At 44.6% G+C, this 144,179-nt stretch overlaps 4 non-coding genes and 8 pseudogenes across 4 annotated transcripts; all 12 read right to left on the reverse strand.

Moving 5' to 3' along the window:
* Positions 1 to 1,613: 1,613 nt before the first annotated feature.
* On the reverse strand, positions 1,614 to 1,691 carry LOC141179982 (U2 spliceosomal RNA; annotated as a pseudogene).
* Positions 1,692 to 2,800: 1,109 nt separating this feature from the next.
* LOC141179728 (U2 spliceosomal RNA) lies at positions 2,801 to 2,985 on the reverse strand. Its single transcript, XR_012255714.1, has one exon. It is a non-coding gene; the product is annotated as a U2 spliceosomal RNA (small nuclear RNA).
* A 6,374-nt stretch (positions 2,986 to 9,359) lies between these two features.
* On the reverse strand, positions 9,360 to 9,544 carry LOC141179945 (U2 spliceosomal RNA). The gene has a single exon (XR_012255868.1). It is a non-coding gene; the product is annotated as a U2 spliceosomal RNA (small nuclear RNA).
* A 6,264-nt stretch (positions 9,545 to 15,808) lies between these two features.
* Positions 15,809 to 15,981, reverse strand: LOC141179860 (U2 spliceosomal RNA; annotated as a pseudogene).
* A 6,831-nt stretch (positions 15,982 to 22,812) lies between these two features.
* On the reverse strand, positions 22,813 to 23,004 carry LOC141179585 (U2 spliceosomal RNA). The gene has a single exon (XR_012255586.1). It is a non-coding gene; the product is annotated as a U2 spliceosomal RNA (small nuclear RNA).
* A 1,098-nt stretch (positions 23,005 to 24,102) lies between these two features.
* On the reverse strand, positions 24,103 to 24,293 carry LOC141179660 (U2 spliceosomal RNA). The gene has a single exon (XR_012255654.1). It is a non-coding gene; the product is annotated as a U2 spliceosomal RNA (small nuclear RNA).
* Positions 24,294 to 29,629: 5,336 nt separating this feature from the next.
* On the reverse strand, positions 29,630 to 29,806 carry LOC141179826 (U2 spliceosomal RNA; annotated as a pseudogene).
* Positions 29,807 to 36,597: 6,791 nt separating this feature from the next.
* Positions 36,598 to 36,774, reverse strand: LOC141179956 (U2 spliceosomal RNA; annotated as a pseudogene).
* A 10,650-nt stretch (positions 36,775 to 47,424) lies between these two features.
* Positions 47,425 to 47,520, reverse strand: LOC141180003 (U2 spliceosomal RNA; annotated as a pseudogene).
* Positions 47,521 to 48,387: 867 nt separating this feature from the next.
* Positions 48,388 to 48,498, reverse strand: LOC141180037 (U2 spliceosomal RNA; annotated as a pseudogene).
* An 820-nt stretch (positions 48,499 to 49,318) lies between these two features.
* On the reverse strand, positions 49,319 to 49,436 carry LOC141179995 (U2 spliceosomal RNA; annotated as a pseudogene).
* An 840-nt stretch (positions 49,437 to 50,276) lies between these two features.
* On the reverse strand, positions 50,277 to 50,378 carry LOC141180001 (U2 spliceosomal RNA; annotated as a pseudogene).
* Positions 50,379 to 144,179: the final 93,801 nt, after the last annotated feature.

Below are 144,179 nucleotides of genomic sequence, written 5' to 3' on the forward strand. Positions count from 1 at the left end.
CTTCCTCTTTCCCCGGGTTGGAACTGGGGAGACAAGAAGGGGAAAATCCTCCTCGGAATAGATAGCGGCAGGTGGAGGAAAGGTTAATTCCACCGCTACCATGGTCTGGGGAGGGAGAGTGGCTGCCGGGGCAGGGGAAAGGACACCTGCTGAGGAGTAGGGGAAGGAGGAAGAGGAAGTGGAATCCTCAGCAGGGGTGGCCGGGGTGGGGGGGGGATTGGACGGGGGTGGCAGGGGGAGGGATCGAGAGAGGGGTGACAGAACTCTTACCCTCCTTTGACTTTTTCTTCTGCTTCGGAGCTGCTGGGACCGTCGCTGGGGCTTTGGCCACCGACTCCTTGACCGCTTTGGCCTTGGTCGTCTCGGCCTTGGCCGCTGGGGCCTTGGTCGTCGCGTCCTTGACTTTCACAGGCCTGGTCGTCGGGGCCTTGTCCTCCGGAGCTGGGGTCATCGCAACCACCGATGCCCAGGATCTCTCACGCTTGGGGCAATCCTTGTACAGATGAGCCGCCAGCCCACACAGGTTGCAGGACGTCTTCTTCGGGCAGTCCTTCGAGCTGTGTCCCGTCACTCGACAAATCCTGCAGGCATCCTCCTTGCAGTTCTTCATCTCGTGGCCGTTCTTGCCGCATCTCCTGCAGTTCCGCGGCATGTCCGGGTAATAGATGAGGCCGTAGGAGTTGCCCAGGGAGAATGTCTGGGGCAGGTGCCGAAGTCCGTCTGAGTACGCCAGGTCCCTGTGAAGTCTAACGGTCACCGACCACTTACCTGTCCAGAAGCCGAGTCCATTCAGGATGTGAGAGGGTTCCTTCACAACCAAACAGAAGCGTCTCAGGAAGGTACAGATGTCTTGGCCTGGGGTGTGCGGGTTGCGCATGGAGACCGTGATCCTCCTTTCGTCCCTCTGGATAGGGCAGCTACCTGTAAAGGCAAAGAAAGAATTATCCGGTCCTTTTGCGCTTACCATTTCCCAGAACCTCCTGCAGGTGTTCACAGTGGCGAAGGTGACGAAGAAGATCCCCGTCAAGAAGGTCTGGATGCTGAGGGTGTCCGACCTGGAGAAGCCTCGATCCAGCAGCATCTTCTGGCAGAACACGTCCGAGGACATGTCCGGCACCCTCCCATCCACTTCCTTCAGCTTCAGGGCCACCGTCTGCCGCATCCATGGCTCCAGGGCTGGAGCTTCGTGGCGGGGCTTCTGGGGTCCCTTCTGCTGGCCAGTCGTGGAGGCAGAGTCCTTGGGGTCAGAATCGGCTCCTGGCTGGGCCCTCCTGGCTGTCCCCTGCTCCAGGCTCTTCTTTTCGGCCTTCCTCGCAGCGCTTGCCATGGCTTTCCTCCTGCAGTTACTTCTTGGAGCTGGATCTGGAACTCTTCCCGGAATGGGTGGAGCTATGCAGATTCTTCTCCCGTCGTGTTCTGGACAAATTCCCCGAAAGGTCTTTGTCTCGATGATTTTCTTCCTCGAAGATTCCACAGGACAGCCCAATTCTTCTCCGAGTCTTCGTCTTCTTCTGGATTCTTTAGAGCTTCTTCCTCCCACCGATATCCGCCTTCCTTCTCCGATGTCAGCTGGGCTCCGAAGCTCTTCTCCTTCCGAGTTCGATCGCTCTCGTCAAGTGTAGATCGTAGCTCTTGTGTTCTTAAAAGAACAGATACTACACTTGATCTTAGCCAAAAGGCCGAGAAGCGATAACCAGAATTGGTTTCGAACTACGGAGCCACCCAAGGATCCTGAAAAGTCCATTTGTGGAGATGAGCTCCTGGACTCCCGTTAAGAAGACATGTTGTCAACCTCTAGATCCCTTACATGCCTGCACTTTTCGGCTTGCTGCTGCTGCAATCCACGCGTTTTAGATCTGCATAACTCCACCTCTTTAAACACAGCACCCTCACCCCCTGCTGTTCCCACCCGCCTCAACACCGTTGGAAGGGAGGAGAACCAATTAAGGCGGGGGGTGGGGTGGAACGAGCAGCTGTCTACCCTTAGCAGGAGGGCTGCTGATTACTTACCTCTCCTGCTGCTGCTGGCTGTCCAGCAGCAGACTGAAGGTGGCTGCTGCTGTGCGCAGGTATATAAAGGCTCAGAGCCTATTATGACACGCGCAGCCAGCGTTCCATTGCCACATTCCATCTACTGCAGGCAGGATACCTGGCTGGCTGAATGTCACTGAGAAGCTCACAGAGACCGCCATAAGCAACAGTTTAACAGAATGCCACAGACTAATCAACCAAACTTTTTGGGTTGGGTTCTCTTTTATAGTCTGCAGGCATTAAATGAAAGAAGTCAGTGTTCCAGCAGAGGGAGACAACGTTTCAGAAAAGGCATTGTAGCAAACCAAAAAAGAAATTTTAAGCGCAGCAGAGTAACCAGCGCACATACCTGTTAGCTCAGGTGAGTTTAAAAGGCTGCTGTTGATAACAAGGGCATTTGCTAAATAGATGGTGTGTGTGCAACAATATACTGAAAGGTCAATTATATTGTGCAGCTTATCTCACCACCTGTAGTTATTTAGGTGAAAGCTCCAAAATGCTTGCCTAATATGTCTGTTTATCCAAAAGGAAGTAAAGAGGGAGAGCTAGATAGATAGCATTGCATTACATTACATGGCAATGCAATGCACAGTTGCTGAAGTTGAACCAAAATGAGCTTGTCATCTGGCTTCTGCAACTTTGAACATGAAAAATCCAATGAGGAGAAGAAAAGCAAAGCCAAAGAGTCCATCCCAAAATCCGACAAACAAGCAAAATGAACAAAAGACATTGAATTCAATTCTTTCTGATTTTAGAAACTGCATTAAAGAAGGGGTGCACCGGTCCTGGAGATACTGCAATACCAGGTCAATGCGTGGAGTGGACAGAGCAAGCTCTTTTTCCATCTCCCTGTTCTAAAAATCCATTTAATATATGGTCCCCAGATAGGGGACGTATCAGATATTAAACTGATAAGAACAGATTTTTTAATTTGGCTATCCCCTGCAGAGGGATAAAACCGTTTATTAAAACTTTAACAAATTACAAGCATAATTAGACAAATACCAAACGTTAAAAGACAAATGAAATTTACAAAACAAAAAAATACAAAGATTTTAAATAATTAGGTTCCATTGGTGAACAAGCCATTTTTTCGAAATATGTACATTCTTCTTTTTGTCAATTAAATAATAAGTATACATTTCACATAAACATAAACTTAAAACATCATTCACTGATAAAACATCTTGTTTAAAAATAGCAATATTGCGCGCTTTCCAGAGAGATGACTTGGCGCAGTTCACTGTCTTCCAAGCCATTGTGTACTGGTCCATTGTGGGGCATTCCATAAGTCCGTATAGCACAGTTTTATATGTAAAGTCCTTGAGGTCTGCCACCCTTTCCAGTAGGGGGAGCAGTCTTCTCCAGAAATCCTTTGCAAAATTACATGTCCATAATAGATGTTCCACCGTTTCCTCTTCTTGGCATCCGGCTCTTGGGCAGATGGCAGACCTCACAAATCCTCTTCTGTATTGGAATGCCCGGCAAGGAAGACAGCGGTGCATGCAACTCCAAGCCAGATCTCTCTGTTCATTAAAAAGATAAAAAACGTTAATCATTTTCCAGATAGACATAGATTTGTCATCATCATATCTGTCAACATTACATATTTCCTCACTTTTACGTATTTCTTTAATTAGTTTCTTACTATTTCTTAATTCCTCTATTTTCTTAGTCCCTAAATTAAAATCGGACACTATTTTCCTTAAAATCTCATAATGCGTCGACAAATTAAAAGCATGGGGCACAGATATATTAACTTCATACCATCCAAACTTTCTCATAAAAAATCCTGTATTAAAACGCATAAAAAAGGACCAATAGTGATTCTTAAAAAGGGCATTAAAATAGTAAATGAACAGATGGATTAAAAGAAACCTATTAAAATCTGGAAAATCTTTACCACCTTTTACTTTTGATTTCATCACGATTTCTCTTTTCAGCTTTTCCATTTTTGAGTTCCAAAAGAAGGTAAAACAGGTTTTGGTTATCTTTTTTAAAACATTAACAGGCGGGGGGAAAACCATGCTAAGATACAATAAAAGAGGTAAAATCACCATCTTTAAAACCAATACTTTACCCTCCATTGTAAGTCTCCTCATGTTCCACATACATATTTTCGTATTTACTTTCTGTGTAACTGTTTCCCAACTATTATAACCATCATTATTTTCAGTGAATGATATACCTAAAATGGAAATGGATTCGGAGACATTAATTGGTACATCACGTAAAATCATCCCCCCAACACTTAAAATGTTACACTTATTAAAATTGATTTTAAAACCAGAAGCTAGACAAAAGGATTGCACTTGATGGAGAGTGGCCGTAAGTGATGGTGCATCTGTACACAAGACCGCCACGTCATCCATGTAGCCTACAACCTTGGCCTCCAAACCACCGCTTCCAGGCAGAGGGACACCGCATATCTGTTTATTTTGGCGTAATGCACATAACATTGGTTCCAGTGCACAGATAAACAGTAGGGGGGACAGAGGGCATCCCTGTTTCACCCCTGACCGTAAAAATACCTCTTGTGTCTTAAAACCATTCACTAAAATCTTACTTGTACAATCCTTGTAAAATGCTTTAAGCGATAGTAAAAACCCTTCTGGTATGCCCATTTTCTCTAAAACTTTAAAAAGATAAAAGTGTGAGACACGGTCAAATGCTTTTTCAAAATCAATAGATAAAATCGCCATTTTCCCCTTTCTGTCTTTCACATCCTCAATACAGTCTTTCACTAAATTCAGATTGTCCCATATACTGCGCCCCGGCACCCCACACACTTGATTAGAATGAATAACTTTGCTGATGACTTCTTTTAGACGATTTGCACAAATTTTAGCCATTATTTTATAGTCACAATTTAAAAGTGTTATTGGTCTCCAGTTTTCTAATTTTGATTTATCGCCTTTTTTGTATAGGAGGGAGACTTCACCTTTCTTCCAGGAATTTAATAAAACCTTATTATTAAAAACCTCAGTAAACAAATAAAACAAATCATCTTTTAAAATATCATAAAAACATACATAAAATTCTATTGGGATGCCATCAGGACCAGGGACCTTTCCAGTTTTAAAACTTTTAATAGTTTTTAACACTTCTTGTTCCGTTAAAACTTGGGATAAAAACTCTTGGGATGCGGGATCTAAAACAGCTGTTAGTCCTTGCAGCGAATCATCCATTAATTTATTATCTATATTTTTTCCATTAAAAAGATTAGAAAAAAAAAACTCAACTTTACCCAGCATATTTTTTATATTATTCTCACCATCTATATGGTCAATTATCACTTTTTCTTTTTTATTTTTCCTAAAAAAATATCTGGAACACTTTTCATTTTCTTCTATATGTTGTACTCTAGAACGAAAAATTATCTCTTTTCCTTTTTGTTCTAGCCATTTTGAAATCTCTTCTTTTAAGTTTGAAATATCAAGTTGTACATCTATCCCATTGTCTCTGAGCTTAAATAATGTTTGTAGGCGGGTATTTAAAATTCTATATTCTTCATATTTTTCTTTGGCTCTACATATACTCTTTTTAATAAAAAAGTCTTTTATTTTTACTTTCATTCTATCCCACCATACACTCATAGTCTCATTTGTTTTTTTCCCTTTTCTACATTTCCTATAAAACTCAATAAAATCTGATAAAATCTGCGGGTCGGTTAAAAGGGATACGTTCATTTTCCAGCTTTTCTTACCACATTTTTTGTTGTCATTTACTTTTATGGTAAAGGATAAAAGTTTATGGTCTGAAAATATATTAGTTAAAACTTCACATTCGGCAGGTATTGTTTTATCTGAACCAAAAATAAAATCAATCCTAGAGCTACAATTAGCATTGCTCCAAGTGAAACCGGCGTCCTCTGGGCTGTCACTATGACACTCTTTATATATGTCTATCAATTTAGCATCTTTGACTATATCATGTAGCATACCTGAGGTTTTATCGTAGTTCCTGCTTACAGAGCTGGAGCGCCGGTTTTCACCTTTTAAAACACAATTAAAATCCCCTGCTAAGATAAAAGGTTCAGAGTTATTAATAAATAATGGTAAAAGATCAAGCATTTCGGCTCTTTCATTTTTCTCTGGGGATCCATAAAAATTTAAAAACTGCCATCTAATACCATCAATAAAAGCTTTCACTAATAAAATACGACCTGGTAAAATCTCCTGAATAAAATCAATTAAAACGTTCCCTTTAAAAAGTATGGCTACACCCGCTGATCCTGCAGCATTCGATCCGGACCAGACAGATGGCCCACACTTCCACTCATCTTTATATTTTTGATATGACATTTCATGTGGGATATTACATTCTTGCAGAAAAAATACAGATGCAGTAAAACACGTAAAAAAATTAAAAAGAGCAGTTCTTCTCGTCTTAGATTTTATGCCTCTCACGTTGAGGGAAATACCTTTGAGTTCAGCCATCATTAGAAAATGTAGAAATTTTACTTAGGTAACTAAGAGCAACGGATTTACCTGTCCGATGAACTTGATCAGACCACTGGGCTTGCGCCTCCCTCCTCATCTGATAGTATCGTCACGAGAGTCTCCGTGGAGGAGGAAAGATTACCACATTTATATAAACCCGACGCTACACTGGCATAGCTCGGAGGGCTGGCTGGCAGAACCCGCTGGGTCTCCATTGGCTGGCCATGCAGTTCCTCATCAGGTGGGTCCCCGAGGGGTTCCGCCGCCCCTGTTTGACCTGTAGAAGGTCGTCCTATAGGAGGAGGTTGCACACAAGGCAGAGCCTCTGACTCTTCAGAGGCAGCAAGATCCCGGTCCCCACCTGTAGCAGCGGAGACCGAAACCCCTGAGGGTCCAGCGTCCACGTCCCCTTCTGGAGAAGTGTCCATCTGTTCACCTCCTGCTGCCTCCTCCGAACCACCCTTTTTCTTTTTCTTAGGACCCACCTTTATCCACTCAGCGCCCTCAGCCCTAGGAGACCCAGACTGGGCATGGGCTTCTGTGTCGGCCTTTTGCCGGTCCCTTTTGACCTTACCAGTAGTGCCCTTCTGCTCCTTCTCAGCCCTCCTTTTGGACTCCCGCAGGTCCTGCAGCCAGGTTTTGGGATTTGGTATTTTACCTGTCATAGACTCTGGAGACACTTCACTATTTGGTACGCCCTTATTGTCTCCAGAGGCTCCAGGTTGTTGTTCCTCCTCCTGAGGGGTGGTCTGATCTTTTGGTCCTTGGTTGGACGTCTTGGACTTCCCCTTTTGCTCATCTTACCGAAATCTGTGAGGGCAAGAAAAATAAAAGTGACCTGGAGTCTGGCAAAAACTACATTTCTTTTCCTTAGGGCATTCTTTTGTCTCATGTTCTTCACTAGCACAATTTCTACATGATACATGACAGTTTTCTTTTGAATGACCATAGCGCCCACAATTTCTGCAATATACTGGCATCCCAGAAAAGAACAAAATCCCCATTTGTTTGCCCAATTTTGAAACGGGCAGGGGGGAGCCGTATACCACCTGGTGTATTTGGATCTCTTATACACTTCACAAGGAATTTCCACTTAGATGTTCATATGTTATATTCGTTTAATATCTTCCCAATACATTTAACACTTTTAAAATAAATTGCTAGAAATGACATTACTTCTGGAGCAGAAACAAAGGGCGAAAATACTTTTACAATAACCAGTCTTACCTCATCCAGGACATGCTCAACAATTTGTATCCCTTTCAAAACAGGACTATTTTCAACTTTTTTTAACTTTTCTAGTACATCTCTAAAAATACCTTCTCCGGTGAATGTGATGTCATAGTCACCTCTTCTGGGATAATCCTGGATGGAGAGAATTTCATTCCTTTGTACGCCAAGAAGGTTCCTGAGCACGTAATGGACTACATAACCTAATTTCCTCATATCCGAGCCACCCGCCGTGAAGTGAACTCGGACAGAGTTTTTTAGCCTCGCATAAAGAGGCACGAGGTTAGGGTCAACCTCCATGGAAAAACGCAACAAGGTTGCAAATTGCAGCCGCTTGCAATCTGCGCTCCCAGTGTTCTTGCAGCGAAAAACACCTCGAAGCTGGGGGATCGCAACTCGTTACCCTGGGACTAAGCCCTCTCCCTAATAGCAGCAAGCAGGTTAAGTCCACCAAAGTGGACGATCCTGCCAGGCCAAGGAGAGGGGTACCCGAGTGCCCTTCAACCACAATCTCCTGCAATAAAGCACTTGATCGCAGCCAAAAGGCCGAGAAGCGATAACCAGAATTGGTTTCGGCCTACGGTGCCACCCTCGGATCCTGAAAAGTCCATTTGTGGAGATGGCCACCTGGACTCCCGTTAAGAAGACATGTTGTCAACCTCTAGATCCCTTACATGCCTGCACTTTTCGGCTTGCTGCTGCAGCAATCCACGCGTTTTAGATCTGCATGACTCCAACTATTTTAGCACAGCACCCTCACCCCCTGCTGTTCCCACCCGCCTCAACACCGGTGGAAGGGAGGAGAACCAATTAAGGGGGGGACGAGCAGCTGTCTACCCTTAGCAGGAGTGTTGCTGATCACTTACCTTTCCTGCTGCTGCTGGCTGTCCAGCAGCAGACTGAAGGTGGCTGCTGCCGTGAGCTAGTATATAAAGGCTCAGAGCCTATTATGACACGCGCAGCCAGTGTTCCATTGCCACATTCCATCTACTGCAGGCAGGATAAATGGCTGGTTGAACGGCACTGAGAAGCTCACAGAGACCGCCATAAGCAACAGTTTAAAAGAATGCCACAGACTAATCAACCAAACTTTTTGGGTTGGGTTATTTTTTATAGCCTGCAGGCATTAAATGAAAGAAGTCAGTGTTCCACCAGAGGGAGACAACGTTTCAGAAAAGGCATTGGAGCAAGCCAAAAAAGACATTTTAAGTGCAGCAGAGTAACCAGCGCACATACCTGTTAGCTCAGGTGAGTTTAAATGGCTGCTGTTGATAACAAGGGCATTTGCTAAATAGATGGTGTGTGTGCAACAATATACTGAAAGAACAATTATATTGTGCAGCTTATCTCACCACCTGTAATTAGTTAGGTGAAAGCTCCAAAATGCTTGCCTAATATGGCTGTTTATCCAAAAGGAAGTAAAGAGGGAGAGCTAGATAGATAGCATTGCATTACAGTACATGGCTATGCAATGCAGAGTTGCTGAAGTTGAACCAAAATGAGTTTGTCATCTGGCTTCTGCAACTTTTAACATGAAAAATACAATGAGGAGAAGAAAAGCAAAGCCAAAAAGTCCATCCAAAAATCCGACAAACAAGCAAAAGCAACAAAAAGCATTGAATTCAATTCTTTCTGATTTTAGAAACTGCATTAAAGAATGAGTGCACTGGTCCTGGAAATGCTGCAATACCAGGTCAATGCGTGGAGTGGACAGAGCAAGCTCTTTTACCATCTCCCTGTTCTAAGAATCCATTTAATATATGGTCCCCAGATAGGGGACGTATCAGATATTAAACTGATAAGAACAGATAAGGTTTCAACATAATTTTTATTGTACATAAGTCAGATTACTAGATAATAAATGCGAAACCTTTCAAGTACAAAAAACATAACAACATTTAACAATTATACATTACAGAGAATAAAAATAATCAATATAAAATGGAATTCCACATATAAAAGCACCATCTCCGGTTCACTTCCTTCTTGCCCATATCTTTTACATTTTTTAAATAATAAACATACATTTCACTAAAAGCCAGTTTAATACAATCAAGCACAGAAATAAAATCACGATTAAACAATAAAATATTCCTTGCTTTCCAAATTGCATTCTTGGCACAGTTTATTATACACCAGCAGATTTCAGATTGGTATGCAGTAGGGCAATTAAAAACTCCGTATAAAACATATTCATAATAAAAGTCCTTTAAACCGCAAACCCACTTAAAAAGAATCCCCAATTTCCCCCAGAGTTCTTGTGCAAAGGTGCAGTTCCAAAAAAGGTGCATAATGGTCTCATCACAATGGCAAGAGTCTCTTCGGCATTTTGCCCGTGCCACCAGGCCTCTCCGGTGTTGGAATTCTCTGGTTGGGAGGCACTGGTGGACGGACATCCAGGCAAGGTCTTTATGGACATTGGCGAGGAACTTCCCGAAGACATTCCTCCACACACGTTTGGATCTGTTCCATGAGTAGTTACAAACTGGGGATGTCTCTTCTTCTCTCCTCAAGTGGACAAATAGCTTCTTCCGGTCCAGAAGGATGTCAGCTCCAAGGTCTTTTAAGTTATGAGTCTTTATAACTTTTTCTAAAATAATAAGGTGCTTTGGTGGACACAATAAAACAGGTGCTGATAAGGATGGCCTAAACCATCTCTTAAAGATAAAACCACACATGTATTTTAAAAACAGGCCAAAAGTACTATCAGACTTAAAAGCTTTAAAACAAAAACAGAAAAAATTTACATATAAAAACAGGCGAAGATCGGGAACATCTTTTCCTCCATTCTGCTTTCTCTTATACATTTCTGATCGTTTAAGCTTTTCCATTTTAGAGCCCCATATAAACATAAAAATACAACGAGTTAGTTTTTTTAGCATTAAGTCAGAGGGAGGATACACCATGGCATTATATAAAATCATAGGTAATAAAACAGATTTAATAACAAGGACTTTCCCTTCGATCGAAAGATTCCTCAGGGTCCAAAAGGAAAGTTTCTTTGCCATTTTATCTTGAACCTCTCCCCAACTCACAAGCCCATCATTATTTGCATCAAATACAACCCCTAAAATTTTCACATTGTCATATTTCACATTAAAAGTCGGTAAGTCATTCCTATCCCACGCACCCATAATCAAACACTCAGTTTTATTAAAATTCATTTTAAAACCAGAAGCTTGACTAAAAAGATTGGTGCACAATACTACTCTCCGGAGTGAAGCAGGATCAGTACAAATAGCCGTCACGTCATCCATATATCCAAGCACTTTAACCTGAGCCCCTCCCCCTCCTGGGACAGGAACCCCCCGGACTACCTTGTCTTTCCGGATCATGCATAAAAGGGGTTCCATAGCGCAAATAAACAGAATTGGGGAAAACGGACATCCCTGCTTCACTCCGGATTCCAGTGGGATAAAATCAGTTAAAAAACCATTGACAGAGATTTGTGAAAACATATTGTTATATAAACTCTTAATGCGAGATAAAAACCAGTCTGGGATTGCCATTTGTTTTAAAACTTTAAAAAGATATTCATGAGAAACCCTGTCAAACGCTTTCTCGAAGTCTAATGCTAACAGGGCCAGCCCTTGATCCCTGTCTTTACTGTACCATATTACGTCTCTGTAATACTCCTCCCTGGTACACCACATACTTGTTCGGGTTGTATTAACACATTAATGACAGTTTTAAAACGACATGCAATAATCTTAGCTAAAACCTTATAATCCATGTTAAGGAGGGTGATAGGTCTCCAATTTTTGAGGTCGTCCCGAGCGCCCTTCTTCTTGTATATTAAGGACACTATCCCCCTCCTCCATGACTTGGGTAACTTATCACACAAAAAAAACTCTTTAAAAAGTGCTAAAAGATCCTCTTTTAAAATATCCCAAAAGGATAAATAAAATTCCACAGGAAGACCATCAGCTCCTGGGGCTTTCCCTCTTGAAAAACTTTTAAAAACACTAAAAAGTTCTTCTAAAGTAATATCTTTTGTTAAAAACCCCTGATCTGCAGAATTTAGCCTAAAATCCAGGACATTAAGAGCATCTTGTAAAAACACATTATTAACACTTTTTTTGCTAAAAAGGTTTCTATAAAAATTAAAAGCTACCCTCTTCATACCTTGTATTGTGCTATCTCCATCTAGGCAGGTAATCGTTTCTTTCCTCTCCACCACTTTTTTGAAAAAGAAACGTGTACACTTTTCCCCTTCTTCTAAAAATTGCACCTTAGAATTAAATATTATTTCCTTCCCTTTTTGTTCAAGGTATGATTGTATCTCATTTTTAAGGCTTACAATATCATCATGCACCTCTAAGCCTATCTCTTTGAATTTAAGGAGAGTCTGCAGTCTAGTATTCAAATTTGCATAGCCCTGCTTCTTCTGCCTCGCCTTCCTCTTCCCAGCCCTGATTAAAAAAATGTTGGATCTTGTCTTTAATCCCTTCCCACCAGGACAGCATTTTAAAATATGGGGGTTTGAGCTGCCTCCATTCTTGGTACTTTTTGATAAAATCTGACCTTACCAGGGGGTCTTCCAATAGGTGTACCCCCAGGCGCCACAACCCTCTATTCACCTTTAGTTCCCCCTGGTATTCTATCTCTAATTTTAAAATGTTATGGTCAGAAAATAAATTAGGAATTAAAACAAAATACACAGGGCTAAAAACTTCAGATAAAAAGATAAAATCGATCCTGGAGGCCACTCCCCGACCGGACCACGTAAATCCCGGGTCCGTCGGCGATAGCGACCTCCAGGCATCGCGCAACTTAAAATCTGTCTGCAAATTACTTAATAAAAAACACGATTTATCTAATTTACGGATCGGGTCCCCTCCTCCTCGGCGCTCGTTTACACTGAGGCAATTAAAGTCCCCAGCTACCAAAAGAGGAGATGACCCTACACAGAACAATGGTAAAATTTCAAACAACTGTATCCGCTCTTGTTTATCTGGTGGGGCATAAACATTTATAACACGAAAGTTAAAATTATTAAAACATAAATGTACTAAAATAGCTCTGCCGGGCACAATCTCAGTGACAGAGGAGATTATAAAAGCATTACCTCGGCAGAGCAGACCCACACCAGCTGATTTATTGTCATTAGAGCCGGACCAAATGGAGGGCCCTAGTTTCCAGTCTTTCTTTAGCTCATTATACCGTAGTCCGTGTTACAGACCGCATTCCTGTAGGAAACAAATATCAAAGTCTAGTGTTTTGAAATAATCAAAGAGAGCAGCCCTGCGGACAGGGCTCTTTAAAGATCTCACATTGAGTGAGAGACACTTAATAGATGGCATTTGTGTCATGGGGGAGGGGAGTCATCCATTATATCCCCTGCAGCGCCCGTCAAGTTCTCGAGTGTAGAGGAGAAGCAAAGAATATTCTGGGAGTCCGAACCAGATATCGGATACCCGGAGGAACTGGGTTGCCATATATCGTCCCTGGCAAGGCACACATCAGGCGAGTCTGGATTAAATTCCGGAGGATCGTCCGCTCTCAGCTTTTTCCCACGCGGCTCAATCACGTCGCTCGTGCAGTCATCCTCCGCTATTGCTGTGTGGCCTCTCACTTCCTGAAGACTCTCCAGGTCAGACATAAAAAACTCGCCATCATTGCCACCTGCTGAACAAAGAACCGAGGTCTGCTGGCACGAGTCCCTAGGTATGCCTGGGGTCTTTGACACAGAGCCCCCCACCGCCAACTCACTGGGGGCGCCCTGCTCCAACACACCAGGGACCATCGACGCAGTGGTCCTCTCCCTGACGGGAGAGTCCCTCTGCTCCGGTCTTTGGGTGGTCCGCCCTCCGCCCTTTTTCTGGAACTTCGCCACAGGAGGCTCTCCACGGGGGAGACCCGATTCCTGCTCCGTCCTCTCCTTCCTCGCGCCCTTGACCTTCTCCGCCACCTCCTCTGTTTTGGAAACTGAAGGACGAGGCTCAGGTCCTTTACTGGTCTCCGGAACACGAACTGGTCCTTCCCGTGGCATAGGTCCTCCAGCAGCCTCCGCATATGTTCGGGTCTTGGTCTTCAGTGGGCACTCCCGAAATATATGGCCGTCCACGCCACACAGGTTGCAAGAATCCTTATGGGGGCATTCCTTAAATAAATGTCCTAGTAGACCACAGTTATTACAACGGAAAGCCTTGGACTCCGCACAATTGCTCTGGACATGCCCCATTTTCCCACAATTTCGACAGTACATGGGCATGCCAGCATAAAATAAATACACCCGACTTTTCCCAATAGTGATAGTAGAGGGGGGGTGATGTGTTCCTCCATAGCCCTGGGGATCCTTCCGCAACCGCACAAGAAACCTCCGCTTCCCACCCCAGAAGCCAACAGAGTTCTTCACAGGCCCAAGGTATCTCACCTCATCACAGTGACGGCTCAAACAGGTTTGGATGTCCTGTCTCTCCACAAAAGGGTTGGGAAAATACGTTGTTATTTGTACCTCCTCATGGATGAAAAGAAGGGAAAACACCAGGCCATCCATCTCATCTCTCCAACCATTCTCGTTCACCTTCTGGACCAACTGTTGGCAGCATCCTTGGTTCTTAAAAGTGATGGTATAAATACCTTTGAGTTTATTGTCCTGGAAACAAAAGATGTCATCTCTGTCGAACTCAAGGATCCCAAGGAGGATGGTATTGCAGACGAAGCGGATTCCTTTCTGCTCTCTGAAACTTTCCAAGACCTCAATACGGACTGTGTTCCTCATCCGGGGCTCTCCCGATGCAAAAGAAATTGTAGCAGGCATCCTTCCACGAAAGCGTACCAACTACAGAAGAAAAGAAAAAAGGCGTGAGCCTTTTTAAGGGATCGCAACACGTTGTAAGGGGAATAAGCCAGCTCCCTAATAGCAGCAGGGGGGTGAAGCCCCACCGTAAGGTGGGACGATCCCCCCAGGCCAAGGAGCCGGGTACCCCAAACACCTATCAGCCAAGACCAGATGCAATGCCTAAACACCACACCCGATCTTAGCCAAAAGGCCGAGAAGCGATAACCAGAATTGGTTTCGGCCTACGGTGCCACCCTCGGATCCTGAAAAGTCCATTTGTGGAGATGGCCACCTGGACTCCCGTTAAGAAGACATGTTGTCAACCTCTAGATCCCTTACATGCCTGCACTTTTCGGCTTGCTGCTGCAGCAATTCACGCGTTTTAGATCTGCATGACTCCAACTATTTTAGCACAGCACCCTCACCCCCTGCTGTTCCCACCCGCCTCAACACCGGTGGAAGGGAGGAGAACCAATTAAGGGGGGGACGAGCAGCTGTCTACCCTTAGCAGGAGTGTTGCTGATTACTTACCTTTCCTGCTGCTGCTGGCTGTCCAGCAGCAGACTGAAGGTGGCTGCTGCCGTGCGCTGGTATATAAAGGCTCAGAGCCTATTATGACACGCGCAGCCAGTGTTCCATTGCCACATTCCAGCTACTGCAGGCAGGATACCTGGCTGGTTGAACGGCACTGAGAAGCTCACAGAGACCGCCATAAGCAACAGTTTAAAAGAATGCCACAGACTAATCAACCAAACTTTTTGGGTTGGGTTATTTTTTATAGTCTGCAGGCGTTAAATGAAAGAAGTCAGTGTTCCACCAGAGGGAGACAACGTTTCAGAAAAGGCATTGGAGCAAGCCAAAAAAGACATTTTAAGTGCAGCAGAGTAACCAGCGCACATACCTGTTAGCTCAGGTGAGTTTAAATGGCTGCTGTTGATAACAAGGGCATTTGCTAAATAGATGGTGTGTGTGCAACAATATACTGAAAGAACAATTATATTGTGCAGCTTATCTCACCACCTGTAATTAGTTAGGTGAAAGCTCCAAAATGCTTGCCTAATATGGCTGTTTATCCAAAAGGAAGTAAAGAGGGAGAGCTAGATAGATAGCATTGCATTACATTACATGGCTATGCAATGCAGAGTTGCTGAAGTTGAACCAAAATGAGTTTGTCATCTGGCTTCTGCAACTTTTAACATGAAAAATACAATGAGGAGAAGAAAAGCAAAGCCAAAAAGTCCATCCAAAAATCTGACAAACAAGCAAAAGCAACAAAAAGCATTGAATTCAATTCTTTCTGATTTTAGAAACTGCATTAAAGAAGGGGTGCACCGGTCCTGGAGATACTGCAATACCAGGTCAATGCATGGAGTGGACAGAGCAAGCTCTTTTTCCATCTCCCTGTTCTAAAAATCCATTTAATATATGGTCCCCAGATAGGGGACGTATCAGATATTAAACTGATAAGAACAGATCCGTTTTCAAACAAGCTTTATTTAAATCAGACATACATCATAAATTACAAACAAATCACAAAGACTTGAATAAAATATGACATAAAACAAATACAAGGTCAGATTTAAAAAGCGCATAAAAGCATAAAAAGCATAAAACACAGTTTTGCATATAATTTGCATAAATAAATACATATGTCAAATGCAAACACCATAGCTTTTTAACTTTATCTTTTTACAATCAGGTAGTATGAAAACTTTTCACAAAGAACATATCCGATACAATATTTGAAACAAATCACAAATACTGGAATAAAATATGACATAAAACTAATACAGAGTCAGAATTAAAATGCACTTAAAAGCATAAAAAGCATAAAACACAGTTTTGCATATAATTTACATAAATAAATACATATTCCAAATTTGCAAACACCATAGCTTTTTTGCTTCATTGATTCCCATCTTTTTACAATCTCTCAGATAGTATGTAAACATTTCACAAAGAGCAAGCCCAATACAATCTTTGACAGGAATAAATTCACGTTTAAACAATAATATATTGCGCACTTTCCATAAAGCTTCTTTTAAACAGTTTATTATAAGCCATGCGACTCGTGCTTGTTTCATGGTTGGGCAATTAATTATCCCATATATTATAATGTCACAATTAAGGGTTTGTATACCACATATCCATTTTAGGAGGGTGCCCACCGTCTGCCATAGCTCTTGTGCGTAGGGGCAATCCCACAGTAAATGAAACACTGACTCGTTTGGGGCGCATCTTTCTCTGGGACATCTAGCACTAGCCACCAGCCCCCTATGATGCTGAAAAGCTCTCGTAGGGAGACATTGGTGAACAACCTGCCAAGCTAAATCCTTTTGTGAGTTGCTAAGTGCAGGACAGGCCACGTTGTTCCACACCAGGCGGCACCTGGAGATGGAAAAATTAGACACATCCTCCATCTCCTCATGTCCCTTACAAATAACTGTTAACTTACGTTGATCAAATAAAAGCTGACGATCAACTTGGGTCAGATCATATTCTGAAATGACCTTCTCCAAGATCTTGTAATGCTTAGGGGGAGATAAGAGAAAAGGACAATTAACAGTCATACTGAAGTTCAACTTTCGGAAAAGAAACCCAGTTGTATATCTAAGAAAACAAGAGAAAGCCCCAACATTATTCAAGCTTTTGCAACAAAATACAAAAAACTTGATAAATAAAAACAATTTTAAATCAGGGAACCCTTTACCCCCATTTTTCTTGCTTTTACATACCACCTCCCTCCTCAATTTCTCCATTTTGGATCCCCACAGAAAATAAAACATGGGCTTCATAAGTCTTTTAAGATACAGAGAATTAGGGGGAAAAACCATAGCGGCATACAAAATGATAGGAAGCAAAACCATTTTAATTACAAGAATCTTGCCCTCCATTGTTAGTTTTCGAGTTTGCCATAAAGAGATCTTCTGATTTAATTTATTCAAAACCAAATCCCAGTTTTCAATACCATCATTAGCAGGATTAAACAAGACACCCAGGATCTTGATTCCTACTGTTTGTGTGGGAACCCTAGGCGGATCTGACTCCCATTGACCCATAATCATACAGTCACATTTATTTATATTCAACTTAAACCCAGACCCAGCACTAAAAATTTCAGTAATTAGAATTGCTCTGTTAATAGATGCTGAGCTAGTGCCATATACAGATATGTCATCCATATATCCAATGGCTTTAACTTGTTGTCCACCCCCACCCGGAATAAAAATGCCCCTAACCACCTTGTCCCGACGCAGCAGGCACAACAGTGGCTCAATGGAGCAGACAAATAAAAGTGGGGACATGGGGCAACCTTGTTTAACACCGGAAAGAAGCTCCACCTCTCTAGTTAAAAAACCATTGACTAAAATCTGGGCAGATGACTGTTTGTATAAAAGCGCAATTTTCTGAATAAAAGAATCAGGGAACCCCATCTTTCCCATAACTTTAAAAAGATAAAAGTGGGAGACCCTATCAAACGCTTTCATAAAATCCAAAGATAAAATAGCTAGTGGCTGTTTTCTATCTTTTTGAAACCAGATAAGATCACGAATTAGGTTTAGATGCTCCCAGATTGATCTCCCGGGGACACCACACACCTGATCTGGATGAATTACATTTTTAATAACTGCTTTAAGACGACCAGCAACAACTTTAGCTAAAATCTTGTAGTCTGTATTTAATAGTGAAATAGGCCTCCAGTTCTCCAACTTTGATTTATCACCTTTCTTAAAAATTAATGTAATCATACTTTTACGCCATGAATATGGTAATAAATCAGCCTTAGAGGCTTCACAAACTACTTGTATAAAATCCTCCTTAATTAGATCCCAAAAGCAAAGATAAAATTCAATAGGAAGGCCATCTGATCCAGGAGCCTTACCTTTATTAAAACTCTTAAGGGTCTCTTCAATTTCACTGGGTAAAAGTTCTTTAGCTAAAAAAATCTGGTCATCTTTATTTAAAAACTGGGATAAAACATTAAGATTCTCTGTAAAAGCAGGTTCATCAGCATTTTTAATACTAAAAAAATCTCTATAAAAATTAGCAGTATGCTCTAAAATGCCCTCAGTGGAAGATTGTCCTTCTAGCTCAGTAATCACTTGTTTTTTGTCACTCATTTTTTTAAAGAAAAACCTTGAGCAGGTCTCACCCTCTTCCAAATATTTCACACGGGCATTAAATATAATTTCTTTACCCTTTTGTTCCAGGAATTTTTGGATTTCTGTCTGGATCTTGGCAATCTCACCATCCACACCAGGCACTCCCCACCCCTTAAGCTTATGGAGAGTTTGCATCCTGACATTAAAATCTTTAAAACATTTCCTTTTTTCACGTGCCTTCCTTTTACCAATTTTAATAAAAAATTCTTTAATACGGGTTTTAACACACTCCCACCACCCCAACATACTCTGATTTGGGTGTTTCCGTCTTCTCCAACTCTCATACTTTGCATAAAACTCCGCCCTTACCAGTTCGTCTTCTAATAAGAGCACATTCAATTTCCACATACCTTTTCCAACTTTTGCTTCCTGTGGAGTTTGCAATACATTGTATAGTAATACATGATCAGAAAAAATATTTTCTATTAGACCAGCATTCCTAGGTTTAAAAACATCAGAAGAGGAAAAAATAAAATCAATACGAGATGACATCCCTCTACCCCTCCATGTATGCCCAGGGTCAGTAGGGTAGGACTTTCTCCAAGCATCTAATAATTTGAGGTCCGTTGTCAAATGTTTTAACAGACTGGATGTTTTGTCTGTTCTTCCATTAGTATCACCTCCACTCCTCCCCTCCCCCAACATGACACAGTTAAAATCCCCTCCCACTATCACAGGGGACGGACCTGATAAAAACAAAGGGATGACATTAAAAAGGGAAGCACGCTCATTTTTCTCTGGGGATGCATAAACATTAATAAGACGACAGGTAAAACCATTTAAAATAACATGAGTTGATAAGGCACAACCTGGAACTATTTCAGTGATGGATAAAACATTAACATTTTGACATTTGAATAAAATCCCAACCCCGGCAGCTTTATTTTCATTTGACCCTGACCAAATAGAGGGTCCTGCTGACCAGTCCATTTTTAAGTTGGGGTATGACAAATCGTGATCAATACCGCATTCTTGCAGGAAAAAAATGTCAAAGTTCAGAGTCATTAACCAAGCAAACAAAGCAGCCCGTCTAACAGGGCTCTTTAGGCTTCTCACATTTAGTGAGGCAACACGGATTTCTGCCATGTTAGGTGTTTTTTATTGATTCATTATACTCTGAATCTGAATCAATAATTTGTGACAGAGAAGGTGAAGGAAGGGATGACACAGTTCGTAAACTGTCCGTTTCATCTGAGTCCGTGAAATCCTCAATTAAGTTAGTCCCCTCTGGGCTGAGAATTTTTGCAGCACTAGATAGAAAGACTTTACGGGACATCTGAGGCAGGTTATGCTCCTCCTGCGCCTCTTCACGACTTCTCTTACCACTGGCGCTGAGATCCATCCGATCCTCCGAATCCACCCGATCTCAACCAGGCACTGCAGCAGGTGGAATACCCGCAGACCCTCCAGGAGCACCAAGGGACATCATCTCCGGAGCAGGATGACCATCAGGACCAGCAACAGGTTCACCAACCACTGCACGACCTCTATCATCCAGGCAGGCAACAGGACATCCATCAGGAATGGTTCCAGGACATCCATCTGGACTGGCATCAGGACATCCATCTGGACTGGCATCAGGACATCCATCTGGACTGGCATCAGGGCATCCGTCTGGGTTGGCATCAGGACATCCATCTGGATTGGCATCAGGGCATCCGTCTGGATTGGCATCAGGGCATCCATCTGGATTGGCATCAGGGCATCCGTCTGGACTGGCATCAGGGCAGACATCTGGTCCAACATCTGTGCTGGCATCAGCAGGGGCATCTGGATGGACATCTGGATTGGTACCAACAGCTCCAGATTTTCGCCTCTTTTTTGGTTCCCTCTCATTTCCGCTCTGAGAAGGTGCCATCTCCCCACCAGGTGAAACCTGGACCCCTGCAGGAGTAGGCAAAGGCGTGACCTCGGCTACAGAGTCCGGGTTTTTCCGCAAAGGTACCGACTGAGCATCGACTGAGTCAGACTGTTTTTGACCTTTAGTAATGTCCACAAAGCTTTTTCTGGGGTCACCTGGGCTGACCCTGCTGGTATCAGCAGGAACTCCTGCGGAGCTAGCCGCAGGCGCCCGAGAGCCACCACGAGACCTTGTCCGCATCGGACAATTACTGAACAGGTGAGTAGACATTCCGCACCCACTGCAGGTCTTACTGTTCTTACAGTCCTTTGAGGCATGACCCCATTGTCCACAATTGTGGCACTGACTCATCCGCTCGTTCTTACAATCGCTCTGCATGTGACCAAGGTCACCACACCTACGACACCTGAATGGTTGTCCATCATAGAAGAGGTAGCCATGGTCTCTTCCCAGCACCACTGTGGAGGGGGGGTGCATAAGGCCTTCTACACCCCCAGGGTCAAGTCTGAAGCGTACCATAAAGCGTCGTTTCCCATTCCAGAAACCGCTCCGACCTATGACGTTCCCCGTAAATCTGACAGATGTACAATATCTGCTCAGAAAAAGCTCAATATCATCTGTGGACACATGGGGGTTAAACATGTATACCACAAGGGGAACGTCAACTCCGCCATAGAGACCCGTAAAAATCACTCCGTCCAACAGCTTGCTGTTACGGTGGCCCTTAACGCATTCGTAAAAGTGCTGGCAGGCAACCTTGGTCGAGAACGTGAGAATATATGTACTCTGCCCCTTCTCCTGCAGGCAGTAAACATCATGATCTTTCACGTTCAACAGGTCTCTCAAAATCTGTACATAGAACTCACGGGGGTTGTCACATCCGACGTGGCTTGCTGGAACCTCGATACGCACCGAGTTCCTGATCTGGCCGGAGCCAGTGGAAAATTGAAATGAACAAGGCATCTCAACAAAGTGGCAAAGGCTTACCGTCACTACGGGCTCGGCCTTTCGCCTGGGGATCGCAACTTGTTGTCCGGGGACTAACCAGCTCCCTAATAGCAGCAGGGGGGTGAAGTCCCACCAAAAGGTGAGACGATCCCCCCAGGCCAAGGAGCCGGGTACCCCGGGCACCTCTCAGCCAAGACCAAGGCAGCAACCGTTAGATCACTGCACCTGTTCTCAGCCAAAAGGCCGAGAAGCGATAACCAGAATTGGTTTCGGCCTACGGTGCCACCCTCGGATCCTGAAAAGTCCATTTGTGGAGATGGCCACCTGGACTCCCGTTAAGAAGACATATTGTCAACCTCTAGATCCCTTACATGCCTGCACTTTTCGGCTTGCTGCTGCAGCAATCCACGCGTTTTAGATCTGCATGACTCCAACTATTTTAGCACAGCACCCTCACCCCCTGCTGTTCCCACCCGCCTCAACACCGGTGGAAGGGAGGAGAACCAATTAAGGGGGGGACGAGCAGCTGTCTACCCTTAGCAGGAGTGTTGCTGATTACTTACCTTTCCTGCTGCTGCTGGCTGTCCAGCAGCAGACTGAAGGTGGCTGCTGCCGTGCGCTGGTATATAAAGGCTCAGAGCCTATTATGACACGCGCAGCCAGTGTTCCATTACCACATTCCATCTACTGCAGGCAGGATACCTGGCTGGTTGAACGGCACTGAGAAGCTCACAGAGACCGCCATAAGCAACAGTTTAAAAGAATGCCACAGACTAATCAACCAAACTTTTTGGGTTAGGTTATTTTTTATAGTCTGCAGGCATTAAATGAAAGAAGTCGGTGTTCCACCAGAGGGAGACAACGTTTCAGAAAAGGCATTGGAGCAAGCTAAAAAAGACATTTTAAGTGCAGCAGAGTAACCAGCGCACATACCTGTTAGCTCAGGTGAGTTTAAATGGCTGCTGTTGATAACAAGGGCATTTGCTAAATAGATGGTGTGTGTGCAACAACATACTGAAAGAACAATTATATTGTGCAGCTTATCTCACCACCTGTAATTAGTTAGGTGAAAGCTCCAAAATGCTTGCCTAATATGGCTGTTTATCCAAAAGGAAGTAAAGAGGGAGAGCTAGATAGATAGCATTGCATTACAGTACATGGCTATGCAATGCAGAGTTGCTGAAGTTGAACCAAAATGAGTTTGTCATCTGGCTTCTGCAACTTTTAACATGAAAAATACAATGAGGAGAAGAAAAGCAAAGCCAAAAAGTCCATCCAAAAATCCGACAAACAAGCAAAAGCAACAAAAAGCATTGAATTCAATTCTTTCTGATTTTAGAAACTGCATTAAAGAATGAGTGCACTGGTCCTGGAAATGCTGCAATACCAGGTCAATGCGTGGAGTGGACAGAGCAAGCTCTTTTTACCATCTCCCTGTTCTAAAAATCCATTTAATATATGGTCCCCAGATAGGGGACGTATCAGATATTAAACTGATAAGAACAGATACTACACTTGATCTTAGCCAAAAGGCCGAGAAGCGATAACCAGAATTGGTTTCGGCCTACGGTGCCACCCTCGGATCCTGAAAAGTCCATTTGTGGAGATGGCCACCTGGACTCCCGTTAAGAAGACATGTTGTCAACCTCTAGATCCCTTACATGCCTGCACTTTTCGTCTTGCTGCTGCAGCAATCCACGCGTTTTAGATCTGCATGACTTCAACTATTTTAGCACAGCACCCTCACCCCCTGCTGTTCCCACCCGCCTCAACACCGGTGGAAGGGAGGAGAACCAATTAAGGGGGGGACGAGCAGCTGTCTACCCTTAGCAGGAGTGTTGCTGATTACTTACCTTTGCTGCTGCTGCTGGCTGTCCAGCAGCAGACTGAAGGTGGCTGCTGCCGTGCGCTGGTATATAAAGGCTCAGAGCCTATTATGACACGCGCAGCAAGTGTTCCATTACCACATTCCATCTACTGCAGGCAGGATACCTGGCTGTTTGAACGGCACTGAGAAGCTCACAGAGACCGCCATAAGCAACAGTTTAAAAGAATGCCACAGACTAATCAACCAAACTTTTTGGGTTGGGTTATTTTTTATAGTCTGCAGGCGTTAAATGAAAGAAGTCAGTGTTCCACCAGAGGGAGACAACGTTTCAGAAAAGGCATTGGAGCAAGCCAAAAAAGACATTTTAAGTGCAGCAGAGGAACCAGCGCACATACCTGTTAGCTCAGGTGAGTTTAAATGGCTGCTGTTGATAACAAGGGCATTTGCTAAATAGATGGTGTGTGTGCAACAATATACTGAAAGAACAATTATATTGTGCAGCTTATCTCACCACCTGTAATTAGTTAGGTGAAAGCTCCAAAATGCTTGCCTAATATGGCTGTTTATCCAAAAGGAAGTAAAGAGGGAGAGCTAGATAGATAGCATTGCATTACAGTACATGGCTATGCAATGCAGAGTTGCTGAAGTTGAACCAAAATGAGTTTGTCATCTGGCTTCTGCAACTTTTAACATGAAAAATACAATGAGGAGTAGAAAAGTAAAGCCAAAAAGTCCTTCCAAAAATCCGACAAACAAGCAAAAGCAACAAAAAGCATTGAATTCAATTCTTTCTGATTTTAGAAACTGCATTAAAGAATGAGTGCACTGGTCCTGGAAATGCTGCAATACCAGTTCAATGCGTGGAGTGGACAGAGCAAGCTCTTTTACCATCTCCCTGTTCTAAAAATCCATTTAATATATGGTCCCCAGATAGGGGACGTATCAGATATTAAACTGATAAGAACAGATACTACACTTTATCTTAGCCAAAAGGCCGAGAAGCGATAACCAGAATTGGTTTCGGCCTACGGTGCCACCCTCGGATCCTGAAAAGTCCATTTGTGGAGATGGCCACCTGGACTCCCGTTAAGAAGACATGTTGTCAACCTCTAGATCCCTTACATGCCTGCACTTTTCGGCTTGCTGCTGCAGCAATCCACGTGTTTTAGATCTGCATGACTCCAACTATTTTAGCACAGCACCCTCACCCCCTGCTGTTCCCACCCGCCTCATCACCGGTGGAAGGGAGGAGAACCAATCAATGGGGGGACGAGCAGCTGTCTACCCTTAGCAGGAGTGTTGCTGATTACTTACCTTTCCTGCTGCTGCTGGCTGTCCAGCAGCAGACTGAAGGTGACTGCTGCCGTGCGCTGGTATATAAAGGCTCAGAGCCTATTATGACACGCGCAGCCAGTGTTCCATTGCCACATTCCATCTACTGCAGGCAGGATACCTGGCTGGATGAACGGCACTGAGAAGCTCACAGAGACCGCCATAAGCAACAGTTTAAAAGAATGCCACAGACTAATCATCCAAACTTTTTGGGTTGGGTTATTTTTTATAGTCTGCAGGCGTTAAATGAAAGAAGTCAGTGTTCCACCAGAGGGAGACAACGTTTCAGAAAAGGCATTGGAGCAAGCCAAAAAAGACATTTTAAGTGCAGCAGAGTAACCAGCGCACATACCTGTTAGCTCAGGTGAGTTTAAATGGCTGCTGTTGATAACAAGGGCATTTGCTAAATAGATGGTGTGTGTGCAACAATATACTGAAAGAACAATTATATTGTGCAGCTTATCTCACCACTAGTGTTGAGCGATACCTTCCGATATCAGGAAACATCGTATCTGATTGGATCGGACTGATACTCAAAAAGTATCGGATATCGCCGATTCTGATACCGGAAACCAATGCAAGTCAAGGGGACACTAATATCGGAATGAAAATAAACCCTTTCTTTCCGTGTAGGTTAATTCTACATGAAGTAAAACAACTAAGAATAATGTAGAATGTATTATGCGAAAAGCCGGCAATTCATCAGCGGCATACACCTGTACCCGACTATTTACAACAGAAAGAATAGAGCTTCACACATAGATTAGATAGATAGAAACATGTCAGTCACATATATATGAAGTACAGTGACATTGTTGCTTACTGTACTTGTCATTTAGTGTAAAGGATTTATTTAAAAAAATAATAGTGTTTTCATGCATTAGGTGAGCCGAGTTCATTGGACATGACCTCACCTCATGCACGTCACTGACAGCGTGGGAAAATTCTCCTGCACTCAGCGCTTCAGCATGAGAATTCCCCCACGCTGTCAGTGACGTGCATGAGGTGAGCCGAGTTCATTGGACATGAACTCGGCTCATCTGGATGCCGTCACAGCGAGACACTGAGGAGCGCAAGCAAGCCTGCGCTTCTCAGTGTCTGAGGGATGACAGGCTGGATGGCAGCGTTCTGCTGCGGTCCAGCCTGTCATCTCGATGTAGCAGAGCTGAAGCTGTCGTGGGATCCATGGGAAGGTAAGGATGAGGTTGGTTTATTATTTTTCTTTTATTGCAGGAGATCGTTGGCTTCAGCTGGAATTGGCGTGATGGTAAGTATAGTTTAATTTAGAACAATAAAGAATTGTGTCTTTATTTCAATTAAAGGACTTTATTCTGGGTGTTGTGTTTTTTTTAAATACTTTACTAGAAATTCATGGTGGTCATGTCTAATATTGGCGTGACCCCATGAATTTCGGGCTTAGGGCCAGCTGATAATGCCAAGCTGGCTTTAACCCCTTTATTACCCAGTGAGCCACCGCACCAGGGCCCTGGATGAGTTGGGTACAGCGCCAGAAGATGGCGCTTCTATGAACGCGCCATTTTCCGGGGCGGCTGTGGACTGCAATTTGCAGCGGGTGGGGCCCAGAAAGCTTGGGCCTCCCTGCGCTGCAGATTCCAGCCCCCAGCTGCCTAGTTGTACCTGGCTGGACACAAAAATAGGGCGAAGCTCTACGTATTTTTTTTTTTAATTATTTCATGAAATTCATGAAATAATTAAGAAAAAAAGGGCTTCCCTATATTGTTGTGTCCGGCCAGGTACAAATAGGCAGCTGGTGGTTAGGGGCAGCCCGTTCCTGCCTGCTGTACCTGGCTGGACCCAAATATAGTGCGAAGCTCCACGTCAATTTTTTTTTAAATTATTTCATGAAATAATTTTTTAAAAAAAGGGCTTCCCTATATTGTTGTGTCCGGCCAGGTACAAATAGGCAGCTGGTGGTTGGGGGCAGCCCGTTCCTGCCTGCTGTACCTGGCTGGACACAAATATAGGACGAAGCCCCACATCAATTTTTTTAAAATTATTTCATGAATTTCCTGAAATAATTTAAAAAAAATTGACGTGGGGCTTTGCACTATATTTGTGTCCAGCCAGGTACAGCAGGCAGGAACGGGCTGCCCCCAACCACCAGCTGCCTATTTGTACCTGGCCGGACACAACAATATAGGGAAGCACTTTTTTTCTTTATTATTTCATGAATTTCATGAAATAATTTAAAAAAAAAATACGTGGGGCTTCTCCCTATTGGTGTGTCCAGTCAGGTACAACTAGGCAGCTGGGGGATGGAATCTGCAGCGCAGGGAGACCCCAGCTTTCTGGGACCCCCCCCCGCTGCAAATTGCAGTCCGCAGCACCCCGGAAAATGGCGCGTTCATAGAAGCTGGATGCTGTACCTGGCTGGCATACAAAAATATGGCAAAGCCGACGTCAAAATTTTTGGGAAAAATTAATTAAAAAATAAATAATAATTTAGGGACTGCATCTTTATTAACTCCTCAAATGTCATTTAGTGTTAAAATAAAGGATTTATTTAAAAAAAAAATTGGCATGGGATCCCCCATAATTTTAGTCTCTAGCGGAGGTTAAGCACACAGCTGGGGCAGATGTTTGAAGCCTGGGAAGGGGGTAATACCCACGGAGCTTCCCAGACTACTAATATCAGCCCCCAGCTGAATACCTAGCCTTTACTAGCTATTAAAATGGGGGACCCCCCCAAAAAAATGACGTGCGGTCCCCCCTATTTTAATAGCTAGCAAAGGCTAGGCATACAGCTGGGGGCTGATATTAATAGCCCAGGAAGGGTGCCATGAATATTGGCCCCCTCCCAGGCTAGAAACACCAGCCATCAGCCGCCCCAGAAATGGCGCATCCATAGGATGCGCCAATTCTGGCACTTAGCCTCGCTCTTCCACGCTGCCCTGGTGCGGTGGCAGGGGGTAATAGGGCTGGGGTTCATGTCAGCGCCAGCTGCCATGAAGCCCAGGTTAGTAATGATGGGCGTCTATAAGACACCCCCATTACTAACCTACAAAGTGTTAAAAAGAAAAAACACACACTACACCCAGAAAAAAATAATTTATTTGAAATAAAACACACCATTTTATTTAATTCTTAGTTTACTAAAAAAAAATAGTTACCTGTCCACGTTCCTGCCCTGATCTCCCATGCACAGCTGTCACATCTGGAGATGGTGACAGCTGTGCATGGCTGCTGTAAGCTCACACTGCCGGGAACACGTCCGCTCCCGGCAGCGGGAGCCCCTGACTGAGGTCACCGGAGTGCATTCAGTCAGCGCAGCTCCGTAGACCTCCTTTACGGCACTGCTGTACCGTGGGAATTTCTCACGATACAGCAGGGCCGTAAAGCAGCTAACCGGAGCAGCGCTGCCTGAACTCCGGTGAACCCGCTTATGCAATGACGGAGCTGCTTTACGGCCCCGTCATTCTAGCGGCGGCGGCGGTTCAGAGCGGTCACATTCTATGTGGCTGCTCTAAACTGGAGATCTTCGTGGGACACTCGTGGACTACTACGGAGGGGTAAGGATAAGGTTGTGGTTTATTATTTTATATTTTATTACAGGAGATCGATGGCTTCGGGGATTTAGGTGTCTAGGTGAGTATAGGTGTAGTTTTTATTTTTTACTTTATTTTAGGTGGCGATCGGCGGGGACAGGTAATGCATGAACTAATTTATTTTAGGTAACCACTGGCCACCAATGACATGAATTTAAAATTTATTGGGGACACAGTAGGGCAATTTAAATAGCAGGATCAGGCTGATGGGAACTACTGCTCCCATCGAGCTGATCCTGCTGGCACGAGTGGACGGGGGACAGACATAGGCCGATGGGAGTAGTAGTGTCACATCGGCCTATGTCTGCCTGCACGCACACACCCCCAGACATCGCACAGACACCGCACACATCGCACAGACACCGCACACACCCGCACACATCGCACAGACACCGCACACACCCCCAGACATCGCACAGACACCGCGCACACCCGCACACATCGCGCACACCCGCACACATCGCACAGACATCCGCACACACCAATCATGACCGGTCTGGGAGGTGAGGCTGACCTGTGCGACCGTGGGAAAGTTCATGTGAGTTCATGCAATGCAGTCAAGCATGAACTCACATGAACCCTCTGAGGGCACCGCGGCGACTTCAAATGAACAGCTGATCGGCATCACCTGATACCTCAGCTGTTCATTTGAAATAACCGGCAGGAAAGCGCAGCACAGAACGGGAAAGCCGGCGGTGAAGTCTTTTCCCTGCCGGCTTCCCCGCCCGGGTCCTTCGCTCCCCGCTCCTTGGTGCTGCGCTCCCCGCCCGGTCCTAACTTACGATCGGGATGGGAGGTGGCGAGGGGAGCGGAGGATCGGGGTGGGAGGCTGCGGGGAAGCAGTATGGGGCTGTGTGATTGTTTAAAAGCCGGCGGCTTTTTACCGCCCGCCGGCTTTTAAACAATCAGGAGAATTCTCTCACGCTAGGATGGCATTCTGATGACAGGCTGGATCTCAGCTGAGCGCTGCCATCCAGCTTGTCATCCTTCAGAGACACTGCAGAGCGCAGGCATTATGGGAACTTCCGATTCCGGTATTCGATATTGTAAAAGTATCGGAATTAAGTATCGGAACTCCGATACCGCGAATATCGGCCGATACCCGATATTTCAGTATCGGAATGCTCAACACCTACTCACCACCTGTAATTAGTTAGGTGAAAGCTCCAAAATGCTTGCCTAATATGGCTGTTTATCCAAAAGGAAGTAAAGAGGGAGAGCTAGATAGATAGCATTGCATTACAGTACATGGCTATGCAATGCAGAGTTGCTGAAGTTGAACCAAAATGAGTTTGTCATCTGGCTTCTGCAACTTTTAACATGAAAAATACAATGAGGAGAAGAAAAGCAAAGCCAAAAAGTCCATCCAAAAATCCGACAAACAAGCAAAAGCAACAAAAAGCATTGAATTCAATTCTTTCTGATTTTAGAAACTGCATTAAAGAATGAGTGCACTGGTCCTGGAAATGCTGCAATACCAGGTCAATGCGTGGAGTGGACAGAGCAAGCTCTTTTACCATCTCCCTGTTCTAAAAATCCATTTAATATATGGTCCCCAGATAGGGGACGTATCAGATATTAAACTGATAAGAACAGATTTTTGCGTTTATATTTAAAATATCGTAGTCTTTATCTTTTCTTCAGAGCTTTAAAATAACATCTTCCATAGGTGATAGTTCCATGTACTCAGGGCTCTTTTCTTTCCAAGCTTCTTCATATCCATTAGGTAGTACATATAAATTTCACTTAATGCCAGTCTTATACAGTCTTTGACTTCTATATAGTCTCTTTTAAACAACAATATGTTTCTGGTCTTCCATAGAGCACTTTTAACACAACTCAAAGTGCACCATAAAACTCTCTCTTTTTCTTTCGTCATGTTTGGTAAAATCCCGTATAAAACCACTTCATGACTTAAAAAATTAAGACCAGATAAAAATTTTAAAAGCTCACCACAGTCTTTCCACACTTGTTGTGCAAAATCGCAATTCCAAATAAGGTGCATAGTAGTCTCATCATTATTGCACTGATGCCTCGGGCAGGTTTGTATAGTGCTAAGTCTTCTTTTATACTGGAAATCACGAGTCGGTAAACATTCCTGCACAATCATCCAAGCTAAGTCTTTATGTTGATTCATCAGGTAAGGTGCATTTGTTAAATTCCATATTTTAGCGACTCTGCTATATGAATAATGGCTTATGGGCGTCAAGGTTTCTTTCTTTTTTAATTGCTGCAGCAGCTTCCTTGCATTCTTCAATGTCTCCATCTCTAAAGAATCTAGGCCATATAATCTGATAACTTTCTCCAGGATGGCATATTGTTGTGGAGGGGATAACAACACTGGGCTTGTTAAAGAAATGGATATCCACTTTCGCCTTCTAAAAATGTGGCCAGCTGCATATCTTAAAAAATGTGCCCAAGGGCTTGAAGCAAACATATATTTAAAACAGAGGCTAAAAAACTTGGAGTATAAAAACAGTTTGACGTTGGGAACATCCTTACCACCAAGGTGGTGCATCTTGTACATTGTTTCTCTCTTCACCTTTCCGAACTTAGAGTTCCACACAAATTCAAACAGCATTCTCTGTAATCTTCTCGCTGTAAGGTCACTTGGGGGATAAACATAACTGAGATATAGCATGACAGGAAGCAGAAGGGCCTTAATAATTAAAACTTTACCTTCGATTGTTAATTTTCTTAATTTCCAAAAGTCAATCTTCTTCTGTATTTTCTCCCTTACTCCATCCCAGCTCTTCATTCCATCATTCTGTCGATCAAAAATCACGCCCAGAATTTTAATCTTCTCTGACTGCATCGGGAGATCAGGGATGGACACATCCGCCCAATTGCCACGGACAAAACAATCACATTTCTCAATGTTTAACTTAAAACCTGAGGCTTCACAAAAAAATTGGTAGTTCTTATGGCTCTCCTGAGAGCAGCAGGTGATGAACAAAAAATAGTAATATCGTCCATGTAGCCCATTACCTTCACATCTCTTCCATGTCCTCCAGGGATAGGGACACCTTTAATCACTTTATCCTCTCGTAACATGGATAAAAGAGGCTCTATTGCACATATAAATAGCACTGGGGACAAAGGGCAGCCTTGCTTCACACCTGAATGCAAAAACACTTCTTTAGACAAAAATCCATTGATTAAAATTTTACTAAAAGAGTTCTTATATAAAAGTGCCACTTGCTTGATAAACATTTCAGGGAAGCCCATTTTTTTTAAAACCAACCATAAAAAACAATGAGAGACACGATCAAAAGCCTTTTGAAAATCCAACGATAAAATTGCTAAGTCTTGTATCCTGGATTGCTGGTACCATATGACATCGCGGATGGTATTGAGGTGCTCCGCAACTCCTCTTCCTGGCACCCCACATACCTGGTCTTCATAAATAACTTTGGATAAAACTTTTTTAAAACGGTTCACTAAAATTTTGGACATCAACTTATAATCAACATTCAACAGTGTGATTGGTCTCCAGTTTGCCAGATGGGATTTGGCTCCTTTTTTAAAAATCAGGGAGACCAGACCACTTCTCCAAGATATCGGCAGGATATCACACTTAAAAGCTTCCTTGATTACTAAAAACAAGTCGGGTTTTAAAAAATTCCAAAATTCACGATAAAATTCAACAGGCAAGCCGTCAGAACCAGGGGTTTTCCCATAGGAAAAACTTTTGATAGCAGCATCTACTTCCGACAAGGTGACTTCAGTACATAACAATTCTTGGTCTTCGCGGCTCAGACTATTTTTAATGAATTAAGGGCATCTTCAGTAAAAGACTGGTCTATAGTTTTCTCATTATAAAGCTGCTGATAAAACTGGTGAGCTTGGTTGAGCATACCTTCAGTTGTAGTTTCACCCTCTAATTCTGTTATCATTTCCTTAGCAGCAACTACTTTTTTTAAAAAAAAACCTTGAGCACTTTTAATTTTTCTCCATCACTTCAATTTTTGAGTTATAAATTATTTCCTCACCCTTCGACTCTATACTCTTTTTAATTTCTTTTTTTGTTGCTTCAATTAAATCGTCCATTTCAAGTCCCACATCTCTTAGTTGATAACAGGTCTGCAATTTAGTAATAAGCCTCTTGTGCCAAGCGGACTTTTCTCTTGCATTGGCTATGCTGACCTTGATAAAAAAACTTTTTATCTTCATCTTGCTGTATTCCCACCATTCTAGCAGAGTTAAAAATTTTTGTTGTTTTGTTCTTAAATAATTAAAAAACGCTTTAAAATCTGTTCTTACCTTAGGATCTTGTAACAATGTTGTATTTAGCCTCTACTCCTCTTGCCTTGACAAGCCCAGGCAATTCTAACTCTGATAGCAGCATCTTATGATCTGAAAAAATGTTTGGGATTAAGACAACAGATTTGACATTCACATATTGGGACATGAAAATAAAATCGATACGAGATTTAGAAGAAGAGTTCTCCCACGTATAGCCGGGATCATTACTATGGATCTTTTTCCAGGAGTCTCTAAGAAAAAAATCAGTTAACAAATCCTTTAGTTGTTTCTCTGTTTTGTCTTTTTTAGGAACGGTGGAACTCCCGCTTCTCCCTTCACCAGGCAAGACACAATTGAAATCCCCACAGAACATCAGAGGCGATGAACCAGGTAGGTAATATTGCACATCCTCAAACAACTGATGTCTCTCTACCTTCACAGGAGAAGCATAAATGTTCAAAAGTCTAAAGTCCACACCTTTAAAACTAATATTTAAGAAAAGAGCACGTCCAGAAGAAATGTCCACAAAAGAGTTGATTTTAAAGTCATGCGACCTAAAAAGCACTCCAATGCCAGAGGAACGATTTTCATTGTCTCTGGACCAGATAGAGGGCCCCTGAGGCCAATCTTTTCTTAGGTCTGCATAGTTCATATCAAAGTCAATGTTACATTCTTGCAAACAAAAGACATCACAGTCCACCGTTGACAGGTAGGAAAACAAAGCAGCCCTTCTCGTAGGGCCCCTTATACTCCTCACATTGAGCGAGGCTACTTTACTTAACGAGGTCATGACAGGATAGTTCAGGTCACACTACTGTCAGAATCAGACATAAAGCCCACCGATGTTAACGGGCTCTGCACTTCTGAGTCCAAAAAGGAAATGTTTATAGGGTCTGAAGGCCTTGGCTCCTCAGGAGGGGCCGCGGGAGCCATTGGCTTGTATTGCAGAAGACTTGGTTTTAATGGACACTTCTTGGAAGTCTCCCTGGCCACATTCTCATTAGACCTATCGTCTGTTTTCCTTTTCCTACGGGTTTCCAGCTCCATTGCTTCTTCCTCCGAGCTAAATGTCCCGATTTCAGCAGAGGGACTCCCCTCCACCACCATATCACCCAGATCAGAATCAGCAGCCCAGTCCTTAGATGAAGCTCCCCTCTTATCAGGAGGGACAAGTTTCTCAGCTGGAGGTTTCTGCACAGACGAGGGCTTATGCGCAGCAGGAATAGGAGAACTGGCAGGTTTTCCCTGTGCAGCAGGCACTGAAGTGCTTGTGGACCCGCCCACAGGGGATTGTGTTCGCACAGTAGATACAGGAGCACTGGTGGGACCCCCCTTAGCAGCAGGAGCAGGAGGGTTGGTTGGCTTCCTCTGTGCAGCAGGTGCAGATGTACCACCTGACGTACTAGCAGGCTTCGTCTGTGGAGCAGGTACTGGAGAGCCAGAAGACTGCCCCTGCGCTGAAGACGCACCCGCAGGAGCAGGAACAGCAGAGGGCTGCCCCCGCCCCGCGGGAGCAGATGGAGGTGCACGGGCAGGTTGCTTTGCCAGCGTTTCAGCGTAGGTTTCCGCCTTTTTCTTCAAAGGACACTCCCGGAAGGAGTGACCTGGGACCCGGCAGATGTTGCACACCATCTCATTGGTACAGTCCATTGTGGCATGTCCATGCTTGTAGCACTTCGTACAAATTGCCACCTCCTCCTTGCAGTTCTCATAAGTATGACCGAAACACATGCATTTCCGGCAGAAGAGGGACATGTCCGGGTAGAAGAGGCGCCCCCGCTCCCTACCGATCAGGAAACTTGACGGAGGATGACGCTGACCACCAATACCATTTGGATCTTCACAAAATTTAACAAAAAATTTATGCTTTCCCGTCCAGAGATTTTCCTCATTCATGACCTTGTGGGAATACCGCAGTTCTGGGAAATAGTTTTGAAGAAAGCAAATAATATTAACTAAGGGAACATGAGGGTTGCTCATCTGAACCACGAGCGGCTTCTCTCCACCGGAGTAAAGGATGACAAAGGTGAGTCCTTTAAGGTCCTCGTCTGAAAGGTGCAGGTGAATCTGGCAGAAGAGGTTCTGTCACGCATACTCCGACTCCAGAGTCAAAGTGAAGGAACCGGGGCGATCTTGAAGGGCCAGGATGTCTTCCCTCTTTACTCCTAGGATCTCCAGGAGCACTCTACTCACGAAAAACTTCAAGGTCATCTTCTCCTTGGATGCACCGTCCACTTCGATCTTGAAAGAGTTCTTGATGCGAAGGTCACCAGCTCTGGCATAGCGCACTGCGGCCGCTACTGCTGATGCCATCTTCAAAAGGTAGATTGGGTCGATCGCCTTCTTGTTTTCTTTGCGTATCTGCCCCCTAAAGCAGCATGAGGCTTAAGACGGCTTTTACACCGCCGATGCCTCAAGGCCAAGGGCACGATTGGCTTAGAATCCTTCTGGCAAGATGTGGTATCTTAGCCAAAAGGCCGAGAAGCGATAACCTGAATTGGTTTTGGCCTATGACTGCACCCTGGCTTCAAGTAGGCACCCATTGTAGGGATAGGGACAAAGACTCCCCTTAGGAGGACATTTTGTTCATCAATAGACACTTTATAACCCACAACTTTACTGCTTGTTACAGCTGCAGCCCACGCATGCATTTTTAATCTGCATGAGTCTGCCTATTTTCAAACATTCTCCCCTCCCCCCCATTGTCCCATGCACCTGCAGACAAGGGGATGGGGAGAGGATAACTAAATAGTGAACAAACAAGCAGCGGTCCACCTTCTTCCTAGTCTGCAGGCTCCATGAAGACTGTAGCTGACTGCAGCAGCAAAGCCAGATAAAGGCCAGGAGCCCATTATGACACATGCAATGATGTTCCATTCTTCCATTCTTGCATTATTCTATTGTTCCATTGTCTCATTCTCTTGCATTATTCCATTGTTCCATTCACTCATTACATCTATTGCAAGCAATCTATCTGCCTGGGTGAAAAACAATAGGATGCTCTGATTGACAGACATAGGTAGCACTTTAAAACAACATCTCAGACCAAACTTTTTTTTATCTTTTTTTCATCCACAGATAGAAAATTAAAGAAGTCAGTGCTCCACCAGAGAGAGCCAGCATTTCACTAAAGAAATCGTAACGTTCCCCACATTTTTTTAAATGCATGTACTTAGCAACACCCAACTGATGGGACAGTTGAATTAAAAGAGTAGCAGCTGATAACAAGGCCACTGACTAAGTATATGGTGTATGTGCAAAGTAAAGCAAAGGACAAATGCATTATTGCAGCTTATCTCAGGAAGGAAGGAATAAATAGATAGATAGATAACATTACAATACAATATATTGGTAAAAGCAAAGCACATATACTAAATGAGAACAGATACTACACTTGATGCTAGCCGGGAAAGCCGGCGGTGAAGTCTTTTCACTGCCGGCTTCCCCGCCCGGGTCCTTCGCTCCCCGCTCCTTGGTGCTGCGCTCCCCGCCCGGTCCTAACTTACAATCGGGATGGGAGGTGGCGAGGGGAGCGGAGGATCGGGGTGGGAGGCTGCGGGGAAGCAGTATGGGGCTGTGTGATTGTTTAAAAGTCGGCGGCTTTTCACCGCCCGCCGGCTTTTAAACAATCAGGAGAATTCTCTCACGCTAGGATGGCATTCTGATGACAGGCTGGATCTCAGCTGAGCGCTGCCATCCAGCTTGTCATCCTTCAGAGACACTGCAGAGTGCAGGCATTATGGGAACTTCCGATTCCGGTATTCGATATTGTAAAAGTATCGGAATTAAGTATCGGAACTCCGATACCTCGAATATCGGCCGATACCCGATATTTCAGTATCGGAATGCTCAACACTACTCACCACCTGTAATTAGTTAGGTGAAAGCTCCAAAATGCTTGCCTAATATGGCTGTTTATCCAAAAGGAAGTAAAGAGGGAGAGCTAGATAGATAGCATTGCATTACAGTACATGGCTATGCAATGCAGAGTTGCTGAAGTTGAACCAAAATGAGTTTGTCATCTGGCTTCTGCAACTTTTAACATGAAAAATACAATGAGGAGAAGAAAAGCAAAGCCAAAAAGTCCATCCAAAAATCCGACAAACAAGCAAAAGCAACAAAAAGCATTGAATTCAATTCTTTCTGATTTTAGAAACTGCATTAAAGAAGGGGTGCACCGGTCCTGCAAATGCTGCAATACCAGGTCAATGCGTGGAGTGGACAGAGCAAGCTCTTTTTCCATCTCCCTGTTCTAAAAATCCATTTAATATATGGTCCCCAGATAGGGGACGTATCAGATATTAAACTGATAAGAACAGATTTTTGCGTTTATATTTAAAATATCGTAGTCTTTATCTTTTCTTCAGAGCTTTAAAATAACATCTTCCATAGGTGATAGTTCCATGTACTCAGGGCTCTTTTCTTTCCAAGCTTCTTCATATCCATTAGGTAGTACATATAAATTTCACTTAATGCCAGTCTTATACAGTCTTTGACTTCTATATAGTCTCTTTTAAACAACAATATGTTTCTGGTCTTCCATAGAGCACTTTTAACACAACTCAAAGTGCACCATAAAACTCTCTCTTTTTCTTTCGTCATGTTTGGTAAAATCCCGTATAAAACCACTTCATGACTTAAAAAATTAAGACCAGATAAAAATTTTAAAAGCTCACCACAGTCTTTCCACACTTGTTGTGCAAAATCGCAATTCCAAATAAGGTGCATAGTAGTCTCATCATTATTGCACTGATGCCTCGGGCAGGTTTGTATAGTGCTAAGTCTTCTTTTATACTGGAAATCACGAGTCGGTAAACATTCCTGCACAATCATCCAAGCTAAGTCTTTATGTTGATTCATCAGGTAAGGTGCATTTGTTAAATTCCATATTTTAGCGACTCTGCTATATGAATAATGGCTTATGGGCGTCAAGGTTTCTTTCTTTTTTAATTGCTGCAGCAGCTTCCTTGCATTCTTCAATGTCTCCATCTCTAAAGAATCTAGGCCATATAATCTGATAACTTTCTCCAGGATGGCATATTGTTGTGGAGGTGATAACAACACTGGGCTTGTTAAAGAAATGGATATCCACTTTCGCCTTCTAAAAATGTGGCCAGCTGCATATCTTAAAAAATGTGCCCAAGGGCTTGAAGCAAACATATATTTAAAACAGAGGCTAAAAAACTTGGAGTATAAAAACAGTTTGACGTTGGGAACATCCTTACCACCAAGGTGGTGCATCTTGTACATTGTTTCTCTCTTCACCTTTCCGAACTTAGAGTTCCACACAAATTCAAACAGCATTCTCTGTAATCTTCTCGCTGTAAGGTCACTTGGGGGATAAACATAACTGAGATATAGCATGACAGGAAGCAGAAGGGCCTTAATAATTAAAACTTTACCTTCGATTGTTAATTTTCTTAATTTCCAAAAGTCAATCTTCTTCTGTATTTTCTCCCTTACTCCATCCCAGCTCTTCATTCCATCATTCTGTCGATCAAAAATCACGCCCAGAATTTTAATCTTCTCTGACTGCATCGGGAGATCAGGGATGGACACATCCGCCCAATTGCCACGGACAAAACAATCACATTTCTCAATGTTTAACTTAAAACCTGAGGCTTCACAAAAAAAATTGGTAGTTCTTATGGCTCTCCTGAGAGCAGCAGGTGATGAATAAAAAATAGTAATATCGTCCATGTAGCCCATTACCTTCACATCTCTTCCATGTCCTCCAGGGATAGGGACACCTTTAATCACTTTATCCTCTCGTAACATGGATAAAAGAGGCTCTATTGCACATATAAATAGCACTGGGGACAAAGGGCAGCCTTGCTTCACACCTGAATGCAAAAACACTTCTTTAGACAAAAATCCATTGATTAAAATTTTACTAAAAGAGTTCTTATATAAAAGTGCCACTTGCTTGATAAACATTTCAGGGAAGCCCATTTTTTTTAAAACCAACCATAAAAAACAATGAGAGACACGATCAAAAGCCTTTTGAAAATCCAACGATAAAATTGCTAAGTCTTGTATCCTGGATTGCTGGTACCATATGACATCGCGGATGGTATTGAGGTGCTCCGCAACTCCTCTTCCTGGCACCCCACATACCTGGTCTTCATAAATAACTTTGGATAAAACTTTTTTAAAACGGTTCACTAAAATTTTGGACATCAACTTGTAATCAACATTCAACAGTGTGATTGGTCTCCAGTTTGCCAGATGGGATTTGGCTCCTTTTTTAAAAATCAGGGAGACCAGACCACTTCTCCAAGATATCGGCAGGATATCACACTTAAAAGCTTCCTTGATTACTAAAAACAAGTCGGGTTTTAAAAAATTCCAAAATTCACGATAAAATTCAACAGGCAAACCGTCAGAACCAGGGGTTTTCCCATAGGAAAAACTTTTGATAGCAGCATCTACTTCCGACAAGGTGACTTCAGTGCATAACAATTCTTGGTCTTCGCGGCTCAGACTATTTTTTAATGAATTAAGGGCATCTTCAGTAAAAGACTGGTCTATAGTTTTCTCATTAAAAAGCTGCTGATAAAACTGGTGAGCTTGGTTGAGCATACCTTCAGTTGTAGTTTCACCCTCTAATTCTGTTATCATTTCCTTAGCAGCAACTACTTTTTTAAAAAAAAACCTTGAGCACTTTTCATTTTTCTCCATCACTTCAATTTTTGAGTTATAAATTATTTCCTTACCCTTCGACTCTATACTCTTTTTAATTTCTTTTTTTGTTGCTTCAATTAAATCGTCCATTTCAAGTCCCACATCTCTTAGTTGATAACAGGTCTGCAATTTAGTAATAAGCCTCTTGTGCCAAGCGGACTTTTCTCTTGCATTGGCTATGCTGACCTTGATAAAAAAACTTTTTATCTTCATCTTGCTGTATTCCCACCATTCTAGCAGAGTTAAAAATTTTTGTTGTTTTGTTCTTAAATAATTAAAAAACGCTTTAAAATCTGTTCTTACCTTAGGATCTTGTAACAATGTTGTATTTAGCCTCCAAACTCCTCTTGCCTTGACAAGCCCAAGTAATTCTAACTCTGATAGCAGCATCTTATGACTAGAGATGAGCGGTGTTCGACTAGAACTGTTCGCCAATCTCAAATTCGAGCTGTTTTGGGCGGTGTTCGAGTTGTTCGACAAACCCGAACGATTTGCAAAAAATTCGGCTGTTCGATAACTGTTCGTGCACCAAAAGCGTGTCCTGCATGTCTGGCGCTATTTAGAGCACCAATCATGCAGGGATTGTCTGCCACTCACTGTAATGCCACAGCCATGGTGGTTGTGGCATTAGAGTGATTGCCCAAATCGATGGGAACTGTGATCACAGTGAAACATGAAAAGCCGGCAATTCAGCAGCGGCGTACATCGGTACCCGACAATTTAGAACCGAAAGAATAGAGCTTCACACATAGATTAGATAGATAGAAACATGTCAGTCACATATATATGAAGTACAGTGACAGTGTTGCTTACTGTACTTGTCATTTAGTGTAAAGGATTTATTTAAAAAAATAATAGTGTTTTCATGCACTGTCTCTTTAAAAAAGCCGGCCGGCAATTCAGCAGCGGTACTCGACAATTTAGAATGGAAGGAATAGAGCATCACACATAGATTAGATAGATAGAAACATGTCAGTCACATATATAATAAGTACAGTGATAGTGTTGATTACTGTACTTGTCATTTAGTGTTAAAATAAAGGATTTATTTAAAAAAAAATTGGCGTGGGGTTCCCCTTAATTTTAGGCTCTAGCGGAGGTTAAGCAGACGGCTGGGGCAGATGTTTGAAGCCTGGGAAGGGGGTAATACCCACGGAGCTTCCCAGGCTACTAATATCAGCCCCCAGCTGAATACCTAGCCTTTACTAGCTATTAAAATGGGGGACCCCCCAAAAAAATGACGTGGGGTCCCCCCTATTTTATTAGCTAGCAAAGGCTAGGCAGACAGCTGGGGGCTGATATTAATAGCCCAGGAAGGGTGCCATGAATATTGGCCCCCTCCCAGGATAGAAACACCAGCCGTCAGCCGCCCCAGAAATGGCGCATCCATAGGATGCGCCAATTCTGGCACTTAGCCTCGCTCTTCCCACTGCCCTGTAGCGGTGGCAGTGGGGTAATAGGGCTGGGGTTGATGTCAGCTTATAATGCCAGCTGACATCAAGCCCAGGTTAGTAATGGAGAGGCGTCTATAAGACACCCCCATTACTAACCCCGTAGTCAAAGTTAAAAAAATACACAAACACCCAGAATAAAGTCCTTTAATTGAAATAAAGACACAATTCTTTATTGTTCTAAATTAAACCATACTTACAATCACGCCCATTCCAGCTGAAGCCAACGATCCCCTGCAATAAAAGAAAAATAATAAAGCAACATAATCCTTACCTTTCCATGGTTCCCACGACAGCTTCAGCTCTGCTACATCGAGATGACAGGCTGGACCACAGCAGAAAGCTGCCATCCAGCCTGTCATCCCGCAGACACTGAGAAGCGCAGGCTTGCTTGCGCTCCTCAGCGTCTCTCTGTGACGGCATCCAGATGAGCCGAGTTCATGTCCAATGAACTCGGCACACCTCATGCACGTCACTGACAGCGTGGGAAAATTCTCACGCTTAAGCGCTGAGTGCAGGAGAATTCTCCCACGCTGTCAGTGACGTGCATGAGGTGAGCTCATGTCCAATGAACTCAGTTCACCTCATGCACGTCACTGACAGCGTGGGAAAATTCTCCTGCACTCAGCGCTTCAGCGTGAGAATTCTCCCACGCTGAAGCGCTGAGTGCAGGAGAATTTTCCCACGCTGTCAGTGACGTGCATGAGGTGAGCCGAGTTCATTGGACATGAACTCGGCTCATCTGGATGCCCTCACAGAGAGACACTGTGGAGCGCAAGCAACCCTGCGCTTCTCAGTGTCTTCGGGATGACAGGCTGGATGGCAGCGTTCTGCTGCGGTACAGCCTGTCATCTCGATGTAGCAGAGCTGAAGCTGTCATGGGAACCATGGAAAGGTAAGGATGATGTTGGTTTATTATTTTTCTTTTGTTTCAGGAGATCGTTGGCTTCAGCTGGAATGGGCGTGACGGTAAGTATGGTTTAATTTAGAACAATAAAGAATTGTGTGTTTATTTCAATTAAAGGACTTTATTCTGGGTGTTGTGTTTTTTTTAAATACTTTACTAGAAATTCATGGTGGTCATGTCTAATATTGGCGTGACCCCATGAATTTCGGGCTTAGGGCCAGCTGATAATGCCAAGCTGGCCTTAACCCCTTTATTACCCAGTGAGCCACCGCACCAGGGCCCTGGATGAGTTGGGTACAGCGCCAGAAGATGGCGCTTCTATGAACGCGCCATTTTCCGGGGTGGCTGCGGACTGCAATTTGCAGCGGGGGTGGCCCAGAAAGCTTGGTTCTCCCTGCGCTGCGGATTCCAGCCCCCAGCTGCCTAGTTGTACCTGGCTGGACACAAAAACAGGGCGAAGCCCCACGTCAATTTTCTTTAAATTATTTCATGAAATAATTAAGAAAAAAAGGGCTTCCCTACATTGTTGTGTCCGGCCAGGTACAAATAGGCAGCTGTTGGTTGGGGGCAGCCTGGTCCTGCCTGCTGTACCTGGCTGAACCCAAATATAGTGCGAAGCCCCACCTCAATTTTTTTTAATTATTTCATGAAATAATTAAAAAAAAAAGGTCTTCCCTATATTGTTGTGTCCGGCCAGGTACAAATAGGCAGCCGGTGGTTGGGGGCAGCCCGTTCCTGGCTGCTGCACCTGACTGGACACAAGTATAGTGCGAAGCCCCACGTCAGTTTTTTTTTAATTATTTCATGAATTTCCTGAAGTAATTTAAAAAAATTGAAGTGGGGCTTCGCACTATATTTGTGTCCAGCCAGGTACAGCAGGCAGGAACGGGCTGCCCCCAACCACCAGCTGCCTATTTGTACCTGGCCGGACACAACAATATAGAGAAGGCCTTTTTTTCTTAATTATTTCATGAATTTCATGAAATAATTAAAAAAAAAATACGTGGGGCTTCGCCCTATTTTTGTGTCCAGCCAGGTACAACTAGGCAGCTGGGGGCTGGAATCTGCAGCGCAGGGAGGCCCAAGCTTTCTGGGGCCCCCCCCGCTGCAAATTGCAGTCCGCAGCCACCCCGGAAAATGGCGCGTTCATAGAAGCGCCATCTTCTGGCGCTGTACCCAACTCATCCAGGGCCCTGGTGCGGTGGCTCACTGGGTAATAAAGGGGTTAGGGCCAGCTTGGTATTATCAGCTGGCCCTAAGCCCAAAATTCATGGGGTCACGCCAGTATTAGACATGACCGCCATGAATTTCTAGTAAAGTATTTAAAAAAAACACAACACCCAGAATAAAGTCCTTTAATTGAAATAAACACACAATTCTTTATTGTTCTAAACTAAACCATACTTACCATCACGCCCATTCCAGCTGAAGCCAACGATCTCCTGAAATAAAAGAAAAATAAGAAACCAACCTCATCCTTACCTTTCCATGGTTCCCATGACAGCTGCAGCTCTGCTACATCGAGATGACTGGCTGGACCGCAGCAGAACGCTGCCATCCAGCCTGTCATCCCGCAGGCACTGAGAAGCGCTGGCATGCTTGCGCTCCTCAGTGTCTCGCTGTGACGGCATCCAGATGAGCCGAGGTCATGTCCAATGAACTCGGCTCACCTCATGCAGGTCACTGACAGCGTGGGAAAATTCTCACGCTGAAGCGCTGAGTGCAGGAGAATTCTCCCACGCTGTCAGTGACGTGCATGAGGTGAGCTCATGTCCAATGAACTCAGCTCACCTCATGCACGTCACTGACAGCGTGGGAAAATTCTCCTGCACTCAGCGCTTCAGCGTGAGAATTCTCCCACGCTGTCAGTGACGTGCATGAGGTGAGCTGAGTTCATTGGACATGAGCTCACCTCATGCACGTCACTGACAGCGTGGGAGAATTCTCCTGCACTCAGGGCTTCAGCGTGAGATTTTTCCACGCTGTCAGTGACGTGCATGAGGTGAGTTCATGTCCAATGATCTCAGCTCACCTCATGCACGTCACTGACAGCGTGGGAAAATTCTCCTGCACTCAGCGCTTCAGCGTGACAATTCTCCCACGCTGAAGCGCTGAGTGCAGGAGAATTTTCCCACGCTTTCAATGACGTGCATGAGGTGAGCCGAGTTCATTGGACATGACCTCGGCTCATCTGGATGCCGTCACAGCGAGACACTGAGGAGCGAAGCAAGCCTGCTCTTCTCAGTGTCTGAGGGATGACAGGCTGGATGGCAGCGTTCTGCTGCGGTCCAGCCTGTCATTTCGATGTAGCAGAGCTGGAGCTGTCCTGGGAACCATCGAAAGGTAAGGATGAGGTTGCTTTATTATTTTTCTTTTATTGCAGGAGATCGTTGGCTTCAGCTGGAATGGGCGTGATGGTAAGTATGGTTTAATTTAGAACAATAAAGAATTGTGTGTTTATTTCAATTAAAGGACTTTATTCTGGGTGTTGTGTTTTCTTTTAACTTTCACTATGGGGTTAGTAATGGGGGTGTCTTATAGACGCCTCTCCATTACTAACCTGGGCTTGATGTCAGCTGGCATTATAAGCTGACATCAACCCCAACCCTATTACCCCACTGCCACCGCTACAGGGCAGTGGGAAGAGCGAGGTTAAGTGCCAGAATTGGCGCATCCTATGGATGCGCCATTTCTGGGGCGGCTGACGGCTGGTGTTTCTAGCCTGGGAGGGGGCCAATATTCATGGTACCCTTCCTGGGCTATTAATATCAGCCCCCAGCTGTCTGCCTAGCCTTTGCTAGCTATTAAATTAGGGGGGACCCCACGTCATTTTTTTGGGGGGTCCCCCATTTTAATAGCTAGAAAAGGCTAGGTATTCAGCTGGGGGCTGATATTAGTAGCCTGGGAAGCTCCGTGGGTATTACCCCCTTCCCAGGCTTCAAACATCTACCCCAGCCGTCTGCTTAACCTCCGCTAGAGACTAAAATTACGGGGAACCCCACGCTAATTTTTTTTTGAATAAATCCTTTATTTTAACACTAAATGACAAGTACAGTAACCAACACTATCACTGTACTTATTATATATCTGACTGACATGTTTCTATCTATCTAATCTATGTGTGATTCTCTATTCTTTCTGTTCTAAATTGTCGAGTACAGATGCTGAATTGCCGGCCGGCTTTTTTAAAGAGACAGTGCATGAAAACACTATTATTTTTTTAAATAAATCCTTTACACTAAATGACAAGTACAGTAAGCAACACTGTCACTGTACTTATTATATATGTGACTGACATGTTTCTATCTATCTAATCTATGTGTGAAGCTCTATTCTTTCTGTTCTAAATTGTCGGGTACCGCTGCTGAATTGCCGGCCGGCTTTTTTAAAGAGACGGTGCATGAAAACACTAATATTTTTTTTAATAAATCCTTTACACTAAATGACAAGTGCAGTAACCAACACTGTCACTGTGCTTCTTATATGTGTGACTGACATGTTTCTATCTATCTAATCTATGTGTGATGCTCTATTCCTTCTTGTCTAAATTGTCGGGTACCGGTGTATGCCGCTGCTGAATTGCCGGCCGGCTTTTTTAAAGAGAGTGTCTTCTGAGCAGTTTGTCAGCTTTTGGACACCTTTGAAGGTGTTTTCTATGTGTTTTTGTTTGCCTGCCATTGGTTTTAACGGTGTTCGACGGTGTTCTAAGGTGTTCGACGAACAGTTTGACGAACAGTTCCTCGAACATCCCGGTGTTCGACGAACCGAACCGAACCCGAACACTATGGGGGTGGCTCAACACTACTTATGACCTGAAAAAATGTTTGGGATTAAGACAACAGATTTCACATTCACATATTGGGACATGAAAATAAAATCAATACGAGATTTAGAAGAAGAGTTCTCCCAAGTATAGCCGGGATCATTACTATGGATCTCTTTCCAGGAGTCTCTAAGAAAAAAATCAGTTAACAAATCCTTTAGTTGTTTCTCTGTTTTGTCTTTTTTAGGAACGGTGGAACTCCCGCTTCTCCCTTCACCAGGCAAGACACAATTGAAATCCCCACAGAACATCAGAGGCGATGAACCAGGTAGGTAATATTGCACATCCTCAAACAACTGATGTCTCTCTTCCTTCACAGGAGAAGCATAAATGTTCAAAAGTCTAAAGTCCACACCTTTAAAACTAATATTTAAGAAAAGAGCACGTCCAGAAGAAAGTCATGCGACCTAAAAAGCACTCCAATGCCAGAGGAACGATTTTCATTGTCTCCGGACCAGATAGAGGGCCCCTGAGGCCAATCTTTTCTTAGGTCTGCATAGTTCATATCAAAGTCAATGTTACATTCTTGCAAACAAAAGACATCACAGTCCACCGTTGACAGGTAGGAAAACAAAGCAGCCCTTCTTGTAGGGCCCCTTATACTCCTCACATTGAGCGAGGCTACTTTAATTAACGAGGTCATGACAGGATAGTTCAGGTCACACTACTGTCAGAATCAGACATAAAGCCCACCGATTTTAACGGGCTCTGCACTTCTGAGTCCGAAAAGGAAATGTTTATAGGGTCTGAAGGCCTTGGCTCCTCAGGAGGGGCCGCGGGAGCCATTGGCTTGTATTGCAGGTGAATCTGGCGGAAGAGGTTCTGGCACGCATACTCCGACTCCAGAGTCAAAGTGAAGGAACCAGGGCGATCTTGAAGGGCCAGGATGTCTTCCCTCTTTACTCCTAGGATCTCCAGCAGCACTCTCCTCACGAAAAACTTCAAGGTCATCTTCTCCTTGGATGCATCGTCCACTTCGATCTTGAAAGAGTTCTTGATGCGAAGGTCACCAGCTCTGGCATAGCGCACTGCGGCCGCTACTGCTGATGCCATCTTCAAAAGGTAGATTGGGTCGATCGCCTTCTTGTTTTCTTTGCGTATCTGCCCCCTAAAGCAGCATGAGGCTTAAGACGGCTTTTACACCGCCAATGCCTCAAGGCCAAGGGCACGATTGGCTTAGAATCCTTCTGGCAAGATGTGGTATCTTAGCCAAAAGGCCGAGAAGCGATAACCTGAATTGGTTTTGGCCTATGACTGCAACCTGGCTTCAAGTAGGCACCCATTGTAGGGATAGGGACAAAGACTCCCCTTAGGAGGACATTTTGTTCATCAATAGACACCTTATAACCCACAACTTTACTGCTTGTTGCAGCTGCAGCCCACGCATGCATTTTTAATCTGCATGAGTATGCCTATTTTCAAACATTCTCCCCTCCCCCCCATTGTCCCATGCACCTGCAGACAAGGGGATGGGGAGAGGATAACTAAATAGTGAACAAACAAGCAGCGGTCCACCTTCTTCCTAGTCTGCAGGCTCCATGAAGACTGTAGCTGACTGCAGCAGCAAAGCCAGATAAAGGCCAGGAGCCCATTATGACACGTGCAATGATGTTCCATTCTTCCATTCTTGCATTATTCTATTGTTCCATTGTCTCATTCTCTTGCATTATTCCATTGTTCCATTCACTCATTACATCTATTGCAAGCAATCTATCTGCCTGGGTGAAAAACAATAGGATGTTCTGATTGACAGACATAGGTAGCACTTTAAAACAACATCTCAGACCAAACTTTTTTTTATCTTTTTTTCATCCACAGATAGAAAATTAAAGAAGTCAGTGCTCCACCAGAGAGAGCCAGCATTTCACTAAAGAAATCGTAACGTCCCCCACATTTTTTTAAATGCATGTACTTAGAAACACCCAACTGATGGGACAGTTGAATTAAAAGAGTAGCAGCTGATAACAAGGCCACTGACTAGGTATATGGTGTATGTGCAACGGTGGAGCAAAGGACAAATGCATTATTGCAGCTTATCTCAGGAAGGAAGGGATAGATAGATAGATAGATAGATAGATAGATAGATAGATAGATAGATAGATAGATAGATAGATAGATAGATAGATAAATAACATTACAATACAATATATTGGTAAAAGCAAAGCACATATACTAAATGAGAACAGATAATACACTTGATGTTAGCCAAAAGGCCGAGAAGCGATAACCTGAATTGGTTTTGGCCTATGACTGCACCCTGGCTTCAAGAAGGCACCCATTGTAGGGATAGGGACAAAGACTCCCCTAGGAGGACATGTTGTTCATCAATAGACACCTTAAAACCCACAAGTTTACTGCTTCTTGCAGCTGCAGCCCACGCATGCATTTTTAATCTGCATGAGTCTGCCTATTTTCAAACATTCTTCCCTCTCCCCCAATGTCCCATGCACCTGCAGACAAGGGGAATGGGAGAGGATAACTAATTAGTGAACAAACAAGCAGCGGTCCACCTTCTTCCTAGTCTGCAGGCTCCCTGCAGACTGTAACTGACTGCAGAAGCACAGCCAGATAAAGGCCAGGAGCCCATTATGACACGTGCAATGATGTTCCATTCTTCCATTCTTGCATTATTCCATTGTTCCATTGTCCCATTCTCTTGCATTATTCCATTGTTCCATTCACTCATTACATCTATTGCAAGCAATCTATCTGCCTGGTTGAAAACCAATAGGATGCTCTGATTGACAGACATAGGTAGCACTTTAAAACAACATCTTAGACCAAACTTTTTTTTATCTTTTTTTCATCCACAGATAGAAAATTAAAGAAGTCAGTGCTCTTCCGGAGGGAGCCAGCATTTCACTAAAAAAATTGTAACGGCCCCCACATTTTTTTTAAATGCGTGGTACTCAGCAACACCCAACTGATGGGACAGTTGAATTAGTAGAGTAGCAGCTGATAACAAGGCCACTGACTAGGTATATGGTGTATGTGCAACGGGGTAGCAAAGGACAAATGCATTATTGCAGCTTATCTCAGGAAGGAAGGGGTAGATAGTTAGATAGATAGATAGATAGATAGATAGATAGATAGATAGATAGATAACATTACATTACAATACAATATATTGGTATAAGCAAAGCACATATACTAAATGAGAACAGATACTACACTTGATGTTAGCCAAATGGCGGAGAAGCGATAACCTGAATTGGTTTTGGCCTATGACTGCACCCTGGCTTCAAGAAGGCACCCATTGTAGGGATAGGGACAAAGACTCCCCTTAGGAGGACATGTTGTTCATCAATAGACACCTTAAAACCCACAACTTAACTGCTTCTTGCAGCTGCAGCCAACGCATGCATTTTTAATCTGCATGAGTCTGCCTATTTTCAAACATTCTTCCCTCTCCCCCAATGTCCCATGCACCTGCAGACAAGGGGAATGGGAGAGGATAACTAATTAGTGAACAAACAAGCAGCGGTCCACCTTCTTCCTAGTCTGCAGGCTCCCTGCAGACTGTAGCTGACTGCAGAAGCACAGCCAGATAAAGGCCAGGAGCCCATTATGACACGTGCAATGATGTTCCATTCTTCCATTCTTGCATTATTCCATTGTTCCATTGTCCCATTCTCTTGCATTATTCCATTGTTCCATTCACTCATTACATCTATTGCAAGCAATCTATCTGCCTGGGTAAAAACCAATAGGATGTTCTGATTGACAGACATAGGTAGCACTTTAAAACAACATCTCAGACCAAACTTTTTTTTATCTTTTTTTCATCCACAGATAGAAAATTAAAGAAGTCAGTGCTCTTTCAGAGGGAGCCAGCATTTCACTAAAAAAATTGTAACGGCCCCCACATTTTTTTTAAATGCGTGGTACTCAGCAACACCCAACTGATGGGACAGTTGAATTAAAAGAGTAGCAGCTGATAACAAGGCCACTGACTAGGTATATGGTGTATGTGCAACGGAGTAGCAAAGGACAAATGCATTATTGCAGCTTATCTCAGGAAGGAAGGGGTAGATAGATAGATAGATAACATTACAATACAATATATTGGTAAAAGCAAAGCACATATACTAAATGAGAACAGATACTACACTTGATGTTAGCCAAAAGGCCGAGAAACGATAACCTGAATTGGTTTTGGCCTATGACTGCACCCTGGTTTCAAGAAGGCACCCATTGTAGGGATAGGGACAAAGGTTCCCCTTAGGAGGACATGTTGTTCATCAAAAGACACCTTAAAACCCACAACTTTACTGCTTGTTACAGCTGCAGCCCACGCATGCATTTTTAATCTGCATGAGTCTGCCTATTTTCAAACATTCTCCCCCCCCCCCCAATGTCCCATGCACCTGCAGACAAGGGGATGGGGAGAGGATAACTAATTAGTGAACAAACAAGCAGCGGTCCACCTTCTTCCTGGTCTGCAGGCTCCCTGCAGACTGTAGCTGACTGCAGCAGCACAGCCAGATAAAGGCCAGGAGTCCATTATGACACATGCAATGATGTTCCATTCTTCCATTCTTGCATTATTCCATTGTTCCATTGTCCCATTCTCTTGCATTATTCCATTGTTCCATTCACTCATTACATCTATTGCAGGCAATCTATCTGCCTGGGCGAAAACCAATAGGATGCTCTGATTGACAGACATAGGTAGCACTTTAAAACAACATCTCAGACCAAACTTTTTTATATCTTTTTTTCATCCACAGATAGAAAATGAAAAAAGTCAGTGCTCCACCAGAGGGAGCCAGCATTTCACTAAAGAAATCTTAACAGCCCCCACATTTTTTTTAAATGCGTGGTACTCAGCAACACCCAACTGATGGGACAGTTGAATTAAAAGAATAGCAGCTGATAACAAGGCCACTGACTAGGTATATGGTATATGTGCAACGGTGTAGCAAAGGACAAATGCATTATTGCAGCTTATCTCAGGAAGGAAGGGACAGATAGATAGATAGATAGATAACATTACAATACAATATATTGGTAAAAGCAAAGCACATATACTAAATGAGAACAGATACTACACTTAATGTTAGCCAAAAGGCCGAGAAGCGATAACCTGAATTGGTTTTGGCCTATGACTGCACCCTGGCTTCAAGAAGGCACCCATTGTAGGGATAGGGACTAGAGATGAGCGGTGTTCGAATCGAACTGTTCGCCAATCTCAAATTCGAGCTGTTTTGGGCGGTGTTCGAGCCGTTCGACGAACTCGAACGATTTGAAAAAAATCCGGCTGTTCGAGGTTATGTTCGATAACTGTTCGTGCACCAAAATCATAACTGGATTTTTTCTCAGTAATGCTGATAATCAATGTTAATACACAGTTTGAGTGTACACCGGGGCGGGGGGAGGGTCAGGGGATGCATCTCTGCAGAAATAATGAAGATCTCCATTTTTCTTTCTCTTTCCCGCATTTACAGCGGGGAGGTGCAATCTGTCAGCCTATCAGCAGCGCACACACGGAGCGAAGTGCTTTTTTTCACACAAGCAAGGGCATGTGTCATTGGCAGTGTATGTCACATGTCCTTGCCCTATAAGACCCAGCCATTTTCCCCGTCGCCACCATTTTCTCACTGCTGCAGCTGAGTGTTAGACGGCACCGCTGCTGCTGTGTGCGCGCTATACAGAATAATTGTGTGAATTGCAAGCGAATTTTATCTGAAATAGACAGATAGCTTGGGAGTAGGGACTAGTTCTAATTGCAGCCCTTTTGAGGGCTAGGTTACATCAGTTCCTATCACTTTTTGCCAGGAAGGTCTGTTTTAGTGCTGTGCAAGTGTTTTTTCACAGCATATGGCTAAATCTAGCTAAGCAAATCCTTTTGGGCCTCTTGCAGTGTGTGTTAGTCAGTGGAGTAGCCTATCTGTGTTGCAAGCTACACCACCTGTGTATGTAATACAATTTTTTTACTGCACCTAGCCAAGTAAAACCTTTTGGGCATATTAGCAGTGTGTGTTAGTCAGTGGAGTAGCCTATCTGTGTTGCAAGATACACCACCTGTGTATGTAATACAAATTTTTTACTGCACCTAGCCAAGTAAAACCTTTTGGGCATATTAGCAGTGTGTGTTAGTCAGTGGAGTAGCCTATCTCTGTTGCAAGCTACACCACCTGTGTATGTAATACAAATTTTTTACTGCACCTAGCCAAGTAAAACCTTTTGGGCATATTAGCAGTGTGTGGTACTCATTCTATTAGGCCATCTATACTAAGCTCCACCAGCTGTCAAATTACTAATAATTGTTAGCTGCATCTTGCCTGGAAAATAATTTCGGGCCTGTAGCAGTGTGTTGTACTCATTCTATTAGGCCATCTATACTAAGCTCCACCAGCTTTCAAATTACTAATAATTTTCAGCTGCATCTTGCCTGAAACATAATTTTGGGCATAGTATCAGTGTGTGGTACTCATTCTATTAGGCCATCTATACTAAGCTCCACCAGCTTTCAAATTACTAATAATTTTTAGCTGCATCTTGCCTGGAAAATAATTTTGGGCCTGTAGCAGTGTGTGGTACTCATTCTATTAGGCCATCTATACTAAGCTCCACCAGCTTTCAAATTACTAATAATTTTTAGCTGCATTTTGCCTGGAAAATAATTTTGGGCCTGTAACAGTGTGTGGTACTCATTCTATTAGGCCATCTATACTAAGCTCCACCAGCTTTCAAATTAATAATAATTTTTAGCTGCATCTTGTCTGGAAAATAATTTTGGGCATAGTCGCAGTGTGTGGTACTCATTCTATTAGGCCATGTATACTAAGCTCCACCAGCTTTCAAATTAATAATAATTTTTGTTCCCTCTGAACGTGTGTTCAGCGCTGCTGGTGGTGTGCTGACAGATAAGCGCACGCGGCTGTCCACTGACAATGTAGACAGACTCACGTTCATAAAGATGAACAAATCATGGATTTGCAAGGACTTTTCTACCCCTGTGTCATCCTGGGGAGTGTAAAAGCTTGAGGATTTAAAATCACCTCACCAACCGTTTTAAGCAACTCTGGGGCAATTGATGCCACTTAAGTGGTGTCTGTGCCCCAAATTTTTGGAAAAAATGGAGACTCTTTTTGAAGTCTCCTTGCTGTGTTTTACGTGACGTTGGCATCGTCAATTACAGGTGAGTTGGGTCTTCCCCCCCTTTTAACCGTAAGAAGCTACATACACTATGGCTTGGGTTAACACAGATGGTTGAGTCTGAAGAGCTGTTTACTCAGAGGTCTGCTCCAAAGCTTCAGTGTCTGCTAGTCAGTGTAGTAACCCAGCTGCGAAGCAAGCTGCACCGCCTGTGTATCTAATAATGATTTTTAACTGCATCTAGCCTAGGCAGACTGTGGTGATCCCCAACCAAACCCATACGCTCAGCCCCCTACCGCCCCCCTTTCATTGACAATACAATCATGTAACTCTTACAACTGGATGGGTGTGGCTGTGACAGCTTTATTAACTGTTTATACTCATTACATTAGAAAGGCATTTTATTTCTAAAATAATTCAGCTTGTTGCAGCATGCCTGTGTCTCCAGTCTCCACAACGGCACGTTGGCCAACAATTGTAAATCTCCAACATGTCCTTTCTATTTCCAGGCCATGGAGGATCCTGCGTACTCGTATGCAGGACTCTGACCCCCATCCATCACTCTTAACGCTTGTTCCACTCCGTCCTGGAGTCCTGACAGGAATATGTCCAGTCCAATATCCATTAAGTGAACACAGTCGGGCCGTATGAGGCCTGCTTTATCTCCTTCCAGTTGTCCGCCTCTGTCTCTTATAAATTTTTGCATCCAAATATTTATTAGCCGCCTTGTCCGTTCGATGGCCGTGATGTCTCGGGCACCTTGCCATACCGCGCTCGGCACAATCTCTGACTATTTTTGTGAAAAATTCTCTGAAGCACTCAGTGTCTAGTTTCATTATTGCCATTAGTTATGCGCTCTTGTGATAACCTAGGTCGTTTCCCCCAGCCTGTATAACTAAGATGACCGGACCTCTTGCCTCTCTCCCTACCTTGATTACCTCCATTAGTACCTGTGGCCATTGCAGGCCTCTAATACCTCTCCAGTTCAAATATGTGTTATGAAGCTCTAATTTCCTCCCGCCTGGGCAGTCTTTCGCCCTTTTTTCTGCCCAATATATATACAAGTAGCCTATCACCCACACTGTTGGCTTAGCGTCACCTGTAAAAGAAACAAACCACGTTAGGATAACAAGTCCGGTCTTATGTATCTCGCCAAACACGTGGATCGCCATCTCCCTATCCTCTGAACTTCCATTTGTGACAGTCCTGCTCTTGCTGCTTCCGTGGCTGTGCCTATGCGGAATGAGTGTTTCCCATAATCTTTGGGGTGGTTCCGTGCTGATGTTATGCATTTATTAAATATAGCTTGGAACTGGTATCTTGATAATGGCGTTCCATCAATGTGTGATAGGAAGAAATTACTTTGTGATCTGATGGTTATATATGTTTTTACTATTGCTACTCGACTCAGCGTACCATTTGTGGGTTGTAGAAGTACCCAAGTGCCCCTTCCCGCTGGAACCGTTTTCGATTTGCGTATGCGTAGACGTATTGCATTATTGGCTATGGCTACGTCCTGGTGTAATAAGCCTCCACTGGTGTTAATTTTGGATTGAGGGACTAATTCGCTTATGCATAGCGCCCCGAAGAAAGCGATCGCAAATACAGTAGACAGTAGTGTTGCTTCGAATTGTGAGTGGCATGTTAATGGTGTTAGGGATATGATGTGAGAAATCAGTTTTAGTGACACGGGACGGGACGTCTACACTCCTGACTTGGCTGACCCCTTTTCCACCCTTTTATGGATTGTCTGATGATGAATCTCTTTGTCACATGTTCCCAATTCAGTAGTTGAAGTGAAATGCTACTCTGGTCAGCCACCGCTGCGCTGACGCCCCTGATATGCCCCTCATCATTAGCTGGTGGAGAAATTCTATGGTTACATCAAGTCTGGCTTGTTCACATTGGTCAACCAGTCTGCCTGCTACTAGTCATGTCCAGTCTTCCCATGCCTTACCGTATGCTTGCCACATCGACAGGGCAACTGACGCTCTGATTAATGGCATCAACTATTCTCCACTAGATCCCATAGGGAGGCTGGGCAACTGTTGCCCTATGGGTGGGCGTTGGGGAGGAGCTCTGTGAAAATCTGCCAATTGAATTGTGATAAAGCGTTAGCAGCAGCGTTAGACCCCTCAGCATTGTGGCTAGCGCAGACCCATACATTGTGTTTTAGGCACAGGAATGCTAGCCGGCGTAGTAGGCCTAGCACTGGGAGAGACGATGATGCCATCTTATTAATGCAGTGCGCTAGGCTGGTGTTTTTTGTTATGAAGAGTATATTTTTGTTAGCCAGGTGCGCGCCCCATATTTCTATTGCTACCACTATTGGAAGCAGTTCCAGGACTGTCTGTTTTTTTGTCAGCACTTGTTCTGCCCAATACGGAGGCCATAAGCCTGTGCACCACTGGTTATCTAGTATCGCTGCATATCCGCCTGATTCTTTTGCCCCGGTGAATAATCTTAGTTCAATGTTGGACTGTTCTGCTGACATAAATAACGTGTGACCGTTGAATGATTATAAGAAGGTTTTCCACACCTCTAAGTCCGCCCGTAGCTGCCTGCTGATTCTGATTGTATGACTCGGTTTAGATACCCCTATTGTTGCCGGCAATAAATGAAGAGAAAAAACCCTTCCGACTGGCATCACCCGGCTCGCAAATACGAGGAGACCTAGTAATACTTGCATCTGCTGTAGTGTTACTTTCCATACTGCGCAAAAAACCTAGATCAGGTGTAATGCTTTGGCATTTTTCCCATGGGAGGCAGAACAACCTTGCAGTGGTCGATTTCGATGCCTAAGAACGATTTTTTTTAGTTGTGGGGCCTATGTTTTTGGTTGGGCATAATGGGACTCCAAACCGACGGGAGATGTTTGTGAATTCATTGAGTAAGGGGCAGCGAAAGTGGATGACCAATCACCACATGGCAGAAAAAGAAAGGAAAAAATCAGCTTACCCACCTAGAAGACCAACAGCACGGAGCCAGGAGTGCTACCAGATGAACATGAGGAACCAGGAAGATCCAGCTGAACAAATCTTCTAAAATCCACTTATTATTGGGTCATACAAAAAATACTTTAAAAGTCCACCTTGGAGAAGAACAGCAAACGTGTTTTGAACTAAAGGTTCTTAATCATTGCATAGCAAAAAAACAGCAAGGAAGTGGTATTTATATGTCATGTCCTGCTATGCACCTGTTCAAGGCTGAGTTAATCAGCAATTTAAACACACATACCATGTTAAAATCGTATAGCATAGAAACAATGCATATAAATGTAAATAATCCAAAAGAAAAGAAGAAAAAAGGAACATATATATATAATAATAATCTATAAATGATGACTCATAATGATACATCAAATCATGTCTGATGTTTAAACCCGCTGGTACACGTGTATTTAAAGTATAAATCCACCAACTTTCTCTATTAAGGAGCTTTCTCCTATAATCATCCACCAAATCTCCACCAATCGCCACGGCCCACGGAGGGGCCACCACAGTCAGTGAATCCTTCCTTATTTAGTATAGAGTCTACCAATGCTTTGGGCGTATTAGCCCAGCTGCGAAGCAAGCTGCACTGCCTGTGTATCTAAATGAGAATTTTTAACTGCATCTAGCCTAGGCCGACTGTGGGGACCCCCTATCAAACCCAGACGCTCTGCATCTAACCCAGCCAATCATTTGATAGTATTGCTAGTAGCAGAGTCGCATGGGCTCTAAACCTTGCATAGCCTGTGCATTTTTTCAGATCGCTAAGGATGACCCAACTCGTGTTATCTGTAACATTTGTCACCAAAAGCTAAGTAGAGGCCAAAAAATCCATAGTTTGAGTACTTCATGCATGAACCGTCACATGGATAAGCATAAGTTGCAGTGCGAAGCTCACTGTGCTACAATGCGGCCTAGCGGGCCGGACAACCACCATCTGCCCCACCTGTGTCATCCTAGGGAGACCAAAAGCTACTGCGTAGTCTTTTCCAAAAATTTGAGGGAATTACCACGGGAATGGTTTGGAAGAGGTATAAGAGTTTAGGTAGGACGTTCATTTTCAGTATACTTATTCTGCCGAACCAGGAAAAATCCTTCACCGTCCAAGAAGTAAGATCTTTATGGAATTGTTCAATAAAGGGCCCAAAATTAAGATAAAATAGACGGGAGAGGTCTCTATGAATACGAATTCCTAAGTATTTGATACCCTGTGAGGGCCAGGCAAAGGGAAAGTTGGACTGGATTGAATCCTGTATGGATTTGGGGAGGGAGACATCGAGGGCCTCAGACTTCGCTGCATTGATTTTAAAATTTGACCATGTAACAAAGTAATCTATTTCAGCCATAACAGCAGGGATGGATATATGTGATTGAGTAATATATACTAGGACATCATCAGCAAATGCAGAGCACTTGTACTCGGTGCCTCCCACCTCAATCCACCTAATATTGGGGTTATCGCGAATTGATAAGAGCAGGTGCTCCATCACTAGAATGTATAAGAGAGGGGACAGAGGACATCCCTGCCTTGTCCCATTGGTGATTATGAAAGGTGATGAAAATGTTCCATTTATCTTCAGCCTAGGTGACGGATTGCGATACAAGGCCGTGATTTTGGCTATAAAAGGGTCCCCTAGACCCCTACCCCAAGCTTTTTAAGAGAATAATATATGGCGTGCCAGGAGACTCTATGGAATGCTCTCTCAGCATCCAATGAGAGTATCTAACTACAAATTTTTAACTGCATCTAGCCCAGGCAATACGCGCGACGCGCAGTCTGGCTCCAGAAGAGAAGCACGCATCCAGCCGTTACAGGTAAGAGGAGGTGTATGGCGCCGGAGATCGCGCAGTATGCGTAGACACTGAACGCATACTGCGATCTCCGGCGCCATGCTTACATACTTACCTGACCGGGAGGAGCGTTGCCGCGGCGCCTCTCTTCGCTGGAGACCGGGGGCAGAGTGAAGGCGTCGGACCGGCGTGTGCGCATTGCACTATTCGGCGCCATTTTACTGAAGACACATTTACAGTGTGTCTTCAACAAATTGGCGCTGGACAGCGCGGTGCTCCGGCGCCGCACATTTCCCCCGGCCTCCGGCAGAGAGGACACAGCAGCGCTGGAGTACAGAGAAGAAAGGTGAGTATAACTGTTTATTTTTTTTGTATATGTGTACAGTGTGAAAGGGATGAGGGGGCCACACATAACAGGATTGTGGGGTGAGGGGACCATGCATATATCAGGATTGGGGGGGTGAGGGGTACCACACATACCAGGATTGGGGGGTGAGGGGTACCACACATACCAGGATTGGGGGTGAGGGGTACCACGCATACCAGGATTGGGGGTAAGGGGTACCACGTATACCAGGATTGGGGGGTGAGGGGTGCCACGCATACCAGGATTGGGGGGTGAGGGGTACCACGCATACCAGGATTGGGGGGTGAGAGGTGCCACGCATACCAGGATTGGGGGGTGAGGGGTGCCACGCATACCAGGATTGGGGGGTGAGGGGTAACACGCATACCAGGATTGGGGGGTGAGGAGTAACAGGCATACCAGGATTGGGGGGTGAGGGGTAACATGCATACCAGGATTGGGGGGTGAGGGGACCATGCATACCAGGATTGGGGATGAGGGGTGCCACGCATACCGGGATTGGGGATGAGGGGTGCCACACATACAAGGATTTGGGATGAGGGGTGCCACGCATGCCGGGATTGGGGATGAGGGATGCCACGCATGCTGGGATTGGGGATGAGGGGTGCCACGCATGCCGGGATTGGGGATGAGGGGTGCCACGCAAGCTGGGATCGGGGATGAGGGGTGCCATGCATGCAGGGATTGGGGATGAGGGGTGCAACGCATACCGGGATTGGGGATGAGGGATGGAATGCCATGCATACCGGGATGGGGTACCATGCATACCAGGATGAGGGATACCATACACACCAGTATAGTGATGAGGGGTGCCATACATACCAGGATAGGGATGAGGGGTGCCATGCATACGGGATGAGGGGTGCCAAGCATAGAGGGGTGAGGGGTGCCGCGCATACTGGGATTGGGGGTGAGGAGTGCCACGCATACTGGGATTGGGGGTGAGGGGTGCCACGCTTACCGAGATTGGGGCTGAGGGGTGCCACGCATACCGGGATTGGGGGTGAGGGGTGCCACGCATACTGGGATTGGGGATGAGGGGTGCCAGGCATACTGGGATTGGGGATGAGGGGTGCTACGCATACCGGGATTGGGGGTGAGGGATGCCACGCATACCGGGATTGGGAGTGAGGGATAGGGTGCCATGCATACCAGGATGAGGGATACCATACACACCAAGATAGGGATGAGGGGTGCCACGTATACCAGGATTGGGGGTGAGGAGTGCCACGCATACCAGGATTGGGGGTGAGGGGTGCCACGCATACCAGGATTTGGGGTGAGGGGTACCACGCATACCAGGATTGGATGATGAGGGCAGCACAAATACAAGGAGGGGGGCAGCACATACCAGCATGGGAGACCATATACCAATAAAAATGCTCGCCACCCAGGCGTAGAACGGGTTCAATAGCTAGTTTCTTATATTTTCGAATCAAGTGATAATAAATATAATTTTAAGCATTCATATTCTTGTGGTCCTTTGTAATAAAACTGGAGGGAGGATGTGGGAGGCACTATTTGACTCATTGTGTTTCCTGTCCCTACTAGGGTCCAGTTACATCCTCCAGTGTGCTGTTGTGGTGGGTTATTACAAATTGAATTACCGGTAAGTCTAATTCTACTTTTATCTGCCTCCAGATATGAGTTGCATGTTGAGAGCTGGAAAAGTAAGAGTTAAAAAAAATCTCTCCTGAAATCCCCTTCTCCTCTGGCATATGTATCTTGAGATTCATCTTTCCGCAAGGAAATTCTTTCAGACGATTCTGATTCAAATGATCTGGATGAATATTTTCTCCTGCACACATATAAGCTGTTAGATTTCATTATAGCAGTAAAAGGGAATGTGTCATCACAAAATGACCTATTGTTTAATGAGGACTTGTCAGTAGGCCAAAATTGGCTAGTGTTTGCTTGCATTTTATTCCACTTCCTCTTTGCATTCTAGATATTTTATTTTTTTTATTTTTAGAAATCCACCATACACAGACAAAGCGTCATGATATTGCCCACATGGCAATCTCTGGCTACCACTGCATCCAAGTAAAAGGCTGAACTCCTCACATCATAGCCTATGAGAGTGATGGCGTGAGGTCAATCAAGAGGTCTTCACAAAGGAAAATCACACAGGTTATGGTGTGAGGCGGCGTAATATATGGTAGCCAGACCCCGCTAGTCTTAATTCTAAGTACACTAGCTGCTCGATATTACATTGATTTGGTCATGGATCCAGTGTTAAAGCCATTTCTCCCAGGAGCCATTTTTCAACAAGACAACACCAGACCGCATATTTCCCCTGCTACTGTGAGCAGCGAGGCGTAAATGGCCTAACATGGCCTGCAGCGCCTCTCTGTTTCCCATCAAGCACATCTGGAACATCATTGGTTACCAATTTGCACAGGGAGCTGCCAGAAGCGGATGTTGATGATTTTCCCAAATGCATCCAGTGTGGCAGAAAGTTCCTCAGACAGCCATTTTAAGGGGTTGTCTACTACTTTGACATTAATGCCCTATCTATAGGATAGGGCATCAATCTATAGGATAGGGTATCAATGTATGATCGGCCGGGGTCCCGCACGCGGCACTCTCGCCGATCAGCTGTTATTGGTGCCGGCAGCTGCCGGCCAGAAGTCCTTACCCGCGGAGCTTGGCTGTCAAGTTGTAGTGGCTGGCGCTTGTTACTGCACATCTGCCTTCCATTCAATTGAATGGGAGGCTGATGTGCAGTACCCCGCTGCGGCCACTACAGATGGACGGCCAAGCACCGCAGGTAAGGACTTCCGGCCGTCTGCCGCCGCTGGAACCGATAACAGCTGATCGGCAGGGGTGCCACCGTGGGGACCCCGGCTGATTATACATTGATGCCCTATTTATAGGATGGGGTATCAATGTGAAAGTAGTGGACAACTTCTTTAATAACCTCATTGACAGTGGCCAAGGGGTATAAGTGTGGGGATTTCTGCGCTTCGCGCTCATACTCGGTACTGAATACATCACGATGTATTGAAATTTTGTTTCTATCCATCCTGTGATTTCTATAACTTTTTAGGACTTTTCCTTATTGGTGTAGTAATTTCAATGTTAAGGAGTAAATTTTTTAAAAAAAATATTATTTTACAAGTGATCTGTTCACTGTTTTCATAAGACATTTCTATAATTTCTTCTATGTTCCCATCATAAATCTACCACCCACCATGGACCAAACCTCCAGATTCCACTGACCACCAGAATAAATAATATATTCAGCTGCAAAACTGTCAGGAACTTGTCCATAGCGAGCCTTAGTAAAGTTACTCCTTGTGTTATTTCTCCATTTCACAGCAGATGTGATATTCTTCAGGAGGTAGGATACATAATGGTTTGCAAAAGTAAAACCTTCCTGGCTCTCCTGTTCTGGCATCCACAAAAAGTGATTCTACAATATTTTGTTTTATGGGGCTTTTTTGTAGTTGCTTTTATACCTTTTTTAGAAGTGTTAACATCAGATTTTACATAAATATATTTGAAAAAGGAGTAAATAAAAGTAGTTAAAGTGGATCTACCACCAATATTCAAGATTACAATCTGAATACATTATCTTAGACTTTGAAAATGAAGTTTTTGTGTTGCAAATTATATCAATGAACTTTTTCTTGCTTTTGGTGTTTTTTTTCTGGTCCATTATCCTGGGCACATGCCACTTGTTTGCTTTCAGGTTTATGGTCGTGGTGCCAATTCAGCTCACTACAATTATAACTTTACATTGTGGCATCCTGTTCCCACCATCTTTATCCAGCTACTATACCTCCGTGTTATGTAAGGCCTTTCTCCATCTGTATCCACCCAATATATCTTGTGCTGCACTAATATCTGCTATTCCCATTCCATCCCCTTGCTCCAGGTTCACCTTTCCATATGTGATGGGCTGGAGGCTCCTGACATGGAGCACGGCGTGGAGCTACTGCGGGGTAAGTACAGAGACTATGGAGCATGGCCGATCTCTACATGATCTGTGATATGCGGGGACATTAGTGGAGGAGACTACACTGGGGTAAAGAGCAGTCGCTGATGATAGTAGCCCTATCCCAAGTACAACATGTGATTGATGATCTGCTGCATATTGGGGCAGTGACATTAGTCTGGGAAAGCCATATGACAGATGGACAGAACATCACTGTCACAATGGGAAACAATCGGCAGCGAGATCACGTGGCCCAACTCCCCGCAAAACAAAAAATCACATTAACTATTAATTCCTTGGCCATTTGTAACATTCACTACTGCTGTCCAAAATTAAAATAATAGTCACAGCAGAGAGAACAGCATATAAAGAAGACAGACCTAATGAATGGAGTTTATTCATCTTTATTCTTATCTATTATGAAATGTAGTATAATTTAATCATCCAGTGCCATTTATAGGATTTACTGCATAAACAGGATGTGAACCAGAGGAAGGCAAAACAACCCCATGTGTGGGGAAAAATTCCTTCCTGACCCCAAGTGCTGGCGATCGGCTGATCCCTGGTTCACTGCAGTGTCAGCTCTGGATGGCCCTATCACCGCTCTACATGGAAGATTTATACATATCTAATACATAGATTTCTATCTTATCTTTATACCTGGACTGTTTATAGCTTATGTCTAACTAAGGGCGCTGGTCGATTATCGGGAAGTGGCGTTTTTAGGAACAGTCATTGTGTAGTGTAAACAGGTGCGATCACCCGACAAACTAACAAAAGGTCGGCTGCTTAACAATGATGAACACAGTCACACATCCATTCACACATATACACGCTGTGACACATCCACATATATGCTTACATGTCTGCAGATACACACGGCGACATTCATACATTCACTCCCATATCTCACACTGAGACACATACATACTTAAAGTCATACAAACATATACATTTAATCACACCCACAAAATGCATCCATGTAGACTAGGGAGCACGCATATACACACATAATGATTCATTTACACACATTAACATAGATTGATACAAACGGACATATGGATGTTTCATTTTCATGTAAATACATATATATATTTACATATGTATATATAAAACAAGAAAAATGGAGGCAGCGCACCAGGTGATAAAAGTGCTATTTATTAGCTCATAATGGTGACATTGGAATAAAGTGCTATTTATTAGCTCATAATAGTGACATTGGAATAAAGTGCTATTTATTAGCTCATAATGATGACATTGGAATAAAGTGCTATTTATTAGCTCATAATGGTGACGTTTCGGTTCTAAGTGAGAACCTTACTCAAGCAGTACAGAAGTGCATGTGCATACCTTATGGAGAACATCAATTACAAAAAGTGTTTAACAATAATTACACAAGAAAGAGCATATCCCATCATATATAGTAAGATATACATGTATGTATGTTACACATACACATATACAGTGCTCAGCATAACATACATGCAAACATATACAGTGCTCGGCGTAACATACATACACACACATATACAGTGCTCTGTGTAACATACATACACACACACATATACAGTGCTCTGTGTAACATACATACACACACACATATACAGTGCTCTGTGTAACATACATACACACACATATACAGTGCTCTGTGTAACATACATACACACACATATACAGTGCTCAGCATAACATACATACAAACATATACAGTGCTCGGCGTAACATACATACACACACACATATACAGTGCTCTGTGTAACATACATACACACACACATATACAGTGCTCTGTGTAACATACATACACACACACATATACAGTGCTCGGCGTAACATACACACACACATATACAGTGCTCGGCGTAACATACACACACACATATACAGTGCTCTGTGTAACATACATACATACACACACACATATACAGTGCTCGGCGTAACATACACACACACACACACACACACACACTCGGCGTAACATACATACACACACGTAAATGAGTACACAAGCTTTGAAAAATAAGATTTTAATCAATGTCTCACTTAATACAAGAACAGTCTCCAATTTTTACAAGGCTGATTTTCATATAACATTTTATTAACCCATAGCATGAAAGTAAGGTTAATCATATAACCTTCATTACAAAATCTTCAGTTTTATTCAAACTAGTTGATGCAAAAATGAATACACCCACATCAAAATGCTACATCTAGTATTTTGTATGACCTCTATGATTTTTTAAGAACAACACCAAGTCTTCTAGGCATGAAATGAGCAAGTCGGCGACATAGTGTAACATCTAACTTTCATACCATTCTTCAAAATTTACCTCTTTTATGGCCTGGACACTGGATGGAGAGCGATGCTCAACTTGTCTCTTCAGAATTCCCCATAGGTGTTTGATTGGGTTCAGATCAGGAGACACTTGGCCACTAAATCACGCTCACCCTGTTCTTTTTCAAAACTGCAACAGATGTGTGTTTTGGATTGTCATGTTGGAAAAGAGTGCATCTACCAAAGGCACGGAGTGAGGGTAGCATCTTCTCTTTCAATATAGATAGTATATCTACTGTGTAGTGGCAGTACATCTGTGAATTTATAATACCCTGCACGAACTGTGATTCCACTACACCAGCAGAACCCATGTCACCCCACATAAAGAGACTGCCACCACCATGTTTCACTTTAGTCTCCAGGCATTTTTATAAATACTTTTTTCTAAATGCATGGTGCCTACAGTGAAACATAGTGGTAGCAGTATCCTTATGTGGGGTTATATGAGTGCTGCTGGTGTCGGTGAGCTACAATTCATTGAGGGTATCCTAAATTTACAGATGTACTGCTCTATGTTGATAGAGAATATGCTACCATCACCCCGTGTCCTTGGTAGATGTGTAATTTAGCAACATGATAATGATCAAAAACACACATTTAAGGTTATTGTTGCATTTCTGAAGAAGAACAGGGTGAACGTGATTCAGAGGCCAAGTATGTCTCCTGATCTGAACCCAACCGAAGACCTATAGGGAATTCTGAAGAGACAAGTTGAGCATTACAGGCATCCAGGCTATAAAAATAGGTCATTGATAAAGAATGAAATAAGATAGATGGTGGAATACGTTGCCATCTTCTTCATCCCATGCCTTGAAGACTTGTTGCGATTCTTAAAAATCATGGTCATACAAATATTAGATGTAGCAGTTTTTTGCATGCGGTGTATTCATTTTTGCATCATTTAATTTGAGTAGAACTGAAGATTTTGTAATGAAAGTTGTATTATTAACCTTACTTTTATGCTATCAAAGTCAGTCTTGTAAAAATGTTGGAAATTAGTCTTGTATTCAATGAGACATTGATGAAAATCTAACTTTTCAAAGGGGGTGTACTCATTTATGCCAAATCCTATGTGTATATGTATATGTTTCTTACATATACTTAGCTTTCTTATATATACTTCTACTTATCATTTTTGTACCTATACTTATCTTTTTTTACTTATCCTTACTTACCTATACTTAATCTTTCATAACTATATTTATTCTTTTTTTCCTACACTTAGTTTTACTTGCCTATATTTACTTATACTTTCTTACCAATACTTACTTATACTTATTCTAGCTTGCCTATACTTATTATTTTATTTTAGGAAAATGTTTATTGAATGCTAAACATACTTATCCTTATCTATAAGTATTCTTTTTATTTTTTAAATTTTAAATATACTTATTTATCTGTACTTATCCATTCCCACCTATATACACTGCTCAAAAAATAAAGGGAACACTTAAACAACAGAATATAACTCCAAGTGAATCAAACTTCTGTGAAATCAAACTGTCCACTTAGGAAGCAACACTGATTGACTATCAATTTCACATGCTGTTGTGCAAATGGAATAGACAAAAGATGGAAATTATTGGCAATTATCAAGACACCCTCAATAAAGGAGTGGTTCTGCCAGTGGGGACCACAGACCACATCTCAGTACCAATGCTTTCTGGCTGATGGTTTGGTCACTTTTGAACGTTGGTTGTGCTTTCACGCTCGTGGTAGCATGAGACGGACTCTACAACCCACAGAAGTTGCTCAGGTAGTGCAGCTCATCCAGGATAGCACATCAATGCGAGCTGTGGCAAGAAGGTTTGCTGTGTCTGTCAGCATAGTGTCCAGAGGCTGGATATGTTACCAGGAGACAGGCCAGTACACCAGGAGACATGGAGGGGGCCGTAGGAGGGCAACAACCCAGCTGCAGGACCGCTACCTCTGCCTTTGTGCAAGGAGGAACAGGAGGAGCACTGCCAGAGTCCTGCAAAATGATCTCCAGCAGGCCAAAAATGTGCGGGTGTCTGAACAAACTGTTAGAAACCAACTCCATGAGGGTAGTATGAGGGTCCGACATCCATAGATGGGGGTTGTGCTCACAGCCTAACACCGTGCAGGACGTTTGGCATTTACCACAGAACACCAGGATTGGCAAAGTCGCCACTGGCGCCTTGTGCTCTTCACAGATGAAAGCAGGTTCACACTGAGCACATGTGACAGACCTGACAGAGTCTGGAGACGCCGTGGAGAGCGATCTGCTGCCTGCAACATTCTTCAGCATGACTGGTTTGGCAGTGGGTCAGTAATGGTGTGGTGAGGTCTGGCATTGTCCTGCATAAGGAGGAACCCAGGGACAACCGCACCAGCATATGGTCTGACAAGGGGTCTGAGGATCTCATCTCAGTACCTAATAACAGTCAGGCTACCTCTGGCGAGCACATGGAGGGCTGTGCAGCCCTCAAAAGAAATGCCACCCCACACCATTACTGACCCACTGCCAAACCGGTCATGTTGAAGGATGTTGCAGGCAGCAGATCGCTCTCTACGGTGTCTCCAAACTGTGTCACGTCTGTCACACATGCTCAGTGTGAACATGCTTTCATCTATGAAGAGCACAGGGCGCCAGTGGTGACTTTGCCAATCCTGGTGTTCTGTGGCAAATGCCAAGCATCCTGCATGGTGTAGGGCTGTGAGCAAAATCCCCATCTGTGGACATCGGGCCATCATACCACCCTCATGGAGTCGGTTTCTAACCGTTTGTGCAGACACATGCACATTTGTGGCCTGCTGGAGGTCATTTTTCAGGGCTCTGGCAGTGTTCCTCCTGTTCCTCCTAACACAAATGTGGAGGTAGTGGTCCTGCTGCTGGGTTGTTGCCCTCCTATGGCCTTCTCCACATCTCCTGGTGTACTGACCTGTCTCCTGGTAGCGTCTCCAGCCTCTGGACACTACGCTGACAGACACAGCAAACCTTCTTGCCACAGCTCGCATTGATGTGCTATCTTGGATGAGCTGCACTACCTGAGCAGCTTCTGTGGGTTGTAGAGTCTGTCTCATGCTAACACGAGTGTGAAAACACAACCAACATTCCAAAGTGATCAAAACATCAGCCAGAAAGCATTGGTACTGACATGTGGTCTGTGGTCCCCACCTGCAGAACCACTCCTTTATTGAGGGTATCTTGATAATTGCCAATTTCCATGTATTGTCTATTCCATTTGCACAACAGCATGTGAAATTGATTTTCAATCAGTGCTGCTTCCTAAGTGGACAGTTTGATTTCACAGAAGTTTGATTTACTTGGAGCTATATTCTATTGTTTGTGTTCCCTTTATGTTTTTGAGCAGTGTACTTACCTATATTTCTTCTTTTTTCCTATAGTTATCCTCTCCTACCTACAGTTATCCTTACCTAGCTATACTTATCCTTAACCACACTTAAACTTTTTTTCTTATTTTTATTGAATTGAAATATATTTAGCCTTTATTACTTATTCTTATCTTTTTTACTTCTACTTATTTTTTTAAATATACTTATTGTTTCTTACCTATATTTATCTATAGTTATGCTTTTTTATCAATACTTATCCTTCCCTACCTATTCTTATATTTTTTTTTGTTTTTTGTTTTATTTTTTACATCTACTTATCGTTTCTTACCTATCCTTATCTTTATCCTTTCTTATTTATACTTATCTGAATAGAGTATTTATGAAGGAGGCAATCCTGGCCCTTCCTCTTCTCATCATCCTTCTTGCATTAATGCGGGGCCAGGCGCAGCAAGTTGTTTCCTCCTCTGTACTTTGGCTGTCTTTTTCTTGGACAGGTTCTTCTTCCTCTGTAGAAGTGATGTCTTCTTCTGGAATATTCTCAGTCTCTGGTTCCTATAAACACAATGAAGTAAAGCTAAATATTGTGGCCCTGATTCATCATATGCATTTTTAAGTTCCTTTCCTTTTTTTGTCTTGTGATATTAGTTGCGTTTTTGGGTGTCAAATTTATCAAATTGGTGCACCAGATTTATGAATCTGGCATTAAGTAAAAAATGGTCTTTCTCTGTCTTGAACTAGTTTTTGTAAATTTTGGCACCAAAAGTTTCAAAAATTGCCCCTAATACTGGCTTACTGAAAAATGCAGCCGGGTTGGACTGGAGTAAACTTGTGGTAAATTTTTTAAAGGTTTCAATTGATGAATCAGGATAAAATATCTGGAATTACTAGACTAAACCCACAAATCAGAAAACAAAATAAAAAAACAGGCAAGCACATATAGTATAGACTTAGAAAAGGCGCAAATAAAATAATGAAATAGGTGGAAACAAAAAAGGCGCTCAACACACAAAACTAGACAAAAAATCTGGTGCAAAGGCAATGATGAATCAGGGCCTGTGACCCGGAGCCGTTCCCTATGTGTAATAATCAGAGAAGCTAAAAAGTGCATCGGCTGAAAGATGGGGGTGATACTGATATATAATCAACTGTGTATCTGAATCAATGCTGAGCATAGTGATGGGGATCTGTATATAACTACTACAACCAAAGAGCTTGACAATTCCAGTTTTTTTCCTCTACATGATGCTAATGTAAATCATGTCCTTTCAGTTCAGTATGAAGATAAACCCTGGATCGTCACCACCATCACTTACCTCATCCTCTGGGATCCTAATGCCATCATCCAGCTTCATGTAGATGGGCTGCAATACAACAGGTAAGAATTCGTTAGTATTTATTTTTTTTAATATTATAAAGGAGTTGTGTAGCCCTGGTGGAATTTTCATAAAGAATTGTACCCTAACACACTGTCAGGATTCGGCTTCGCCTGTCGGTGTCAGCACTTGTTTTATGATCAAAAGTATGCAATTTGCATACAAGTTGTCATGTCAGTAGAACATTACATACTGCTTGCATTCTGTTGTAAATTACACCAGGGCTGAACAATCCCTTTGATTTCAGTCATTTTATACATTCCTCATATTATTGCATACTAGGATTTGTAGCTTAGAGATGCCTGCAGGGCCATAGGTAAGGGAGCACTTATATAAAACCATGGTGGCAATGAGTCTCTTACCCCGTCATTGTCGTCATAACCATCCACATCTTGATCCTTATAGAAGAAAAGAGGAAAATTACAAATTGTATTGGGAAAACACCTCCTGACGAAACTGCAGCAGCGGTGAAACGCGCGTCGAGGTAGCAAGTGAGCCCACCATCTAAGACTAGATCCAATGTCTACAGGTAATATATCTTTCTAATTATACCTTTGAGACACCTATAGACCATATCAAATATACCTCTATCATTTACTACTTCAATAAGACCTATCAAATTGTATTATTAGGTAGTCTCCCACATTCACTTTACTGTTTACCATCTTATACCTTAGACTTAGGGGAGAAAAAATATTGTAGTCTGGCTCACTGGTCTCTTAAAAACCGTTGTACTCAGCTATGTCCTATTTCTATGTATATGTGAAAATCTATGTTATCATTCTTTTAAAAAATACTCTTTTTGATATAATAAATTTCTGAAATGTAAATTACTCTGATCCACTGCACCTCTATCTTTTTCCGTAATTGGTGATGTATTGGGAAAATGTTTGGGTGCTCTCAGATCTGCACTATGATATTATTGGTGTTTTTCTCTGTGTATTCGTGTTTTTTCTATATTCTAGTTTTGATGCAGTTGTTTTATGCTTCATATAACAAAAATTGTAGACACACAAATATATATGATTTTGTGCCCTTTTAATCAGTTGCTTAATACGCTGCTAGTCATACAATTTTGCTTTTTTCTGAATATTACTTTTGTACATGTCTCACGGAGCGGAGTGAATTATAATGATTTAACTCTCATTAACTGTCCAAATATACAATATTTCCGCTGGCTGACTTGAACACAGCAGATCTGACACTACTCGCGGCCCTCACACTTATTCTCCTGTGATTTTGTGTGTTTTTTCTCCTTGTGTGTGATTGGTAGCAGTATATATTGCACTGTGACTTTAGTTACGGTGAACCTTGACTAAGAACAATTTGTTTGTGTGAAACGCGCTAGTGAAAGTTTCTATGGTGCAGTTGGAATACACTTTAATAATATGATCCGCTCATATCGCTTACGTAGTATTCCGTCATCTGTAGCACAGAGTCTCTCATCTGTTGCAATGAGAAAAAAAACATTATTAGTATCTTATCTGTGTTCTAGTAACAGATCTAAAAAACTCGACTCATGTGGCTTCTGTTACAAACATTTTTATCAATAGCCAAATCGGATCATCCTTTATACAGCTCTGGTAAAAATTAAGAGACCACTGCAAAATTTCCATTTTCTCTGATTTTTCTCTTTATAGGTATATCTTTGAGTAAAATGTACATTGTTGTTTTATTCTATAAACTACTGACAACTTGTCTCCGCAATTCAAAGCTAAAAATTTTTAATTTATTTGCAGCAAATGAGAAATCGTCAAAATAATAAAGAAACAGTTCTTTCAGACCTCAAATACTGCAAAGAAAACAAGTTCTTATTCATTTAGAAACAACAATACTCATGTTTTAACTCAGGAAGAGTTCAGACATCAATATTTGGTGGAATAACCATGATTTTTAATCCCAGCTTTCATGCGTCTTGGCTGCTTTCCTCCAGTCTTTCACGCTGCTTTTGGGTGACCTTATGCCACTCCTGGCACAAAAATGTAAGCAGTTCTTCTTTGATGGCTTGTGACTATTAGAGATGAGCGTTGTTCTACTCGAACTGTTCGCCAATCTCAAATTCGAGCTGTTTTGGGCGGTGTTCGAGCCGGTCGGCGAACACGAACAATTTGAGAAAAATTCGGCTGTTCGAGGTTATGTTCGATAACTGTTCGTGCACCAAAATCATAACTGGATTTTTTCTCAGTAATGATGAAAATTAATGTTAATACGCAGTTTGAGTGTACAGCGGGGCGGGGGGAGGGGCAGGGGATGGATCTCTGCAGGAATAATGAAGATCTCCATTTTTTTTTCTCTTTCCCGCATTTGCAGTGGGGAGGTGCAATCTGTCAGCCTATCAGCAGCGCACACACGGAGCGAAGTGCTTTTTTTCACACAAGCAAGGGCATGTGTGATTGGCAGTGTATGTCACATGTCCTTGCCCTATAAGACCAAGCCATTTTCCCCGTCGCCACCATTTTCTCACTGCTGCAGCTGCGTGTTAGATGGCACCGCTGTTGCTGTGTGCGCTATACCTTGTTAATTTCAAGCCAATTTTCGCACAAATATACAGATAGCTTGGGAGTAGGGAATAGTTGTGATTGCAGTCCTTTTAAGGACTAGGTTACAGCATTTCCTACGACTTTTATCAGGCAGGTCTGTGCTCTTAAATAGATAGATTGTGTGAGTAAAGACTAATTGTAATTGGAGTCCTTTTCAGGACTAGGTTACATCAGTTCCTATCAGTTTTTGCCAGGCAGGTCTGTGCCAGTGCTGTGCAAGTTTTTTTCACAGCATTTGGCTGAATCTAGCAAAGCTAATCCTTTTTGGCCTATTGCAGAGTGTGTTAGTCAGTGGAGTAGCCGATCTGTGTTGCAAGATATACCACCTGTGTATAGAATACCAATTTTTTTACTGCACCTAGTGAAGTAAAATCTTTTGGGCATAGCATCATTCTATTAGTCCATCTATACTGACCTCCATCAGGTTGCAAACTGAATATAATTTTTTTCTGCATCTAGCTCTGAAAAAATATTTGGGCTTCTAGCAGTGTGTGGGACTTGGTCTATTAGTCCATCTATACTGACCTCCATCAGGTTGCAAATTAAAAATAATTTTTTTCTTCATTTAGCTCTGAAAAAATATTTGGGCTTCTAGCAGTGTGTGGGACTTGTTCTATTAGTCCTTCTATACTGACCTCCAGCAGGTTGCAAATTGAATATAATTTTTTTCTGCATCTAGCTCTGAAAAAATATTTGGGCTTCTAGCGGTGTGTGGGACTTGGTCTATTAGTCCATCTATACTGACCTCCATCAGGTTGCAAATTAAAAATAATTTTTTTCTGCATCTAGCTCTGAAAAAATATTTGGGCTTCTAGCAGTGTGTGGGACTTGGTCTATTAGTCCATCTATACTGACCTCCATCAGGTTGCAAATTAAAAATAATTTTTTTCTTCATTTATCTCTGAAAAAATATTTGGGCTTCTAGCAGCGTGTGGGACTTGTTCTATTAGTCCATCTATACTGACCTCCATCAGGTTGCAAATTAAAAATAATTTTTTTCTGCATCTAGCTCTGAAAAAATATTTGGGCTTCTAGCAGTGTGTGGGACTTGGTCTATTAGTCCATCTATACTGACCTCCATCAGGTTGCAAATTAAAAATAATTTTTTTCTGCATCTAGCTCTGAAAAAATATTTGGGCTTCTAGCAGTGTGTGGGACTTGGTCTATTAGTCCATCTATACTGACCTCCATCAGGTTGCAAATTAAAAATAATTTTTTTCTGCATCTAGCTCTGAAAAAATATTTGGGCTTCTAGCAGTGTGTGGGACTTGGTCTATTAGTCCATCTATACTGACCTCCATCAGGTTGCAAATTAAAAATAATTTTTTTCTTCATTTAGCTCTGAAAAAATATTTGGGCTTCTAGCAGTGTGTGGGACTTGTTCTATTAGTCCATCTATACTGACCTCCAGCAGGTTGCAAATTGAATATAATTTTTTTCTGCATCTAGCTCTGAAAAAATATTTGGGCTTCTAGCGGTGTGTGGGACTTGGTCTATTAGTCCATCTATACTGACCTCCATCAGGTTGCAAATTAAAAATAATTTTTTTCTGCATCTAGCTCTGAAAAAATATTTGGGCTTCTAGCGGTGTGTGGGACTTGGTCTATTAGTCCATCTATACTGACCTCCATCAGGTTGCAAATTAAAAATAATTTTTTTCTGCATCTAGCTCTGAAAAAATATTTGGGCTTCTAGCAGTGTGTGGGACTTGGTCTATTAGTCCATCTATACTGACCTCCATCAGGTTGCAAATTGAATAAAAAAATTTTCTGCATCTAGCTCTGAAAAAATATTTGGGCTTCTAGCGGTGTGTGGGACTTGGTCTATTAGTCCATCTATACTGACCTCCATCAGGTTGCAAATTAAAAATAATTTTTTTCTGCATCTAACCCAGCCAATAGTTTTGGCCTAATACCACAGTTTGGCCACTCAGCTCTGCTCGGTTACCATCCATTGTTTTTTTGTGCAAACAACTCCAGAGTTGTGAATTAGTTAACCACCAAAATGAGTGGAAAAAGGCCTGCTGCTGGTGGAAAGGGGAATAGGCGTGTTGGGAAGGGGAAAAAAGGTTGTGTCCGTGGGGTAGGTGCAGAAGAAAGACCATCTTCCAGCCAAACTAAAATGTCTACTTCTTTTAGCGGACAATGTGATAAGATCCCTTTCTTACGGCCACGCCAATCGCTACAAATTCCAGATGAGGCACAAAAACAGCAGGTGCTTCAACGGATATCAAGTGCTCCTTTAAGTGGGCTCTCCTCCACATCAACTTCAACATCACAAATACTCCAGTCCTCAAAGGTGTCACCCAAATCGCACTTGCTTCCTCACAGCTCCCAAATCTCCAGCTGCCCATCTGAGTATGAGGTAGAACAGATGGTTGAGTCTGCAGAGCTGTTTACTCATACTATAGCCTGGGAATCAGAGGTCGACTCCAGCGCTTCTGTGAATCCAGACGAGGAAATGATCTGCACTGATGCCCAGAATCTTTATGAGTCGGATCCAGGACCAGACGCAGAAGGTTCTGACCATAATGTAGACCCTCATTCCCAAACTGTAACTCCTGTTGGTGGAGACAATGAGGAAGACGATGATAAGACTCAAATACCTGATTGGAGCGACAACTTTAGTTTTTTGTCAGGGCAGGAACAGGTTGGCTCTGAGGACGACGGGTGTGATAACGCACAGGGTGATGATGATGAGGTCGGAGATCCCACTTACTGTCAACCCACAGTCAGCCAAGAGATGAGGTCAGCAGAGGAGGTGGAGGAAGATGCTAGTGACGACGAGGTCAGGTTGCGCCTTCCTGGACAGAGACGTAGTACTGGAAGCACGTCAACAACTGCATCCTCAAACACAACTCTGCCTCTCACCACAAGTCGTGGTGGCTCTTCAGGTCGCATGGGTGCTAAGCCTTGCATAGCCTGGGCATTTTTTCAGATCGATAAAGATGACCCAACTCGTGTTATCTGTAACATTTGTCAGCAAAAGCTAAGTAGAGGCCAAAAAATACATAGTTTGAGTACTTCATGCATGAACCGGCACATGGACATGAAGCATAAGTTGCAGTGGGAAGCTCAGTGTGCTACAATGCGGTCTAGCCGGCCGGGCCAACCACCGTCTGCCATATCTTGTGCATCCGCGGCCTCTTCATCCTCTGTGACTGGGGGGACAGCAGTCACACCTGTTTTGGGGCGCAGACCTGCCACCTCTTTACCCGCAACAGCCAGCGTGATTGGCAGGTCATCATTTTCTTTGGAGGTGGTAACACCAGCTGGTCTTGAGCGCTGTCCGACATCGATAGCACCACCTTTGGATCAAGGCAACCTAACATGTCCGCCTGCATCTTCCTCACAGACCGGCAGTTTGCCGGGGACACCCTTATCAACCCCGTCTAAGCACAATAGCCAGCCCTCGGTCCCTCAGATGTGGACAAGTAAAAGACCATTTCCTCCTAGCCATGAGAAAGCTAAGAGGTTGAATTTCACCATCTGCAAGCTGTTGGCTACAGAAATGCTGCCTTTCCGCCTGGTGGACACAGAGGATTTTCGAGACCTTATGTCCGTCGCAGTGCCCCAGTACCAGATGCCCAGTCGGCACTACTTCTCAAAGAAAGGTGTGCCTGCGCTCCACCAGCATGTCGCACACAACATCACCGCTTCTTTGAGAAACTCTGTGTGTGACAGGGTGCATTTCACCACAGACACTTGGACGAGTAGGCATGGACAGGGGCGTTACATGTCGCTGACTGGGCACTGGGTAACTATGGTGACAGCAGGACAAGGGGCTGCTGTCCAAGTCTTGCCGTCCCCACGAGTTGTGCGTCAATCCTCTTTATGTCATTTTTCCTCCACTGCTTCTGCCTCCTCAACCTCCTCTCGGTCTTCCACCTGCACCCAAAGCCTGTCTGGTCATGCCACAAGCTTTCTAACTGCGCAGAAGGGATCCTGCACACCTCCTTACTATGCTGGCAGTAGGGCTCAACGTCATCAGGCGGTTTTTACATTGAAATGTCTGGGAAATGTGAGTCACACAGCTGAGGAGTTGTGGTCAGCTCTGGAGAACCAATTTCATGAATGGTTGTCTCCACTGGACCTGAAACCAGGGAAGGCCGTGTGCGACAATGCTGCAAACCTGGGTGCGGCCCTTCGCCGGGGCAATGTCACACACGTGCCTTGTATGGCTCACGTGTTGAACCTGGTTGTCCAGCAATTTTTAGCCCACTATCCCAGACTAGATGGCCTTCTGCAGAGGGCACGGTCGCTGTGTGCTCACTTCCGCCGTTCGCATCCCGCAGCTCAGCGACTTACATCTCTACAGAAGTCGTTGGGCCTGCCACTTCACCGGCTAAAATGCGATGTGCCTACCCGGTGGAATTCAACTCTGCACATGTTGCAGCGACTGTGGCAGCACCGACAAGCCCTGGTGCAATACGTTCTGACGTATAGCCTGGGCCAACGAGATCCAGAGGTGGGGCAAATCACGCTGGAGGAGTGGTCTCAGATCAGGGACCTATGCACCCTTCTGCACAGTTTTGAAATGGCGACGAAGATGTTTAGTGCTGACGATGCCATTATCAGCATGACTATTCCGGTGATTTACATGCTGGAGCACATGTTAAACAGAATTCGGAGTCAGGTGGTGGCACAAGAGGAGGTGGAGGAAGTAGAGGAGGAGGAGTTGTATGCGGAAGGGCTAACATCTGCAAGGTCCAGACGGTCGGCAGCACCAGGGCGGCAGGCATGTGAGGGTGGGGGAGATGATTTTACCAGGGCGCATGGTAGCAGCCAAACTAGTGAGGAAGGTGCAGGAGCCCAGGAAGAAGTGGAGGACGAACTGATGGAAGACTCATCAGATGAGGGAGACCTTGATCACATTTCTGTTGTGCGAGGTTGGGGGGAGAGGACAGAGGAAGGAAGCATGATTGTTACCTCGCCACCAACACAACAGGGACTTGGTGCTCCTGGATGCGCAACACACATGAGTGCCGTCTTGCTGCACTACCTGCAACATGACCCTCGAATTGTGAGAATTAGAAATAATCCTGACTACTGGGTTGCCACACTGTTAGATCCCCGGTACAAAAGTAAATTTGCAGAAATTATTCCTGCCATAGAAAGGGATGCACGCATGCAGGAGTATCAGCAGAGACTGTTGCAGAATCTTACATGTGCTTTTCCACAAAATACCAGTGGTGCACGTAGTGAATCTCACAGTTCCAACTTGCCAACCGTGGGACCGTCAAGTGTTCAGCACTCAAACCGTAACAGAACCACAGTATCTGCTGGTAACATCAATTTTGCGGAATCATTTCACCACTTTTTTAGCCCATCCTTTGCAAGGCCACAGGAGACAAGAAGTCTGACACATAGTCAACGCCTAGAGACGATGGTACAGGAGTATCTCCAAGTAAACATTGAAGCCACGACTGTGTCACTGGACCCTTGCTCTTTTTGGGCTTCCAATCTGGATAAATGGCCGGAGCTAGCCACTTACGCCTTGGAGATCTTGTCATGCCCCGCAGCCAGCGTTCTGTCTGAACGTGTGTTCAGCGCTGCTGGTGGTGTGCTGACAGATAAGCGCACGCGGCTCTCCACTGATAATGTAGACAGACTCACGTTCATAAAGATGAACAAATCATGGATCCGAAACGACTTTTCTACCCCTGTGTCATCCTGGGGAGAGTAAAAGCTTGATGATTGGTTAAAATCACCCTACCAACCGTTTTAAGCTTTCAAATTACTAATCATGTTTATCTGTATCTTGACTGGAAAATAATTTGGGCTTTGTAGCAGTGTGCAGCACTGATCCTATTAGGCCATCTATAATAAGCTTCACCAGATTTAAAATTAAAAATAATTTTTAGCTGCATCTAGCCCGGAAAATAATTTTGGGGCTCCGAGATGCGCAAGACACATAAGTGCCTTCTTGCTGCACTACCTGCAGCATGACCCTCATATTGTCAGAATTCGAAGTAATCATGACTACTGGGTTGCCACACTCTTAGATCCCCCAAACTTTTCGATCAACCTTTTCATTTTAATAAAGACCAAAAAAATGGTCATTTTTGAAATTATAAGCATTAGCAGGTTGTTAGAAACTGAAATCAAACAGTTTTCAACTCAAAACTTTATTCTAGGTGATGTTACATTTTCACATAGGACCCCTTGTTCGAAAAGAGCTTCTGAACTCTCTCGTCCATTGAATTTGTCAGGTTTTGGATGGTTTCTGCTTCAATTGTTTTGCATGAGGACAGAATACCCTCCCAGAGCTGTTGCTTAGATGTGAACTGCCTCCCGCCATCATAGACACTCCTTTTAATGATGCTCCAAAGGTTCTGAATGGGGTAGAGGTCAGGGGAGCATGGGGGTCACACCATAAGTTTGTCCCCTTTTATGCCCATATCAGCCAGAGATGCAGATGTTTTATGTGCAGCATGAGATGGTGCATTATCATGCAGAAAAATGATCTTGCTGTGAAATACACGGTTCTTCTTCTTGAACCATGGCAGGAAGTGCTGTTTGAGAAAATCCACATACATTATGGAGTTCATCTTTAGCGCCTTCAGGGATCCTAAAGGGGCCGACAATCTCTCTCCCCATGATTCCAGCCCAAAACATTACTCCACCTCCTCCTTGTTGGCGCTGTAGCCGTGTTTGCGTGGGGTGTCCATCAACCAGCCATCCTCCACTCCATTCATCTGGACCATCGAGCGCTGCACGGCACTCATCCGTGAACAAAACAGTTTTGAAATCAGTCTTCATGTAATGTTTGGCCCACTGGAGCCGTTTCTGCTTGTGTGAAGTGGATAGAGGAGGTCGACAGGATGGCGTATGCACAGCTGCAAACCTCTGAAGGACCCTGCATCTTGTTGTTCGGGGGACGTTGGAGGCACAAGCAGCTTCAAAAACTTGTCTGCTGCTATGACAAGGCTTTTTTGCCGCTGCTCTTTCAACCTGACGTAATTGCCTGTAGGAAAGAGTCCTCAATTTGCCCTTATCAGCACGCACACGTGTGTACTGTGAATCAGCTACATACTTCTTGATTGCCAAGACACTTCATCCTGATCATCGCACAATGTTGATTGTAGTCATGCCTTGACCTAAACACTCCACAATTTGTTGCTTCTCAGCAGCCGACACATCCTTTTTCTTTCCCATTTTGGCAGAAAATGTAGGCTGCTTAATAATGTGAGAGAGCCTTCTTAAGTAGTCTTGCCTTTCATTGGACACACCTGCCAAACTAATTAGCACAGGTGTCTGCAATTGCTTACAGTGATATAAAGAGCCCTGACACACATCACCATCAATGAGTTTAACTGACAAACAAACAAATTCTTCCCTTATCACTCCTAAACACTTTTTGCATAATAATTTGGAACGCGGTGTACATGTGCTTTTCCACAAAACACCAGTGGTTCACGTAGTGAATCTTACAGTTCTAACTTGCCAACCGTGGTCTGTATGGAATTGTTCAATAAAGGGCCCAAAATTAAGATAACATAGATGGGAGAGGTCTCTATGAATAGGAATTCCTAAGTATTTGATACCCTGTGAGGGCCAGGCAAAGGGAAAGTTGGACTGGATGGAATCCTATATGGATTTAGGGAGGGAGACATCGAGGGCCTCAGACTTCGCTGCATTGATTTTAAAATTTTACCATGTAACAAAGTGATCTATTTCAGCCATAACAGCAGGGATGGATATATGTGATTGAGTGATATATACTAGGACATCATCAGCAAATAGAGAGCACTTGTACTCGGTGCCTCCCACCTCAATCCACCTAATATTGGGGTTATGGCGAATTGATGAGAGCAGGTGCTCCGTCACTAGGATGTATAAGAGAGGGGACAGAGGACATCCCTGCCTTGTCCCATTGGTGATTGTGAAAGGTGATGAAAATGTTCTGACGCACCCCCTGGGCCTTGGGACACCCGGAGCCGGGCCCTTTTTGGTGGATGCTGGTGGTTGTAGTCTTCGTGGCGGCGATCCGGTTCCGTGGCTCAGGGCGGTCAAACCAGTGGCGGAACTATTTATGTGGTTTTGATGTTTAAATGTCCGACTACGCCACCCGTGGATTGCGGTCAGAGTGAACCGCCGCTACAGGGCAGACCGCTAAGGCTGGTGTTGTGGGTGCAGCAGAGCGTAGCATAACTCCCCACGGGAGGAGTATAGCCTCAGGGCAGTGTATGCGGAGGATGGGGGTGATGGTGCAGGGCAGCAGCAGTAACGACACGGAGTCAGTGATGCAGTTCAGGGCCTTTACTCACAGTTCTTATTATCCAGACCACGTCTGCAGGTAACGGCTGCCCACGTCGTACTGTGCTCACCAGGTGAGGGGCTCAGACAACTCCCAGATAACTTTGGAGCGCTTCACAGGACCCCCTTTGTGTGTCCTTTGTCTGGCCTTTCTTACCAACACTTCTGTCCGGCTGCCTCGGGCCTCCTCTTGGTAAACTTGGCGCCAGTTTCCCTGACCCTATGTGGTGCCTTCCTAGCGGGTGGAGCAAGGGGCTGCGCCACATAAAATGTCAGAGCCTCCGGTTTCTAGCTGAGGGTCGTTTCCTGCCTCCACTAGTTCGGGGACCGGTCTCCCCCTTTGGCCTGACCCCTCCACGCAGGTGGATTCGGGCGTGCGGTGGCGACTCGCCCGTCCGCACCCCTGGGATCCCTTCATTCCTCGTTCCTGGAGCCTTCTCCGCTCCTCTTCCTTCCTTCTCCCTCTTGCAGGCCTGGGCCTCTGTTACTAGGCCCGCCTCCGGAGCAGAGCTCATGCAGAGCCCCTGCTCCCTGCCACCTCTTCTCAGACTTCTCTGCACTGAACTAAGATGGTGCCCACCTTTTATACTCCCTTCTCAATGCACCCAGGAACTGCTTCCTCCCTGCTCCTGCACTGCAGGGTTCCCCTTCCTCAGTGTTCCCTCCCCCCACTCCAGCCAGGGACTGTCATGCCCATCTCAGGGGCATATTGGTCGCCCTGCCCCACGGCAATGTGGTGTAATGCATGCAGGTGTCGGGTCCTGATCCACACTCCATCCTTATCTGAGAGTGAGATATCACACCTCTGGGTGAGGTGCAATACGTCTGTAGCAACCGAGCCCTCGGTGCTACAGTTCCATTTATCTTCAGCCTAGGTGACGTATTGTGATACAGGGCCGTGATTTTGGCTATAAAAGGGTCCCCTAGATCCCTACCCCAAGCTTTTTAAGAGAATCATATATGGCGTGCCAGGAGACTCTATGGAATGCTTTCTCAGCATCCAACGAGAGTATCTACTTACAAATTTTTAACTGCATCTAGCCCAGGAAATACTTTGTGCCTAGTAGCAGTGTCTGCTAGTCAGCGGATTATCCCGGCTGTTAAGCAAGCTACACCACCTGTAGTTTGGACACTTAATTTTTTCAAAGGAAATGCTTCGGGACCACGGGATACTTAGTGAAGAGCATCAGGAGGCACCCCAAGGCATAGGGGCTGGGACTGGCACTAGGATGCCTTGCGGTGGACAGCCGAGCTCGATCCTTATAAAAGCTTTTTAACTGCAGCAGCTTTAGTGGACGCTACTGGAGCTGGAATTACGCGGCTGCTGGCATGAGACTTGCCCTCCAATAGATCCTTGTAAATGGATTTAAAGTGTATTCATTCAAATTAGAGGGACAATTTAAATTAAAAAGCTTAGAGCTGCCTCCACCACAGGGGGGCTCTCTCGACCCACCAGCGGACAGGCACCAGTATTGGGAGAGGGGGGCTGGCCGTCAGGGTTCACCGCGGCTCTGGCACAAACCCGGCGACACGGAGGTGGCACGGGCAGGAGCGGACTGGCCGTCTCGGCTTCTCACTTTTTGGATTTTAGAAGGGCATGACATGCCTATATCTGTGTCTCCCCCTCCTTTTACTCCTCCACCTCTTTTCTTTTCGCATGACTATATGTACTTGTCACTTTTCCATGTGTTAGTTGTGTCTTCTGAGCAGTTTGTCAGCTTTTGGACACCTTTGAAGGTGTTTTCTATGTGTTTCTATGTGTTTTTGTTTGCCTGCCATTGGTTTTAACGGTGTTCGAAGGTGTTCGACGAACAGTTCGACGAACAGTTCGGCGAACACACGGGTGTTCGACGAACCGAACCGAACTCGAACACTACGGGGGTGGCTCAACACTAGTGACTATCCATCTTCCTCTTCATTACATTAGAGGTTTTCAATGGGGTTCAGGTCTGGAGACTGGGCTGGCCATGACAGGGTCTTGATGTGGTGCTCCTTCATCCACACATTGATTGACCTAGCTGTGTGGCATTGGGCATTGTGCTGCTGGAAAAAACAGTCTTCAGAGTTGGGGAGTATTGTCTGAGCAGAAGGAAGCAAGTGGTTTTTCAAGAATAACCTTGTATGCGGCTTGATTCATACGTCCTTCGCAAAGATTAACCTGCCCAATTCCAGCCTTGCTGAAGCATCCCCAGATCATCACCAAATTTCACAGTGGGTGCAAGACACTGTGGCTTGTATGCCTCTCCAGTTCTCCGTCTAACGATTAGACGACCAGGTGTTGGGCAAAGCTGAAAATTAGACTCTTCAGAGAAGATTACCTTACTCCAGTCCTCTAGTACCTTACTTCAGCCTGGCTCTCCTTTGCTTCTCATTGATGAAAGGCTTTTTTCTAGCTTTACATGACTTGAGGCCTCTAGGAGCCCGTTACGAACTGTTCTTGCCATGCACTTCACCCCAGCTGCCATTTGCCATTCCTTCTGTAGGTCACTTGATGTCATCCTGCGGTTGCTGAGTGACATTAGAATAAGATGACGGTCATCCCGGTCGGTGGAGAGTCGCTTTCGCCCTCTGCCGGTCTGTAGCTTTGTTGTCCCCAATGTCTGCTGCTTGACCTTGTTGTAATGGACTGCCATCTTTGAAATTTTAAGGATGGAGGCAACATGACGCTCACTGTATAGTAAAACCAGAATTGAGCCCTTCTTTTCCTCACTCAAGACTTTTCTTTTCAACTCCTTTGGCATGGTTAAAAGTTAGTTTTTCATTCAGATTAGTTTTGTGCTATTCCTAGCACTTGTTTTGCCATCCAGCTTGTCCTATTGCAAGAGGATTGTGAAGACCACAGCAGTGTTTTTTATACTTTCCCTCGTTACATAAGATTTGGTTCAGGTGATCACCTAATCAGAAGCACATTAAGAAGAATGGGATGTACTTTGGTTGGAATTCAACTGACACTGGAATGGAATGGCTGTCAGACATGTAGAGAAGCTGATTTTTAGAAAACTGTGCAGTGGTCTCCTAATTTTTTCCAGAGCTGTATGTATCTGTCCTCCCAATGCACATCACACGTTATTGTCACGGGTGTGTTGCCACGAAGATCGTCACGAGTACACAGCCTGACTTCTCGCAGCTGACTTGTTGGTGCTTTGTGTTTCTCGGCAGTGAGGGAGTTAATTCTCTCTCTCTGGGCTAGATGAGGTCCAGCCTCGCCCAGCTGCAATCAATACTTCTGTAGTGAGACTCCTTCATATACCTGCTGGTCTGTTTGGGAGGTGTCGGTGAAAGCATTTCATTCAGACTGACAGAGCGGATCGTGGTGTTTGGAGTTGCTGAGATAAGTGTATTTGGAAGTGTTTTTTCCCTTTCCTCGCTTTATCATTTATCTCCTTTCCCGTTGGTGTTCCCTCTGTTGTAGTTGAGAAGTTGTTTGTATGCAAGGTGGTTTTGGTTTTTCCCTTGTACTGTCTCGTTCGTCTAAATACTGTGTTTGGGCATATTATTTCTTGTTCCCTTTGGTTGTGATTGGGGTCCTTCTCAGGACTAGATTACTGAGGTGCAGGGATCTTCAGGAGGTAGGGGTTACGCTGGCGGCCTGGACCTCTGTACCTTTAACAGTACCTCCAGGTTGAGGGATTAGTCAGGGCCCCAGCTTAGGGTCAGCTTAGGCCCCCTACCTCCAGTATACAGAGACAGCGTGACATTTTCACCGACCCACTTAGTTTTTCTCCAGCTACTATGGATCCAGTAGCCGGTCTAGCTCGGCAATTGCAGAATTTGTCCATGGAGCTGGCGGACGTTAGGTCCAAGGTTTGGCATCCTCAGGAGCAAGCCGGACCAGAACCTAAAGTAGCTCTCCCTGATAGGTTCACTGGGGGGCGGGACAAGTTTTTTGTTTTCCGGGAGGCATGTAAATTGTACTTTCGGCTGCGGCCTCGGTCATCGGGGAGTGAAGAACAAAGGGTGGGAATTGTCATCTCGCTCCTACAAGGGGACCCACAATCTTGGGCATTCTCTCTTCCCCCGGGTTCCCCGGCTCTCCAGTCAGTGGATAGGTTTTTCGCTGCCCTGGGACTCGTATATGATGACCCAGATCGGATCTCCCTTGCTGAGTCTAAGTTACGTAGGATCCAGCAGGGAGATCGTCCGGCGGAGGAATTCTGTTCGGAGTTCCGTAGGTGGGCCACGGACACCCAGTGGAATGACCCGGCTCTTAGGAGCCAGTTTTGTCATGGTTTATCCGACAAATTACAGGATGTGTTGGCACAGTATGACTCTCCCGTGTCTCTGGAAGCCGCTATGGCCCTCGCTATTCGCGTGGACAGACGGCTTCGGGAGAGGTGCGGGATAACTCTACCCCCTGTGATGACTCCACCTCCTACAAGGTCCCCTCATATGGTGGTTCCCCTGGTCAGTCCAGAGGAGCCTATGCAATTAGGAGGGACATCATTTCGGGGGAGGGGACCGGTGGTGCGCCATAAGGCAGGAAGGTGTTTCTTCTGCGGGAGAAAGGGACATTTTATTGGGGGGTGTCCATCCCGTCCCTTGCAGAGTGAAGAGTCGTCGGAAAACTGTTGATCCCAGGTTGTGTGGTGGACGGCAATCTGGGAGTAGGTATTTCGTCCCTAGGTTCGTCTCAGTTTCTCGTACCGGCGGAGGTGGTGGTGGGTGCGAGAACTGAGAGGATATCTGTTCTTCTGGATAGTGGGGCCGGGGCTAATCTGGTTGATGCTCGGTTTGCCCGGGTTCAAGGTATGCGGTTGAGTGAGTTGGCTAAACCCATCCCCATATTCTCGATCGATGCCAGGCCTCTCGGGCAGGGAAGTTTTTTGCAAGTTGTGCATGACGTAAAACTTCAAGTGGGGGCAATACATAAAGAACTGTTGTCTTGCTACGTGTTGGAGGGTCTTCCCACTCCTATTGTGTTGGGCCTTCCTTGGTTAGCTAAGCATAACCCGGTTATTAATTGGCAAACCAGGGAGATAAGCCAATGGAGTAAATTCTGTAATAAAAACTGCATGAACACGGTCATTGGTGCGGTTACTCCTTGGGTCTTACCTCCATTTCTGGCGGACTTTGAGGATGTATTCTCGGAGAAAGGGTGTCAGGAACTACCTCCTCATCGCGTGTATGACTGTTCTGTAAAACTGCTCCCAGAGGCCAAGTTACCTAAAGCTAGGTTGTATAACCTTTCTGGTCCTGAGAGGCAGGCCATGAAGGATTATATCTCAGAAAGTCTGGCTAAGGGGCATATTAGACCTTCATCTTCACCGGTGGCTGCGGGGTTCTTCTTTGTTAAGAAGAAAGATGGAGGCCTACGCCCTTGCCTGGATTTCCGTGAACTTAATCGGATTACGGTCCGAGATCCGTATCCGCTCCCACTTATTCCCGATCTCTTTAATCAGATCGTGGGCGCCAAATGGTTTTCTAAGTTGGATCTCAGGGGGGCGTACAATCTGATTAGGATGAAGGAGGGGGATGAGTGGAAGACGGCGTTTAACACTCCGGAGGGGCATTATGAGAACCTTGTCATGCCATTCGGTCTGACTAATGCCCCGGCGGTGTTCCAACACTTTGTTAATGACATTTTTCGCCGCTTGGTGGGACAGTTTGTTGTCATATATCTGGATGATATCCTAATTTACTCGCCGGATCTGGTGTCTCATCAGGAGCACGTTAGGCAGGTGTTACAGATCTTGCGGGATAATAAACTGTATGCCAAGTGGGAAAAGTGTGTGTTCGCCGTACAGGAACTCCAGTTTTTAGGCTTCCTGATTTCAGCGTCCGGTTTTCGTATGGACCCTGGGAAAGTGCGGGCAGTTCTTGAGTGGGATCGGCCAGAGAATCTTAAGGCACTACAACGTTTCCTGGGGTTTGCTAATTATTACCGGAAGTTCATTCGTAATTTCTCGTCCATGGTTAAGCCTCTCACTGACATGACTAAAAAGGGGACGGATTTTTCTAGGTGGTCTGACAAGGCTTGTCAAGCATTCTCCTCTTTGAAAAAATGTTTTGCCTCGGCGCCCATACTCATTCAACCTGATGCGTCTCAGCCATTCATTGTAGAGGTAGACGCTTCCGAGGTAGGGGTGGGAGCAGTATTGTCACAGGGTTCGTCCCCTGGTAAGTGGCATCCGTGCGCCTTTTTCTCTAAAAAATTGTCGTCCGCTGAGAGGAATTACGATGTCGGCAATAGGGAACTCTTGGCCATTAAGTTAGCTTTTGAGGAGTGGCGCCATTTTCTGGAGGGGGCTGTTCATCCGGTCACCGTCATCACCGATCACAAGAACCTGCTATATCTGGAGTCCGCAAAACGTCTGAATCCCAGACAAGCTAGGTGGTCATTGTTTTTTACCAGGTTTAATTTTGTCGTTACATATCGTCCTGGGTCAAAAAATGTAAAGGCGGATGCCTTATCTCGTAGTTTCCCGGGGGCCGGGAATACGGACGACCCGATTCCTATCCTTCAGGAGGGGGTGGTGGTTTCGGCAGTATGCTCTGAGCTGGAGGAGGAGGTATTGGAGGCTCAGGGGGACGCCCCTGTTGGACCTCCAGGGAGATTGTTTGTTCCAGATCAGTTGCGACAAAAGGTGATCGAGGCACACCATAACTCAGTTTTTGCAGGACACCCGGGGAGTAAAGCTACTGTGGATCTCCTCTCGCGTCGGTTTTGGTGGCCTAATTTACATAAGGAGGTGGTAACTTTTGTCGCGTCCTGTGGGGTTTGTGCGCGCTCTAAGACCTCACATACCCGTCCGTCTGGGGCCCTCTTACCTTTGAAGATCCCGGAGCGTCCTTGGACTCATCTGTCTATGGACTTTATTACGGACCTCCCTCCGTCTTCGGGTAAAACGGTCATACTCGTTGTAGTGGACAGGTTCAGCAAGATGGCACATTTTATCGCTCTTCCGGCTCTCCCTAATGCTAAAACTCTTGCGCAGGTGTTCATTGGGGAGATTGTGAGGCTTCATGGGGTACCCTCCGAGGTGGTGTCTGATCGGGGGTCTCAGTTTGTGTCTAAGTTCTGGAAGGCGTTTTGTGCACGGCGGGGGATGCAGTTGTCATTCTCATCGGCTTTTCATCCTCAGACCAATGGTCAGACGGAACGTATGAACCAGAGCTTGGAGACATATCTCCGGTGTTTTGTGTCAGAGAACCAGGAGGACTGGGCTTTTTTCTTACCTCTGGCAGAGTTTGCTCTTAATAATAGGCGGAGCGAGTCCACTGGTAAGTCCCCGTTTTTTGGGGCATATGGTTTTCACCCCCAGTTTTGTACTTTCAGTGGGGGGGGCTCTTCGGGGGTTCCTGAGGAGGAACGATTTTCCTCATCACTCGCTTCAGTATGGAGAGGGGTGCTGAAGAATCTGAATACTATGGGGAACCGATACAAACGTATGGCTGATAGGAGGAGAGTGTCTGGTCCGGACCTAAGTGTGAACGATCAGGTATGGTTGTCTACCAGGAATATAAAACTTAAGGTTCCCTCCTGGAAACTGGGTCCCAGGTTCATCGGGCCGTACAGAATCAGTTCTATTATTAATCCGGTGGCATTCCGTCTTGACCTCCCCCCTACGTTTAAAATTCACAACGTGTTTCACAGATCATTGCTTAAGAGGTATGTGGCGCCGGTGGTACCGTCACTTTTACCTCCCCCTCCAGTGGTTGTCAATGGTAACTTGGAGTTCCAGGTATCGAGGGTCATTGATTCACGCTTTAATCGCCGGTCCCTTCAGTACCTGGTTCATTGGAAGGGGTATGGTCCTGAGGAGAGGATGTGGGTTCCTGCGTCGGATATTAACGCAGACCGATTAGTTCGGGCCTTCCACACGACTCACCCGGATAAACCTGGCCCTGAGGGTCCGGAGGCCCCTCGTAGAAGGGGGGGTACTGTCACGGGTGTGTTGCCACGAAGATCGTCACGAGTACACAGCCTGATTTCTCGCAGCTGACTTGTTGGTGCTTTGTGTTTCTCGGCAGTGAGGGAGTTAATTCTCTCTCTCTGGGCTAGATGAGGTCCAGCCTCGCCCAGCTGCAATCAATACTTCTGTAGTGAGACTCCTTCATATACCTGCTGGTCTGTTTGGGAGGTGTCGGTGAAAGCATTTCATTCAGACTGACAGAGCGGATCGTGGTGTTTGGAGTTGCTGAGATAAGTGTATTTGGAAGTGTTTTTTCCCTTTCCTCGCTTTATCATTTATCTCCTTTCCCGTTGGTGTTCCCTCTGTTGTAGTTGAGAAGTTGTTTGTATGCAAGGTGGTTTTGGTTTTTCCCTTGTACTGTCTCGTTCGTCTAAATACTGTGTTTGGGCATATTATTTCTTGTTCCCTTTGGTTGTGATTGGGGTCCTTCTCAGGACTAGATTACTGAGGTGCAGGGATCTTCAGGAGGTAGGGGTTACGCTGGCGGCCTGGACCTCTGTACCTTTAACAGTACCTCCAGGTTGAGGGATTAGTCAGGGCCCCAGCTTAGGGTCAGCTTAGGCCCCCTACCTCCAGTATACAGAGACAGCGTGACAGTTATCAAATATAATCTGTGCTGAATTCCTCAACAATCTCAGTGGCATCTGGAAAATTACTGCTTTTCTTATTCAGGTTAAGGATTTGTTCCGATCTGCCATTTTGACAGCAAAACTAGCACAGCACTCTGGCAAAACAGACTCAGCCTCTGATCGTAAGGCCAAGTTCACACAATTTTATTTTTGGTCTGTACATGAAAAAACATGAATCACACGGACGGCGCTAGGACCAATGCAATTCGATTAGTTGATAGGAGCGTTTTTCTTTTTCTTTTTTAACCCCTTTATGATATACAGTGCAGACCAAAAGTTTGGACACACCTTCTCATTTAAAGATTTTTCTGTATTTTCATGACTATGAAAATTGTACATTCACACTGAAGGTATCAAAACTATGAATTAACACATGTGGAATTATATACTTAACAAAAAAGTGTGAAACAACTGAAAATATGTCTTATATTCTAGGTTCTTCAAAGTAGCCACCTTTTGCTTTGATGACTGCTTTGCACACTCTTGGCATTCTCTTGATGAGCTTCAAGAGATAGTCACCGGAAATGGTCTTCCAACAATCTTGAAGGAGTTCCCAGAGATGATTAGCACTTGTTGGCCCTTTTGCCTTCACTCTGCGGTCCAGCTCACCAAAAACCATCTCGATTGGGTTCAGGTCTGGTGACTATGGAGGCCAGATCATCTGGCGTAGCACCCAATCACTCTCCTTCTTGGTCAAGTAGCCCTTACACAGCCTGGAGGTGTGTTTGGGGTCATTGTCCTGATGAAAAATAAATGATGGTCCAACTAAACGCAAACTGGATGGAGTAGCATGCCGCTGCAAGATGCTGTGGTAGCCATGCTGGTTCAGTATGCCTTCAATTTTGAATAAATCCCCAACAGTGTCACCAGCAAAGCACCCCCACACCATCACACTTCCTCCTCCATGCTTCACAGTGGGAACCAGGCATGTAGAGTCCTTCCGTTCACCTTTTCTGCGTCGCACAAAGACACGGTCATTGGAACCAAAGATCTCAAATTTGGACTCATCAGACCAAAGCACAGATTTCCACTGGTCTAAAGTCCATTCCTTGTGTTCTTTAGCCCAAACAAGTCTCTTCTGCTTGTTGCCTTTCCTTAGCAGTGGTTTCCTAGCAGCTATTTTACCATAAAGGCCTGCTGCACAAAGTCTCCTCTTAACAGTTGTTGTAGAGATGTGTCTGCTGCTAGAAATCTGTGTGGAATTGACCTGGTCTCTAATCTGAGCTGCAGTTAACTCGGATAAACTTATCCTCAGAAGCAGAGGTGACTCTTGATCTTCCTTTCCTGGGGCGGTCCTCATGTGAGCCAGTTTCTTTGTAGCGCTTGATGGTTTTTGCAACTGCACTTGGGGACACTTTCAAAGTTTGCCCAATTTTTCAGACTGACTGACCTTCATTTCTTAAAGTAATGATGGCTACTCGTTTTTCTTTATTTAGCTGCTTTTTTCTTGCCATAATACAAATTCTAACAGTCTATTCAGTAGGACTATCAGCTGTGTATCCACCAGACTTCTGCACAACACAACTGATGGTCCCAGCCCCATTTATAAGCCAAGAAATCCCACTTATTAAACCTGACAGGGCACACCTGTGAAGTGAAAACCATTTCCGGTGACTACCTCTTGAAGCTCATCAAGAGAATGGCAAAAGTGTGCAAAGCAGTCATCAAAGCAAAAGGTGGCTGCTTTGAAGAACCTAGAATATAAGACATATTTTCAGTTGTTTCACACTTTTTTGTTAAGTATATAATTCCACATGTGTTAATCCATAGATTTGATGCCTTCAGTGTGAATGTACAATTTTCATAGTCATGAAAATACAGAAAAATCTTTAAATGAGAAGGTGTGTCCAAACTTTTGGTCTGTACTGTACATAATAATAGTATGCACCACGTCATCACCCTGTAACATCCCTGGCGGCGTGCTGGCATGGCTTACCACCTCCCACCATGCAAGACCGCCATCTTACCTATCAGTCTTGGCTGCACACTTTGCTCCGGTATCTGCTGTGTGCATGTTTCTTGTCTGATTGCTTAGGGCAGCGGCGCGGTTACTGTCTGATTCTTAGTTACTGTGTGCGCACTCCTAGTGGGTCCCCAGCCTATTGTTGAGTCACTGGATACTTAAACCCCCTCCACCCAGTAGGAGGTGCCTGAGAAACACTTTCTTTCAGTGTGTTCTGTGCAACTGAGTTGCCAGGTCCTGTCCTGTTTCTTGTCTGTTCCACTACCCTGGGGGCTGTATACCCAGGCCCGTTACCTGTATCTGTGACTTCTAGTCTGTTTCCGCCACCCTGGGGGCTGAGTTCCCAGGCTCGTTCCTGTATCTTGTTTCTGGTTCAGTTCCTGTCTGAACAGTGTCCTAGCCCGTCATTTGTTTCTCTGTTTGTATCTTCCCTTTTCCTGCAGTGTCTGAACCTGCACCTAACTCCAATTCGTTGTCTCTGTACTTCTGTGTGTGAGTTTAGTGTTCACTCGCTACTTCATTGTAAGTACCTTGTGTGTATCTGCTCTGCTTGTCTACCTCACCTGCGGATTTTGCTCTGCTCTGCTTGTCTACCGCACCTGCGGGTTTAGCTCTGCTCTGCTTGTCTACTGCACCTGCGGGTTTTGCTCAGCTTGTCTACCGCACTTGCGGGTTTTGCTCTGCTTTGCTTGTCTACTGCACCTGCGGGTTTTGCTCTGCTCAGCTTGTCTACCGCCCCTGTTGGTTTTGCTCTGCTCAGCTTGTCTACCGCACCTGCTGGTTTTGCTCTGCTCTGCTTGTCTACCGCACCTGCGGGTTTTGCTCTGCTCTGCTTGTCTACCGCACCTGCGGGTTTTGCTCTGCTCTGCTTGTCTACCGCACCTGCGGGTTTTGCTCTGCTCTATTTGTCTACCGCACCAGCGGGTTTTTCTCTGCTCTACTTGTCTGCCGCACCTGCGGCTCTGTTCCTGTATCCCAGTCTGTACTGGTCCCTATCCTGTCTGCGTACCAGCTGTGCCTGCCAGTACCCACCTGCCTGCCCCTACCCACCTGTCTGCATACCAGCCGTGCCTGCCCGTACCCACCTATCTGCATACCAGCCGTGCCTGCCCGTACCCACCTGTCTGCATACCAGCCATGCCTGCCCGTACCCATCTGTCTGCATACCAGCCTAACTTGCCTGTTCCTGCATTCCCCGGTGTGGGTCAACAGCTGTGACCAGGGTCTGACCTGGTGTAGCACCTGGTTCCTCCCTGGTTCGCGGAGTCGACTGAGCTGCCGTGCGACCTTGGTCGGACTGAGTTGATACTTAGTTATGCCCCTCCAGGCATTCCTCGGTTCATGGTCCAGTGGGATCACTAACCATGCTCACGCCAGTCTGTCCGGGCGTTTGCGTAACACACCCCCTGTTCAGCGTGGACTATGGCACTGAGCCCGTTCTAAACCGGGCACATGTCAGCTGATCTATACAGCTGACATGTGTCCGCAACAGCCATGGGTGGAATCTCGATCCATCTGCGGCTGTTAACTAGTTAAATGCCGCTGTCAATCTGACAGTGGCATTTAACATCGCCATGCCAGAAGCGAGTCACTTACCCCGCCCATCTGCGACTACGTCACATGATCGCGGGTCACCGATGGGTTGGAAGAAGACCCCTGTGGTTGTCATGTCCAGATTGCTATGAGCGTGGTCCAGTGGTAGGCGCTCATAGCAAGTAAGCAAATCTGCTACATACAGGCGATCTGCTCATCGCCTGTATGTAGCAGAGCTGATCAGGTAAGTGCTGCTTCTAGTCTCTAATGGAGACTATTGAAGCAAGCAAAAAGTAATAAAAAAAATGTTTTTAAAAATATATAAAAAAATATATATAAAAGTTTAAAGGGAATCTGTCACCCCTCTGGGACCTATCAGACCTCTAATATGGGCATACAGGTGATAGAAATGTGAATCTATACTTACCTGTATGTTCCATATGAGCGGTTTGCTTGCCTTGAAATACATTTTTCTTAACTTAGTTTAGACAAGCTTCACGTCCGGGGGATGCTAAGAAATCCCTGCCTACCTACTTAATTTCCATATTCCTCCCCTCTCCTGACGTGCAGTTCCCGGCTGGATCCCGCGCCTGTGCAATTTACCTTGTACCGGAGGTGCAGTAATCCCTGCAGTCTGTGTAGCCTTGTGGAGCAGGAAACTTGTCGCAGGCGCCGGTGAGTCACTCTGCCTTCCCGGCGCCTGCGCACAAGTTTCTTGCTCCACAAGGATACACAGACTGCAGGGATTACTGCACCTCCCGTACAAGGTAAATTACACAGGAGCGGGATCCGGCCGGGAACTGCACGTCACAGGGCCCTGTGATATATGGAAATTAACAGGCGGGGATTTCTTTGTGTCCCTAGGATGCAAAGCTTATCAAAACTAAAATGTATTTCAAAGCAAGCAAACCTCTACTATGGGCCATACAGGTAAGTATAGATTCACATTTCTATCACCTGTATGCCCATATTAGAGGTCTGATAGGTCCCAGGGGGGTGACAGATTCCCTTTAAATCACCCCCTTTCACCCCACTCAAAATAAAACAATAAAAAAAAATCACATACACATATTGGGCGATTCTGAACGCGGCGATACCAAATCTACCAATATAAAAAGAGAATTAATCCAATCTGCAAACGGCGTAATGAGAAAAAAAATTTAAACGCCAGTATTACATTTTTTTGGTCGCCCAACATTGTAATAAAATGCAATAACGGACGACAAAACCATTGGATCTAGGCCCAAACTGGTATCAATAAAAATGTCAGCTCCACGTGGAAAAAATAAGCCCTCATCCAGCCTCAGATCATGAAAAATGCAGACGCTACGGGTCTCGGAAAATGGAGCCATTTGTTTTAGCAAACTTTGGATTTTTTTTCACCAATTAAAAAAAAAGAACCTGTACATGTTAGGTGTCTATGAACTCGTAATGACTTGGAGAATAATAAAGGCATTGAGTCTATGAGAGCGCAAAAAAATTGGATCCAATACGGATTTATATACATGCCATATGTATGTACTATATATCTCACACTACTATATAGTGTAAGATTTCTATGGATACAAACAATTCTTTAACATAGGAAATTGTATTTGGTCATAAAAATGCCATATGGATGATGAAAATGGAGATGAAAATCATCTGTTTTTCTGAATGAGATTAAACATATACAGTACACAGCCAATCTAATAGATGAAGGAGCCTGGCACTGACACTGTCTATAAAGCTGTCCAGCAGGTCAGAGAGCATCGACAGGTAGCTCGCAGCATCGTCCATCTCGCTGTCAGAGGATGTAGATCCGGACATCGCTGGTTCCTGGGCAGATATTAGAAATATGCTTAAACATGTAAGAATGTCATATTCCAGAGTCACCAGTATAAAGTTACAAAGGGAGACCAGAATACACTGAGGGGAAAAAGTATTTAGTCAGCCACCAATTGTGCAAGTTCTCCCACTTAAAAAGATGAGGTCGGCCTGTAATTGACATCATAGGTCGACCTCAACTATGAGAGACAAAATGAGAAAACAAATCCTGAAAATCACATTGTCTGATTTGGAAAGAAATATTTTTCAAATTTTGGTGGAAAATAAGTATTTGGTCAATAACAAACAAGCAAGATTTCTGCCTCTCACAGACCTGTAACTTCTTCTTTAAGAGGCTCCTTTGTCCTCCACTCATTACCTGTAGTACTGGCTCCTCTGTCCTCCCCTCATTACCTGTAGTACTGGCTCCTCTGTCCTCCCCTCATTACCTGTAGTACTGGCTCCTCTGTCCTCCATTCATTACCTGTAGTACTGGCTCCTCTGTCTTCCACTCATTACCTGTAGTACTGGCTCCTCTGTCCTCCACTCATTACCTGTAGTACTGGCTCCTCCATCCTCCACTCATTACCTGTAGTACTGGCTCCTCTGTCCTCCACTCATTACCTGTAGTACTGGCTCCTGTTTGAACTTGTTATCAGTATAAAAGACACCTGTCCGCAACCTCAAACAGTCACACTCCAAACTCCACTATGGTGAAGACCAAAGAGCTGTCGAAGGGCACCAGAAACAAAATTGTAGCCCTGCACCAGGCTGGGAAGACTGAATCTGCAATAGACAAGCAGCTTGGTGTGAAGAAATCAACTGTGGGAGCAATAATTAGAAAATGGAAGACATAGAAGACCATTCACTGATAATCTCCCTCGATCTGGGGCTCCACAAAAGATCTCACCCCGTGGGGTCAAAATGATCCCAAGAACGGTGAGCAAAAATCCCAGAACCACACGGGGGGACCTAGTGAATGACCTGCAGAAAGCTGGGACCAATTTTACACATGCTACCATTAGTAACACACTAAGTCACCAGGGACTCAGATCCTGCAGTGCCAGACGTGTCATCCTGCTTAAGCCATTACATGTCCTGACGTGTCTGAAGTTTGCTGGAGAGCATTTGGATGATCCAGAAGAGTATTGGGAGAATGTCATATGGTCAGATTAAACCAAAGTAGAACTGTTTGGTAGAAACACAACTCATCGTGTTTTGAGGAGAAAGAATGCTGAGTTGCATCCAAAGAACACCATACCTACTGTGAAGCATGGGGGTGGCAACATCATGCTTTGGAGCTGTTTCTGTGCCAAGGGACCAGGATGAGTGACCCATGTACATGAATGAATAATTGGGGCCATGTATCATGAGATTTTGAGTGCAAACCTCCTTCCATCAGCAAGGGCATTGAAGATGAAACGAGGCTGGGTCTTTCAGCATGACAATGATTCCAAGCATACCGCCAGGGCAACAAAGGAGTGGCTTCGTAAGAAGCATTTCAAGGTCCTGGAGTGGCCTAGCTAGTCTCCAGATCTAAACCCTATAGAAAACCTTTGGAGGGAGTTGAAAGTCCGTGTTGCCCAGCTACAGCCCCAAAACATCACTTCTCTAGAGGAGATCTGCATGGAGGAATGGGCCAGCATACCAGCAACAGTGTGTGCCAACCTTGTGAAGACTTACATAAAACGTTTGACCTCTGTCATTGCCAGCAAAGGATATATAGCAAAGTATTGAGATGAACTTTTGTAATTGACCAAATACTTATATTCCACCAAAATTTGAAAAATTCTTTCCAAATCAGACAATGTGATTTTCAGGATTTTTTTTTCTCATTTTGTCTCATAGTTGAGGTCGACCTATGATGTCAATTACAGGCCTCGCTCATCTTTTTAAGTGGGAGAACTTGCACAATTGGTGGCTGACTAAATACTTTTTTTCCCCACTGTATAAGACTAGAAATGTGCTGAGTAAATAAATATAACAGAATACAATATCTGAGTGCCCGACCACATAAGTACAATATACAGGATCAATGCACAAATCTGTATTCCCCTGCGCCATGCAGTCAGAGGTGCGGACTTAGTTCACTTTCTGAACATGACGTATTTATTACTCATCTGATCCCAGCATTTTACACCAGTTATGACGTTTATTCAGTAACCATCAAAAAATAGACCCCTAAAATATAACCTTTAATGATTAAGTTAAAAACCCTCAAAAATATATTATAAGGTGTGTACTCAATTACACATTTAACATCCAACATATATAAGGGTCCACAAAAAATATATAATATTTTGACAGGATATGATATATAGGACCCTATTACACCCCTAATCTAAAGTGCAGCACAAGTAGTAGTAATTACAAAATCCTGGATGTGTGTCAATGTAACTAAATAAACAGCAATGCACTGTCCATGTTTGAAAAGACAAGATGTTATATATCAAAGTCTGCATCAATTATTATTAAGTCCCTGACCCCTATAAGTATATGCAGAAATGATCAAGAGTAATCAGGGAAAGTACACAAATAAGGCAAAACAAAAAATCAAGACACCAAACAGAATAAGCAAATGAGCATAGGCATCTTAATAGATAACCAGTAGTGATGAGCGAGCTTGCTCGTTTAATCCTTTAATCAAGCATGCTCGCCGAGTATTTGCGGCATGCTCGGCATCTGTTTACTCTGCTGCATGTGTCACGGCTGTTAGACAGCTGCGACACATGCAGGGATTGCCTAACAAACAGGCAATCCCTGCGTGTGTCGCAGCTGTCTAAAAGCCGTGAAACATGCAGCCTCAGCGGATAAAAATAGATGCCAAGCATGCCGCAAATACTTGGCACTAAAACCAATACTAAAGGGTTAAACGAGCACGCTCGCTCATCACTAATAACCAGCCTTATAAGAAGTCCACATCTGGTGTCTTGATTTTTTGTGTTGCCCTATTTGTATACTTTACAGCAAAACCAAACCTGCATATTTTTTTGTTTAAAGAAAAAAAAATTGGAATTTTTTAAAAAGAATGTGATTGTGTCCCCATTTTCCAAGACCTGTTACAGTTTCATTTTTCCATCGATATTGCTGTGTGAGGGCTTTATTTTTGCATGGCGAGCTGACGGGTTTATTGATGCCATTTGGGGTAGATATCACGTTTTGATCGCTTATTGCATTTTTTTACAGAGTTGCTGTAGCCAAAAAATCACAGTTCAGGCTTTTGGATTCCTTCTCTTTACAGCAGCTGTCCCAACATGTGGCTCGGTGCCACACATGTGGCTTGCGGACCCATGAAGTGTGGCTCACGACTGTCTGCCAATATGGTGCATTAGCACCAAGCCTAGCTAACGGCTATGAACAGTACATTTCCAGATGGTGACTTCAGTGATTAGCCCAGTACAGAAGAGCAGATCTGGATGCTCATATACTGGCCTCTGGGGTTTAGTGATAATTTAAGTATTGTAAGATGGAGATAGGGTACTTATAGTCAGAGGGGATGCTTGAAGCTGGACGTAACAGTGTTGTGGGGGTGGTTGAGGAGACAATACTGAATGGGGGTAAGGTGGGTCTACGTATACTGCTTCAGGCCCCCTTCACACGTCCATTTTCTATGTCCATATGCAGCCCATTTTTAAAAGGACCACAAATACGGACATACGCACACCAATTGTATTCAATGGGTATGCACACATGTTAGATTTTTCATGCTGACCTTGTGTCTGTATAAAAAAATGCAGACATGTCAGGTTTTTTTTTTTTTTTGCGCAGCACGCACTGAATAGATCCTGCACACTGAGGACACACAGATGACAACCATGTGTCATCAGTGTGGTACGTACCGGCACCTGGGAATCAGCGGTACCATTTGCGCGAATCCCCAGCTGCTGCGGCTGAAGGTGCGTTCCCACGGGCAGCTCACTGCAAGCTGGGACGAGGAACTGCCATGTCCTCGGTGAGATCACCACTCGCACCGTGAGAAATTTTTCACGTTGTTGCGCTGAGCTCACTTAATTCAGCTCAATTCACTGTGAACTGAGTTAACAGCGGTGAACTCGGTGAGCTCAGCGTAACAATGAGAAATTTCTCATGGTGATCTCACTGAGGTCACGGCAGTTCCTCGTCCCAGCTTGCAGTGAGCTGCCCGTGGGAACGCACCTTCAGTGACAGACGGTAACTTCTATGACGCCGGTCGCAGCAGCTCATTGTGTCCTGATTTACAGCCTGGACAGTCGCATCTTGGCACCATTCAGGTTCTAAACCAAATATCACAGAGATGGATTACGGTGAGGGATATGGTTGGTTTTTATTTTAAATTTTTTTGGGGGGGTTTCAGAGGAATGGGCATAAGGTGAGTATAAATGTTTTTTTATTTTTCAATAAATGTGTAAAACAGTGTGCACTTTTATTTCAAATAAAGTGCTTTATTCTGGGTATTTGACTATTTGACTCTGGGGTTAATAATCGAGGCGTCTTATAGACGCCTCTCCATTACTAACCCCTGGGCTTGATATCAGCTGCCGATACAAAGCTGTCATCAACCCCCAACCCTATTACCCCACTTGCCACTGCACCAGGGCAAGCGGGAAGAGCGGAGGCTAAGTGCCAGAATCTTATGAATACGCAATTTCTGGGGCGGATGAGAGCTGATGTTTAAATAAGGGAGGGGACGAAAATCCATGGCCCCTTCCTAGGCTATTAATATCAGCCTGCAGCTGTCTGCCTATCCTTTGCTGGTTGTTAAAATAGGGGGGACCCCGCATAATTTTTTTGAGGGGTCCCCCATTTTAATAAGCTGTAAAGAATAAGTATACAGCTGTGAGCTGATATTAATAGCCTGGGAAGCTACATGGGTAGTACCCTCATCCCAGGCTATAAACATCAGCCCCAGCTTTCCGCTTTCCCTCTGCTGGTTAATAAAATGTATGGTGATCCCAAGCCATTTTTTTAAAAATTTAATAACTTATAAATAAATTACATGTACAGTAAGTTACAACCCCAAAGCACTGAATATATATCTCACTCACATATTTCTATCTATCTATCATCTGTTCTTCCTCTTGAAAATCCTGTATTCTTAAATTTCTTGCAATTAAACTGTAAAAATAAATTGTTTAAATAGCATCCATTTTTTTCCTGGACAAAAAAACGGATGCTGCATACGGACACACAGACATATGGAGAGCACTTGGATGTCACACGGACACAGACCACAGATCTCGCCAGTAATGTATTTTCTTATACAGGAATTACCAGGATGTGTGAAGGAGGCCTCAGTGTGATTTCTGTGTGAAAGCTTGGCCGTCATACTGGTCATGGGAGCTCTAGGTGTCACTACTGCGAGGGGAAGCGGGAGCGAGATGTCACTACTCGGGGGACTGGTGGGGTCTGGAAGTGACTTGTGACCCTCTCTCAGAGCTGAATGTGATTCTCAATGTAAGAAATGTTGGGGACCATTGCTCTACAGTTAATTAATTGTTTGATAGATTGTACTTTTACAAATGTGGAGATATCAAATATGTTTATCTATTTTTTTAAATATCTATATTTTTAATAGAAGTAAGGGAGTGTGGTTGACTTTTTTTTTACTTTTTATAATTCTTTAGATTTTTTTTAACTTTTTTCTTTAATCCTTTTGGGGGATTTGGATCTTGGGTTGTCTGATTACCCATAGTTTAATAATGTAATACAACTATATAATCAAGAGTTTTCCCAACCCTCCTTGAAAAGGAAATATTTAGAAAAATTGTGGCCCATCCTTTTTGGCGGATTCTACTCTATCCAGATACTTACCTAATAGACCTAGTATCACCTTTGGGAGAAGTAAAAACCTCGGTGATCATGTGGTGAAAGTCACTACCACAGTGATCCAATCTTCTTTTTGGATAGTGTCCACCCTCGTCGAGGATGATCACCTTGTGGCAGATGCATTTCCTGTCCTAACATTGAACGCACTGACACCTTTTGTGATTCCACAAGACTGAAACATTTTAACATCAATCATAAAATATCTTGTACCACAAAAGCCGTTTATTATGCCACATGCCGCTATTCAAAATATACGTGGTACTCACTACTCATCAGCTTAAAGGGGGTATCCATTATTAGGACAACCCCTTCTCAATCTGAATGTTTGCCACCATGAAAATAAAAACTCCCATACTCACCTCTCGTGTCGGACCCCTTTCCATCGGTTTCAGCACTCACGTTCCCGGGACTCCTGTGCGGCTGTTATGACTCGTGAGCCCGGCGCCCAATCACCGCTGGTGTCACTGTCCCCGCCTTGAATGTACATGTAATCAGGAGCAGGTCAGAGCTGCGGCCGCTCACTTCCTCATGATTACTTTGGCTGACTGACTGTGCCCTTAGTTTCTGGGAATGACTGCGATGTATCGTCACATCATCCTCATCGTCATTCACTGTCCCTCTGAACCATCTGATGTGCGCAATTTTACCATCTATGTAGATATACAATTTCTTTATATTACTGCACAATGTTGCTTTACTGTGTCCTCTTTGGTTTTTACACCTTCCACCATTTATTCTACTTTCAATTTATGTGAGACGTCTATAATCTATACTATACTACTTATTTTCATGTAGGTGTTTTACTTATACCGTATTTTGCAGACTATAAGATGCTCCTTTACCCCCAAAAATTGGAGGAAAGTGGAGAAGGGTGCATCTTATAGTCATGATGTACCTGGCTGTGGCTGTGGAATTGAGGGGTGGACAGCGAGTCACGGGAGGCAGGAGCAGGGTCAGGGCCGGCTTCAGGTTTTTGTGGGCCCTGGGCGAAAGAGTCTCAATGGGCCCCTTTAACACATACCACGATTCATGATGCACAGATACCACAGAGAAATATAGGTATAGTACAACGCAAAGATTTCACCTCATACATTACATGAGTGATATCTGTTGTAAATTCTACAATAGCTCAGAAACCAACGAATCGCTCCATACAGAATACTGGCCCCCATAAAACGCTCCATGCAGGCTGTCCCCACCCCCCCACACACACACGCATAATGCTTCATGTAGGATGTCACCCCCCCCCCACACACACACACACATAATGCCTCATGCAGGATGTCACACCCCCCTTATGCCCCATGCAGGCTGTTCCCCCCCCCCCATATAATGCCCCATGTAGGATGTCAACCCCCTTTATAATGCCCCATGCAGGATTTCACACACCCCACCCTTATAATGCCCCATGCAGGATTTCACCCCCCCCCCCTTATAATGCCCCATGCAGGATGTTACTTGTCCCCCCCTTATAATGCCCCATGCAGGATGTCACCTCCCCCTCTCTTATAATGCCCCACGCCTCCATACAATAAAAAAAAATCAAATACTCACCTCACTCACGTGCTGCCGCTGCTCCGGACTCCTCACGCGCGCGGGCCTCTTCCCGCTCTGCGCTGTGACGGCTCAGGAGAGAGCACGGTGTAAAGACGTCACCGCATCCTCTGACCTGAGACGTCACTGTGCAGCAGCCGCGGAAGAGACCGGAGCTGCTGCGGAGGCACGGGGAGAGGTAAGTATTGCACCAGGTGCTGGGGCCCTAAGCAAGTGGGGGGGAGCGGGCGCTGGCAACTATCTCCTCCGCTCACGTCCTATAGTGCGGCGGGGTGCCTGACGGCGAGTGGGCCCCCCCGCCTGCTCAGGGCCCGGCACTTGCCTGGGTGCGCTGTGTGCTGATGCTGGCCCTGAGCAGTGTCACAGGAGGCAGGAGCTGGCGCTGGAGCTACCACCTGTGCCTGCTATTAAAGAAAATGAATATGCATCACTCCCCACGCCAATAATACCGCCCACCTCTCTGCACTAAAGCCAGGACGTAGAGGTGGGTGGGACTGTGGGAGTGGGGAGCAGTGCGTATTCATTTTTTTTCAATATGGGGTGCACGCGTTAGCCGCAGACACCAGCTTCCAGATGTGGCTGGGCGATCACGTGTGTTCGCTATTAAGGAAAATGAATATTCACTGCTCCCCATGCCCATAATCCCGGGCGTGGGGAGCCGTGAATATTCCGGCAGCTGTCGTTGGCATATGGGGGCATATGGCATTGACATCATGAGCTTCGCCGCTTACACCCTGAAATCAGTTGCCAGCATCAGAAGATGACGCCGCTATGCGAGGAAGCGAAGGGAAGGTGAGTAGAATGGTTTGTTTTCTTTTATGTGTGTGGCGTGATGGAGATCATATACCAGGATGACGGGACATATATACCAGGATGGCAGGGGACATATATACCAGGATGGGTGACACATGTGTGGCACCCCAGGGGTCTGGTTTCCACAGTAACAGCAGTGTTATGTCTGAGAGCAGGTGGGAGGTCTCTTGGTCAGGAATCCTATGCATGCCACACCTCCTGCCCAGTCCTGGGAGGGGAAGGACTTCCCCTATATAAACCTGGGGCTGAGGCAGGGTTAGAGAAGAAGAGTAGAGAGAAGAAGAGAAGCAGTGATAGGAAAGAAAGATCAGGAGCTCTGTGGGAGTCGTGCTAAGAGGAGATCAGGGCTGGAAGCTGTAGAGCTCGCCCTGATTGAAGATTTCTTACCGGACCCGGAGTCCGAGGCTGTGGGGACTAACTCCTACCCAGCAGCAGAAACCGACCGGCAGGGGATTTCAGGTCCTCTGGCCCAGAAACCCGAAGGCTCGGTCACACGTGTGGGACCAGCACCGCCGTCGTGGAGCGGAAGCTACTAGAAGGCCCCGAGTCACCGGCCATACGGGTGAGCACCACACGGTACACTCAGGGACGTGGGCTACCTTTACCCGCCTCTAGCAAGGTAGCCAGAAGAGTACAATTAGTTGGGGAGGCCTACAACTCCGCCTGGCCAAGGGGGATCCCATCTGCTCAAGGACTGACCAGGCCCCGACCGCTAGCCAGTACTCCGGGAGGGTCTATCTTTGTCACCAGTAAAGACCCTGAACTACACCGTATCGTCTCTGAGTGATTCCTGCTACCCCCATCATCCACGTCGGCTGCCCTGAGGCCATACCCCTCCCGTTGGGGGTTATACCATCCACGCTGCACCATCCTCCCACCGGCCTCAGCGGTTTGCCCTGCAGCGGCAGCTCCATAGCTGCATTCAACGGGTGGCGTAGTCGTCCTACATCTACTGCTAATATACCGCCACTTAGTCTGACTCCCTGGGCACGGACCGGGTCACCGCCACGAGACTACTACCCCTATCAGATCCGGCTCCGGGTAGTCCCTGCGTGCGCAACGCTACATCACATAGGCCCAGGGTGCGTCAACTTTTGGCGTAGTCGGCAGGATCTCGTGCCCGCAACCACCGGGTACTGCGTGCCTGAAAAAGACTGTTCAAACTTACCAGTGGTGAAGATTCCCGCCGTCCGGCGCCATCTTCTACCTTCTTCCCGCCATCCGCGAAGTTTTCCCGCCATCCGGCGCCATCTTCTGCCTTCTTCCCGCCATCCGTGGAGTTTTCCCGCCGTTGGACGCCATCTTGAAGACGCCGCGCGGGAAGAAGAGGGGCGTGGACTCCGAAAGCGCGCGAGAACTGAAGCCCCGCCTCACGTCCGGACGTTGCGTAAGGTCCTGGAAGGAGCCCAGCAGACGCCGACGTCACAGGAGCGCGACGGAAGGTCCTCAACCCTGACGATCCACTGCGGAGCCGCGGCCTACGGAAGAGGATCATCGCAAGGTAGGCCACGGTCCACTAGGGGGGAGGAAGATGTCGGATACGGAGGAGAGCTTCACTGCCTCAACCCCCGCCAGCGCCACCGCTGCTGCAGTCATGCCTTTCACCATGCCCTATATCCCGGGAGCGGCCTGGCTACCCCAGTACTCAGGGGAGTCACATACTCTTGACTTTAGAGAAAAGCTGGATAGCCTCTTCCAGGTGTACCCCCTCACAGAAGAGCAAAAAGTGAGCATCCTGGTGGCCCAATTAACTGGGGCAGCCCAAAGGGAGGTAAAGTCCTGGCCACCTGGGGGAAGGACTGTCGCAGGGATACTAACCCGGCTGAAGGATACCTTTGATACCCGCACCTCAGCCGAGATCAAGCTTAGATTCTACGGGTGCAAGCAGCGAGCACAAGAGAGTATAAGGGACTATGCACTAAACCTACAAGAGGCCCTGAGAGCCATTAAGCAGACCGACCCTGACGGCGTGGGAGACGAGGACCGGCTGTTGACTGAACAATTTATAGAGGGTTTATATTGCAATGCCCACCGAACCCAGTTGCGGGCAATGGCCTTACAGGACCCTCATCTGGGATTTGCACAGTTCAAGGACAGAGCCATCCGGGTGCTCCGAGAACCGGCACCAGGTGGCGTTGTGACCCACAGACGCCCCACTACCACTTACCACCAAGAGGCGGCGCCCTTGTCGGCAGGGCCTGTGGGAGCTGATGCGCAGGCTTTGAACAATGACCCGGCTCCCGACCTGCACCATCAGGTCCAAGAGCTAGCTAAAAGCGTTGCTGCGCTAACCCGAACTGTGCAGTCTTTACAGGTTTCTACTCCAGGGAAGATCCAGCTGGCATCCGGACCGGAGGACATCCCGTGGCGCCGACCAAGGAGGACCCCACCGGCCAGAGGAAGACCCAGCGACCGATACTACGAGGACGGACAACCTATCTGCCGCCGCTGCAATCAACCCGGACATATGGCAAGGTACTGTCCTTTAAACTGGCACAACCTAGGGTAGAGGGCCAACCCCTAGGAAAAAGATCATCAGGCCCATCAAACTGGCGTGACAAATATGTGGGAGGACGTCCAGTCTTGCCTGTGGTACTGGATGGCATTCCTATGAGTGCCCTACTGGACACTGGGTCACAGGTCACCACCATCCCGTACGTGCTCTTCAAGCAGTACTGGAATGACTCGGATATAACCCGCTACCCTGACGACGACTTGAGTATCATCGCCAGCAATGGTCAGCCCGTGCCACAGATCGGATTTAAAGAGGTGACCATTAAAATCTGTAGAGTCGAGCTGGCAGCCCAGGGACTGATCATTGTGGACATTGATAAGCGCGAGAGTCACCCTAAGATAACTCTAGGAACTAATGTAATTGAAAATTGTCTTGCAGAGGTGATTTTTATTTTACAGCAGGTTGCCAAGAACGCCAGCTCCGGCCAGCAGCGAGTGCTCCAAAAAGAGATCCGGGCACTGATGCGACGGCAACAGGTGGAACTCTCCGGCGGTGAGATTGGTAGCGTGAGAATGTGTGACCCTTTCCCTATTGCCATGCCCCCAAAAAGTGAAATGATGATTTGGTGCCGGGCGGCTATTGGTCTGAGAGGTAGAGATTACCAGGCAATGGTAGAACCAGTTTACTCAGACAGGAGGCCCACCATTTTGACAGCACGGGGGGTGGTCAATGTACGCCATGGGAGGGTGCCCGTTCGCATAATAAATATCGGGAAGAGGGAAGTGTACCTGCCCCGGTATGCCACGCTAGCCAAATTGTATACCATCAATCAGAATTCTATACAGTCTGTAGAACCCTTGCCTCCATCTTCTCCGGAGGAAGGTAACGGCTCTAAACAACAAATGGAGGATTGGTGTCAGCAACTACATTTGGGTACTGACTCCACTCCCTCACACCAGAAACAGGGAGTCTATCGGGTGGTTCAAGAGTACGAGAGAGTGTTTAGTAAACACCCGTTAGACTTCGGGCGAGTCAAGGGGGTAGAACATCACATCCCCACGGGAGACCATCCTCCCATAAAAGAGAGGTATCGACCCGTACCCCCTGCACACTATCAACACGCCAAGGGGATGCTTAGAGACATGAAGGAGGCTGGGGTAATCAGGGAAAGCTGTAGCCCCTGGGCAGCTCCACTAGTCTTGGTCAAAAAGAAAGACAACACCATGAGAATGTGTGTAGATTACCGGAAAATAAACCGTATCACACACAAAGATGCGTACCCCTTACCAAGAATAGAGGAGTCTTTGGCTGCTTTAAAATCTGCTAACTTCTTCTCCACCTTGGATCTCACTAGCGGGTACTGGCAGGTTCCTGTAGCAGAGGCGGATCGGGAAAAGACCGCATTCACCACCCCGATGGGACTTAGTGAGTTTACCTGCATGCCGTTTGGACTCTGCAACGCACCAGGAACCTTCCAGCGATTGATGGAGTGCTGTCTGGGACACCGGAACTTTGAGACGGTCCTGTTATACCTGGACGATGTCATCGTCTACTCCAAAACCTACGAGGACCACCTGAAGCACCTGGCGGAAGTGTTTGAAGCTCTGGCAAGTTACGGCCTAAAGGTGAAACCCTCCAAGTGTCACCTCCTGAAGCCAAAGGTGCAGTACCTGGGACATGTGGTGAGTGCTGACGGAGTGGCTCCCGACCCTGATAAGATCACCGCAATTAAGGAATGGCCAAGCCCCTCCAGTGTAAAGGAAGTGAGGCAGTTCCTCGGGTTGGTAGGCTACTACCGAAGGTTCATACCCGGTTTCACCAAAAAGGCAGCTCCTATGCAGGACCTCCTGATAGGCCAGTCCAGGAAGGCCAAGAACCAGAAGCCGCCCTTCAGATGGGAGAAGTTGGAAGAAGAGTCCTTCCGCCAGCTGAAGATGGCCCTCACGGGGGATGAAATCCTGGCGTACCCTGATTATAGCCAACCCTTTATCCTCTACACCGACGCCAGTAACATCGGGCTAGGAGCCGTACTATCCCAGATCCAGCAGGGGAAAGAACGGGTAATTGCTTACGCCAGCCGAAAACTGCGACCCACCGAAAGAAATCCTGAGAATTACAGCTCATTTAAGCTAGAGTTCCTGGCAGTGGTGTGGGCAGTCACCGAACGCTTTAAGCACTACCTCGCTTCTTCCCGGTTCACCGTGTACACGGATAACAACCCGTTGACACACCTGGACACTGCAAGACTCGGTGCCCTAGAGCAGAGATGGATGGCCCGCTTGTCCAACTATGAGTTTACAATCAAATACCGGGCAGGACGCTCCAATACCAACGCGGACGCCCTGTCCAGGATGCCAAACCTACCGGACGAGGGTGAGGATTCAGAAGATTTGGAAGAGGTCGAACTCCCTGCGTTCCACCGTCATGGGACTATCCAGTATTCCCACCGTGTAAGGGGTAAGCAAGCCGCTACGTTCAACCCCTTACCTCACTACAACTGGGCGGAAACGCAAGACAGTGACCCTGCCGTCCGGCTGGTGAAGGAGATGCTGACTCAGCCAGAAGCTCGCCTTGACCCAGACGCTCCGGAGGAGGCCAAGCAACTGTGGGCAGAGAAGAGTCGACTGTTCCTTTACAAGGGGAAGTTGTGCCGCAGAATGGTTAACTCCCGGACGCATGAACTGATCTGGCAAGTAGTGGTGCCAAGAAGGGACGCAGCTATGGTGATGGAGGCATACCACGACGGGGCTGGGCACTTCGGATGGAAGAAGCTGGAGTTCCTGCTGCGCGGGCGGTTCCATTGGGTAGGCATGAGAGGAACCATCGAGAGGTGGTGCAGAGACTGTGGCCCATGCAACCTAAGAAGGAAGGACCGTGCCAGCCAGAAGACCCCCCTTCAGTCCATCGTCACCCGGCAGCCGTTGGAACTGGTAGCCTTGGATCATGTAAAACTGACCCCAAGCAGAAGTGGCTACGTCTACGCATTAACCATCGTGGATCACTACTCCCGGTTCTTGGTTGTCGTCCCCGTCAAGGACTTAACGGCTCAAACAGCAGCTAGAGCCTTCCAGCAGCACTTCTGCCGTCCACACGGCTACCCAGAGCAGGTGCTGACGGACCAGGGACCTGCCTTTGAAGCGGAGGTCTTCCAAGAGTTCTGTACTCTGTATGGCTGCCGGAAGATCAGGACGACACCCTATCATCCGCAAACGAATGGACTTTGTGAGAAAATGAACCAGGTGGTGATAGATCTTCTAAAAACATTGCCCCTGGAAGAACGCAGTCTGTGGCCTGAGAAGCTGCCCGACCTGGTGGACCTATACAACTACATCCCTGTAGGTTCCACCAATTGTACCCCGGCTTACCTAATGAGGGCAAGACCTGGTAAGCTACCTGTTGACCTGGAGATGGGAGTCCTGACACCCGAGGACACTTCACCGGAAGCAGACTGGGACACACAGAGGCAGCAGCAGTACCGGAAAGTACAGGAGAGCGTGGAGCGAAGTCTCTGTCTAGCTAGGGAAAGACAAGAGAAAACTTACAACCAGTATGCTCCCGCTGTTCCCTTGGTACCCGGAGAGCAGGTCTTGAAGAGGAAAAGACGGCTCCACAAGTTGGACGACCAGTGGGAGAAGGACCCGTACATCGTACTGCCCTCAAGCCACGACAACCCGAAGGTCTGTACCATCAGTAAAGACGGAGGGGAAACCACAACCATTGTATCCCGGGATCACCTGAAGAAGTGTCCCGAACAGCTACGGAATCCTGAAGAGGAACAAGAAGACCCTCGACCCGTAGAGGAAAGGGAAGATGTGGTTAGTACTGTGCTCGGAGACTTCCCTCGGTCCTGGACTCAAGTCAATGGTGCAGTTGTGGTACCCGTCCTCACGTTCCTCCAACCAGCATCCCAAGTACTCACGGAGCAACCGGTAGAGCTGGAAGAACAGCCGGTCCAGGAGGCAGAAGACTCCACACAAGCAGATCAGGAGGATCAACCCTCTGCTTTTAGTGAGCCTGCCATACCCCTAGTGAGCCAAAGAGCCTGTAGACAGCTGCCCAGTTTACCCTTGACAGCTCCTACACCCTGTAGTTCAGGGCCAGACAGTCAGCTCCGTAGGTCCACTAGGGCCACTAAAGGCCAGTTACCCGCACGTTGGAGAATTTGAAGTGTTTAAATTGTTTTATTTGTGGTCACCTGTCTGTTACTTGTAAATTATGTGTTTCTAGTTATTTTTAGGAGTCCTTGGTGGATTTACCGGGAATCCTTGTACAATTGGTTGGAGCGTAACTTAGGAATGGACTAAAGACTGTTAAGGACTCGGGGCAGGACAGACCCCTACCTGGTTACGTCTCCCTGTTTTGGTGAAATGGACACCTTGCTTTTCTTCAAAAACTGCACCCGGTTGCGGACACGCCGTGACCATTCTAATATGTTTTTTTTTATTGTACCGTTTCTGTTTGTATTGGTTATGTTTTTCTAAAATATGTTTAGTCCCGGAGTACTAAATTTCACTAGGGGGGAATGTGGCACCCCAGGGGTCTGGTTTCCACAGTAACAGCAGTGTTATGTCTGAGAGCAGGTGGGAGGTCTCTTGGTCAGGAATCCTATGCATGCCACACCTCCTGCCCAGTCCTGGGAGGGGAAGGACTTCCCCTATATAAACCTGGGGCTGAGGCAGGGTTAGAGAAGAAGAGTAGAGAGGAGAAGAGAAGCAGTGATAGGAAAGAAAGATCAGGAGCTCTGTGGGAGTCGTGCTAAGAGGAGATCAGGGCTGGAAGCTGTAGAGCTCGCCCTGATTGAAGATTTCTTACCGGACCCGGAGTCCGAGGCTGTGGGGACTAACTCCTACCCAGCAGCAGAAACCGACCGGCAGGGGATTTCAGGTCCTCTGGCCCAGAAACCCGAAGGCTCGGTCACACGTGTGGGACCAGCACCGCCGTCGTGGAGCGGAAGCTACTAGAAGGCCCCGAGTCACCGGCCATACGGGTGAGCACCACACGGTACACTCAGGGACGTGGGCTACCTTTACCCGCCTCTAGCAAGGTAGCCAGAAGAGTACAATTAGTTGGGGAGGCCTACAACTCCGCCTGGCCAAGGGGGATCCCATCTGCTCAAGGACTGACCAGGCCCCGACCGCTAGCCAGTACTCCGGGAGGGTCTATCTTTGTCACCAGTAAAGACCCTGAACTACACCGTATCGTCTCTGAGTGATTCCTGCTACCCCCATCATCCACGTCGGCTGCCCTGAGGCCATACCCCTTCCGTTGGGGGTTATACCATCCACGCTGCACCATCCTCCCACCGGCCTCAGCGGTTTGCCCTGCAGCGGCAGCTCCATAGCTGCATTCAACGGGTGGCGTAGTCGTCCTACATCTACTGCTAATATACCGCCACTTAGTCTGACTCCCTGGGCACGGACCGGGTCACCGCCACGAGACTACTACCCCTATCAGATCCGGCTCCGGGTAGTCCCTGCGTGCGCAACGCTACATCACATAGGCCCAGGGTGCGTCACATGTACCTGGATGGAGGGCCACATATACCAGGATGGAGATATACCAAGATGGGTGGGGATATATATATTAGGATGAGGGGACTTATATACCAGGATGGGGGGGACATATACAGTGGGGAAAATAAGTATTTGATACATTGCCGATATTGTAAGTTCTCCCACTACAAAGAATGGAGAGGTCTGTAATTTATCGTAGGTACACTGCAACTGTGAGAGACAGAATCGAAACACAATGTGATTTACTGTTTGTTTCTATTCGTTCTCTCACAGTTGCAGTGTACCTACGATAAAATTACAGACCTCTCCATTGTAGTGGAAGAACTTGCAATATCGGCAATGTATCAAATATTTATTTTCCCCTCTGTATAGCAGGATGGGGGACATATATACCAGGCTGGAGGGCCATATATAACAGGAAGAAGGGCCATATATACCATGATGTTGATCATATATACCAGGATGGGGACCATATATACCAAGATTGGGGCCATATACTGTATACCTGGATGGGATCATATACAGAATATGGCCCCCATTCTGGTATTTATCAGGATGGGGATCATATATACCAGGATGGGACAAGGATGGCCCACATATAGACCAAGATGGGGGACATAAATACAGAATTGGGGGACATTATCTCCATAACAGTGGCAGCAGCAGAACCCCCATAAGTGCATCATGACCACATTTTTTGCTTCAAATTTTATTTTCTATTTACCTCCTCTAAAATCTAGGTGATTCTTATGGTCTAACTCGTCTTATAGTCCACAAAATATGGTACTTAGACGTTCTTTTCCCCCTCTCCCCCATATCTCCATCCCTTCTTTCCTTTTTCTACCCCCCTTACTCCCCATTATTTCCCGACACATTTTACATTGTGGATTCACATACATGTATGTACTCTTATCTAATGTAATGAAATCATGCCACTTTGAGTGGTATAAACCTTGATCTATGTGTTCCCTTATTCACATTCTCCCATCATTGCTTGTTTGGATATATAAATATTATATATATATATTCTTTTTCTCTCTTCACACGCATTTATAAATGACACACTTTTTTATTACATTATATTTAATTACATTATTTTCCATTTCATGTTGTTTTTTTGTATTTGTCACTATAGATATTATCAATAATATGTATCTTATTTATGGCATTATTAATATCCTTTTGTCATAATATCACATAATGTGTTCTCTCCATTGTGCTGTATACAGTTAATACCATGCTCTTTTGCACCATCTTGTGGCCTTTTGTGAGTATTACTCTCCAACTATGCACGTTGTTGATTTCTCTCAACTATTAATGCTAGACTTCTTTTGCACATTGGCTTGTCTGGTGCCCGGCCGGCTCTCCCCTTCCTGTATCTTTCGTGCCCAGTTTGTGTCACGGTGGGTCATGTGACGTGGGTCGAGGCGAGCTCCTGGACTTCACCAGTGCACACATGCATCACTACACTCTGCGTCCCTCTCCTTTTGGCTGGTGCTGCATTTTTATTCCCCCTCTTCCTGTGATGTGTCGGGGTGGGCACATCGTAAGGCAGCTCCTGCTGTGAACCAAGTATGTACTAAACTCATTTTTTCCCATCCATCCTGAGTGTCCGCCGACTCTTTGACCGTGCCATGTATGGGAATATATTTACCTTTTACCCCAATCTTGTATACTTGACCATTATTTAGTCACCATACCCCCAGATATTCTCATTGCATCGTCATTATTAGATATGTATTTTTACACATATTTGCTTATATATATTTCTGATGAGGGTTACATCTAATATACTATATTTGTGATTTTATACTAAGCAGTGAGCCTCCTTTACATTCTGCTATTTATATGTGTGATCTGCGCCGTCTTCCTATTTTTTGTATGTCCTCTGCACCTTTTTACTTCATCAATAAAGTTCATCTTTTATGACATTTATTTATGACTCGCTATATTGACTTAATTATTATTTTTTTGTCCATACCAGTTTTGTTACCAATTAGTCTGGCGCTAATGTCTGAGATATAAGAACACACACTTATTATACAGGTAATTTCAGGTCTCCACATTACTTTCCTATAGAGCTTGTTGTGTGTATACACACATAGAGTTCTCCTGCTCCCTTGTCCCCTTTCTTTCTATGGACAGTGTTAGACTATTTTTATATCACATTTAGGCGTCCATTTAATGTATACGCTGGGACATATAAGCTAAACAGATACCTCTGATGGATGATGAACACTTTTAATGTTTATTTTACAACTCTAAAACTATAAACCTGTTATACAGCTCCTTCCCAACCAAATAATGTGACCAGCTCCGCTCCTCCCTCTGTGTATACATTGTGTAATGTGAATGTATTGTGCTCTGTGAGCTGTATATGGGGTACAGAGACTGATACTTGCCACACGATGACCAGTAAAGGATGATGGAATCCTGCAAATCCTGCAAAAATGAAAAGAGGGGAAATGGGGGAGGGTACAAATGGGAAGGGAAGGAAAAAATGCCAAAACACAGTGCCTTATGAAGCTAAAATCTCTCCGGATGCTCCTTGTATACAAGTCGCTGCGTCGCTCTCTCCCAACTGTCACCTGAGATACAAATGATAACATTGCAGGAGCCAGGAATGACCAGTAACTGCCAATCACCTGCAGTCACATGACCTCCTCACTGCAGCCAATCACCTGCAGTCACATGACCTCCTCACTGCAGCCAATCACCTGCAGTCACATGACCTCCTCACTGCAGCCAATCACCTGCAGTCACATGACCTCCTCACTGCAGCCAGAACATTTCTATTTCATTTGAAACTTTCAAGTAAAGATTTAGCCGCGATTCATCCAGACTGGCCGTTCTCATGTCGGAATGTGCTGCTTTCTGGGCCCTTAGTCTGAGATTTATTTTCTAAGTACTCTGCCTGCATGAGCTCCTGAGTCTTTTTTTGGGACATTCAGTTTTATTCTGGGTACCACATAGTCCTCCATACAGTACAATGTTCCTCATATAGTGTTCCATACAGTATTATGGGCACTACATAGTCCTCCATACAGAATAATGGGCACCACATAGTCCTCCATACAGTATAATATCCCCCGTATAGTGCTCCATACAGTATAATGGGCACCACATAGCGCTCCATACAGTATAATGATCCTCATATAGTGCTCCATACAGTATTATGGGCAACACATAGTCCTTCACACAGTATAATGGACTCCATATAGGACTCCATATAGTCCTCCATACAGTATTATGGGCACCACATAGTCATCGGTACAGTTTAATGGGCCCCATATAGTGCTCCATACAGTGGTATGGGCCCCATGTAGTCCTCCATACAGAATTATGGGCCCCATAAAGTCCTTCATATAGCTTTGTGGGCACCATACAGTCCTTCATAAAGTATAATGAGCCCCATATAGTGCTCCATACAGTGGTATGGGCACCATGTAGTTCTCCATACATATAAAATAAATAAACAAATACTCACCTCTCCCTAATCCCTCGCAGCTCCAGCCCCTGCACTGCTCAGCACAGACGGTGCGCTGTAGTAATGCCTTTGTGCCTTCTACGCTGAGACGTCACAGAGCTCAGCTGCAGAGGAGGAATGATGGGAGAGGGAACAACACCTGACGGCTCCCCTTCTCATCATTGTTTTCAACTGTATCGGCATTCATGATCCGGATACATGCAGTCCATTAATTTGGGGAAAAGAAAAAATGCTTTTTATTGTTTTTTTTCTTTTTCAACACCAAAATTCGCAAATCTTTTAAAGTCTCAGAAATGCGCCACATTGAAAATTCCTCCAGAAATCTTTCTCCAGTTAGGACTGGTGAAAAATGCCAAAAAAAATGTGATATTTGGTAAAAGTCGCAATTCATTAATCTAAAACATCTGGATAAGCAAAGTTGTCAAGAAAATGAAAAAAGACTTGAAAAAGAAAGACAACTTAAAAAATGGCACAAAACATATAGCAAATAAGGCACAAATACTAAAGCCACTAATATGGGGCAAATTACTCCAGAAAAATGGAGAAACAGCAATGATGAATCAGTGCCTATGTGATTTCTGCCAAAGACCAGCGCTGTCATAAAGGTGGCTTATTGGAAAAGGGTCCAGTAGTTATAGGCAGGGGCGTAACTACAATGGGTGCAGGGGTTGCAATCGCACCCGGGCTCTGGAGCCCAAAAGGCCCAAAAAGTGGAAGTTCAGTGAAGGTCTCTGAGTGAGTCAAAAAAGACCAAGCCATGTGGATCAGTCAGATTATTTGCAGAGATAACAGTTCTTATCTAGTGAGAGAGCAGGCAGCAGGGAAGCTCTTAAAGGAGACATGAGAGGTTGAAGAACACTAGTCATGAGCAGATAGCTGGTTAATCTGCAGGATGATAGTGTTATGAAAGTGCCCAGCTGCTGTACAGAAAGCATTTGGGAGAAAATTAACTTTAAATGGAACCTGTCACTAGAAAAACACTATTAACCTGCAGATATGGGGTTAATCTACAGGATAATAGCATTACTAACCAGCCCAGGGCCCGCTGCGGGGAGAAAATTAACTTTATTCTCCCCGGCAGCATTTGATTTAAGTCACGGGGGTGGTGTCGGCGCTGGTCAATCATTGCTCTAACCATACAGAGCGGTGGTTGTAACCGCGCCCCCCGGCACTGACTGACAGCCGGCCTAAATGCAAAGGGGGAGGGACAGCGGGAGTTTCAATGGAGTTCAGGTTCACATATACAAGGATGGAAATCATATACACCAGGATGGGAGGTCCATATACACCAGGATGGGAGGTCCATATACACCAGGACGGGGGAATCATTTATACCAGGACTGGGGGGGGAATATATACTAGGATGGAGGGCCACATATACCAGGATTTTAAATCATATATACCAGAATGGGGGGATATATAGACCAGGATGGGGGGATATATATACCAGGATGGGGGGATATATATATACCAGGATGGGGGGGATATATATACCAGGATGGGGGGATATACAGTACAGACCAAAAGTTTGGACACACATTCTCATTTAAAGATTTTTCTGTATTTTCATGACTATGAAAATTGTACATTCACACTGAAGGCATCAAAACTATGAATTAACACATGTGGAATTATATACTTAACAAAAAAGTGTGAAACAACTGAAAATATGTCTTATATTCTAGGTTCTTCAAAGTAGCCACCTTTTGCTTTGATGGCTGCTTTGCACTGTGACATCTCACGTCAGAGGGCGCAATGACATCTTTCCACCATGTCCTCGCCTGAGCAGTCACAGCGTAGAGCGGGAATACGGCGACACGGTTGAGGAGTCGGGAGCAGAGGCCGTGATGAGAGCAGTGGCAGCAGGTGAGGAGAAGTGAGGTAAGTTTTTGATTTTCTTTTTTTTTTTTGCATGGAGGCATGGAGCATTATATGGGGGAGACAGCCAGCATGGGGCATTATGTGGGGTCGACAGCCTCCATGGGGCATTATGTGGGGGAGGAAACAGCCTGCATGGGGCATTATTTGGGGGGGGGCAGCCTGCATGGGGCATTGTGGGGGGGGGGGAGAGCCTGCATGGGGCATTATCTGGGGAAAACAGCCTGCATGGGGCATTATCTGGGGAAAACAGCCTGCATGGGGCATTATCTGGGGAAAACAGCCTGCATGGGGCATTATGTTTGGGGAACAGCCTGCATGGGGCATTATATGGAGGCCAGTATCCTGTATGGAGCGTTCTATGGGGGCCAGTATCCTGCATGGAGCATTTTATGGGGTCCATTATTCTGTATGAATGACTATGTAGAGCCCATAATACTGTATGGAGGAATAGGTGGTGCCCATAATACCGTATGGAGGACTATACTGTCCGGTCTGCACTGTGCGCTGCGAGGATTCGCCGGTTTCTGAGCTATTGTCGAATTTACAATAGATATCGCTCATGTAATGTAAGAAGTGAAATCTTTGGCATTGTACTATATATGCACTGCTCAAAAAAATAAAGGGAACACTCAAATAACACATCCTAGATCTGAATGAATGAAATATTCTCATTGAATACTTTGTTCTGTACAAAGTTGAATGTGCTGACAACAAAATCACACAAAAATCATCATTGGAAATCAAATTTATTAACCAATGGAGGCCTGGATTTGGAGTCACCCCCAAAATTAAAGTGGAAAAACACACTACAGGCTGATCCAACTTTGATGTAATGTCCTTAAAACAAGTAAAAATGAGGCTCAGTATTGTGTGTGGCCTCCACGTGCCTGTATGACCTCCTTACAATGACTGGGCATGCTCCTGATGAGGTGGTCTCCTGTGGGATCTCCTCCCAGACCTGGACTAAAGCATCCACCAACTCCTGGACAGTCTGTGGTGCAACGTGACGTTGGTGGATGGAGCGAGACATGATGTCCCAGATGTGCTTAATCGGATTCAGGTCTGGGGAACAGGCGGGCCAGTCCATAGCTTCAATGCCTTCATCTTGCAGAAACTGCTGACACACTCCAGCCACATGAGGTCTGGCATTGTCCTGCATTAGAAGGAACCCAGGGCCAACCTCACCAGCATATAGTCTCACAAGGGGTCTGAGGATCTCATCTCGGTACCTAAAGGCAGTCAGGCTAGCTCTGGCGAGCACATGGAGGGCTGTGCGGCCCTCCAAAGAAATGCCACCCCACACCATTACTGACCCACTGCCAAATCGTTCATGCTGTAGGATGTTGCAGGCAGCAGATCACTCTCCACAGCGTCTCCAGACTGTGTCACGTCTGTCACATGTGCTCAGTGTGAACCTGCTTTCATCTGTGAAGAGCACAGGGCACCAGTAGCGACTTTGTCAATCCTGGTGTTCTGTGGCAAATGCCAAGCGTCCTGCACGGTGTTGGGCTGTGAGCACAACCCCCATCTGTGGACGTCGGGCCCTCATACCATCCTCATGGAGTCGGTTTCTAACTATTTTTGCAGACACATGCACATTTGTGGCCTGCTGGAGGTCATTTTGCAGGGCTCTGGCAGTGCTCCTCCTGTTCCTCCTTGCACAAAGGCGGAGGTAGCGGTTCTGCTGCTGGGTTGTTGCCCTCCTACGCCCCCCTCCACATTTCCTGTTGTACTGGCCTGTCTCCTGGTAGCGCCCCTGAAGCCTCTGGACACTACGCTGACAGACACAGCAAACCTTCTTGCCACAGCTCGCATTGATGTGCCATGCTGGATGAGCTGCTCTACCTGAGCAACTTCTGTGGGTTGTAAAGTCCGTCTCATGCTACCACGAGTGTGAAAGCACAACCAACATTCAAAAGTGACAAAAACACCAGCCAGAAAGCTTTGGTACTGAAATGTGGTTACACCTGCTGAACCACTCCTTTATTGAGGGTGTCTTGATAATTGCCAGTAATTTCCATCTATTGTCTATTCCATTTGCACAACAGCATGTGCAATTGATTGTCAGTGTTGCTTCCTAAGTGGACAGTTTGATTTCACAGAAGTTTGATTTACTTGGAGTTATATTCTGTTGTTTAAGTGTTCCCTTTATTTTTTTGTGCAGTGTATATGTCTCTGCTGTATCTGTGCATCATGAATCGTGGTATGTGTTAAAGAGGCAACTGAGACTCTTTCGCCCGGGGCCCACAAAACCCTGGATCTGGCCCTGGTCTCAACACACAAGTCATCAGACGTTTCAGCCCCTCCTGGGCTTTTTTCAATAATGTGGGTTGAATTCATTTAAGGGCTTATATAGGTAACATTAGGGAAATTACACCATAATGAGGCTAATTACAAGATAATATAATCAGCACAGTAAAATAGCATAATTACAATAGACTATAATTTCACTGGATCATTTATATGCACATTATAGTTATTACTTCTACAATCCCTTCACGTGTTAATAAAATATAAAACCTCCAGAAATCAACTTATTATATAACATTTCTATAAATACATGATACAAAGCTTATTTCATTTGTCTAAATGTTGATATATCAAAATCACCTTACCAACTGTTACATCAGTAGTGTAATCTTTAATACTAAAATATTGTGACTCTTGCTTCACTTAGCCTAAATGGTGGAACCATCGCCCTTTATATGTAAGATTTTATATGTTTATATGGACTTTCTCATTTTTCAGTTTAAATCTTTTGTTAATCAGGTTTATTAATATAATGCATTACAAGAAATACAAACTTTGAGAATTAAGCAGAATATGGCGTATCGCAATATAGCAATTTTATAGCTTGTTTAGAGAATGCCATTTGTAATTAGATAACACTTAAAGATTGTAGACCATTCTAATCATTGATAACAAGTATATAATAGAATATGATAATGTAAGTATAGTGATATGTAGAAGAAAAGGTGTGAGTAAAAAGGAATGGGTTAAGGGAGAGAGGAAGAAAGCATTGGCGAGGGGGAAGAAGGGAAGGGAGTTAGGTTTTGGATCTCTCCTCTGGACAAGTCCGGGCCCTCAGCCCAGTGAGAAGACATGGTCGATTGGACCAGGATGTAACCAATTTGTGATGCTCAATATATCTGGAAAATGGTGTTGAGCATTCTCCTTTTGAGGTATGAATTAGTGTTCTGTTAACCAGGCAACCCAGTCTGATGTTTCCCTGAACACAATCCAGGGGGCCAAAGTATTATAAATCTTGTCAGAATTTCCGGCAACTTAGCCTATCAATTGCTCCATTCTATAGATGTTATTGAGTTCAGATATGAATTCAGAACGTGGTGGTGATTTTTCTTGATTCCAGTACTGGGGGATCAGATTCCTGGTAGCCATGAGAAAGTGTCTGAGCAGTCCCTTCTTAAATCTAGATATTGAAATGTCACTTAAAGATGATAGGACTAACTCCATTGAGGGTTGGATATTGTGTATAGAGAGTTTGTTGTAGAGTTCAAATATTGCCACCCACAATTTCTTAATAGGTGGGCATGCACACCATATATGTAAGTACGAGCCTTTGTCTTTCAAACATCTCCAGCAGGAGTCTGAAGTTGTGAGGAACATAGAGTGGATGGCAGAGAGACATCTATAACACCGTGATAGGACCTTATAGCCCCTCTCCTGTGACAACGAGCATAGCGAAGACCTGAATGTCAATAGGAGGATTTTAGATTGATCCTCGGATGATAGGGGTCCTCCCAGTTCACTCTCCCATTTTGAGAAGAACAAAGGAAAATCGTGTGTGGTTGTTTGACCTTCTTGGTATGATTTATATAACAAAGAGACGGTGTGATCTGGAGGGCTCTTTATTACGCAAAGTGTTTCGAAAGGCGGAAGTGGTCTAAACACATTGGTTTGTTTTACCATTGCGTTAATGAAGCTTTTTAGTTGTTCATGAAACCAGGAACCTGCAGGAGGTTCTTCACGAAGAAAATTTCTTGTAATGATCTTATTCCGGTTTGATTTATGTAATCATAAATAATAGGTTGTGAGTTTTTATGTTTGTTTAAGAAGATTATTTTGTTGATGCCTGCTGGGAATGATGGGTTATCATAAACTGGAGTTAATGGACAGGATGTGGGCGATATATGAAGAGACCTATTCCTTTGTCTAAAGAATAGTGTGAGATTTTTGGTAAGGAAGGGGAGGGGCTCGCCTCTTTCCTCCACAGCTCTTGTAGACGACAGGACCGCCTGCGGGTCACGACAGGAGAGGTACTTTTCAAAGTTAACCTATTTTTTGTTGTTTTTATTATGGATAGATCTAGTACACAGGTTCTGAGTGAGGCAGAGCTATAAAGAGTGAAATTGGGTAGTCCAATTTGGATTTACTTTGTAGGAAGTAAGAGAGGTGTGGTCGGTTATGAGACCATATGAATCTGGTAATCTCTTTCTTAAGTCGGGAGAAAAAGGAAGCAGGTAAATACAGTGGGATTGTTTGTAAGGCACGGTAGAAGGTCCATTTTTATTGCATTGACCCTGCCAAACCAAGATAGCTGTAGTTTGTGCCATTCCTCTAGATCAAGCTCAGCTTTATATAAAGCATTCTTGAAGTTAGCGTCATACAATTGGGATGTTTTGGCGGCTATTTTAATTCCTATATAGGTAATCGAATTCGAGCGCCATTTGAAGGGAAAGGCGGCACCTAATTGGGTCACTAATGATGGTTGCAATGATATGTTCATTATCTCAGATTTGTGGGGGTTCATTTTAAAATTACTTAGGGAGCCAAATTTGTGTAATTCCGAAATGATATTAGGTATACTTATGATCAGGGATGTAATATATAAAAGGATATCATCCGCAAATAATGCTAATTTATTTTCCTCCGATTGGAGCTTGACTCACTTGATCGAGGAGTTACCACGTATTGCAGTTGCAAGGTATTACATGGTTAGTATGTATAGGAGGGGTGAAAGGGGGCAACCTTGCCTCGTGCTATTCCATATTGAGAACAGGCTTGAAATGGAACCATTAACTTTAACTTGAGCAATAGGAGAGGTGTATAGTGCAGTTATTCTACGGAGCATATTCTCCCGCAGTCCAATTCCCTCGAAAGCTTGAAATATGAGTTCCCAGTGTACCCTGTCGAACACTTTTTCTGTGTCAATTGACAGGATACATATGGGATCCCCCCTTCCCCCGCTCCATCTATCAACAAAATAGTCCTTATGGTGTTGTCTCTCGCCTCACGTCCCGGGATGAATCTCACCTGGTCCTGATTTATCAGTCTTGGGAGAAGAGGACACAATCTTTTTGCGATCATTTTTGCATACATTTTTGATGTCTAGGTTTATCAGGGAAATGGGGCGATAACTACTGCACGATGATAAATCTTATCCAGGTTTGAGGAGCACTGTGATGTGGGCAGATCAGGCCTGAGATGGAAAAGAGCCTCCCAGTGATATGAAGTTACATACCGATAGGAATAGAGGCTTATCAGTTCAGAAAACTGTTTATAGAAACCAGTGGAATATCCATCTGGGCCAGGGCTTTTCCCTTGCTTTAATTCTTTCATGGTTGTAGTGACTTCTTCAAGCGAAAAGTCTTTCTCTAAATGTAATAGTGCTTCCTCTGGGACTGCGGGTAATTTATTCTGCTGCAGATATAATTTGATTTTATTGCGGAGTGACTGCACTGCGAGGATTTTAAAATGCCCAGCTCTATTGTAAAGAGATTTGTAGTATTTCCTTTTAAATCTTAGTTGTTTTTTGTTATTTTTTTGAAAAAAAATCTTAATCTTTTATTGCTCTTCTGTATTTCAAATTTATAATTTGCATATTCTTTACATTCCATATTATTAACGGTATAGAAGATGTGGTTTCAATTATCTAGAGACATACAGATATTTCAACTCTGTATCCAGAAATAGTATTCCCATAAACTTTTGCACAAAAAGTTTGTAGATCAACGTGTGACCGATGTCGGAAAAAAAGGAAAAGAAATACATTTAATTAACTGAAAAAAGGATGACGAAAAACATGTTAACTACACTGTGTGCAGAATTATTAGGCAAGTTGTATTTTAGAAGATTATTTTTATTATTTATCAACAACTATCTTCTCAATCAACCCAAAAGACTCATAAATATCCAAGCTTATTATTTTTGGAAGTTGGAGTGTTTATTTTCACCAGGTAAACCAATATCAGTGCACAAAATTTAGAAATAAACATTTTTGACATGCAAAAACAAAAAAAATTAGTGATCAATATAGCCACCTTTCTTTATGATGACACTCAACAGCCTTCCATCCATAGATTCTGTCAGTTGCTTGATATGTTTTCGATCAACATTGCGTGCAGCAGCTACCACAGCCTCCCAGACACTGTTCCGAGAGGTGTACTGTTTTCCCTCCCTGTAGATCTCACATTTTATGATGGACCACAGGTTCTCTATGGGGTTCAGATCAGGTGAACAAGGGGGCCATGTCATTATTTTTTCTTTTTTTAGACTTTTACTGGCCAGCCATGCTGTGGAGTAGTTGGATGCGTGTGATGGAGCATTGTCCTGCATGAAAAACATGTTTTTCTTGAACGATACCGACTTCTTCCTGTACAACTGCTTGAAGAAGTTGTCTTCCAGAAACTGGCAGTAGGTCTGGGAGTTGAGCTTCATTCCATCCTCAACCCGAAAAGGTCCCAAAAGTTCATCTTTGATGATACCAGCCCAAACCAGTACCCCACCTCCACCTTGCTGGCATCTGAGTCGGAGTGGAGCTCTCTTCCCTTTACTGATCCAGCCTCTGGCCCATCCATCTGGCCCATCAAGAGTCACTCTCATTTCATCAGTCCATAAAACCTTTGAAAAATCAGTCTTAAGATATTTTCTTGGCCCATTCTTGACGTTTTATCTTATGTTTCTTGTTCAAAGGTGGTCATTTTTCAGCCTTCCTTACCTTGGCCATGTCCCTGAGTATCGCACACCTTGTGCTTTTTGATACTCCAGTAACATTGCAGCTCTGAAATATGGCAAAACTGGTGGCAAATGGCATCTTGGCAGCTTCACGCTTGATTTTCCTCAATTCATGGGCAGTTATTTTGCGCCTTTTTTGGCCAACACGCTTCTTGCGACCCTGTTGGCTATTTGCCATGAAACGCTTGATTGTTCGGTGATCACGCTTCAAAAGTTTGAAAATTTCAACATTGCTGCATCCCCCTGCAAGACATCTGTAATAATTATAATGGATACCACAGGAGTCTTTTTGCATGGAACAAAGATACAACAGAACACAGCTTATAGGTGTCAAAGTGTATATTATAAACACACGGTGATTCAAACAAGTGCAGACGAAAACTCAAAGTCCATAAACACTCAGGGGAAAATGCAATCAGCAGAGCAGTCTGTAAAGCGCAGTTCACACTAGAGGATGTTAGAAAACAAGGAAGTCTTTATCAAGTCCATACCCGAATATATATATAGATGCAAGGAAGTCCAAACAATATATATTAGATAATCCAGGGAGGCCTGGGTAGGAAGTCCCAGATAATGCAGCACAGTCCCGTGCTCTAAATGCAATCAGCAAAGCAATCTGTAAAGCACAGTTCACACTAGAGGATGCTAGAAAACAAGGAAGTCTTTATCAAGTCCATGCAAGGAAGTCCATACAATATATATACTAGATAATCCAGGGAGGTCTGGGTAGGAAGTCCCTGATAGCTGCAGAGCACGGGACTGTGCTGCACTATCTAATGCAGGTGAGTCAGAACAGAAACCAGCTTGCTTGTTAGCAGAATGCAGGTGAAGACTGAGGCTCAGAGGTAGCAGCAGGAGCAGCCAGGAGAAGGAGGAATACAGGTAACAACTGAATGCAGCAGAATCTCTGAGAGCAGGTAACAGAAGATCCACACAAGTCTGCATGGCAGAGCAGGAAACTAGGAAACCACCAGGAACAGGTCACAGGCAGAATACTCTAGCACTGATTAGAGGCTGGGGTGGAGTTATAAAGCAGGAAGACAAGGGGCGCATGAGACAAAAGACACCATCTTGAAAGAGGGCAAAAATGGCCAAAATGTAATTAAAAATATTCGCAGTCCTGATATTACTCCCTCCTTAGAAGCGGCCTCAGGACGATCCTGGACCTGGTTTCTCAGGGAATCTCTGATGGAAACGAGTAATTTTCTGTTGGGCATTGATGTTTTCCACAGGTTCCCAAGAGTCTTCTTCAGGGGGATACCCCTGCCATCTTATCAGATATTGGAGCCGATTCCTGCGAAACCTAGAATCAATAATCTCTTCCACCACAAATTGTTCCTGCCCATCAATCACCACAGGCTGCGGAGGTGGCACAACACGTCCCTGGAAGGTATTAGGAGGTATAGACTTTAGTAAAGAAGCATGGAAAACTGGGCGTACCTTCATAGTCCTAGGCAACTTCAGACGGCAGGCCACAGAGCTCACAATACCGTTGATCTTGAAAGGGCCGATTAATTTCTGTCCAAGTTTCTGTGAAGGAATGTTCAACTTCAGATTTTTAGTGGATAACCACACGGAATCTCCTACCTTGAACATGGGTGCCAGTTTACGGAATCTATCAGCCGATTTCTTGTAACGTTCCTGAGCTGAGGTCAAAGATTCCTTCAGAACCTCCAGATTTTGCCTCATTGCAGTCAGCCTCTCCTCTACAGCTGGAACCGGAGCATTAATCGGAGACCTAGGTAAGATACTCGGATGGTAAAGCAGATTGTCAAAGAAAGGTGTGAACTTAGTGGAGGCACTCTGAGAATTGTTATATGAGAATTCAGCTAATGGAAGTAACTCCAACCAATCATCCTGAAGATGGCTGACATAGCATCGTAGATATTGTTGCAAGGTCTGGTTGGTACGCTCGGTTTGACCGTTCGTCTGGGGGTGATAAGCGGAAGAAAGACAGACATTAATATTGAGTGCAGAGCAAAACTCCTTCCAGAATCTTGAGGTAAACTGCACTCCACGGTCAGAGATGATTTCATCCTGGACCCCATGCAGCCAAAAACATTCTGTATAACCAAGTTCACTGTATCCTTAGCTGAGGGAAGACCGGGGCAAGGAACAAAATGAGCGGCTTTAGTCAGGCGATCCACTACCACCAGGATCGTATTCATGCCACCTGATGTAGGCAGCTCCACAATGAAGTCCATTGAGATAGAGCCCCATGGGCGGGATGGAACAGGTAATGGTTGAAGAAGACCCGTAGGTGACATACGAGAAGTCTTATAACGAGCACATACCTCGCAGGAGAGAACATAGTCCTTAGTATCCTTCAAGCAAGTCGGCCACCAGAAAAATCGGCTTAGGAACTCTTGTGTCTTCTGTACCCCCCTGTGACCAGCCACCTTGGAGTCATGGACCAACTTGAGGATCTGCAGACGAACGACCTCAGGGACGGAGATACGTCGATCCCTGAACCACATGCCACCCTTAAGGACAAGATTAATATCAACAGGTGGATTGGCCAGAAATAGATCACCGTCATAGGCCTCCTTGAACTCCTTCCACAAGTCCTGATCGTGGATAACTCCGATGAAGTTGGCATCGGATAGAATGGTCTTGGACGGGGCTCCAGGTACTGAATCCGCAGCATGGAATCCGGATAAAGCATCAGCCTTCCCATTACGAGAACCTGGACGGTACGAAATAACAAAATTAAATTGATTTAAAAATAGATTCCAACGAGCCTGACGAGGAGAAAGACATCGAGCGGATCTGAGAAACTCCAAATTGCGATGGTCAGTCAGCACTACGATCTGTTGTGTGGCTCCTTGCAGATGATGCCTCCATTCTTTGAAAGCTACAATAATAGCTAGCAGTTCCTTGTCTCCCACATTGTAGCTTTTCTCAGCTGAAGTAAGTCTACGGGAAAAGAAAGCACAAGGGTGTAGCAGACTCTTCTCTTCAGTTCTTTGGGAGAGAATGGCCCCTAAAGCATTATCAGAAGCATCCACCTCCACAGTGAAAGGAAGTGCTGGATCTGGGTGGATCAACAGAGGTGCTGAGGTGAAACAAGCCTTAAGTCGATCAAAAGCCTCTTGAGCCTGTGATGACCACTTACAGGGCTTTTCCTTCTTTGTCAAGGAAGTAATAGGACAGACAATGTCAGAAAAATTTCTAATAAAATGTCTATAGAAATTTGCAAAACCAATAAAACGTTGGACCTCTTTAACGTTCCTGGGTACTGGCCAGTCAAGGATTGCCTGAATCTTACCAGATTCCATGTTCAGCCCCTGAGGAGAGATGACATAACCTAAAAACTGTATCTCAGAACGATGGAACTAACACTTCTCCGGCTTAATATACAGATGATTCTCTTTCAAACATTTCAAAACAGTTTTGACATGTTCTTCATGTTCCTGTAGAGAGTCAGAAAAAAATAAAATATCGTCCAAATAAATCACCACAAACTGATCCAATAAATCTCTAAAAATGTCATTAGCCAGATGTTGAAATGTCGCAGGGGCATTACAAAGCCCGAAGGGCATCACCAGATATTCAAAGTGTCCATACCGGCATCTGAATGCTGTCTTCCATTCATCACCGGAACGAATACGCACCAAATTATAAGCCCCACGAAGATCTAGTTTAGAGAACACCTTGGCATGGCGGACTTTTTCCAATAATTCTGGAATCAAAGGCAAAGGATAACGATTCTGTATGGTTACCTTATTGAGTTCCCGATAGTCAATACAGGGTCTTAGGGTCCCATCCTTCTTTTTTACAAAAAATATAGGCGCCCCTGCTGGTGAGGAAGAAGGACGTATAAAGCCTTTGGCCAGATTTTCATCAATATACTCCTTCAAGGCTTGAAGTTCAGGTGCTGCCAAAGGATATACGTTGCTAAAAGGAATAGCCGCCCCAGGAAGCAGCTCAATGGGACAGTCATAATGCCTTTGTGGAGGAAGCTGATCTGCTTTCTTCCTGTCACAGATGTCAGAGAATGCTTTATACGCTGAAGGTAAAGTGAATACCTGTACAGTAGATTTTGTATCGGTGGACTCAGGGACAGCTTCAGTTATCGCTGGGTTGCTCCTAGTCGTAAAAATAATCTCCTTGGTCTCCCAGTTGATAGTCGGGTTCTGAGAACGCAACCAAGGGATGCCTAAAATCACAGGGAAATGAGGAGAAGAAATTAACAAGAAAGAAAGTTGCTCCTGATGATTAGGCTCCAACAAAATCTTAAGAGGTACAGTCTCCTGATCCACAGGCCCGGAGATTAAAGGTGACCCATCCACTGTTTCCATGGTAATTGGAGAGGCTCTTCGTTGTATCTCAATACCATGTTTTTGGGCAAATGTAATGTCCATAAAGTTGCCCCCTGCACCAGAGTCAATCATAGCTGCACTGGAAATTCACTGCCCTGAACACAGGATCTTAATAGGGAGTGAACAGTAAGAGTTCTTATCCTTCAACTCCTTGGGAGATGTAGTCATAGAGAGAGAATGGAATACAGCATTTAATGGCAGGCTACATTCAGAGATGTCAGATTCATCATCAGTGTTATCATACTCTCCTACCGCTGCTAACACCTTGTTAGGCCGCTTGGGACAGTTGATTAGAAAGTGGTCAGATTGGCCGCAGTAGAAACATAGCCTCTCTCGCAGGCGGTGCTCCCAGCGCTCATTACTCTCACGCCTCTGCACAGAATCAATTTGCATGGGCGCTTCTTCTACCTCCCGAGATGTTTTACCTGCAGGCTCTTTGGGAGGAAGGAAAAAGTTATACATACGATTAAATACAACCAATTTCTCCTGCCTACGTTCAGTAAGGCGTATGTCTATGCGTACACAATGCTGTATAAACATTTCTAGCTCTTGTGGTGACTCAGAGCGGGCCAATTCATCTTTTACAATGCTAGACAGACCTCTCTTAAAAATAGGTAATTGTGCATAACTGTCCCAATTGGTATCTACCGCTAATCTCCTAAATTCAGTAGCATATTCAACAACAGAACGTTTACCCTGACGTAAAGATAGTAAAGCAGACTCAGCGGTTGCACGGCGGTTAGGGTCATCAAACATTAATGCCCTAGCGGCTAAGAAATCATCCATATTATTTAACCGTGGATCACGAGACTCCATCATCGGATTCGCCCAGGCGAGTGCTCGTGAGGTCAGCAGCATAATTACAAACAATACCTTAGATCTATCAGTAAGGAAGCGGTCAAAAATATAGCATACACTAATTCACAAAGCCACGAAATTTGTCACGTTCACCATTAAATCTGAATGGAGGCAACTTAGGTGGGCTAGCTGGTGGCGGTATCCCAGAAGGTAAAGTCACTTGTGACGCCATTTGAGTACTAATGTCCTGGAAAGCCCATCCGTACTGGGAGTCCAAGCCCGCTAGTTTTTTTTCCTGGGCCGCCATTCGCGTATTTAAGTCCTGTAAAGTTTGTCCAGATGCTTGTTCATTACATTCAATGCCTCCAAGTTTCTTTTGCAGACCTTCCACCTCCTTCTGAAGAGATCTAATTACGGAATACACCTGCTCTAACTTGCTTTCTGCAGACATTGTTCCAGCAGACTCCTTATTTTAGGATAGAGTATCCTGTAATAATTATAATGGATGCCACAGGAGTCTTTTTGCGTGGAACAAAGATACAACAGAACACAGCTTATAGGTGTCAAAGTGTATATTATAAACACACGGTGTTTCAAACAAGTGCAGACGAAAACTCAAAGTCCATAAACACTCAGGGGAAAATGCAATCAGCTGAGAAGTCTGTAAAGTGCAGTTCACGCTAGAGGATGTTAGAAAACAAGTTAGTCTTTATCAAGTCCATACACAAGTATACATATAGATGGAAGGAAGTCCAAACAATATATATTAGGTAATCCAGGGAGGCCTGGGTAGGAATTCCCAGATAATGCAGCACAGTCCTGTGCTCTAAATGCAATCAGCAAAGCAATCTGTAAAGCACAGTTCACACTAGAGGATGCTAGAAAACAAGGAAGTCTTTATCAAGTCCATGCAAGGAAGTCCATACAATATATTTATTAGATAATCCAGGGAGGCCTGGGTAGGAAGTCCCTGAAAGCGCAGCACAGTCCCGTGCTCTGCAGCTATCTAATGCAGGTGAGTCAGAACAGAAACCAGCTTACTTGTTAGCAGAATGCAGGTGAAGACTGAGTCTCAGAGGTAGCAGCAGGAGCAGCCAGGAGAAGAAGGACTACAGGTAACAAATGAATGCAGCAGAATCTCTGAGAGCAGGTAACAGAAGATCCACACAAGTCTGCATGGCAGAGCCGGAAACTAGGAAACCACCAGGAACAGGTCACAGGCAGAATACTCTAGCACTGATTAGCGGCTGGGGTAGAGTTATAAAGCAGGAAGACAAGGGGCACATGAGACAAAAGACACCATCTTGAAAGAGGGCAAAAATGGCCAAAATGTAATTAAAAATATTCGCAGTCCTGACATAATGTATTGCTTATTCAAGGGGTGAATAAATAAACAAGTAGAATGTGGACATCAAGAGTGAACACTGATGGTGAAGATATGACAAATATGAGAATACTAAGGTGTAAAGAAAGTAGAAATCCATCTCACGTACCATTATGATAGGAATTCCATTGAATTCCTTGATGTGAAAACTAAAAGAGATAATCAAAATTGCCTACAAACGGATTTATTTTGTAAATCAACGGCAGTTAATACACTTTTGCACGCCTCTTCTTCACATCTCCCAGCCATGGTTCGGTCCATTCCTATTGGCCAAATTCTGCATCTATGTAGAATCCGTTCAGACAAGGCTGAGTTAGAACGTTATGTATTGGAGCTTAAATCTAGATTCCTAAATAGAGGATACAGCCGTTGTTTCATCAAAAAAGCTTTTAATAGAGCAAGACATACTTTACGTCATGAAGCACTGTATTCCACCAGACCAAATATAACTATCAAACAATTGCATTAGATTTAGCACACAGTACCATGGACAAACAAACTTGTTGTGTCAATGTCTGGAGAAATCCTGGCCTATATTGCTCGCTGATCCCATCCTTTCTAAATAAATAAATAAAGGACTTTACTCTGTGTGTGTTTTTTAACTTAAACTTACGGGTCTAGTTATGGCGGCGTCTGATAGACACCTCTCCATTAATAACCATTTGGCTTGATGTCAGCTGACATTACAAAGCTGACATCAACCCCAATACTATTACCCCAATTGCTACCGCCTATGGCAAGTGGGAAGAGCCGGGCAAAGCTTCAGAATTGGCGCATCTAATGGGGCAGCTGCAGGCTGCTATTTTTAGGCTGGGGAGGGCTAATATCCATGGCTGCTTTCCAGTCTGAGAATATCAGCCCTCAGCTGTCTGGTTTAGCTTGTCTGGTTGTCAAAAAGTGGGACCCCACACAGTTTATTAAATTTATTTATTTAAATAATTTTAAAAAATGGCGTGGAACCACTCTGTTTTTCTATTGTTCTAGCCCGCAGCTGTCAGCTTTACCCACGCTAGTTATCAAGACTAGAAGAGACCACGCCATTTTTTTCTTTTATTTATTTACACGACGATCCCCGACTGCTACATCCAGATGACATTAATAATGTGACCGCTCAGCACGACAGCCAGAACAGACTGCCAGTAGCATGAGAACGCAGCTGTAGTGACGAGCGATGACGTAATTAAGATTACAGCATGATCCGTCTGTTGGCACTTCTTTTAACTGCTTCTGGCTTTAAAAGCTGTGAAGTCGCTAAAAGAAATGATTGGTCTTTTCTTCTAGCAGCTTCCGCTTGGAAGCCACCACTATTTTGTATATATTTTTTTATACAGTAGTGTTCAAAATAATAGCAGTGCGTTCAAAAACATGAGTTAAGTACAAAATCTTTACAGTAATTTTTATTTCCATGCATTGGAAACATTGCACAATGTTTCCTAATTCAAAACATGTAGAGAAATGTATAACATTTTAACTACCGTATTTTTCAGACTATAAGATGCACTTTTTTTCCTCCAAAATTTTGGAGGAAACTGTGGGGGGGTGCATCTTATAGTCCGACCATATATACATATGTACTGGTGTGCCCACTGCTAAAGAAAATGAACATTCCCTGCTCCCCACGCCCATGGGTGTGGAAAGTAATGAATATTCATTTTCCTTTATAGCGCGCACACTGTAGCCGCAGCGCGGCTCCTGCTGCGGCCGGCGGTCTGTTTGCCCGCTATTAAAGTCCATGAATATTCGCTACAACCCACTCCCATGGGTTGTAGTGAATATTCATGGTCTTCAGTAGCGCTGTGGCTACAGTGTGCATGCTATTGAAGAGAGTGAATGGTCACTGCTCCCCACGCACACACAGTCCCGGTGTGGGGAGCAGTGACTATTCCGGCACAGCACCTCACTGTGTGAGGGCGCATGGTAGGGACGCCATGCGCGGCTCACACAGTGAGAGTGTCGGCAGCAGAGTGGGGCGCAGCGCTGGAGGAGAGAGGAGGTGAGTATGATTGTTTATTTTTTTTGTGGGCAGCGTGATAGGTATCAGGGGGTGCTAAGCATACCAGAATCAAGGGGTTCCATGCATACCAGTGTTGCACAGGTTCTGGATCCCCACAGTTGTGGTAGAAACTTCACAGAGCAGATTACATGGGATAACAAGCTTTTACTTCTCAGAACATGAGGTAAAGGAAAAAACGCACAGTCACTCAATACTACATCAGGAAGTAAGTGCAAAACAGAAAATACAAAAGAGACTTTTTTCTTTTTTACAATACAGTAAACAAGGAAACTGTACACAACATTGCCATCTACTGTCAGATCAGCATAAAGTCCTCCTTCACACAAAGAAGTCCACAACTGTTGCATATACCAACACCCTTTCTCAACAGTAAGGACTTATTCAGTCAAACCCAAATTCTTCATTAGTCTCTGATGTTTTTCAGCATTCAATGCCTTTTTGAAAATGTCTGCTGTCATATCTTCAGTTGGACAATATTCTAATTTCAGGATTCCTTGTTCCTGATTGTCCCTCAAGAAATGATACTTCACATCAATGTGCTTGGTTTTTCGGTTAACTCTATCCATCTGAGCAAGAACAAAACATCCCTGATTGTCCTCATTTATTTTTGTTGGTTCCAACTGTGCTTGTCCTATGTCTGTTATCAATTGTCTTAATCATAGAACTTCTTGACTCGCATGTGCAGCTGCAACATATTCTGCTTCTGTTGTTGACAGCGTTACTATTGATTGTTTTTTACTAGTCCAACTAATTGGTCCACCTGAGAGAAAGAAAAGATAGCCACTGGTACATTTTCTGTCAGTTGGATCTCCAGCCCAATCTGTATCCAGTTAAAATGCATTTATCACTTGTAGGCAGTTTCAGTTTAATGTTGCTGGTTCCTTTCAAATAACGTATTACTCTCTTCACAGCATTCCAATCTGCTTTATTTGGCTTGGACACTTTTCTACTCAGAATTCCTACTGCTGCAATGTCTGGCCTTGTAACAGTCGCTAGATACAGTAATTTTCCTATCGCCATTCTGTACTCTTCATTATTTGGCAACACATTTTTCTCACTACTCATCTCTTTAAGATAATTAGTTTCCATTGGAGACTTTTCTGTTTTCGCATCCTTCAATCCAAATGTTTCGGTTATGTCTTGAATCATGTGATTTTGATTAAGTAGGAAACTTCCATCTTCTTCTCTTTCTATCTGTATTCCTAAGTACTGTTTCACATTTCCCAAGTCTTTGATCTCGAAATGTTGATTCAGGATTTTTAGTATGTCCTCTTTATCCCTTTATTTTTCAAAACTAACTAAAATGTCATCAACATATATGAGTACATAGATCCATCTGTCCATTAGTCTTTTTGTGTACAGGCGAAGATCAGCTTTGCTTCGTTTAAATTTTTCATTTGTGAGCACTTCCATGATTTTATCATTCCACGCTTTAGCAGCTTGTTTTAAACCGTATACACTTTTCTGTGATTTGCAAACCATGTTTGGGTTACTTTCATCTTTGAATCCTGGAGGTTGTTTCATGTAAATATCTTTTGTTAAACTTCCATTCAATAATGCTGTCTTTACATCCAGATGTTTCAGTTCCACTTGTTTCATTGCTGCAAATGCAAACAAAGTTCTTATTGTAGTATGTTTGACAACTGGAGCAAATGTTCCATCATAGTCTTCTCCATATTTTTGAGAATAACCTTTATCTACGAGTCTTGCTCGATATCGTTCAGCTGTGCCATCTGTTTGGTACTTTACTTTAAAAACCCATTTACATCCTATAGCTTTTCTTCCTTCTGGTAATTCTGTTAGTGTCCATGTTTTTGAGTCATGCATGGATTTTATTTCTATTTCTGTTACCTCTATCCATTTATTGGCTTCTTCTTCAGGAAGTCGAGATATGTCTTCCCAAGAGGTAGGCTCATAAATTTTACTTGTGCTTGCCTTATATAAAAGGCGTAATGGTGGTTTTCATTTGTTTTCTCTTATTGAACATCTCTGTTCTGTGTCTGTTTGTAGTTGTTTCTCTTCACTTTCAGTATTCTGTTTTTTATTAATTTCAGCTTCTTTTTCATCAGATATTCCTTCAGCTATATCAATGCTGTTTTTCTCATTTTTTGTTTCCAGTGAAATCATAGTGTCTTCATTTAAATCCTCAATGAATGTCACACTGTTACTCACCATAACTCTGTCTGTTTTGGGATCTAGGATTCTATAGCCTTTGCAATTTTCACTATATCTAACAAATATTCCTTCCATTGACCTATTTTGAAGTTTGAAACGTTTTTCTGTTGGAATGAATACAAAAACTTTACAACCAAAAACTCTTAAATGATTTACACTTGGTTTCATACCTTGCCACAGTTCATATGTTTTTTTTTCAGTTTTCTAGAAAAGTCGGTTCTGTAGAAATGTAGCTGTCATTGCTGCTTCACCCCAATATTTCTCTAATAGTTTGGAATCTGTCAGCATACACCTTATCATTTCAGTCAGAGTTCTGTTTTTCCTTTCTGCTACTCCATTTTTTCTTAAGTAGTTTTCTATTTGGTGTCCTGTGAATTCACCTCCATTATCACTTCTAATGACAACTGGCTTCCTCTGAAATTCGTTATTCGACTTTGTCACGTAGTCTACTAGTTTATTGAAAACTTCGCTTTTGTTCTTGCTCAAGTATGTGACTGTGTATCTTGAGTAGTCATCTATAAAAGTCACCATATATCTATTGCCTCCTGATGTAGTCAATTTCATGGGTCCACATATGTTAGTATGCACCAAATCAAGTGGTCTTGTGCTTTTCGTTTCACTTTCTTTAGGAATAGATATCCTTGTGGCTTTTTATTTCATACAACATTCACATCTTACGGTAATTGAGCAGTCAGATATCAATAAATCCTTTGTCAATTCTTTCCTTTGTAGCTCCATTATACTTTCAGGATGTCTGTGTCCTAGACGTCTATGCCACATGTGAATACAATTCTTGTGATCTTGTGTACACAACTGCATCTGTTCCTTTAATGTGTCTAGATGATATAATTGTTCATCTGCCTACACATTGGTTATTACCTTGTTTCATGCTAGGATTGTACACTCATCATCTTTGAATTTTACAGTAAGTCCTTTAGCTGTTAAACGTTTTACAGATAACAATCCTCCTTCTTATCCTGGAACATGTAACACATCCTGTACAAGTATTTTTGAATCATGCCCAAACTTGTTAGAACAGTTTAGCATTCCTACACCAACACCTTCTGCAGTTATTTTGCTTCCATCTGCAAGATAAATGGCTTCCTTCTTATTTAAATTAAGTTCAGTAAAGAATTTTTTATTACTTGTCATGTGACTTGTTGCTCCTGAGTCAATAAACCAACCCAACGATGATTTCTTATCAGTCACTTTAAATATGCCATTCCAATTATTTTCACATGAATCAGAAATTGTGTTTTTCACCTTCTGTGTATTCTCTTTATGATGTAATTTCTGTTGTTCTGCTTTCCATATAGTACAGTCTTTCTTTAAATGTCCTTTTTTCTTACATCTGAAACATTCTCTTGTCTCTTTATTATAGGGTATTTTTCATTCTATAGCTTTAAGAGCATTTCCATTATCCTTTTCAGTAGAAGAATCATTTGTTTGTTCTTTCCTTCTTTGATATGCATCTATGAGTCTGGTCTTCACAAACTGTAATGTAATGTCTGTTTCAGGTCTTGTCTCTAGTGCATTTATCAAAGCAGTATATGAATCCGGTAAACTGCACAATAATATTGCTGCTACATGGCTTTCCTTAATATCTTCACTAATTGATCTCCGGTGTGATATCACTTCCATAATAGAGAATATATGCTTCTGCATGTCATTGTCTGCACTTAGTCTCATACTGTAAAGCTTTCTTAGCAGAAATAACTTGTGATTTAAGCTGGGTCTTTCATGTAGCTTTCTTAGTGTTTCCCACATTCCCTTTGCTGTATCTTCATCCCTTATGTGGATTAATTGAGCATCATCCACTAACCGGCTGATGGTAGCTCTTGCTTGTCTATTTTTCTTATCCCATGTCTGATTATCCTCATCAGGTCTATCTGTAGTGATTCCTTCCCATAAATCATCTTTAGACAATAACATTTCTACTTTGAACTTCCATAACTGGTAATTCTCATTATTCAGCTTAGCTACTGTGAGTTTTAGCTCTGTGCTACTTGTCATCTTTAACTTATCTTACTTGTTTGGAGAGAATTGTACTGAAGAATTCTTCTGCATTCACCAGGGTCTTGCTGAGAGTTACGGTGTCCTGGGTGTCTGGGGTCCTCGGTACCTGAGCCCATAACCTGTTGCATAGCTTCTGGATCCCCACAGTTGCGGTAGAAACTTCACAGAGCAGATTACGTGGGATAACAAGCTTTTACTTCTCAGAACATGAGGTAAAGGAAAAAAAACACAGTCACTCAATACTACATCAGGAAGTAAGTGCAAAACAGAAAATACAAGAGAGACATTTTTCTTTTTTACAATACAGTGAACAAGGAAACAACATCGCCATCTACTGACAAATCAGCATAAAGTCCTCCTTCACACAAACAAAGAAGTCCACAACTGTTGCATATACCAAGAACCAGGAATATGGGTGCCATGCATATCAGGATGAAGGGGTGCCATGTATACCAGGATGGGGGATCAAAGGATGCCATGCATACCAGGATCAAGGGGTGCCATGTATTCCAGGATCAAGGGATGCCAAGCATACCAGGATCAAGGGGTGCCACGCATACCAGGATCAAGGGGTGCCATGCATACCAGGAACAAGGGGTGCCATGCATAGAAGGATGGGGGATCAAGGGGTGCCATGCATGCCAGGATGGGAGATCAAGTGGTGCCATTCATACCAGGGTGGGGGATCAAGGGGTGCCATGCATACCAGGATGGGGGATTAGGGAATGCCATGCATGCCAGGATGGGGGATCAACGGGTGTCATGCATGCCAGGATCGGGGATCAAGGGGTGCCATGCATACCAAGATGGGGGCTTGGGGTGCCATGCATACAAGGATGGGGATGAGGGCCATGTATACCAGGATGGGGATGAGGGCCATGTATACCAGGATGGGGATGAGGGCCACGTATACCAAGAAGGAGGGGTCATACCATGATTGAGGATATTAACAGAAGTGGGGGACATTACCCCAGTACAAGTGTCAGCAGCAGACCCCCTCCCACATAACAGTGCATCATGACCACATTTTTTGCTTACATTTTTTTTCTATTTTCCTCCTCTAAAACCTAGGTGCATCTTATGGTCCAGTGCATCTTATAGTCTAAAAAAGACAGTACTTTACTAATTTACAGTACTTTTTAATAACAAAAAATGAACATTGGTCTGTTCTAAAAATAGCAGTGTCTACATTTGTCTTTACAAACGCACAATACGCACAATACGTGCTCTTTTTTTTTGAGCATTTAGCATTCCTGTGAATCACTAACCTAATATTTAGTTGTATACCCACAGTTTTTTAGAACTGCTTCACATCTATGTTGCTTAAAATCAACCAACTTCCGGCACCTGTCAACTGTTATTGCAGCCCAGGATGCTTTGACTACATCCCACAATTTTTCAACATTTGTTGGCTTTGCCTCAGAAACGGCATTTTTGATGTCTCCCCACAAGTGTTCTATCAGATTAAGATCCGGGGATTGGGCTGGCCACTCCATAACCTCAATTTTGTTGGACTGGAACCAAGATTTTGCTCGTTTACTGGTGTGTTTAAGGTCGTTGTCTTGTTGAAACATCCATTTCAAGACCATATCCTCTTCAGCGTAAGGCAACATGATCTCTTCAAACATTTTATTTAGTGATGGGCGAGCACTAAAATTCTCGGGTGCTCATTGCTCGGGTTGAGCAAATTGGAATGCTCGTGTGCTCGACCCGAGCAATGAGCCCAATGTAAGTCTATGGGAAACTCAAGCATTTTTCCAGCGGCCACCCCCGGCGGTCTGCAGAGGGACTAGAAATTGTAGAAATCGATGGGAACAGTGCTCAAATGACATGGGAACAGCATGGAGAAGACCCATGGAAGCATTTCTGACTCCCAGGTCACTGCTGTGAACAATGTTGTCAGAGTATTATGCCACTTTTATGGACTCACAATAAAACATACAAAAACGAAACCAAAATTGATTTTTACTGGGAAAAATGTTAAAGAACATCCTTTGCAGGGTAAAGACTTGTATATAAGGCAAAATAAATAACCAAAAACAAAAATGCTCCTCCACACCTTGGGCTATGTTCACACATAGCATTTTTGATGCGTTTTTGCACTTTTGCTTTCAACCAAGACAAATGCATTCACTGGGAAATGTCATTTTAACATTTTACAACCTTATCTGGCAATGTGGTGTGTGACACATCATCAGACACATCCTGTTTCATTTATGATGGAGGGACTCTGAAAGTCACAAAGCCTATTTTTCTAGGGGCAACAGGCGGCCCTTACTATTCTTAAAGGGCCAGCAGTCGGTCCTCGCTTTTGTTAGAGAGCCATCAGCCGGCTATGCTCTGTTGTTCCCATTATTAACAAGTGGGTCTCCTATACTATTATTGCGTATGCAGTGACCGCAAGGGCTGCCAAACATTTGGACGTACGTAACCCAATACCCCTTTGAAGAGACATAGAGGAGGGTCTCAGTAAAAAAAATGTTCCCATTATAAAGGAGTGGGTCTCCTATAGTGGTAATGCCGATGCTGTGACTGGAAGGCCTGACAAAATTTAGGAAAATCCCCACTACCAATTTAAAGACACATAGAGCAGGGCCACAGTAAGGACATGTTCCTATTACAAAGGAGCGGTTGTGCTATACAGTTATAGGGTATGCAGTAAGGACAACGGCTGCCAAAAATTTGGAGGCACTCGAATGCCCCTTGGAAGAGACGTAGAAGGCCTCATGAAAAAATGTTCCCATTATTAGGAAGTGGCTCTTCCATAGTGTTTGCCTATGCAGTAAATGCAAAAGCTGCCAAAAATTTGGAGGAACTCCAATGCCCTTTGCAAGACACGTAGATGAGGTGATATGGTAGATATGGTGGTGAATGATATGGTGATGGAGGATGAGGAGAAGGAGGAGGACAAGAGCAAATAAACAAAATCAATAAGCGTATACCCATGTGTGGGTGTGAAGAGGTGCATGGGAATAGAACTTCCAAAAAAAACCACTGGATTTGAGTTTGTTATGCTGCTATCATTCGGTGGTGTTGAGAAGTCTGGCCCAATCCAGCCCTTGTTCATTTTTATAAGAGTCAGCCTGTCAGCATTTTCAGTTGACAGGCGGATGCACTTATCAGTTATAATTCCACTAGCGGCACTAAAAGCCCGCTCTGACAAAACGCTAGCAGCAGGGTAGGCCAGGACCTCCAAGGCGTAGACAGCCCGTTCATGCGAGGTGTCCAGCTTGGATACCCAATAATTATAAGGCACAGGGGAATCATGGAGGACGTTGGTACGGTCGGCAAGGTACTCCCTCAGCATCTTCCCAAACTTTGCGCTCCCTGTGAGAGTAACCCGCGCCTCAGGGCCTGTAAGATGGGAGGGTCTGAGAAAACTCTCCCAGAACTTTGACAATGTTCTACTGCCTCTGCTGGATTGGAATTATGTCTCTCTCGCCTGTACTCCTTGGTTGTCCAACGAACTGTGACCTCTGCCGCCAGCGTTTTAGATGGAATTTTTTTAATAATACCGCAACAAGGGCCTTCTGGTACTGCCCCATTTTAGTAGACCTGTCCGATTCGGGAATAAGAGATAGAAAGTTCTCCTTGTAGCGTGGGTCTAGAAGTGTCACCAACCAGTAATGACTATCGCCCAAAATTTTGAGAACGTGAGGTTCACGGGAAAGGCAGCATAACATAAATTCAGAGATGCATGCCAGACTGCTAACAGGTAAGACTTCCGTGTCCTCACCAAGAGGACGAGTGACCATGCTCTCCTCCTCCTCCCTGTCTTCAGGCCATCCACGCTGAATAGACAGTATGACATTTGTGCATGTAGTACTGTCTATAGTGCATGACACTAGCTCCTGTTCTTCCTCCTCCTCTTCCTCATTGTCACCCAATCCATGTTGGGATGAGATGAGGCTGAGCTGTGTGTAATCACCCTGTATGGTTCCTTGCTCCATCTCATCATGCTCCGCCTGCAATGCATCCTCTTTGATTGTGAGCAGAGCGTTTAAGAAGACAGAGAAGCGGGATGATGATGCTAATTATGGCGTCATCGTCGCTCACCATCTTGATGGAGTCCTCAAAGTTTTGGAGGATGGTACATATGTCTGACATCCATTTCCACTCCTGAGGTCTTATGTGTGGAGTCTGAACTGAATACCGATGGCCTTGTTGATGCTGGTAGTCAACAACTTTCATCGTCTGCTCACAGATCCTTCCCAACATCTGCAATGTTGAGTTCCAATGCGTGGGGACATCACACATCATTCGGTGAGCCGGAAGCTGCAAACTCTGCTGAAACACAGCAAGGGTGGAGGAAGCTGTAGGTGACTTTCTAAAATGGGTACACAGGCGGCGTACTTTGACAAGCAGATCCGGCAGCTCCGAGTAGGTTTTGAGAAACCGCTGAACCACGAGGTTAAGCACATGGGCCAGGCATGGTACGTGTGTGAGCTCGCCTCACCTCAGAGCCGCCACCACATTCCAGCCATTGTCACACATGACCATGCATGGCTGTAGGTTCAGCGGTGTCAGACACAGATCTGCTTGCTATTTCAGAGCTGTCCATAACTCTTCAGCATTGTGCGGTTTGTCACCTAAGGATATTAGCTTCAGCACAGCCTGTTGCCGCTTGGCTGAGGCAGTGCTGCAGTGCTCCCAGCTTGTGACTGATGTGGTCATTTCGGAGATGGAGGCTGAAGAGGAGGAGGATGAGGTGCAGGAATGGTAGACTGTGGGGGCAACCCTCATTGACCTAGGGCCCACAATCCTTGACGTAAGGAGGATGTGTTCCGTCCCAAAGTCCGACTGGTTCCCGGCTTCCACTATGTTAACCCATTGTGTCGTCAGCGAGATGTACCGTCCCTGTCCACAAGCACTTGTCCACGTGTCCGTGGTTAGGTGGACTTTCCCAGTAACTGCATTGTTGAGGCCACGGCTAATGTTGTGGGACACGTGCTTGTGTAATGCGGTGACGGCACACCGGGAGAAATAGTGGCGGCTGGGGACCGAGTACCGAGGGACGGCCGCCGCCATCAGGTTGCGGAATGTTTCTGTCTCCACGAGCCGAAAAGGCAACATTTCGAGCGCAAGCAGTCGCGAAATGTGAGAATTTAGTAGTGTGGCCTGTGGGGCAATGACTGTGTATTTACGCTTGCGTTCCAAGGACTGGGGTAGAGACAACTGAACACTGCACTGGGACAAGGACGTGGACATGCTTGCTGATGGTGCTAGTTGAGAGTGCAACGACAGGTGCAGGGCAGGAGGCATCTTCGCATGCGCATTGGTCAGGGGATTGGCTTGCATGCACAAAATTGGAAGAAGCAGTGGTGCCACCCACAGACACTGTTCCTGGACCCTGGGGTTGAGCCCACAAAGTCGGGTGCTTTGCTGCCGTTTGCCTGATCATGATGGTGGTGGTCAGGCTGGTAGTTTTGCTCCCCCTGCTGATGCTGGCCTGGCAGGTGGTGCAAATGGCCTTTTTGGGGTTATCGGCAGAGTCTTTAAAAAACAACCAGACTCGGGAAGACCTAATAGTTGTACTGGCAACTTCCGTCGTGTTGGTGTTACGGAGAATGGTTGCCCCCCTTCTGTGGGCGGTCACCACACTGGTTCTTCCTGCCTGTTGTGCCTCCCTCCCCCTGTGTGCTCCCTTCCCCTGCTGTGTGCCTCCCTCCTCCTGTTGTGCCTCCCTCCCCCTGGGTGCTGCTGTCCTCACTCTGTATGTCACCCGGCCACGTTGGGTCAGTTACTATATCATCCACCACCTCGTCTTCCACTTCCGCACCCTGGTCCTCCTCTTTCTTCCCACCCCCGCTTTCGTGTGACCGTGGCTGCTCAAATATTTGGGCATCGCTACATGCGATCTCCTTTTGCCCCACTTCAAGTGGACCAGGAGAGATGCCCAAATCTATAAATGGAAAAGTGAACAGCTCTTTGGAGTGTCCAAGTGTGGGATCAGTTGTCTCCGGGCATTCGGCATGGTGGGAGGAAGAGGATCAGGGTAAGGAATATGCAGTCCAGACTCACGGCTACTGAGACTTGACCGTGTGGAAGACAGGGTGGTGGTGGTGGCTAAGTGACTGGAAGCATTATCTGCTATCCAATCAATAACCTTTTCACACTGCTCTGTGTTCAATAGTGGTGTTCTGCGGTCCCCTATTAATTGGGACAGGAATGTCGAGCGAGAAGATGTGGGTGTTTGTTGTGGCACAATTTCAGCTAGCCCACGGCCTCGTCCTCTGCATGCACCATCATCACCATCACGTCCACTTCCCTGTCCCTTGCCATGCGCCTTGCCCATTTTAAATGGAGGACAATATTTTCCACGTTCACCACAAATGGCTGGAATTGAACCGCAGTGATATGTGATACGTGTGACGGAAAACCATAGTTTTAAATAGCTGGCCTGTAGGTAACTATTTTTAACAGCGAACTGGTGTCAATAGCTTCGCTAACACACTGCAACAAAATTTAAATGGAGGCCAGAAATGGCAGAATTTTGAGCGCACTTATATGTGATCCATGTGATGGACAAACCACAATTTTAAATAGATGGATTTTAAGCTCTGTAATTTGGAAAAGATCTGGCTGTATTCTGCAGTGCCAACAGGCAAATGGAGCAGAAAAACTGTGTTCTCTGGATTGCTTTTTAAACAAATAATCAGGATTAAGATAAAAAAAAAATATTCCTGGCCCCTGAGACCTGGGCCTATTTCTAGAAATATCTGTAAAAGCACCAGCAGCAGACAGAACTGGAATGGACTCTCTTGCTATATGCACTGCAGTCTGCCACATACACGGCCTGCCTGCCTAGCACTGATATCTATGCAGCTGGATTAGTCCTCAGAAGGACTGTTAGTTGAGATGGATTTGTGTATAATATATGGTGGTATAACTACACTAACTAAGAAACAAGCAAATCTCTCCTTGGCTCAGCAGCACCTTTCCCTACACTGCCTGATTCCGAAGTAGACTGTGACTAGCAGGTCTGATATAGACTTGATGACGCTGTGTGGCCAGCCAATCACTGTAATGCCACAACCAACATGACCAGCATTACAGTGTGTGGCAGACAATCCCTGCATGTTCATTGGCTCTCTAAAGAGCGCCAAACATGCAGGGAGGGGACCCGAGCTCCTGCCGTGCAACCCCGGAAATACTGGGCGAGCTCCGACATCTTGAGCAGTGAGATGCTCGGGTGACTACCGAGCAGTAGCGAGCATGCTCGCTCATCACTACTTTTAATATATGCCAACTGGTCCATGATCCCTGTTATGCGGTAAAACAGGTGTGCTCTGTCAGGTTTAATAAGTGGGATTTCTTGCCTTATAAATGGGGTTGGGACCATCAGTTGTGTTGTGCAGAAGTCTGGTGGATGCACAGCTGATAGTGCTACTGAATAGACTGTTAGAATTTGTATTATGGCAAGAAAAAAGCAGCTAAGTAAAGAAAAACGAGTGGCCATCATTACTTTAAGAAATGAAGGTCAGTCAGTCCGAAAAATTGGGAAAACTTTGAAAGTGTCCCCAAGTGCAGTTGCAAAAACCATCAAGCGCTACAAAGAAACTGGCTCACATGAGGACCGCCCCAGGAAAGGAAGACCAAGAGTCACCTCTGCTTCTGAGGATAAGTTTATCCAATTCACCAGCCTCAGAAATCGCAGGTTAACAGCAGCTCAGATTAGAGACCAGGTCAATGCCACACAGAGTTCTAGCAGCAGACACATCTCTTCAACAACTGTTAAAAGGAGAATTTGTGCAGCAGGCCTTTATGGCAAAATAGCTGCTAGGAAACCACTGCCAAGGACAGGCAACAAGCAGAAGAGACTTGTTTGGGCTAAAGAACACAAGAAATAGACATTAGACCAGTGGAAATCTGTGCTTTGGTCTGATGAGTCCAAATTTGAGATCTTTGATTCCAACCACCGTGTCTTTGTGCGACGCAGAAAAGGTGAACGGATGGACTCTACATGCCTGGTTCCCACCGTGAAACATGGAGGAGGAGGTTTGATGGTGTGGGGGTGCTTTGCTGGTGACACTGTTGGGGATTTATTCAAAATTGAAGGCATACTGAACCAGCATGGCTACCACAGCATCTTGTAGCGACATGCTATTCCATCCGGTTTGCGTTTAGTTGGAAAATCATTTATTTTTCAACAGGAAAATGACCCCAAACAAACCTCCAGGCTGTGTAAGGGCTATTTGACCAAGAGGGAGAGTGATGGGGTGCTACGCCAGATGACCTGGCCTCCACAGTCACCAGACCTGAACCCAATCGAGATGGTTTGGGGTGAGCTGGACCGCAGAGTGAAGGCAAAAGGGCCAACAAGTGCTAAGCATCTCTGGGAATGCCCTCAAGATTGTTGGAAGACCATTTCCGGTGACTACCTCTTGAAGCTCATCAAGAGAATGCCAAGAGTGTGCAAAGCAGTCATCAAAGCAAAAAGTGGCTACTTTGAAGAACCTATAATATAAGTCATATTATCAGTTGTTTCACACTTTTTTGTTAAGTATATAATTCCACATGTGTTAATTCATAGTTTTGATACCTTCAGTGTGAATGTACAATTTTCATAGTCATGAAAATACAGAAAAATATTTAAATGAGAAGGTGTGTCCAAACTCTTGGTCTGTACTGTAGGTCTGACACCATAGAAAGAGAAACGTACCCATATCATGATGCTTGCACCACCATGTTTCAATGTCTTCAGAGTGTACTGTGGCTTGAATGCCGAGTTTGGGGGTCGTCTAACGAACTGTCTGCGGCCCTTGGACCCAAAAAGAACAATTTTACATTCAGCAGTCCACAAAGTGTTTCTCTTTAGGCCAGTTGATGTGTTCTTTGGCAAATTGTACCCGCTTCAGTACATGTCTTTTTTTTAACAGTGGGACTTTGCGGGGACTTCTTGCTAAGAGATTAGCTTCACACAGGCATCTTCTAACTGTCACAGTACTCTCATGTAACTTGAGACTGTTTTTGATCATCCTGGAGCTGATCATTGACCTCACTAATTGAACTCCACACTGCTATTATTTTGAACAAACCCCCTTTCAATTAATTATTCAAATACACAGACTCAAAAACATACAGATCATGAATGCGGAGTCTAGTGGTATTCTTAGAATCTACTGCACCAACTGGTAAATTGTTTGACATGTGGTAATATAATTTATATCAAAAACAGTGATTAATCTGGTTAGTCATATCGGACTGCTATTATTTTGAACACTTCTGTATATGTTTTTAATGTATTTTGTGATGTCACAAAAGACGTTTCAGGTAAAACATCACCAGAGTTTTCCTCAAGTATTTTCCTACAGCTTAAACTATGCAGATACGCCGATGTCTAAAAGATGCCATGTGCACATACCCTGACAGCGAGTTATTAGTAAGTCCTGGGACTTAGTTGCACTAAGTGGTTTGTGAAGAGATCCCACAATACTCCAATACATCTCGTAGTAAGTCCTCCATAATTCCATACATGGTTTATAATAATGCATGAAAGACAATCAAAGAAGAAATGCTTAAAACTAAGTTATCAATAGATATAATTCTCAACAGACAAACACAACTATAGTGACTAGAGATGCGCGAACGTCTCGAGACCTAACCAAGTATTCTCGGCGTGCTCGTCAAATATGTTTGCGTCTCTGCGGCTGCATGTCTCATGGCTGTTAGACAGCCGCAACACATGGTGCTGGTGCTTGAAATCATTGTCTTTTTCTGTAAACCATGGTTACCTCCAAGGAAATAGGTGCAGTCATCATTCCTTTGTATTAGAACGGCTTTACAGGCAAGGACATGTTGATCGTAAAATTATATACTACATACACACTTATAT

The sequence above is a fragment of the Phyllobates terribilis genome, unplaced genomic scaffold, assembly GCF_046119375.1.
Source record: "Phyllobates terribilis strain yellow unplaced genomic scaffold, ASM4611937v1 Scaffold_30__1_contigs__length_15301838, whole genome shotgun sequence".
NCBI classification, from domain to species: domain Eukaryota; kingdom Metazoa; phylum Chordata; class Amphibia; order Anura; family Dendrobatidae; genus Phyllobates; species Phyllobates terribilis.